The 122,893-nt window shown below is 35.9% G+C and overlaps 12 protein-coding genes, 2 long non-coding RNA genes and 3 pseudogenes across 22 annotated transcripts; 11 read left to right on the top strand and 6 right to left on the bottom strand.

Annotated features, from left to right (window-relative positions):
• Window positions 1-7,215: 7,215 nt before the first annotated feature.
• LOC110661990 (uncharacterized) lies at window positions 7,216-12,148 on the top strand. 5 transcript variants are annotated; one of them, XM_058132843.1, is made up of 8 exons: window positions 7,216-8,359; window positions 8,536-8,621; window positions 8,715-9,201; window positions 9,407-9,474; window positions 9,823-9,890; window positions 11,052-11,397; window positions 11,724-11,797; window positions 11,896-12,148. In XM_058132843.1, exons 3-8 carry the CDS (start codon window positions 9,091-9,093, stop codon window positions 11,925-11,927), a joined length of 699 nt encoding a protein of 232 aa, XP_057988826.1. In that variant the 5' UTR covers window positions 7,216-8,359; window positions 8,536-8,621; window positions 8,715-9,090; the 3' UTR covers window positions 11,928-12,148. The 5 variants fall into 5 exon arrangements, with proteins under 5 accessions (XP_057988826.1, XP_057988828.1, XP_057988824.1 ...); XM_058132845.1 differs by having other exon boundaries at window positions 8,712-9,201; window positions 11,724-11,793; XM_058132841.1 differs by having other exon boundaries at window positions 8,712-9,201.
• A 1,728-nt stretch (window positions 12,149-13,876) lies between these two features.
• On the top strand, window positions 13,877-16,495 carry LOC110661987 (G-type lectin S-receptor-like serine/threonine-protein kinase LECRK3). Its single transcript, XM_021820853.2, has one exon. It carries the CDS (start codon window positions 13,949-13,951, stop codon window positions 16,349-16,351), a length of 2,403 nt encoding a protein of 800 aa, XP_021676545.2. The 5' UTR covers window positions 13,877-13,948; the 3' UTR covers window positions 16,352-16,495.
• Window positions 16,496-17,570: 1,075 nt separating this feature from the next.
• LOC131171979 (uncharacterized) lies at window positions 17,571-19,351 on the bottom strand. The gene is made up of 4 exons (XR_009142692.1): window positions 19,070-19,351; window positions 18,832-18,987; window positions 18,331-18,388; window positions 17,571-17,754 (listed from the first exon to the last, which is right to left on the bottom strand). It is a non-coding gene; the product is annotated as an uncharacterized LOC131171979 (long non-coding RNA).
• On the top strand, window positions 19,352-33,216 carry LOC110633201 (G-type lectin S-receptor-like serine/threonine-protein kinase LECRK3; annotated as a pseudogene).
• Window positions 33,217-38,391: 5,175 nt separating this feature from the next.
• On the top strand, window positions 38,392-41,251 carry LOC110633178 (G-type lectin S-receptor-like serine/threonine-protein kinase LECRK3). The gene has a single exon (XM_021781683.2). The coding sequence runs from the start codon at window positions 38,560-38,562 to the stop codon at window positions 40,969-40,971; it is 2,412 nt and encodes an 803-aa protein (XP_021637375.2). The 5' UTR covers window positions 38,392-38,559; the 3' UTR covers window positions 40,972-41,251.
• Window positions 41,252-44,507: 3,256 nt separating this feature from the next.
• Window positions 44,508-46,928, top strand: LOC110633218 (uncharacterized). Its single transcript, XM_021781728.2, has 2 exons — window positions 44,508-44,985; window positions 46,233-46,928. Exon 2 carries the CDS (start codon window positions 46,281-46,283, stop codon window positions 46,692-46,694), a length of 414 nt encoding a protein of 137 aa, XP_021637420.2. The 5' UTR covers window positions 44,508-44,985; window positions 46,233-46,280; the 3' UTR covers window positions 46,695-46,928.
• Window positions 46,929-49,470: 2,542 nt separating this feature from the next.
• Window positions 49,471-61,102, top strand: LOC131172236 (cyanogenic beta-glucosidase-like; annotated as a pseudogene).
• LOC110648602 (linoleate 13S-lipoxygenase 2-1, chloroplastic-like) lies at window positions 61,097-63,547 on the bottom strand (annotated as a pseudogene).
• A 638-nt stretch (window positions 63,548-64,185) lies between these two features.
• LOC110648606 (uncharacterized) lies at window positions 64,186-84,542 on the top strand. Its single transcript, XR_002493605.2, has 4 exons — window positions 64,186-64,456; window positions 64,643-64,705; window positions 83,932-84,048; window positions 84,274-84,542. It is a non-coding gene; the product is annotated as an uncharacterized LOC110648606 (long non-coding RNA).
• Window positions 84,543-86,414: 1,872 nt separating this feature from the next.
• LOC110648610 (multiple C2 domain and transmembrane region protein 5) lies at window positions 86,415-90,328 on the top strand. 2 transcript variants are annotated; one of them, XM_058132837.1, is made up of 2 exons: window positions 86,415-86,697; window positions 87,267-90,328. In XM_058132837.1, the coding sequence occupies exon 2, from the start codon at window positions 87,702-87,704 to the stop codon at window positions 90,021-90,023; it is 2,322 nt and encodes a 773-aa protein (XP_057988820.1). In that variant the 5' UTR covers window positions 86,415-86,697; window positions 87,267-87,701; the 3' UTR covers window positions 90,024-90,328. The 2 variants fall into 2 exon arrangements, with proteins under 2 accessions (XP_057988820.1, XP_021658592.2); XM_021802900.2 differs by having other exon boundaries at window positions 87,264-90,328.
• A 552-nt stretch (window positions 90,329-90,880) lies between these two features.
• LOC110648605 (ETHYLENE INSENSITIVE 3-like 3 protein) lies at window positions 90,881-93,918 on the top strand. Of its 3 annotated transcripts, none has more exons than XM_021802893.2 (3): window positions 90,881-91,078; window positions 91,363-91,403; window positions 91,973-93,918. In XM_021802893.2, exons 2-3 carry the CDS (start codon window positions 91,369-91,371, stop codon window positions 93,678-93,680), a joined length of 1,743 nt encoding a protein of 580 aa, XP_021658585.2. In that variant the 5' UTR covers window positions 90,881-91,078; window positions 91,363-91,368; the 3' UTR covers window positions 93,681-93,918. The 3 variants fall into 3 exon arrangements, with proteins under 3 accessions (XP_021658585.2, XP_057988822.1, XP_057988821.1); XM_058132839.1 differs by lacking the exon at window positions 90,881-91,078 and adding an exon at window positions 91,612-91,677 and having other exon boundaries at window positions 91,085-91,403; XM_058132838.1 differs by lacking the exons at window positions 90,881-91,078; window positions 91,363-91,403 and adding an exon at window positions 91,756-91,898.
• Window positions 93,919-95,954: 2,036 nt separating this feature from the next.
• Window positions 95,955-97,607, top strand: LOC110648607 (uncharacterized). The gene is made up of 3 exons (XM_021802897.2): window positions 95,955-96,356; window positions 96,441-96,487; window positions 96,717-97,607. The coding sequence occupies exons 1-3, from the start codon at window positions 96,209-96,211 to the stop codon at window positions 96,852-96,854; spliced, it is 333 nt and encodes a 110-aa protein (XP_021658589.2). The 5' UTR covers window positions 95,955-96,208; the 3' UTR covers window positions 96,855-97,607.
• A 125-nt stretch (window positions 97,608-97,732) lies between these two features.
• Window positions 97,733-101,305, top strand: LOC110648608 (lysine-specific demethylase JMJ30). 2 transcript variants are annotated; one of them, XM_021802899.2, is made up of 6 exons: window positions 97,733-98,298; window positions 98,606-98,815; window positions 99,501-99,635; window positions 99,751-99,894; window positions 100,463-100,555; window positions 100,750-100,933. In XM_021802899.2, exons 1-6 carry the CDS (start codon window positions 97,840-97,842, stop codon window positions 100,786-100,788), a joined length of 1,080 nt encoding a protein of 359 aa, XP_021658591.2. In that variant the 5' UTR covers window positions 97,733-97,839; the 3' UTR covers window positions 100,789-100,933. The 2 variants fall into 2 exon arrangements, with proteins under 2 accessions (XP_021658591.2, XP_021658590.2); XM_021802898.2 differs by having other exon boundaries at window positions 97,734-98,298; window positions 100,784-101,305.
• Window positions 101,306-102,696: 1,391 nt separating this feature from the next.
• LOC110648597 (UDP-glycosyltransferase 92A1) lies at window positions 102,697-104,448 on the bottom strand. The gene has a single exon (XM_021802880.2). The coding sequence runs from the start codon at window positions 104,257-104,259 to the stop codon at window positions 102,793-102,795; it is 1,467 nt and encodes a 488-aa protein (XP_021658572.2). The 5' UTR covers window positions 104,260-104,448; the 3' UTR covers window positions 102,697-102,792.
• Window positions 104,449-107,360: 2,912 nt separating this feature from the next.
• LOC110648599 (UDP-glycosyltransferase 92A1) lies at window positions 107,361-109,134 on the bottom strand. Its single transcript, XM_021802885.2, has one exon. It carries the CDS (start codon window positions 109,060-109,062, stop codon window positions 107,530-107,532), a length of 1,533 nt encoding a protein of 510 aa, XP_021658577.2. The 5' UTR covers window positions 109,063-109,134; the 3' UTR covers window positions 107,361-107,529.
• A 786-nt stretch (window positions 109,135-109,920) lies between these two features.
• LOC110648600 (UDP-glycosyltransferase 92A1) lies at window positions 109,921-111,575 on the bottom strand. Its single transcript, XM_021802886.2, has one exon. The coding sequence runs from the start codon at window positions 111,508-111,510 to the stop codon at window positions 110,047-110,049; it is 1,464 nt and encodes a 487-aa protein (XP_021658578.2). The 5' UTR covers window positions 111,511-111,575; the 3' UTR covers window positions 109,921-110,046.
• Window positions 111,576-118,766: 7,191 nt separating this feature from the next.
• Window positions 118,767-121,992, bottom strand: LOC110641977 (IRK-interacting protein). The gene is made up of 2 exons (XM_021793892.2): window positions 121,264-121,992; window positions 118,767-120,549 (listed from the first exon to the last, which is right to left on the bottom strand). The coding sequence occupies exons 1-2, from the start codon at window positions 121,504-121,506 to the stop codon at window positions 119,086-119,088; spliced, it is 1,707 nt and encodes a 568-aa protein (XP_021649584.2). The 5' UTR covers window positions 121,507-121,992; the 3' UTR covers window positions 118,767-119,085.
• Window positions 121,993-122,893: the final 901 nt, after the last annotated feature.

Below are 122,893 nucleotides of genomic sequence, written 5' to 3'. Positions count from 1 at the left end.
CTGTGTGATGTGATTGAATTGTGGATATATGGGTTGCGAATATAGAAGTGTGTTTTGAGCCCTTTTGCAGGTTGGGTAGGTCCTAGGTATAGGGGAGACTCTGCCGGATTTTCGGCACGACTTAGGACGTATTTGGTTTTTTCTTAAGTTTGTATTGAGTCAATTTATTAAATGATTGTAATAAATTGTCAGGTGAGCCGGGACAGCCTTCTTCCTCCGCCCAGCCGCCACAGTGACCACTGTCAAGTCTGTGAGTAAAATATTAATTTTAATTGAAATTTCGATATTATTATATGTTCAAGCATGTCCATGCATCACTTATATGCATATATCTATGTAGTTAAACTCTAGGCACGATTTAAGTTGCATTTATAACTGTTAAAGTGCCATGAATGTTGTTGTGGTAATTTGGAGCAGTGTGCGTGCGTTGGCGTGCGTGTGATGTGGTGTGGACTATAGATAGGACGGGTAGTCACGGCTTGAGATCTTCGCTGGGACCCGATCCTTCGGGGGTAGTCACGGCTTGAGTTCTTCACTGGGACCCCGATTTGGTTTATTAAGCGAAAGTCCGGCTTGAGTTCTTCGCTGGCACCAGGTTGGATTTAAGAGAGCTGTATAGGGGATCAGCCCCCATATATTATGATTGATATTACTGGGTGTGTGAGTGCTCCAAATTACCTTTTTGCTGCTATGATGTGAAAATATTGTTGATGTGTATTTCACTCCACATGTTGCATTAGTTTTAGATAGTTATAGAGATTATGGTTAAAATTGATATTTTACTCTCTGAGTCGAACGCTCACTCCTGTTCAATATTTTTCCAGGCCACAAGAGGATATTTTTGAGGTTAACCTGCTTTTCTCCCTCGCAGGTCGTTTATTCATGTTTATGTAATTCTATAAACTTCTAGAATTTTCGCATGTGTTAGAAGTATTTATTTGATTTGGGTCTGTAATATTATTATCATGTTGGACCTGTAAACGTATAATTTTATGCATGTTGATGGACTGGATGAGGGAGCTGAGCTCCCATTTATTTTATGATATTTGAGTATGTGGAGGGTGAGCTGAGCTCCCCAATTGATTATATATTATGTTTACAGGTCGGGTGAGTCAAAAACTCCCCATTGGAAGGTCCATTTTATGGCCGGACTCTGTCCGGTTGAATTCTTGAAATTGGGCCCAAATGGGCCTTAGAGTTGGGTTAAGGAATAGTTAGGCTTACTACGGGCCTCGGGGGCTTTATGCTGGCCTAGGTCCTAGTGCCGGTCCAACCCATAGGTTGGGTCGTGACACAAGATCTTGTTCTTTGCTTTAACTACGCCCTTGGAAGACATAAGGTGGGATATAAAGGCAACTGTTCAGGCCATTAAGGCTTTTTTTCCTTTATTCTCACAGATCTCTTTGTCAAATATTAGTAGGAAAGCAAATCAAGTCGCTGACTGAGTTGCAAAGTTATGTTTGAAATGAAATCTTTCTTGTAATTGGGTTTAGAATAGCTCGTCGGAAGTACTGAGATTTTTGTACTCTGATGCTTTTTCTAGCTAATTTAATGCTACATTTGGCAGTTAAAATATATATATATATATATATATATATATTATTTGTAGTCATGTGCTATAAAGTCCACAATGAGAGTATTAGAGAAAAGGTAGGAGTGGTGTCAATTGAAGATAAGTTGAGAGAAGGGAGATTGAGGTGGTTTGGTCATGTGAAGCGTAGACATACGGAGGCTCCAGTTAGATAAGTAGAGCACATTAGGTTAGAGGATAGAAAGAAAAAAAGGGGTAGACCTAAATTGACTTGGAGGAGAGTAGTACAACGTGACTTAGAAGCATTACACATTTCTGAGGATTTAACCCAAAATCGTTCAGAGTGGAAAAAGCGAATCCATATAGTCGACCCCAAATTTTTGGGATAAAGTGTAACACCCCGAAATTTTAATTTTTATGAGTATTTTGGTATTTTAATTTTATTTAAATTTTAGGAATTTTTTTTGAGATTTTTCGGATTTTAAAAATCGGGTTCGATTTTCCGAAAATATAAACTTTAATGATTTTTAAAAATTAATTTAAAGACCACGTGGCAAAACTAAAAATATATTTGGAGTCTACGTATTTTTCTCAGTTTTCTGGAATTTTTTCGGAATTTTTGGACCTCGTTTTCGGTCCTGAGGCAGAGTAAAAATTCAAAATTTTGTATTCTGAATCGAACCGGCCGAATCGAACCGGACCGGATCGGACCGGTCGAATCGGACCGGCCTTTTTCCTTCTTCCCTTTTTCTTCCCCGCGCACGTCGTCCCTCTCCTTTATCTCTCTCGTTTCTCTCTCCTCTCCACCCCGCCGCCGCCGCAAAGACGGCGCCGCCGCCAACACCACTGCCGCCGCGCCAAACGGCCGAAACGCGCTACAACGCCTCACAAGGCGCGCTTCCAGCCTTCCCGGCCAACCGCCGATCCGGCCACCAATTGGACCGGGTCTTGTGTCCAAAATCATCTACTCGGCGAGAGCTTTCCATAGACACCAAGAACGCCGAAATCCATCGAGCGGATTGTCCGATTTTTGCTCGGGAATATTTTAGCCTATTTCGACTTTTGGGCTAGATTTCTCAAAAACCGTGAATCCCACGAGAAAACCGAGGCCACCAGCACGCTCCATTCGTCGAGAGCTTCGCAACGACATAAATTTCGAATTTTTCCGACACCGTTTTTCGGTGGGTCCCACGGAACTTCGCAGTGTTTTTCCGAGCATTTAATGAGCTTAGAAAATTCTGAAAAATTTATGTACTAACCCCCGTGTTATGGGCTTCGTGTAGGTATCCTCGATTCGCGAAATTCGGCAGCTTGATCGGTTCCGCAAATTTTGGGCCGCATGCACTGCACTGGAAAAATCTCCGAATTGGACCAAGGTTTGGCTACCCCCCATTGTCAGACGTCCCGAGTGCGTTCCTGAAGTCGGAATAGGCAAACGTAAACCCGAACCTTGCTTTTTCGTAATTTTCTAGTGCTTAAATAGGATTAAAAATCCATAAAATATTCGTGGTAGCTTAAAAAATTACGATTCTTTTTGCAATAGCTTAGTAATATTACTAAGGACCGCGGGGCAAAGTTTTATAATTTTTAGAGCTTGTTTGGGCAGTTTTTGCAAAAATGATCAATAATAAGGACTAAATTGAAATTTTACATATTGTGATGGATGATTGATTTGATGGGCCCAGGAGGGGCTGTGTGATATGATTGAACTGTGGATATATGGATTGTGAGTATAGAAGTGTGTTTTGAACCCTTTTTGCAGGTTGGGTAGGTCCTAGGTATAGGGGAGACTCTGCCGGATTTTCGGCACGACTTAGGACGTAATTGGTCTTTTCTTTGTTTGTATTGAGTCAGATTGTATTAAATAAATGTAATATGATTGTCAGGTGAGCCGATGCCTTTCTTCCTCCGCCCAGCCGCCACAGTGATTGTCGTCAAGTCTGTGAGTAAAATATTAATTTTAATTGTAATTTCGATATTATTATATGTTCAGTATGCCCATGCATCACTTATATGCATATATTTATGTAGTTAAACTCTAGGCACGATTTATGTTGCATTCATAACTTTTAATGTGCCATGGATGTTGTTGTGGTAATTTGGAGCAGTGTGCGTGCGTTGGCGTGCGTGTGATATGGTGTGGACTATGGATAGGGCCAGGCGATCCACGGCTTGAGTAATATGTTTGGGACCCGATCCTTCGAGGGGTAGTCACGGCTTGAGTAATTCCTGGGACCCTCGATTTGGTTATTAAGTGGAAGTCCGAGCTTGAGTAATTCCGGCACCAGTTGGATTTAAGAGAGTCAGATAGGGGATCAGCTCCCATATGTTATGATTGATACTACAGGGTGTGTGAGTGCTCCAAATTACCTTTTTGATGTTATGATGTGAAAATGTTGTTGATGTTGCATTTCACTATACAGGGCGCATTAGTTCTAGATAGTTATAGAGAATATGGTTAAAATTGATATTTTACTCTCTGAGTCGAACGCTCACTCTGCTCAATATTTTTTCAAAGCTACAGGAGGATTTTATTTTGGTTAACTCGCTTTTCTCCTCGCAGTCAATTACTGTTTGTATAAACTTGTTAAATCTTAGAATTTCCGCATGTGTTAGAAATGTTATTTGATTTGGGTCTGTAAACTAAATTATTATTTTGGGACCTGTAAACTTAATATGCTATGCATATTTGATGGATTGGATGAGGGAGCTGAGCTCCCATTTATTATTATGTTGATGAGTATGTGGAGGGTGAGCTGAGCTCCCCAATTGACTATATATTGTGTTTACAGGTCGGGTGAGTCGAAAACTCCCCGTTGGTAAGTCCATTTTATGGCCGGACTCTGTCCGTTTGTTTTCTTGATATTGGGCCCGAATGGGCCTTAGAGTTGGGTTAATGAACAGTTAGGCTTACTACGGGCCTCGGGGGCTTTAGGCTGGCCCAGGTCCTAGTGCCGGTCCGGCCCATAAGTTGGGTCGTGACATAAAGGCTTAGTTGAGTTGAGTTGAGTTGAGTCATGTGCTATAGTTTCTTAGTTAAGAGGTAAATGTACAAGTTGGTTGCAAGTTGAGTTGGTAAACCTGTGCTCGAGTCTATAAAATTATAAGAGTTGAGTAGAAGTTTCAAATCCATGCACGATTCATTCATTACATTGTGACATCCTATAATCTGCTCATATTAGATAGATGGATCATGCTCCTTTCTGACTTAATTGAGGCCAAAAGTTGGGCCTACTAGCGCGCTTCACACAAGGCCTTTTAAGAGTATATGTCTGAACAGCCTTCTATATAGCACTAAAATAGATCGACAACATATTGCCATGTAAATTTTTATATTAACGCTACTCAAAATAACAGGAGATTTATATCAAATGTTTAAAAATAAAATTCTCTTTTTTTTAAATTTTTTTTAACTTTTTATTTCCCTTATTTATTTAAAAAATTATATAAATATAATAAAATTGAGTACTAAAATAGAATGATGTCATATAATTATGTGACTTTCTATGTTAGCATCACTTGACAAAATAAGAGTCTTATTAAATATTTAAAAACAAAATTCTTTTTTTTTATTTCTTCAATTTTTTTTATCTTCATCATTTATTTAAAAAACTTAAGATAATAATTATAATTTAATTAATATTAGAAAAATTGAGAGTATATGATCATAAACTATATTAAACAAAGCTACCTTTTCATTATCCACGGAAAAAAAATTTCTGCACTTAATTTATTATAATAAAAAAAATTGTGATAATAGTTGCAACTTAATTACTACTAAGAAAAATACAAGTAATAGTCTCAAACTATATATAAATATAGAGAACACTATATAACCATATCTTTATTCAGTATTGATAATAATGATACCCCACAAGCAAGAGCCTCCTAGTAAAATTCTGAATCACTAAATTTTGAAAAATACGGAGAAATTAACCCCGTTGGAGCTCACAATGTATTGTAGCAACCGCCAATTAGCAAAGTTGCTCAAATAATTCATATTATATTTCAGAGAAAACTAATTGAAAGAGAAACTACATGATTAGCCAAAAAATTGAGGTAAATGCAGTACATCAATGCGAACTACGGGCGAAAGTCAGTATTCGTGGCCTAAAGAACATGTGCTAAAGAAATTTCCTCAGTTTTTTCCATGGGAATATTTCTTATTTAGACTGAACTATCGTAGATTTAAAACGCAATAAGAATAGTGACATTCACATGTAAAATAGATGAAACTCACATATTCATATTAATCAGGTTTAGGAAATAATATCTTCACGGAAATCCTAATTCACGTGAAAAAGACTGGTGCCAATCTGCCTCCAGCCTATCAGTTAGTATGGGCATCTAGTAAATCCTAGCTAGGCTGGAGTTCGTGAAGTGATAACCAAGTGTTTTCCTCGCTGAAACTGACATATGATGAATCTATTGATTTCTCATTTAACATTAAAGTAAATTTCCTACTTGGAGATTCAAGACCCAATTGGTGCAAAAGAATGCAGATTGCTTTTGGAATTGCAAGGTGAATCTTCTACTTGCGTGATGAATGCAGCACTCAGATCATACAATGCCATATCAAATCTCAGAACATTATTCATGATGACTCATTTACTGCAAGGATTTCTGATTTTGGACTTGCCAAGCTTCTAAAGGTAGACCAGACTCGAACTGATACTGCAATTAGGGGAACCAAAGATTATGTAGCCCTTGAATGGTTTAAGAACTTTCCTATTACCGTGAAGGCTGATGTCTACAGTTTTGGCATTCTGCTGCTAGAGCTTATCTGCTGCAGTTATCATGTTTAATTCCAGAGTATGTCTTAGAGCACTATATTTCGATGTCTTGTAATCATTTGTCACAATGATTATGTTATGATAAGCATATAAATCTAAGGCGTACATACAAATCCCACAAGCACACAATATAAAAAGGAGAAGAAGAATAACACAAGCACACAATATAAAAAGGATAAGAAGAATAACACAGTATTTGACAACATGATTCGACCGTAAAGTCTACATTCACGGATAAAATAAGAGAAAAAGTTTCGCTAAAAGAGCAAGACAATCTTTTGGCAAAAAACTAATGAAAAGAGGCTACACTTGTTAAATCTTCCATGTAACAGTTATGCTATTAGAATTTGCACATCCTTATAGGTAGAGAATAAAACATTACGGCGATATCATGAATCTCTCTATTTTTCTTCATCCACCCTGTTGCCCCAAGCATATTATAATTTTCAGTCAGGTTCATCCTTTACATTTGTGATTCTTTGAGTGTCAATGTTCTTTAGTTCATCATCTTACTCATCAATTTCATTTCTCCTGACATCTTGACTGCTTTTAGAAGGCTTTGTTTGGGAGGGGGAAATAGGATGCAGGGCTTATATAATAAGAAACAAATTTGTGGGCCCTCTGTCCCATTTTCTGCTCTCCCCAAACAATTCCAAATTATTGGCATCTCATTAATTTCTAATTCTGATGAACACACTCTATGATTTTATCAGCTTCCCAGGATAAACTGGAATGGTTTTATCACCATGCTTACACCCGTGCACTCATGGTCTGCAGACACACACACACACACACACACACACACATATATTATTTGACTTGATTGCTTGTACAGTATTAACTGCAATTTTTTAAATGATCCTTGAGAATTTAACCTCATATGGTGTAACTAGAAATGTTGACTGTGATTTCATATTATATTCAAGTAATTTGATACCCATTTTGAATACATAATTTTATTTTTGCAGCTAGAAATTTAGAATACACTAACTTTTAACTATTTGAATTGTGAATAATTACAGTATAACTGGAGAATGATAAAGGTTTGGACTTAATTGGGCTGAAAGTGTTGCCTTAAGATAGCATACACATCTATCATTTCGGTTTCCACAGAACCGGTGCTTCCCTTTTTTCTTTGATGCCCTCCATCTGGATCTCCATTTACTGCTCATGCAAAAGGAATGTGAGGAGGACCATTTGATTATACCGTTCTTTCTCAGCATACCATTTGATTATACCGTTATTTCTCGGCATCTCTAAATTTTCATTGGAATTATAACTTGTACCTTTCTTGCAAACCTTTGGTAGATCTGAATTGAGAGGAGCTAGTCTCAGCATAGCATGAACAAGTTTTACACCTGTAAGAATCTAAAATAAAAATGACGAGGCAGTTTCTTTGTACTTATTGTTATAGCCCAATCACCATTTGAACCTTTAATGTAAAAAAATGGTTTTTTAACTTTCTTAGGTACTCTGTATAATCTCTAGATTGGAGGGTGTATCCAAGTTAAATAAGATTGTTTTAGGGTGATGTTGAGCATGTAAATAGAAACTGCCAAAAAATTTTGCCATGCCATACCTTATACGGTGCATGAAAAGATAGTCTAATATTAACTTCGTATAACAAAATATGATTATTTTCATGTGCCAGAATGCTTGATTTGCAATACAGAGCAATTCCAAAGTTACTGATAATGTACTTGGGATTGCAGAGCCAGCTGATGTGCTTTGTCATGCCAAGGTAGTGTTGTGCTGTTGTTTTTGGCCTAGGAGCTGTCATATTTTCATTTTAATGCATCAAAATTTCTTTTTAGGTGTGAAATTCCTTTTTATTTTCAATAATCCTTTTTTGTGCTTTTGATTCTCAATAGTGAAGAAATGATATATGGAATAATCTTGCAAATTCCACCATTTTGAGTTTACTTACTAAAATTTTTGTGGTCAGAATGCAGAACAATATCGTTTCAGGATATGCCGATATGCACATTCTTTTTTCTTTCCTTTTCACCTTTCTTGATCATCTTGTCCATTTCTGGTATGTTTCCTATCTGAACAATTAATTTCCTAACTCCATAAATATCGTCATACATCAGGTTATCATTTTTCTTTTAATTTCATGCATACAATTTGTTATGCCCATGATTAATTTGTTTCCAAAGTCAATATAGTCTCCAAGTTGAATTAATGTTGAAAGAAATTTCCACAATGAAGCTTGGTGGAGGAGAAGACCAGTTCACACTGAAAAGATAGTGAGCTTGATGATGAGATCAATCTAATCTTTCTCAAGATTTTGACACGTGAGTACACATAATTTCATGCACACTGTCGTCTACCCTTGTTAATCCCAAACTGAAAATGGCTTATTACTGCATGTGCAATGAATGCAGCAGAACAGAGCTCCACGTAGCTGATGACCTGACGACCTCCATGTAACGGACAGATTGGGACTCTCTTCCTCCATATTTTGTAAGGGCCAGTTGAGATAGTCTTTAGCAGTCACTGCCATAGCGTCCCTTTCACAATCTGATCTGTAAGCAATCATCTTTTGTTTTCATATAATTCCTCTCAATTCTTGAGATGAGAATTCGAAACAGCCGGATGTCTTGTTCATTGCTACCTCTGCCACCTGAAGAAGTTTCAAGGTCTGCTTATTTTTCTTCACGAGGTCGATGCTTCGATGATCGATTCTTGGTTGAAGAGGTGAATCGGCTCATTAAATGGTCATCCTGCCCACTGAGAAAACCTTCAGATGGATAAACTCAGGCAATGCAATTGCATGATCAGTTGCAGCTGGCACTAGCTGATGAAACGAAATCCTTAAATCATGTAGAAAAGAAAAGTGGAAAAGAGTATTATATGTTGAAGAGGCCTAGCCATGTAATTAGTCCTTCATTTGACCTCTTCTTTTTTCAAGCATTTAATCTAAGTTTGAAAGCCCCCTTTGGTTTCATCATTGATTCTGTTGTCGTCAATTTTCCTTTTCTTGGGCTTAATGGTGCTTGATTGAATTTGATTTAATTGACAAAGATTAGCATGTACAAAAATATCTTACAATAGCTTGTTTTTGGCATATGTGCTTTAGGTGTCCCCAAAAATTGAAGAAACTGTCAATGGAGGCAGGAAATCAAATTTATCTGGGACTTTTGATAGGTGAACTTGTTCTATCCTTATTGTCATTTTCTATTCCTGTCATATCGTATCAGTTCGTATACAAACTAATTATTAAAACTATTTTGGAGGACATGCATATATTCTAGTTATTTATTGTTAATGTACCCTTAACATCTTTGAGTTTCTCAATTTGGTTCATTTATGAATTTATCCTTCAATCTATATTTCATGTTCAAAAATTTTTTTTTGTTGATGAAAAAAAATTTAAGAATGAATTCTCATGTTCTTTTCATTTTTGCTATGGAGGCTTAAATTTTGATGACAAACTTTATCAGCTGTTGGTCCATTAGTATGAAGCAGATTTTTACATTTTTTGTGAAATAATAGGGAAGAAGATAGGTCCAGGTTTTCAGCTAATATTGTCCTTGCACTGCAAGCAACTTCTTTTCGACCAGGTGAACTACAACTTCCCTTGTAATGAGAGCAACATCAGCTACTTGACTCTTCATTCTGATTGATGCAGAATCCACATTATAAATATCCAACATGATTTGCTCATTCAATGAATGTAGCTAGGGCTGTGCAGTTTTCAGTGTGAACTGAAGAACCGAACCGAGCCATTTCGGTTCAATCGGTTCGGTTTTTTAGTTTTATCGATTCGGTTCGGTTCGAAAATTTAAACATATTCGGTTTTCGGTTCGGTTCGGTTTTTTATCGGTTAAAACCGATTAAACCGGATAGTAAAATGGCCCAAATAAATTTTCAGCCCAATATGCATAAGCCTCAAGGCTCAAGATGCATAACCCAGCCCAAAAAAATAAAAATTCTAATATTTTCGGTTTAATGCAATGGAATCGAACCGAACTGATATTTCTCGGTTTAGTTCAGTTCGGTTCTCCTTAGGTGATCGGTTCGGTTCGGTTTATATTTTTAAGCGACTCGATTTTTTGGTTTTTAGTATTCGGTTCGGTTCGGAACCGAACCGACCGAATGCTCTCCCCTAAATGTAGCTTTATGGCCACAATGGTTGGATGTATAAAGAATTATAGTGCCTACATATGTGTCATGAGCATTTATGTAACATAGTCGAAGAGTTGTGCTAATCTATCACATATTCTAAAATCATGTGAAGTAAAATTCACAAGCGGCTATAAATTTTTGGATGCATATTCTAGCATTATGTGTTGTTAATGTTTTGGCAGTCATTCAGAGTTTTTAGGTTCTGTTCTGACATTTACAACTGCAAATACTTTTGCCTTCATGAAAGCCATGGGGCTGATTCAACTAAACATAGTGTGGAAATGGCACATTTGTTGTTTGAAAAGCACAGAATAGAGAACTCTTTGGCTTTACGGATATAGCTAGATAGGCCAATAAAGGTTGTTTCAATAAAAATGATTAAGTCGGTTACCCATCTTAGTGCCAGAAGGAGGAAGTTGGTTCGTTTGAAGCTTATTTCTTGCGATTCATTCTATGTGCTTTTGAATTTCTTTTTGAATTTTGAATTTCTTTAAGCTTCTCATGCAGCATTATTATTTTTCTTTTCCTCTTGCATTCCTTCCAATTTTATCATTGAAAAGTTCACTGAAAATCTATGCTGAGGATTTCTGAACCAGAAAGGGAATTGCCATTAAAGAAAAGAAGGTACCGTCGGTTGAAAATTGAAAGAATGGAGGCAGGAAAGGAAGCAAAAGCTTCTGTTATGGAGGGAAATGCAGACACAACAACAATGCCTGAGCAAGAGGCAAAGAAGGACACAACATCAATGCTTGATAACTTGGCAAAGACAGAGACTGCATTAATGCCTGAGAAAGAGAATCTTAGTGAATGTGATGGTAGTCAGAGGAGCAAGAGCATTAATTGTTTATTAAACCAGGAATCATCCCTCCCTTCTCCAATCATTTATGGTCTGCAAGGGCAAGAAAGTGGCGAAAATTTGTTCCAAGGGGGAATGCCTAACGAGTGAGTATCACTTGAACCTCTGTTATTTCTGCTTCTCAAGCCACTGAAAACAGATTCCTTCACCATAAATGGAGTCCCCAAATAGATAAATAAATACATATGGAGACAACAAAAATTTCAGAACAAATAGAAAAATAGTCTAATAGACTAAGGGAATTTTCTTCAATCTAAATATTGGACTAACTCTTTGTTTCTTTCAATTAACTTTCTGGTTGTTTCTTTATATATTTATTTGTTTGGTTTTGGAAATGTTCTTTGTTTACACATACAAGAATTTTCTTTTTGTTCTTAAGTTGGCAATGGATAACAATAACACAATTATGAAGGTATGAGGGAAAACAAAAACGGAGAAGGGGACCACCAAAGAAGGCAACAAGACGTCGCTCAAAGGAAGCTGTAGGTAATTTCTCTGTGCAAGTGTGTGTTTGCCAGTTTCCTTGCATATCAGTGATCAATATTGAAATGTTCGTAAATTGAAATTGATTTTTTATTTTGTAGGGATGAGGAGAAGCAAATATTTCCCGGATTAGAAATCCTGTAGTTGAATAGTGTGAAGATACATGAGGTGGTTATATGCTTTAAGGTCATAAGAACGCGAATGATATGCGCGCCGCCCCGCTCCTTCAGTGCATTGTCATTCTTTATGGTCCCATTGTCTCAGACAAAATAAATATGGTATCCTGACCAGGATGAGCAGTGCACTGCTGTAATAGAAGTTGAATTAAAAACAATAAATAGGTTTCGATCTTTATGGGTTTTTTTTTTTTTTGCTCTACCATGATTTGACATTTGGATGTTCAGAACCTGTTATAACCTGCAATTAACTTGGAGGAAAGCCAATAATACTTTTTGGCGAAACAAGAAGTACTGGTTTAGAAGAAAGAATGGTGAAAAGAGAAAGCCGGTGACTAACTAAAATCTACGGGAATTTCGACTTAGAAAAAAAGATGCTGTGCCAGGGGAAAAAAATTTACAGAAAGCATTGCTTATTATCTAGTGTAACATGCCAGTACTGTTAGGACCAAAGCTTATGTGATAGTTTTTTTTTTATATTCATTTTCACGTATTGAACCACTTTTTCATGCCTTTTATTTGAATATAGAATGTAAAAGAACTTTGGAATTAAAATAAAATAAGTGCAGATACTGGTAGGCTTTGTTTCTTTAATGATATGCAGAGGCAGGCCAATTTGCCTGCTCACAAGGGTTTTCCTCGCTTGATTCGAATGATGATCATGGAAGCTGCAAGCCAGATTCTGAAGAAGGCCGTGAAAAGATTGGCTTGCTTCCATGGAAGATTCGATTGATTTTGTTGACCTTAAGAATACTGATTGGCCAACTTCTGATAAGGAGCTGCTCAGGCTTTTCAGTGAGGACTAATGCAGAAATTATTGCTTGCATGATTGTTTGTGTTTAGTTGCAGTTAGCTGCTGGAAGAAGAAGCTGCCCCTCTTCGATGGAAGACTCGATGTAAGTTTTAGTGGGTAGGCTCCTGTATTTAGAAAGATTATTATCTTTAGGTGAGATTTTATCAACTTAACGTTTTGTCTACGGTTTTTCTCCTAACGAAAGAAACTTAGAAAAAATGGTCAGGGAAGAATTTGTGTAGAAACAAATGTGCATTGTTTTGCACAGAAAGAGCTTGCAAGAGTTACAAATGATTTCAAGCGAGAAGCAGGAAGAGAGGTTTGCGACGAGGGACATCTCCGGTAGTGTTGTGTATGAATATTTGAGCAATTTCACCTTAGAACAAATTCTCTTGGGAAATCAAAGCCTTGATTGAGCTTGAGAGCTGAAATGACCTCAGGGACTGCAAGAGGACTTCTCTACCTATATGAAGAGTGAAGCACCGATTTATAAAGCCTCAAAATATTGATTGGGCTTATGATTGACCAGGCAATTCTGATTGATTGAGCTTATGATTGCTAATAGAGAAAGAACACTATACATCTTGGTTGAAGATGATAATGATGCCATGAATGACCTAGAAAACCTAGAGATATTGCCATTTGGTGTGTTCAAGACTCAAAGAGGGTCCATATCTTAGACCAACCATGAGGAAGTAGTTGTTGAAGTTCTTGTTCCCCCAAATCCTTGTTCATTTTTAACCTTATGCTATCGCATATTGCACCTTCATTTACTTGTATCTCCAAGCGAAGTAACTATTATTTTCTGCATATTATGTAGAATTGCAAGTCAATAGAATATATATATATATATATATATATATATATATATATATATATATATATATATATATTAAATTTAAGACCTGCTTTATGATTATTATTTTTTTTTTGTATAATCTTAAAATGATGCAATAATATTAAAAAAAAATCTTTCATAACGACTAGTACTATCAAAGAAAAGTCTTGCTATTGCAGAAATAATTAAGGGTTTGTGGGGACCATGGCCCCACAAAGAAAGACCCTCCTGTTGACTTGGAACTTGACTTAAAGCTCCATGGAAAATTCTTATTTGTATCATATCTCCTTGCTCTGGTGGGTTCTAAATTTCTTTACTTTGACGAGGTAACCAGGCTGCCTTCGCTAATGGCTTTTGCTCTTGTTCCTCTTTCCTTTTCCTTACTCTTTCTGCTGCCAAGTTTTGCTCTTGCTCAAAACGGAGGTAATCTAACTGTGGGTGCTTCTCTCACTGCATCTGATCAAAACTCCTCATGGCTTTCACCTTCTGGTGACTTTGCCTTTGGTTTTCGTCAACTAAACAACAGCGTCGATCTCTTCTTGCTTGCTATTTGGTATGACAACATACCAGAAAAAACCATTGTTTGGTATGCTAATGGAGATGACCCTGCACCCAAGAATTCAAAAGTCGAGCTAACCGATGGCGGGCTAGTCCTTACTAACCCACGAGGCGCGGAGCTATGGAGATCTGTGACAACTGGCGCTGTTACTTCTGGTGCCATGACGGATGCTGGCAATTTTGTACTTCAAGATGGTCCTTCTGTCGCTTGGGAAAGCTTCAAGAATCCTACTGATACAATATTGCCTTCACAAACCTTGGACAGGCAAGGGGTGCTTTCTTCTCGATATTCAGATGCCAATTTTTCCAGGGGAAGGTTTCAGCTGAAACTTCAAGAAGATGGTAATCTTGTCCTTGCTACAGTAAACTTGCCCTCTACTCATACTAATGAACCTTATTATGAAAGCGGCACTGAAGGCGATTCAAATTCCTCGAGTCCTGGTTACCAATTGATCTTCAATTCATCAGGATACTTGTATATATTGAGAGAAAATCGCCAAAAATTCACTCTCAGTGTGGAACCTCCAACTGGAAACTTCTATCACAGAGCAACTCTCAATTTTGATGGAGTTTTTACTCATTATTATCGCCCAAAAACATCAACTGGCAACGAAAGGTGGACTCCTATTTTGACTGAACCGAGTAATATTTGCCAAAACAGTAGGGTAACCGCTGGTAGTGGCGTCTGTGGGTTCAATAGTGTCTGCACACTGGTCCAAGATCAGAGACCGACCTGTGAATGCCCGAGCGGATATTCTTTATTTGATCCAAATGATCAGTATGGCGGTTGCAAAGCAAACTTCACACAGAGATGTGAAGAAAGTGAGATGGGTCCGGTGGAAGATTTATATGGTTTTGAAGTGCTTCTAAATACTGATTGGCCAACGTCGGATTATGCCCTCTTGCAGCCTTTTACTGAAGATGGCTGTAGGCAATCCTGTTTACAGGATTGTATGTGCGCTGTTGCTATTTTCAGATCAGGCAATATGTGTTGGAAGAAGAAGCTGCCACTCTCAAATGGAAGGGTGGATCCCAATCTTGACGGAAAGGCACTTATCAAAGTTAGGAGAGGTGATGTCCCGAGAATTAGACCAGAAATCTTGGAGAAAGAAAAGAAAAACAGAGACGATCGGGTAGTAGTTGGAGCCGTACTTTTGGGTTGCTCCATGTTCGCTAACTTGTTATTGGTTAGTGCAATTTGTTTGGGTTGTTTCCTCATCCGTCAAAAGAAACTCAAAAGAATTCCGCAGCAGGATAGTTTTGTAGAAACAAATTTGCGGTGTTTTGGTTTCAAAGAGCTCGAAGAAGCTACAGATGGATTTAAGGAAGAGCTGGGGAGAGGAGCTTTTGGCATCGTATACAAAGGAGTAATAAATGTGGGGTGTAGCATCCCTGTTGCAGTAAAGAGGTTAGACACTTTGACAAGAGATGCTATGAAGGAATTCAGAACTGAGTTAAATGTGATCGGTCAGACCCATCATAAAAATCTGGTTCGACTGCTGGGGTTTTGTGATGATGGAGAGCATCGATTACTAGTATACGAGTTCCTGAGCAATGGAACTTTATCGACCTTTCTTTTTGGCGACAAGAAACCCGGTTGGAACAAAAGAATCCAAATTGCTTTTGGAATTGCTAGAGGGCTACTATACTTGCATGAAGAATGTAACACTCAGGTTATCCACTGTGATATAAAGCCCCAGAATATACTTCTGGACGACTGTTACAATGCAAGGATTTGTGACTTCGGATTGGCAAAGCTTTTGTCGTTGGATCAGAGCTATACCCTTACTGCCATTAGAGGAACAAAAGGGTACGTTGCACCGGATTGGTTTAGGAACTTGCCCATCACAGTGAAAGTGGATGTGTACAGCTTCGGAGTCCTGCTGCTAGAGATCATTTGTTGCAGAAGAAGTGTGGAAATGGATATCGAAGGAACCAATACAGAGAATGCAATTTTAACTGACTGGGCTTATGACTGTTATTGTGAAGGGAGTTTAGATACTCTGGTTGGACAAGACACCGACGCCTTGGATGACAGAGAGAATCTACAGAGGTTTGTGATGGTTGCCATCTGGTGCGTTCAAGAAGATCCATCTCTGCGACCGGTGATGAAGCAAGTTATACAAATGCTTGAAGGAGTTGTTGAAATTCCCATTCCACCATGTCCGTGCCCATTTAGCGTAACAACTTGAAATCTGCCACCTCTTCGTTAGCTGCCAATAAGGTGAAGGGTGTCCTTTTCGTTCCAAGATAATATGCTGTGTGTAGCATTTATAACTATGCTTGTTAATGCGTTCTATTACTGGCATTCTATTAATCTCTCTTCAATTAGTTAATTATCTAGTTTTTTTTTTTTCAATAATTGTGATATTTTTAACTATTTAATTTGAGTAAGCTCTGTTAACATGAATTTTCGTAATATATAATTTTAATATATAATTAAATATGAGACTGATTTAAAATTTAAAAAATAATATTTATGTCAAATTTAAATTTATGTATTGGGTGTTGAATAAATATTATTTAGATAATAAAAATAAGTTTGAGATAAATTTTAATTAGATTAAAATTAAATTTAAATATTAAATTTAAAATTGAATGTAATAATTTTTAGAAATATATAGGTACACATCCAAGACTTCACTTTCAAAATGGCCTACTGTGCCTGTTTTTTATTTTATTTTATTTTATTTTGTGAAAGGAAAAAAAAAAAAAGTCTCAGTTCTTGGAGTATTTAATTATCTTTCCACTGTTGAAAGTTGATGTTTGTGGCTATGGTGTGTTAGCGCTCGAGATGATAAAATCCGACAAGGCCCACCAGCCCATTACTTCGGCCTTCCATGACGGATATCTTGCAGATGGCTTCACTATAGTCCGGGCTTTGCTTCACTATATTGAAAAATTACTATTTAATAATATTAGAATAATAAAATAATTTTTAAATTATTATTTAATAATATTTTAAATAATACATTTTGCAAAAATAACTATTTAACTTCTAAATTATAATCGTAAAGCATCTCAAATTTTAGTTATCTAATATATATATATATATATATATATATATATATATATATATATATATATATATATATATATATATATATATTGGTTAACAAAAAGTGTCACGACCCAACCTATGGGCCGGACCGGCACTAGGACCTGGGCCAGCTTAAAGCCCCCGAGGCCCGTAGTAAGCCTAACTGTTCATTAACCCAACTCTAATGCCCATTTTGGGCCCAAATTCAAGAAAACAAACGGACAGAGTCCAGCCATAAAATGGACTTTCCAACAGGGAGTTTTTGACTCACCCGACCTGTAAGCACAATAATACTCAATTGGGGAGCTCAGCTCACCCTCCACATACTCATAGCATCATAAAAGAAATGGGAGCTCAGCTCCCTCATCCAATCCATCAAACATGCATATCATTATACGTTTACAGGTCCAACATGATAATAATATTACAGACCATAATCAAATAAATACTTCTAACACATGCGGAAATTCTAGGAGTAAACAAAATTACACAAATATGGATAAACAACCTGCGAAGGATAAAAGCAGGTTAACCACAATAAAATCCTCCTGTAGCCTGAAAAAAATATTGAACAGGAGTGAGCGTTCGACTCAGAGAGTAAAATATCAATTTTAACCATAATCTCTATAACTATCTAAAACTAATGCACCCTGTAGAGTGAAATGCAACATCCACATCATTTTCACATCATAACATCAAAAAGGTAATTTGGAGCACTCACGCACCCTGTAGCATCAATCATAGCATATGGGAGCTGATCCCCTATACAGCTCTCTTAAATCCAACCTGGTGCCAGCGAAGAACTCAAGCCGGACTTTCGCTTAATAAACCAAATCGAGGGTCCCAGCGAAGAACTCAAGCCGTGACTACCCCTCGAAGGATCGGGTCCCAGCGAAGAACTCAAGTCGTGACTACCCGTCCTATCCATAGTCCACACCACATCACACGCACGCCAACGCACGCACACTGCTCCAAATTACCACAACAACATCATGGCACTTTAACATTTATCAATGCATCATAAATCGTGCCTAGAGTTTAACTACATAAATATATGCATATAAGTGATGCATGGGCATGTTGAACATATAATAATATCGAAATTACAATTAAAATTAATATTTTACTCACAGACTTGACGATGGTCACTGAGGCGGCTGGGCGGAGGAAGAAGGCTGTCCCGGCTCACCTGACAATTATATTACAATTATTTAATACAAATGACCCAATACAAATCAAGAAAAGACCCAATACGTCCTAAGTCGTGCCGAAAATTCGGCAGAGTCTCCCCTATACCTAGGACCTACCCAACCTGCAAAAAGGCTCAAATAACACTTCTAGATTCTCAATTTCTACAATCACATCTCATCAATATCACATGGCCCCTCCTGGGCCCTCCAAATCAGACAATACTCAAAATCTTAAAAATTACGTTTTAGTCCCTATAATTGACATTTTGCAAAAATCCACTCAAACAAGCTCTAAAAATTCTGAAATTTCGCTCATGATCCTAATAATATTATAAGACTATTGCAAAAGGAATTATAATTTTTCGATCATCCACGAATATTTTATGAATTTTATTCTAAATCGATATTCGTCGAAAATGAGCAACTTGGAGTTCGGGTTTACCTATGCCAATTCTGACACCTGGAACGCGTCCAGAACGTCTGAAAATGCTAGGATTGACTGTAATATTGACCACGTTCTGAGACGGGCTGCCGGGCAGCCGGATCTGGCTGAAAATGCGGTCCCGGCGCCGGTGAGCCATCCTCGATCCGATCGCACCTAAATTAAGTCCAAATTTTGTTAATAATTATCATAAAATTATTTTTAAATTTTATAAACCGAAAAAGTTCGAAAATCTCACCAAGCGATCTGGACCGTCCGATTATCGCCTTTTTCAAACAGTGTCCGATCGGAGCGGGACCAGTCCTATCTTGAAGATCTCGTCCTCCTGAGTCCATCGGTGGCCTCGGATTTCCGATCCGACGGTCGGATTGGCCAAAAATTGCCCGAAAAGATGCTGTACCCATTTCTCTCTCTCTATTTTTATTTCTCGCCGGAAACTTCCATTAAAACCGGTGGGGAAGAGTTAAAACTTTTCCCTTGGATTGAAACACTTTAACTAGGCAAAATGACAAGGCGAATGATGACCGTGGATCTTTGGAAAGGTGTTAACTTCACATTCTTTCCTTCCTTGTTGCTTGCCGTTTCTTGGGTGTGTGGCGATCGTCCGACGCTCAGGGAACTTCTTTGGAGGACGCTGGAGTTGCTTGGGACCCTCACCGCCACCGGTTCTTGCCGGACAAAACTCTCGGAGCTAAAAGCTCCTCGGGAAGAGATTTGTTAAGGACCCATTTCTTGGTCTGCTTCTTCGTGGTTCCTACTTAAACTTTTTTTTTTTTTTTTTTTTTTTTTGTTTGGTTGTTTACAGAGGAGAAGCTCTTCATTAAAGAAAATTCATGTCCTCTCTCCTATTTATATTATATATATACTATTATAACTATTATTAATTTTCCAAGTAAAACATATTTACTATTCTCTTAAAATAATATATTACTAACTTATACTTAGAGCTATATTATACTATAAATTATTTGCTTACAATTTAATCTATCCTATTTTATTGTTAATGATATATTAATGTAAATTAGAAAATCATTTAATCTAAATTAATTAAATTATCAACTAGTTAACTAAAATAAAACATTAAAATTTTTAATAGAAATTTTAGAATCTATATTATCATTTATTATTGCTTATTTAATATAAATGCATAAATTGTTATTTATAATATATATATATATATATATATAATTAAAATTATTTATAACTAGAGGTGATCTATTTAAAACAATACATATATATAAAATATTCTCATAATATAACTATTGATTTCAGCACATACTTTAAATAACTAAATTATAATTAAAGTATTGTAAATAAAACCAAATATATGAGTATTTAAAATTCAGTCATTACAATCTTCCCTTAAAAAAATTCGTCCCCGAATTTTCAAACAAACAGTAGGGGATAAAGAAAAATGGTTATTGGAATAGGTGCGAGCATTTACTCCTCCAGCTAAGCAAAGATGGTTAAAACATTTATTCTTCAGGCTCTTCATATATTATAGATGACATTCTACTACTCTCTGATTCTACTATAGTGTCCTAACTGTCATCATCTCTTCCTAGAGATGCTCTTATCCCTTGGCTATTCATTGACCATTTTTCTGACATCTCAAGTATTCACTATAACTCCACTACTCTCGACTTGATATCTAATAATTTTAATCAACTTTGGCGCTTACCTCACTTTTATTACGCCCTAACGTGTCTCTTGGTGACTTCAGTCCTCATTCCTTTGTTTCAATAATCTTTGTTTCCCCAAAACATGACTTATGTTCCTTAGTCCTATCTTGATTACTAGTTCCATTACTTTAGGAATTTTAACCTTACGATTTACTCTTACTAGCACATTCTTCACCTTATGTAACACTTATAATTACCCATAGAAAATTTCTTTTTGTATCTCCTTTTCCCAACTTACCTATTAGAACATTATCATTCCCTACCAGCCTTAGTAGGAAATTGCTCATCCTGGATGGATAGGAGCTCCATAAACTATAAGTTCCATCTGAACTAACACGGCTTTAGGAAATATGTGTCATGCCTTAATTCCAAACAAGATACTTCACGTGTTCATTCTCCTTAATATAATCATATATACTGCCCATAGCTTTCTAAACTTCAACCTCAAATTACCCATCAGCAACAATTTCATCTATTGAATCTCAACCATAAATAGTACTTCCTCCAGCTCATAGTTTAAAACAGTTGCAAGCCTTAGTAGCTAACTCAATTTAACTCCTGTCATTACTCTGTTCGTCCTTTCATACTTAATACTAGGTATGCACTTACTGTCATTCTCATATCAGGAAATTATGTATGAATTTGTGCCTACTAAACTCTCAATAACTAGGTCTCCTTGACTCAGTTTCTGTTCCTTATATAACCTTCTAGAACCAAAAGCACAAGCTAAACTTGAAAAGAAAGAAAATATCCTCTTATATTCAACTACACCCGATTGTCATATTATAACGTTTCACCTAAGTTTCTTGGTCTTTCTCTCCAAATTTCATCATCTCCTAGCACAATTATGCTCTACCTATAAGGTATCATCTGTATGAACCCTTTATCGTACCATTGTCCTTCCTGACATAATATTTTATAATTTATTAATTTTACTTATACTCGACCTATGATTCATATCTATTATAGTTTATATTGTGCCCTTAACTTTTGTTGATTCCTGAAGGATTTCTCTCGCTAATAGATTCTTCCAACACTAATTCCACCCTTATCTAGGGTCATTAATTTGATCCTTGAACTTTCTAGTGATTTATAACCACCCAGACTTGTCACTTTTCGTTCTACCCCTACTATTGTCCTATCGTTATTGCTTCACTACAAAGTGATTCTGTTGATCACACTAAAGACGTTTGCCTGACATTCATAACGAACCTCTAACTACCTTCTCACTATCTCAAAAGTCTAACCTAAAGCCTATGTGTCATTATCTATAATTCTTTTCACTCATCGTACCTATTTGATCCTTTAGATTAACTTTTATTCAACTTACTACTTACTAACTTCTTTTTTCTCTACCTAATTAGATAGGTTCGCAATACCATCGCTCACTTCTAGCTTTTACTCATTATTATTGTATTCCATACCTCCATCACTGTTCTCACTAATGTGGTCCCATTTTGGGTTTTCCATCCTTGTCATTCTTCTTGCCAAGAATAACACTTAGTCTACCCTATATCTTAACTTTGTTCCTTTTGTTACGCGCCCTTCAAGTTGTCCTTTCATTTATTTTCTTTGTCTTACCCAAAATAGAACTTGACTATTCTATCCCTAGTTCCATTCTTCTTCCTAACATGACAGCTGTACCTGCTAACTATATCTTTCAGAGTCTCTACCACGTTATCACATATCTGTGCTACTCAGATTTGGTCATTTGACCACTCTAGCTAGTACTTCCACTGGTATTTAGATTATATTGCATCTGGCACCAATCGTCCAAACCTTCATTTTGCACTTTCTCTATCCATTGGCCTTCTATAATTTATCTTCGCTAATTTATTTCTCTTAACACTATTATAATTAGATTATACTATTGTTTTGAACAATATGAAGTTAGAAAGGAACTCAGGAAATTGCAGTCATACCTTTATCGTATGATTTATATTCTTATCCTTTAGCTTACATAATACCCTTACTACCTCGAGAATTGATTCTGCAGTAATTTTATTTATTTGTTATTATTATTATTTTCCGTGTTTACTCAATTAGCCAAAACTTAAGATTCCGGGCACCCAAACCCGTCATCCAATTCAAAGGATTTACATCCATCGTGATCTGATTATATATGATTCCTATAATGAAACTTGTATCTTCTGCAGGATACCCGAGCCAACTACTCTCTACCACACTCTACAGTCCCATCTGGGGCACTATTTTGTTGGTCACCATTATTAGTAATAACTTTCGATCCCTTCTGAAAAGATAGGACTATACCCTAACTTGCTGCAACAAAGGTACTATATTTACCACGTTGCCCAAAACCATGTCAAACTAATGTCTCTCTTATCATATCATAGCTCTGTAAATCATATATTCATAGTTTCGACCTTCTCTAGGTAGTAGGGTTGTACTTTATTCCATACTAATACACACAAGGTATACTATTCTCACTCTATAAGTGTCACATTTACTTTGCAACTAGTCCGAAACCTCTGGTCTAATGGCAACTCTTGATGTAACTCTAGCTCATGCTAGGGTAACTGGGTCACTGACTCTAGTTACCACCCCAACTGTGACCTTTCAATATTCTAACTCTAGACTCTTAACCAGGAGTTCCCAACTCCTCTGCAGATATAAAACTCTGTTTTGGCATAACTGTACCAAAACAAAAGCCATCCGCAAACACCCTCACTATGGAGCACCACGGGGATGCACGCAGCCCTACACAATAATCTCATGTCGGTACTGTAATCTGCAGCTTACAGAGCAGACATCGAGAACATTGTATAGTTACTACGATACGTCCTGACCGACTAGGTCTCCTAATTTCTTATCTCTCCTGAATCTTTTATTATCACAAACTTATTACATTGGGTCATCACCGATGACCGCAAGATGGTATCCTCATCCTTATCTAGGGCAACTGTACTTTCAAGACTCACCTTTATGTACTCGTGCCTTGCATGAAATGGGCACACCATTTAAACCCATACAGACAGAAACATAGCATTTCTTGGAGTACGTATCCTCATGATAGCCCTCACATGTCTACTAACTCTATTTCACATTTCTGTGTACTCCATGAAAATCAAGACACTAATTGAGGCACTTTTATATTTCCCGAGGTATAACGCAGAATCTAGAAACAAAGAATTACAGAAAAAAAAAAAGACGAAACAGAATCCTATACTCCGCATGTAACATCCTAACAAGACTCCTTTTACACTCACAAGTATATTCTTTCCCATGAATCTAGAGCCTAGGCTCTGATACCAACTTTGTCACGACCCAACCTATGGGCCGGACCGGCACTAGGACCTGGGCCAGCTTAAAGCCCCCGAGGCCCGTAGTAAGCCTAACTGTTCATTAACCCAACTCTAAGGCCCATTTTGGGCCCAAATTCAAGAAAACAAACGGACAGAGTCCGGCCATAAAATGGACTTTCCAACAGGGAGTTTTTGACTCACCCGACCTGTAAGCACAATAATACTCAATTGGGGAGCTCAGCTCACCCTCCACATACTCATAGCATCATAAAAGAAATGGGAGCTCAGCTCCCTCATCCAATCCATCAAACATGCATATCATTATACGTTTACAGGTCCAACATGATAATAATATTACAGACCATAATCAAATAAATACTTCTAACACATGCGGAAATTCTAGGAGTAAACAAAATTACACAAATATGGATAAACAACCTGCGAAGGATAAAAACAGGTTAACCACAATAAAATCCTCCTGTAGCCTGAAAAAAATATTGAACAGGAGTGAGCGTTCGACTCAGAGAGTAAAATATCAATTTTAACCATAATCTCTATAACTATCTAAAACTAATGCACCCTGTAGAGTGAAATGCAACATCCACATCATTTTCACATCATAACATCAAAAAGGTAATTTGGAGCACTCACGCACCCTGTAGCATCAATCATAGCATATGGGAGCTGATCCCCTATACAGCTCTCTTAAATCCAACTTTGGTGCGTGAAGAACTCAAGCCGGACTTTCGCTTAATAAACCAAATCGAGGGTCCCAGCGAAGAACTCAAGCCGTGACTACCCCTCGAAGGATCGGGTCCCAGCGAAGAACTCAAGTCGTGACTACCCGTCCTATCCATAGTCCACACCACATCACACGCACGCCAACGCACGCACACTGCTCCAAATTACCACAACAACATCATGGCACTTTAACATTTATCAATGCATCATAAATCGTGCCTAGAGTTTAACTACATAAATATATGCATATAAGTGATGCATGGGCATGTTGAACATATAATAATATCGAAATTACAATTAAAATTAATATTTTACTCACAGACTTGACGATGGTCACTGAGGCGGCTGGGCGGAGGAAGAAGGTTGTCCCGGCTCACCTGACAATTATATTACAATTATTTAATACAAATGACCCAATACAAATCAAGAAAAGACCCAATACGTCCTAAGTCGTGCCGAAAATTCGGCAGAGTCTCCCCTATACCTAGGACCTACCCAACCTGCAAAAAGGCTCAAATAACACTTCTAGATTCTCAATTTCCACAATCACATCTCATCAATATCACATGGCCCCTCCTGGGCCCTCCAAATCAGACAATACTCAAAATCTTAAAAATTACGTTTTAGTCCCTATAATTGACATTTTGCAAAAATCCACTCAAACAAGCTCTAAAAATTCTGAAATTTCGCTCCGCGGTCCCTAATAATATTATAAGACTATTGCAAAAGGAATTATAATTTTTCGATCATCCACGAATATTTTATGAATTTTATTCTAAATCGATATTCGTCGAAAATGAGCAACTTGGAGTTCGGGTTTACCTATGCCAATTCTGACACCTGGCAGCGTCGAGCGTGCGAAAATGCTAGGATTGACTGTAATATTGACCACGTTCTGAGACGGGCCGTCGGGCAGCCGGATCTGGCTAAAAATGCAGTCCCGACGCCGGTGAGCTATCCTCGATCCGATCGCACCTAATTTAAGTCCAAATTTTGTTAATAATTATCATAAAATTATTTTTAAATTTTATAAACCGAAAAAGTTCGAAAATCTCACCAAGCGATCCGGACTGTCCGATTATCGCCTTTTTCAAACGATGTCTGATCGGAGCGGGACTAGTCTTATCTAGAAGATCTCATCATCCCGAGTCCATCGATGGTCTCGGATTTCCGATCCGACGGTCGGATTGGCCAAAAATTGCCCGAAAGATCTGTACCCATTTCTCTCTCTCTATTTTTATTTCTCATGGAAACTTCCATTAAAACCGGTGGGGAAGAGTTAAAACTTTTCCCTTGGATTGAAACACTTTAACTAGGCAAAATGACAAGGCGAATGATGACCAGGATGCTGGAAAGGTGTTAACTTCACATTCTTTCCTTCCTTGTTGCTTGCCGTTTCTTGGGCTGTGTGGCGATCGTCCGACGTTCAGGGAACTTGCTGGAGGACGCTGGAGTTGCTTGGGACCCTCACTGGCCACTGGTTCTTGCCGGACAAAACTACTGGAGCTAAAAGCTCCTCGGGGAAGAGACGAGTTAAGGACCCATTTCTTGGGTCTGTTCTTCGTGGTTCCAACTTAAACTTTTTTTCTTTTTTTTTTTTTTTTTTTGATTGGTTGTTGACAGAGGAGAAGCTCTTCATTAAAGAAAATTCATGTCCTCTCTCCTATTTATATTATATATATACTATTATAACTATTATTAATTTTCCAAGTAAAACATATTTACTATTCTCTTAAAATAATATATTACTAACTTATACTTAGAGCTATATTATACTATAAATTATTTGCTTACAATTTAATCTATCCTATTTTATTGTTAATAATATATTAATGTAAATTAGAAAATCATTTAATCTAAATTAATTAAATTATCAACTAGTTAACTAAAATAAAACATTAAAATTTTTAATAGAAATTTTAGAATCTATATTATCATTTATTATTGCTTATTTAATATAAATGCATAAATTGTTATTTATAATATATATATATATATATATATAATTAAAATTATTTATAACTAGAGGTGATCTATTTAAAACAATACATATATATAAAATATTCTCATAATATAACTATTGATTTCAGCACATACTTTAAATAACTAAATTATAATTAAAGTATTGTAAATAAAACCAAATATATGAGTATTTAAAATTCAGGTCATTACAAAAAGTATTCACGATTGTTTGACACATGGCATAATTAAAATAATAATTTTATTTAAAAAATATAAAATGCTTAAAATTTGTAAATTTTAAAATATTTTAAATTTAATTTTAATTTATTTTTTTTTATAAATCATATTATTAGTATTAGATAATGTTTAAAAAATATTTTTTAAACAAATTTTAATTATATTAGAAAAAAGGTGAATTACTTTTTGAAAATTTATATTAATATATATATATATATATAAATAATTAATTAATTATTCACTAAAAAATTTATTTATGAAATTTAAGAATTTATTTTAAAAAATATTTCTTATATCTAAAATTTAAAAATTTTAAAAATAGTAGTTTAGATATAAAAATCACCGTGCGTGTTTTTTCTTCTACTTTATTTGTACTTTCTATTGGTATATGACAATTAAATTAAAAGATAATATAAAATAATTTATTAATCAATTTATTTTAAAATTTAAAATTAATATTGTATTATAAAATATAAAATTATATTCATTACCATAAAAATTTTATATATTAACATTTGAAATAAATTCAGTTTTTTATTTAAATATTTTAAATTTTAATTATTCAAATCTTATCTTTTATTAAAAATTAACTTAGTTAAATTTAATTTTTGAAAATTAATTAGATTTAATTTTTCTCATAAAAATTTTGAATTGATTGAATTTATATATTATTTTGTATTATATACATATAAGTAAAAATAAATATTTTTATCATCAAACTGTACAGGCACAGCTGTAGACCATTTTGAAAGTGAAGTCTTGGATGTGCGACCTTGCCTGCCATTTATCAGATTTTACTGAGTCCGTCTGGCAGATATTATTAATATATATATTATTTTTATGTAATATATATTAATTTACACATAAATATATTTATTAATTTCTTTGAAAGTATATTTTAATTATTTATGTATTTACTTAAAAACTATTTAAAAAAAGTTTTAAAAATTAAAGAAAATAAACAATAATTCATTTTTGATATTATTAAACTCAAAACTTTATAAACTATAAGTAATGACTGTTGCATAATGTAACGATCATTTTTTGAAACCATAGCATTATGGTGGTGGCTCCGCTCTTGTTCAAACTCTGAGTCCAACTAATCTAATTGAAGCTTAAAATTAATTTAAATTAATTTGATTTAAATTCATTTCAAATATAATTGAAATTATTCGACCTGATTTAATTTTTAATAAATTAGGATTCTCATTATATATATATATATATATATATAGATTAAATTAAAATTGGATTAAGTCGAGATTTAACAAAAATTAAAATGAGAATTAGGATAATTTTAGTATTTAGCTCCAATCTTTTTAAATAATTACACCAAACTTAAAATGGACAGAATCAGAGCCTAACCAGTTTTTGACTTTTGTGGCCTAATTTTTTACCCTTTTTTTAGTCACTGCGTAAGGTGTAACTTTGCTACTGTGTTGCTTATTATCTAATTATTTGACACATATTTTCACGTTAAATTATACATAATTACTTTTCGGGATAATTAACATTCATTTATGTTTTCATACTCAATTTATATTAGATTTGAATTTTATACATTAATTAATTTATTTATATAAATAATTAATTAAATATAAAATATATTTTGTTATAATATTTATAAAATTTTAAATATTATTGGACTATTAAATATAAAAATATAATTTAAATATTTTATAAAATTATTAAATTTTAAAATATAAAATATTAACAAAAATATAAGAATTAATTATTTAAATAATATGAATCTAAAAATATTTTATTAAAATAATATGAAATTTAAAACATTTACTAAAATAATATAGCACCATAAAAATCATTAATTGAAGAAATGATTTCTTATTCATTATATATATTCATCTGAATAAAAAATTATCAAATGAAATAATATTTTTATAGTTTTTATCGATATAGATAAAGTAAAATTACTGTCAAAATTATTAATTAAATTGATAATTTTATATATTATCTCATTATCTGTGCATGCTATCACATCAATTAATTATGTCAATTTTTTATACTAAAATCACAATTCTATTTGGCGATTTCAATAGCAAATTACAATCCTCTAGCAATGCATTGAAAAAGAAAGGTTGTATAGATACAAAGAACTTATTCTCTTTGCTTGCGCGTGAGCTTTTGTTGCTCGTGAATAATTACTGGCTTTAAAAGTCAAAAACAAGTCTTAAAAATTGAAGGCTTTCTATTCCTTAAGCATCAAGTGCTTTCTTCTTTCCTTGTCTTCTTGATTTATTTCTTTCATTTTTTTTTTGTTTATTTGTATTTAGTAATTTTTTTTTTTTTTGTGTGTGTATATTCAAGTTGTGTTCCTACTTGAATTTTTATATTAAGAAGTAAAAATAATATAATTAAAGTATATTTTTAACTTTAATATAAAATATTATTACGATAAAATATGATATATTTATTTAATATTTTAATTACAATAATTTTATTAATATGTATGACATGTGATAAATTTAGCATCATGTATTTAAATAATTATAATTAGTTTAAATTTTAAATTAGCATATTTATATGATGTGAAATATTATGATTTTATTTTTTACACTATTAAGTTTATGATAATTAGAAAAAAAAAATAAAATGAACTTGCTTTTCTAATATGTTAACATAGTGTATAAATTTTTATAATATGTATGATAACTTTTTTTTAATTTTAGTGATAAAAATGTTAATTTTTTAAAAAATTTGTAAAATAAAAATTAGGAAGTTAAGAAATTGATATTTTTATTAATATATATTGTGATGTAAAGCTTTGATAAATAAATAAATATATAATTTTATTAAAATAAAGATTTGAAAATTTTAATGTTATCATGCAAAGCTTCGATAATTTTTTTTTTAAAATATAAAATTTAATTTAATAAATTTAATAAGTCATTTTAATCATTGGGACATAAAAATTATAAATATAAAATTTAATTAGAATTCATATGTTTATTAAATTTAAATTTATATTAAAAGTTCAATGCACTATTAGAAAAATAAGTTATTTACATATCACGCATTCAAAAGTTTTGATAAATTTTAATACATATTTAAAAAAATATTAATTGAAATGGTACTTTCATGAATAATTTAATATAGTATGAAATTATTAAGTTGATTGATGATTTTGTATATATCTGACGTTAATACACTAACATGTTGACACTGACTTTGACATATTGGCTTTATTGGTTTTGCCCTTACTTTGTCTGTAAAATTACTTTTTGAATACCTTTACAATAGTTTTAGATTCACATTATTTTAGTAAAAGATTTTTAAAAACACACTATTTAAATAATTAACCCAAAGTGTAGGGGGCCAAATAAAAAGTATCCAAAGTAAAAAAGAATCTATATTTTCCATTACAATTAGCGGCTGAACAGTCCTGCTTCACATCATCACCTCCGGAATTGGTAATTGTCTTTGACTCGTTGTTGTGGACCACTAATGGCTTTACATCTACTTCACATTTTTTTTAAAAAATAAAATATATTAAAATTAATTTAAAGTTAAATCTAATATTTTAATTATAAAAGTTTAAAATAATAATAATAATAATAATTTTACCTTTTATTATAATTGTTAAAGGATCTTAAGTGAGGGAAAGTTATAGAATATTTGATACCTATAAAATTTTAGTTATTTTTTCAAATATGAAAAATGAATCTCTGACATTGCTCTCCGACCACTAAAATAATTTCTGGTAAGTAAGAAATTTCCAGGGTGCTTCAGTACCTACGTGCCTTTACCGACTTGAATGATTTGGCCTCTTACTCTTAAATACTATATATTAATATCATAATGCTTAACATTGCACTGAACATTATTAATTAAAGCGATGGCTTTTTCTCTTGCCTGTATTCTCTTTAGCTCACTATTATTAACATTCTTGCCGGCATCAATTGCTCGATCTGCTAATTTAGTTCGGTTGGTGATTCACTTTTAGCTGGTGACAACAATTCTTTCTGGACTTCACCATCCGGTGATTTTGCCTTCGGTTTTCGCCAACTCAACAGCAACAACAAAGATCTTTTCTTGCTTTCTATATGGTTCCATAAGATACCAGAAAATACTATTTTTTTGGTCTGCAGACAATCCTGCCCCCAAGGGATCCAAACTAGAATTAACCACTGATCCGGGGCTTGTGCTAAGTAGCCCTCTAGGTCACCAGGTGTGGACATCTGGAACCATTATTGGTATCGTCTCTTGTGGTTTCATGAACGATAATGGAAACTTTGTGCTTCAAGATCTCAACTCCAAAAATTTATGGGAGACCTTCAAGAATCCTACGGATACTATGCTGCCTTCACAGATACTGGAAAGGGGGGATCGGCTTTCTTCTCGGAGATCCGAGACCAACTTTTCCAAGGGAAGGTTCCAATTCAAGTTGCAGACAGATGGGAATCTCGTGCTTACGACCGTAAACTTGCCAACTGACAGTGCTAACTATCCTTACTATGAAATTCGCAGAGGTGATCCTGGTTTCCAAGTAGTCTTCAATGAATCGGGCTACCTGTATTTGTCGTCAGTGAAAGGCAATATATTTCCTCTAACACAGAGAGTGACAACCCCATGGACAACATTTTATCACACAGTAACTCTCAATTTCGATGGAGTTCTGATCCAGTATAGTTACCCAAAGAATTCCACTGAGAACCAAAATTGGACTGCTGTTTGATCCTTACCACATAATAATATTTGCACTAGCTTTCCGACTCAAGTGGGTAGTGAAATTTGTGGGTACAATAGCATCTGCAGACTAGACAAAGATAGAAGGCCCATCTGTGGATGCCCAAGAGGCTACTTATTGCTAGATGCAAAGGATCCATACAGTAGCTGCAAACCAAACTACACACAGAGCTGTCAAGAAGAAAATGAGGGGGTATATGCAGAGGAGTTGTATGATTTTGAAGAACTTGTAAAAACGGATTGGCCAACATCAGATTATGCATTCTTGACACCTTGTACTGAGGATCAATGTAGACAATCTTGCTTGCATGATTGCATGTGTTCTGTTGCCATTTCCAGAGCAGGCACTATGTCTTGGAAGAAGAAGCTACCCCTCTCAAATGGTAGAGAGGATCCAAATCTTAACGCGAAAGCGTTTCTCAAAATTGGGAAAGGTAATGTCAGTCTACAAAGTCCCCTTTTCCCAACTGAAAAGACAAATCCTCTTTCCCCTACGGCAAAAATGAAAAATAAAAAAAAAGAAATATGAAAATTTGGTCCTTGCGGAATCTATGCTCTTGGGTACTTCTGTGTTTGTCAACTTTATTTTGATTGGTGCAATTCTTTTGGGGTTTTTCTTCATTTACCAGAAAAAAATGAAAACAATTAGCAGTCATGATAGTGCTACGGGAACAAATTTGAGATGTTTTACTTTAAATGAGCTCATAAAAGCAACAGATGGGTTCAAAGAAGAATTGGGAAGGGGAGCGTTTGGTATAGTTTGTTAAGGAAAATTGCAAATGGGATCTCATACCCTGGTTGCAGTGAAGAAATTGCATACTGTGATGCAGAATTCTTTGAAAGAATTCAAAACTGAAATAAATGTGATCGGGCAGACCCATCACAAGAATCTGGTTCAGCTGCTAGGATTCTGCGATGATGGACAAAAGCAAGTGTTGGTATACGAGTTCCTGAGCAATGGAACTTTAGCAAGCTTTCTTTTTGGGGACTTGAAACCTGATTGGAACCTAAGAACCGAAATTTCTCTAGGCATTGCTAGAGGACTTTCGTATTTGCATGAAGAATGCAGCATCCAGATTATACATTGTGATATAAAGCCCCAAAATATCCTTCTTGATGACGATTACAATACAAGAATTTCTGATTTTGGATTGGCAAAGCTTATGATGGTTGATCAGACCAAAACGCACACTGCCATTAGAGGTACGAAAGGGTATGTTGCCCCAGAATGGCTTAGGAACTTGCCCATCACAGTGAAAGTAGATGTGTATAGCTTTGGTGTGTTACTGCTAGAGATTATTTGTTGTCGAAAAGGTGTAGATAACAAAATAGGCCGACCAGATGAAGCAATTTTAACTGAATGGGCTTATGAATGCTACTCTGAAAAGAAGCTTGAGGCTTTAGTTGCATGTGATAAGGATACCTTTGAAGACCGAGGGAAACTGGAGAGATATGTGAGGATTGCCATTTGGTGCTCCTGGTGTACATAATAATTAGCCATATCTCCAAGAAGATCCATCTTTAAGGCCTACCATGACGAAGGTCTCGCAGATGCTTGAAGGAGTTAGCGAAGTACCTGCCCCACCATGTCCTTGGCCAATTCAGGTAACATAACTAGTTGAAACCTGTTCTTGTTGCTTCCCAATCATTCACTATTAGTCATTACTAGTATCTGTTACGTTCACCGATTTCCTCAAAAGAGAGTAATTGATAACTATGTTTGCTATTCACTTTCAATGTTTCCAGGATATCTTGTACACAGATGTAAGTATTTTGTAAGTTTCAGGTGTCAGTAAGTTCTGTTTTACACCTAAGCTTCAGGTGAAAATTAACATGAAATTTCTGCTAAAATAATTCATGTACGTAGATTTTCCAGGTTTTCATAATAGCTTTAAATTTCAACTAAAATGAATTGCATATATATATATATATATATATATATATATATATATATATATATATTGGTTTAACCTCCTCCTCCTCTGGAGAGGTCAAACGAGGATTTCTTTTTGGAGGTTTAATGCAGTCTCTTATTGTTCAAAAACAACAAAAAGAAAAGATAAATCCCATCTGGTTGGGTGTAAATTAGTGAATGAGGTAAGCCGCCCACTCCATAAGAGCTCGGATTTGATCAACTCAAAACTTAGTCTTCTAGTCTCGCGAGCTTGCTCGTTATAAGCTTCTATATTAACTCGTTTATACGTACGAGATGGTATTAATATATTAATTTTATTATTAATATACATATATATAATTGTGATTAATTATAAGTTAAATAACAAATAATATAATTGTAGAATTAAAAGTATAATTAAAATATATAATTAAATAAAATATATAATTTATATTTACTATAATTTTATTAATAGTCTTATTATAATTTATTGGACTGGTATTAAATTTATTTTAAATAATAATTTAAAAAATATTTTTTTTAATAATTTGATTAATTAAATTTAATAACTTTGAGCTCGAATTCATGAAAATTATATATATATATATATCCTCCTGTGGCCTGAAAAAAATATTGAACAGCAGTGAGCGTTCGACTCAGAGAGTAAAATATCAATTTTAACCATAATCTTTATAACTATCTAAAACTAATGCACCCTATAGAGTAAAATGCAACATCAACAACATTTTCATATCATAACATCAAAAAGGTAATTTGGAGCACTCACACACCCTGTAATATCAATTATAGTATATGGGAGCTGATCTCCTATACAGCTCTCTTAAATCCAACATGGTGCCAGCGAAGAACTCAAGCCGGACTTTCGCTTAATAAACCAAATCGGGGGTCCCAGCGAAGAACTCAAGCCGTGACTACCTGTCCTATCCATAGTCCACACCACATCACACGCATGCCAACGCACGCACATTGCTCTAAATTACCACAACAACATCCATGGCACGTTAACACTTATGAATACAACATAAATCGTGCCTAGAGTTTAACTACATACATATATGCATATAAGTGATGCATGGGCATGCTTGAACATATAATAATATCGAAATTACAATTAAAATTAATATTTTACTCACAGACTTGACAACGGTCACTGTGGCGGCTGAGCGGAGGAAGAAGGCTGTCCCGGCTCACCTGACAATCACATTACAATTATTTAATAAATTTGACTCAATACAAATCACGAAAAGACCAAATATGTCCTAAGTCGTGCCGAAAATCCGGCAGAGTCTCCCCTATACCTAGGACCTACCCAACCTGCAAAATGACTCAAAACACACTTCTATATTCACAATCCATATATCCACAGCTCAATCATATCACACAGCCCCTCCTGGGCCCATCAAATCAGTCATCCATCAAAATACGTAAAATTTCAATTTAGTCCTTATAATTGATCATTTTTGCAAAAACTGCCCAAATAAGCTATAAAAATTCTAAAAATTTGCCCCGCGGTCCTTAGCAATATTACTAGGCTATTGCAAAAAGAATCATAATTTTCTGAGCTACCACGAATATTTTATGGATTTTTAATCCTATTTAAGCACTAGAAAATTACGAAAAAGTAAGGTTCGGGTTTACCTTTGCCGATTCCGACTTCGGGAACGCGCTCGGGATTTCTGACAATGGGGGGTAGCCAAAATCTCGGTCCAATTCGGAGACTTTTCCGGTAACGGGTCTGTCTGGCCCGAAATTTGCAGACCCGGTCAACTGTCGAATTTCTGCGAATTGAGGATACCTACACGAAGCCCACAACACGGGGGTTAGTACATAAATTTTTCAGAATTTTCTAAGCTCATTTAATGCTCGAAAAGACACTGCGAAGTTCCGTGGGACTCACCGAAAAACGGTGTCGGAAAAATTCGAAATTTATGTTTCCTCGAAGCTCTCGACGAGTGGAGCGCTTTGGTACTCTCGGTTTTCTCATGGGATTCACGGTTTGTGAGAAATCTAGCCCGAAAGTCAAAATGGGCTAAAACTTCCCAGGCAAAAATTGGACAAACCGCTCGATGGATTTCGGTGTTCTTGGTGTCTATGGAAAGCTCTCGACGAGTAGATGATTTTAGACACAAGACCCGGTCCAATTGGTGGCCGGATCGGCCGGATTTCGGCCGGGAAGTCGAGGAGTCGCGCGCGCACTGCGCGTCGTTTCTGGAGCCGTTTTCCGGCGTTCCAGGAGGCGGCCGGCCGTGGGGGAGGGCTGAGGCGGCGCGCCGGCGAGGTGGGGAGGCAGGAGAGGTGGCAGCGCGGCAAGGGGAGGAGGGAGGAGAGAGAAAAGAGAGAGAGAAGGGGAGGAGGTCGGACGCGCGTGGGGAAGGAAAGAAGAAAAAGAAAAAGTCGGTCCAATTCGGTCCGGTTCGATTTGGCCGGTTCGATTCAGGATACAAAATTTTGAATTTTTACTTTGCCTCGGGACCGAAAACGAGGTCCGAAAATTCCGAAAAAATTTCAGAAAACTCAGAAAAATTCGTAGACTTCAAATATATTTTTAGTTTTGCCACGTGGTCTTTAAATAAATTTTTAAAAATCATCAAAATTTATATAAAATTAAAATACCAAAAATACTCATAAAATAATAAAATTTAAAATTTTTGGGTGTTTCAGGATTCATTCATTACATCGTTACATTCTATAATCTGCTCATATTAGATAGATGGATCATGCTCCTTTCTGACTTAATTGAGGCCGAAAGTTGGGCCTACCAGCGCGCTTCACACAAGGCCTTTTAAGAGTCTATGTTCGAACAGCCTTCTATCTAGCACTAAAATATATCGACGACATGTTGCCAAGTAAATTTTTATATTAATGCTACTCAAAATAACAGGAGAGTTATATCAAATGTTTAAAAATAAAATTCTCTTTTTAAAAATTTTTTTTTTAACTTTTTATTTCTCTTATTTATTTAAAAAATTATATAAATATAATAAATTTGAGCACTAAAATAGAATGATGTCATATAATTATGCGACTTTCTATGTTAGCATCACTTGACAAAATAAGAGTCCTATTAAATATTTAAAAACAAAATTCTCTTTTTTTTTTTATTTCTTCAATTTTTTTTATCTTCATCATTTATTTAAAAAACTTAAGATAATAATTATAATTTAATTAATATTAAAAAAATTGAGATTATATGATCATAAACTATATTAAACAAAGCTACCTTTTCATTATCCACGGAAAATAAATTTATGCACTTAATTTATTATAATTAAAAAAATTTGTGATAATAGTTGCAACTTAATTACTACTAAGAAAACTACAAGTAATAGTCTCAAACTATATATAAATATAGACAACACTATATAACCATATCTTTATTCAGTATTGATAATAATGATACCCCACAAGCAAAAGCCTCCTTCTAGTGAAATTCTGAATCACTAAATTTTGAAAAATACGGAGAAATTAACCCCGTTGGAGCTCACAATGTATTGTAGCAACCGCCAATTAGCAAAGTTGCTCAAATAATTCATATTATATTTCAGAGAAAACTAATTGAAAGAGAAACTACATGATTAACCAAAAAATTGAGGTAAATGCAGTACATCAATGCGAACTACGGGCGAAAGTTAGTATTCGTGGCCTAAAGAACATGCGCTAAAGAAATTTCCTCAGTTTTTTCCATGGGAGTATTGAACTATTGTAGATTTAAAATGCAATAAAAATGGTGACATTCACGTATAAAATAGATGAAACTTACATATTCATATTAATCAGGTTTAGGAAATAATATCTTCACGGAAATCCTAATTCACGTGAAAAAGACTGGTGCCAATCTGCCTCCAGCCTATCAGTTAGTATGGGCATCTAGTAAATCCTAGCTAGGCTGGAGTTCGTGAAGTGATAACCAAGTGTTTTCCTCGCTGAAACTGACATATGATGAATCTATTGATTTCTCATTTAACATTAAAGTAAATTTCCTACTTGGAGATTCAAGACCCAATTGGTGCAAAAGAATGCAGATTGCTTTTGGAATTGCAAGGTGAATCTTCTACTTGCGTGATGAATGCAGCACTCAGATCATACAATGCTATATCAAATCTCAGAACATTATTCATGATGACTCATTTACTGCAAGGATTTCTGATTTTGGACTTGCCAAGCTTCTAAAGGTAGACCAGACTCCAACTGAGACTGCAATTAGGGGAACCAAAGATTATGTAGCCCTTGAATGGTTTAAGAACTTTCCTATTACCGTGAGGCTGATGTCTACAGTTTTGGCATTCTGCTGCTAGAGCTTTTCTGCTGCAGTTATCATGTTTAATTCCAGAGTATGTCTTAGAGCACCATATTTCGATGTCTTGTAATCATTTGTCACAATGATTATGTTATGATAAGCATGTAAATCTAAGGCGTACATATAAATCCCACAAGCACACAATATAAAAAGGAGAAGAAGAATAAGCACATTATTTGACAACGTGGTTCGACCGTAAAGTCTACGTCCACGAGTAAGACAAGAGAAAAAGTTTGACTAAAAGAGTAAGATACAATCACTCAGAACTCTCAAACCCTAACTTCAGTGCGTTTTCCAAATGTCTCACAGTTTTAGGGCAGAATATTATAATATTTATACTAATCCATATTTGTCCGTGCTCCGCTACCACCACAGATCTCACTTTTATCCCAATCAGGTTTCCACACGGAGCTTTCGGGTCGAGTTACAATTCGGATGCATGAAAACATATCTAAAATTCAAGCAACATAAAAAATAACAGATTATTTAAATATGTCCACCTATTCTCAAATTTTTTATAAAAATAAAAAATTTGAGATATTCCACCCTTTGAATTTATGTCAAATATTTTTTTTGAAATGTTCCACTCTTGACCTTTATAAGCTCAATTTTTCAAGAGTCTACTTCTCTAATATGAGAAATTTCCAACACGCCATGGGATTCATGAACAAAATAGTCTAGTCCAACTATTTGAATATTTCATCCTTCACTTACAAGTCTTTTTTTTTTTTTTTTAAAAAGTGCAGGGTTTAATTAGATGTTGACCCCACAATAACCTGCCAAGGAAACTTCAATATTAGGATATTAGCCAGTATGAAAGAAGGAAAATTTTTGTACTCTTCGCATCCTCCAATAGCTATAAGACTGACGATGTTAATGGCTATCATCCAAGCATACCTTTAGCTCCTCCTTTTCCTGCATAACACCATGGCTCTCTCACTAGTACCATGTCCTCTTTGCTTCTTTCTTTTTGTGCTACTGCCATTTTTTACTAATGCACAAACTTACAGCAACATATCTTTAGGCTTATCCCTCACTGCACAGAATGATAATTCTCAATGGGTATCTCCATCTGGTGATTTTGCTTTTGGATTCCAACAAATTGACAATGATGGCTACTTACTAGCTATATGGTTCAACAAGGTACCTGACAGAACCATAGTCTGGTCAGCTAACAGAAATAATCTAGTCCAAAGTGGATCCAAAGTTCAACTTACCACAGATGGTCAGTTGCTCCTCAATGATCAATCAGGCACACAAATATGGAATGCCAATTCAGTTGCTGCTGGGGTTTCCTATGCAGCCATGCTTGACACTGGAAACTTCGTACTAGCTAACGAAGATTCTGATATCCTTTGGGAAAGTTTTGATCAACCAACTGACACGATATTACCCACACAAACTATGGATCAAGGAGGTGAGCTTGTTGCTCGTTACTCAGAAACAAATTTTTCCCATGGAAGATTCAAGTTTACGCTACAGTCTGATGGGAATCTCCTCCTGTACACCAGAAGATATCCATTGGATACTTCCAATGTCGCTTATTGGTCTACAATAACATCCATAGGCAGTGGCTATAGGGTGACCTTCAACCAGTCTGGCTATGTTTCCCTCATTGCAAGAAATGGAAGCTTACTTAATTATGTATTTTCTGTTGCAGTATCAACGCAGAATTTCTACCAAAGGGCAACCATTGACCACGACGGGGTTTTTAGGCTCTATGTCTACCCGAAGAATGTCACTTCAAGTGGTGGAAAGTGGCCAATGGCTTGGACAACTTCGTCCTTTATACCTTCAAATATCTGCATCAGAATTATGGGGGAGACAGGCAGTGGAGCTTGTGGTTTCAATAGCTACTGTAGATTGGGAGACGATCAAAGACCAAAATGTCATTGTCCGCCCGGTTACACTTTCTCGGATCCAAAGGATGTGAGCAAGGGATGCCGACAGAACTTTGTTGCACAGAATTGTGATACAGCATCGCAGGAAACAGATCTTTTTGAGTTCAGGGAGATGTTTAATGCAGATTGGCCGCTGATTGATTTTGAATCTTTTAAATCTGTGAATGAGGATTGGTGCAGACAAGCTTGCTTGAGTGATTGTTACTGCGCTGTTGCCATCTTTAGAGATGGAAATTGTTGGAAGAAGCAAATCCCTCTCGCAAACGGCAGATCTGATTCTAGTACTGGAGGCAAGGCCCTGATAAAAATAAGGAAAGATAATTCCACTTCAGTGGCATCTTCAGGGTCAAAGAAGAAAGATCAATCAACTTTGATAATCACTGGATCAGTATTTTTAGGTATCTCCATCTTCTTGAATGGTCTCTTACTGGTAGCAAACTTAATGTTTTCTCATCGCTCAAGTCAACAAAAATCAAAAACTGTTCACCCACACTCACACCAAGGCAATCTAGCCATGAATCCACGAAGTTTCACTTATAATGAGCTGGAAGTAGCTACACGAGTGTTTAAGGAAGAACTGGGTAGTGGTGCTTTTGGAACTGTATACAAAGGGGTTTTGGGATCTGAAAATACAGAGTTTGTTGCAGTCAAGAAGCTAGGAAAGGTGGTGACAGTCACAGAAGGTGAGAAGGAATTTGAATCAGAATTGAGTAGTATCGGTAGAACAAATCACAAGAATCTTGTCAAACTTCTAGGATTCTGTAATGAGAAGCAAAATCGCCTACTGGTTTATGAATACATGAGCAATGGTTGTTTGGCAAATTTCCTGTTTGGAGATTCAAGGCTTGAGTGGTTCAGAAGAACGCAAATTGCTTTTGGAGTAGCAAGAGGGCTCTCTTATCTCCATGAAGAATGCAGCACCCAGATCATACATTGTGATGTCAAACCACAAAATATTCTTTTAGATGAAACTCTCACAGCAAGAATTTCCGACTTTGGACTAGCCAAGCTTTTGAAGACAGATCAGTCCCGCACTTTTACTGCAATCAGGGGAACGAAAGGATATGTGGCCCCTGAATGGTTCAAGAGCATGCCTATTACAGCCAAAGTAGATGTGTACAGCTTTGGCATTTTGCTGCTAGAGCTCATTTGTTGTAGAAGGAACTTTGAGATGGATTTGAAGGAAGAAAATGTGATGATACTTGCAGATTGGGCATATGATTGCTATAAAGAAGGGAAAGTGCATCTGTTAGTGGAAGATGATGAGGAGGCAATGAGTGACATGAAGAGGGTAGAAAAGTTTGTGATGGTCGCAATCTGGTGCATTCAGGAGGATCCATCCCTAAGACCTGCAATGAAGAAAGTCGTTCTTATGCTAGAAGGAGCTGTTCATGTCCCTATTCCTCCAGACCCAGCATCATTTATTAGTATTTCGTAAAATCCTTTTGATCCCAATGTGTTTCAGTAGTAAAGGCCTATGAAATAAATACTAAAATTGTTTAGTAATTAGTAACTGAGGCTAGAATCTTTTGGAGCAACTAGTTCTGAGTTAAGACTCCATGCTAGGGAAAGCAATGTTGTACACAATAATGTAGCTGAACCTGGAAAAGGAAAAAAGTCACAGAAAGCAAAAATTGAGTGTGTTAACCAGATATGCTAGCCTGTTACAATCAGGTACTATTATCAACAAAGCGCACGCATATTTTCTGATTTTTAAACTTTGTTCTGATGCCTTCTTTTGCTTTTTTTCACATTTATTCTATATTGTGGAATAGCTATGCGTTGGGATACTTATTCGTCACCGGATATGAATCTTTCTTTTAGTTACTTTATCCGTGTGGCATTCAAACTGTACTCATTACAATGCTTTTTGAAAAGTCTCAGTAGCTGCACTCGTTTCATACGTATGGTCATGGCATAACTGCATATTTCATGCACCTGCTACGTCTAACTATTTCTTGTTTTCTCAATCTATATATTGGAAGGCCTTCCAATGCTTAATCCATTTCCATGCTATTTTTCAAATGATTCAGTTTTACCAGTAAAAGAGATGACTTTGGTTATGTACTTTAAGAGCAACACTTGGAATGGGATTGCCATTTTCAATTTTATCATTTGAATATTCTCTTCTAAATTTTCATTCGGAGCAAAAATGTCTTGGTGTGATGGTGAAGGCACGAACAGTGAAAGATGTATACAGCTAACGACTGGGGTTGCCCCAGCTGCAGCAATGGATTAGAAGCACAGGTCCTTGTATATATGGAAGAGACATATTGACGAGAATTCTATTTAGACTTGCTAGCAGGTTCTAATTCAAGCTTGGATTCTCCATCCCAAATTACCTTTAATCGCAGTTGGGCTTTGGGTCAAATGGGCTCAAGTTAAAGGCGGAGTTGATTTTTTTTTTTTTTAACAAGTGCTTAGCCCGTTTAATCATGAAAATTGGCTGGGCTTAATCATCGACCCAAATCAATCAGCCATAAATCCAAATTCGATTATTAATCTCGTTTAGTTAATAATTTATTAAAAAAATTTATTAAAAATTTTATATTTACAGTTTTAATAATCTTATAAATATTATTTAAATTTAAACAATAATATTTTAAAATTCTAAATATTATTATAAAAATATATTATATTTAATTAATTATTTAAATAAATAGATATGAATAATAAATATTTGATAGTTAAAATTTAAATTTAATTTGATCTTGAAATAAGCATTATTTTTTAAATTTAAATTTATGCCAAACTCCACTACATTAGTTAAACTTTTAAAAATTTTGAAAAATTTGAAATCAAAATGGGATAATCCAAAATCTGGACGTGATTTTCAATTTTGATTTGACTTTCAAATTACAATTACATTAAGTTCGGGATTTGTCTGGTGGTTTAATCAATAAGCAGGCCTTTTAAATTATAAAATATATATATATATATAAATAAGTTTAAAACTAAATTTATATTAAAAATGATTTATTATTTATTGTTTACAATTAAAATAAAATTAAAAAATAAATTAAAAACATGATGAACAAATAATAGTTATTTTTAAATTTTAAAATGTAAAAATAATATTTTATTTTTTTAATAAAAAATTGGATATATTTAATTTTATTTGTTTAATTTAAAATTTATTTGACAATTGATGAAAAGTTATTGTGATGTAAATTTTCTTTTAAATTTTAACAAAAAGACAGTCCATGAAATTAATTATGGATGGTTGAAAGATCATAAATTAGGCAAAAGAAGAAAACGAGGACAAAGTTGGATGACAATTTAGCAAAAGCAATCAAATCGATTACAGAATAGTTGATAGGCTTGATGCTCGCCGCAAGTAAACACCGGCGACCACGTGTCATCCTGTCGAACGCAAAACTGCAAGATTACGTTTTGCTGGTGCTTGCTTTTAAGGCTCCAGTTAATTGAGTTTATTCTTTTTCACTCCCTGTTTGGTTGGAATTTTTTTTTTCTTTTATCTAGATGAAAGAAAATAAACAAAATTAAATTAAAAATTCCCCCCTTTTTCTTTTGTTTGTAGTCCAAGGGTAGTTGTACCAAAGTCAAAAACAGGAGCTTGAATCTTGGGAAAAATACTTAGATCCACAAGAACAAGTTGTCATTGTAAACACTTGATGAATCTTCATCTTTGTTTTGACACATTACACATTGGGCTGTCATCCATTTTACTTAATAAGATGTCAAGCAATTTTGATTCAGACTTCTGTCAGCAACTAAGTGAAAATAAAAGGTCTAAAAGCTTTCCATGTTTTGCAATTTTATAATACATAAATATGTCTCATATTATTATTATTATTATTATTATTATTATTATTATAGTAAATATATTAATTAAAATTAAATTTAATATATTTAAATTATAAAAATAGTAATTTTTCAAAAATATTTAAAAAAAACTTTTTTTTTTAATTATGAACCTCATTATTAAATGATGTTTAGGTAACTGGTGAGCTAATTAAATACCCAATTTTATCCTACATTTATTGGCTCAACAATCACTTGTACATAATCAACTAACTGCTGCATTCATTTTCCCTGACCTAACTTCTTTAAAATTTCTTAATTGAGTTTTGTACTGGTATTATAATTGCACTATTTGGATTCAGGGTTAAACCCAAGTTTCCTTAGGAATTTTTTTTTTTTTTAAATCCCTTTTACTCCAATAACTTTGTCAATAATTGAACAATCAAATACTCTCTCCTTCCCATATAAATTAATGTTTTAAAAAAAATTATTTATCCCACTTTATTTATTTTTTTAAATAATTAAAAAAGTTTGTTTTGTTGGATTTTATTTTATCTATTGTCATTATTAATGTATTTATCTCTTTCTTATTATATTTCTCTATCTTAATTATCTAATTAATTTTTTAATTATAGTGAAAAATCTTAAAAATTACATAAAATGGGATTTATGACTTCCAACTTCTAACAATTAAACAATAATGCCATGCCAGTTGAGGAGTAAGGGACCAAATCAAGGTAAATCACAAAGGGCCTGACCCAGTTACATACTAGATTTTATGACTTTGAGGGTTTTTTTTTTTTTTTTTTTAAAGTGATTTCAGAGGGTAAATTTAGTTTAGTAGATAAGATCACAAGATCATAAGATCATAACCTCCCCCAGATATGGTGTTAAATGCCCACCTCTCTTTCGTTTATTTAGAGGTGACCGTTGGTTTGATTTCAGTTAAGATTGATGATTTTAGATTAATTATTTATAGAAATCAGATCATAGGGGTTTTCAATTCAGTTATAATTCTAATTTTAACATTCAATCTCAGTTAAAATATCTAAAGAAACATTGGTGTCATTGAAATTTTACGGTGCATCTTTTATTCTATTAAAAGTTTTTAATATATTTATTAAAAATATAATATTTTCAAATATTATTTTAATAATAAAATTTTTTATAAATAGTAAAATGATTATTTTACCCATATCTCCACTTGAACAGTTACACTTAGCTCACTTACCATAGTACCCTCAGAATTCAATTTTCTTACACACATAACACTTAGATACCCAAACTACAGTACCGCACAGTGTATAATCACAACATAAAAACCAATCAACAAATATCTCTTCAAGTTTCCCTTTGCTTCTTCCCTCTATCTTCTATCTTTCAGCCTTTCTGTCTCTCTCTGTGTGTAGGCTTTCATTTGATCATTTTTTTGTTGGGGCCCCCCGCCTCTACTACCTTTTGTAAATTCTTAATACCTTCGAATCTCAATGTTTCTTGATCTGCGTATCAAGTGTCCCTTCTTTAGATCATTGTTTTAGCCTTCAAAAATCATTACTTTTGTTCATTAGCGGGGGAAGAACCGAGTTGGGTTTTGGTGTTTTCTTTTTTAAGTTTTGTTTGCTTTCTTAACAGATTCAAAGTGATGGGTCTCTTGTTGAGGATGCAAATAAGTTTTTCCCAAAACCAGGTTAGTTTCATTTCTTTCTTTTATTTACATATTTCGATAGGAACATGTATTTTGTGGAATATTTGTATTGCTTTTAGTTTTTCTAATGTTGTGGGTTCTAAGAGTTGAAGCTAATTGAGTTTGTTTTGATCGTTAGTTCAGTTCTACTCAATCCTTGAGAAACTGAGAATTGCGATGCTTTTGTTGGATCTTACTTTGGATGAGTTTAAAGAGCTTCTATGTGGTTTTGGAAACACTTGATTTTGGGTTCGATTCTTTTATTTGTTGATTTGCACGATTTCGAATTAGTGATCCCTAATTTGAGTTGCTAAAAGGATGCACCCTTGCTTCTTGAATTTTACATTTACTTTGATTTAAGCTGCTGCCTTTCCAGCAGTTGTTAGTAATCTTATATATTTTCGCAGTTTTTGGTCTAAAGCGTAAAAGTTTAAGTTTCTGTTACTTGTTACTAGTGCCTCGATTGGGATTTAGGGTTCTTTATCTCCTAAACATTTAGTATGTAGGAAGAAGGGAAAGTATATATTCTTAATCCAAACAATTCACTGACTGGGTTGAGGAAATAGAGCGTTCAGTTAACTGATCTTTATAAAGTCATTAAGCTGTATAAAGCTGAGGTTTTCATCTTTTGAGTTCATAATGAATAGACAATCAAAAAACTGATTTGAATTTTTTTTTTTATTCCTTCTTGTTTCCTCTTTGCAACAAACAGGGTAAAATTGATGATTTAGTCAACACATGACTTTTCAAATGCTTACAAGTAGTTCTTTTTCCCCCCTCTCTCTCTCTCTCTCTCTCTCTCTCTCTCTCTCTTTCGAGGCACCGAGGAAATGGATTCTTGCTTCATATAGACCTGTTTTCTAAAATGAGGCATAGGAGCGAAGGAGGATGTGGTCTTAATTTATGCATTCCATCATTAATTTTTTAATAACTTGAATGATAGTTTGGACACTTTTCGTAAAATGTCTCCTTTTTAAATACAAGGTCACACACTCCCTCCCTCTCTCCAAACAGAAATCAATGTATATGTGCTGGTTAATATGCATTAATCATTTATTGCTGGATTTGCTAATTCTCTCATAGTTTATGTTTCTACTGACATGACATATTATGTGCGGTCACTGGGTCTCATTGTCATAAGATTCCCAAATTCGCTAGGCATTTTCCTTTTTGTGTTACTGCTTACACTGTGGCTTGTGAATTTTCATTTATAACTCATTATTTTCTTTTCTTCCTCTTTGGTTTTGCAGAAAGATTCTTTGTCCATGTGAGTATTTCTTTCACGGGATTATAAAATTATGGGTAGAGGTAGAGGAAAGGGAAAAAAGTTGACCGTCAGCAATCATGATGATCCTGGAAGTGGTGAGGAAGAGAAAATTCCTGCACAGAAAAGAAGGGGAAGGCCACAAAAACCACTGAAAGATGATATTGATGATGAAGAAGTTGAAAAAATAGGGGAGGAAGATGGAGAGAATGGAAAAACAGGCATTACAAGCACAGAGACAAAAAGTCCAATAGCAGCAGAAAATGGAAAGAAGAGGAAACGCTACTCACAGGCAAAGGAGAAACCTGATTCAGTGAAGGAAGAAAATGGTGTTGCTACCAGATCGACTACTGAGGACTCAACTAAATCTAATGGATTTCGACATAATGGAAGCAGGCGGAAAAACAAGCCTCGTAGAGCTGCTGAGGCAGGTGTTGAATGCAAGTGAGGTTGTGGTTGGCTTTTACGATGGGTCTCTTTTTTTGAATTTCTGGATAAATTGCAAGATAGTAAATGAGGCCTAGTAAATCTTTAGTTTCAGTTTGTTTTTTGTTTTATTATTTTGTTGATCCTTTTGGCAATTTTCCATTGTTAACTCCTTTTCATTTTCATTGGGAATTTCCGTACTGATTTGCATCCTGTATTTTTTTATATTAATATTATGTTTTTATATTATCACTGATCTCGTGTATCATATGGTTTACATGGCATACATAGGCAGTTGATTTGTTCCTTCATTTTCATAATTATATCTATTTTGATGGTTTTCTATGAATTTTGTTATGGAACTAATGGTTTGGATGGTAGCAGCCCATTTGTAATCCTGCTGCTCCTTGTTCAAACTGTTGTGGAGCATGAATGATAGGTAAGCCTGTTCTTTTTCAGAAAATTTATCCTGCATTCTTATTCTTTGAAGTTATCTGTGCAATTCATGAAGTAAAAAGTTATTTTCTGCTAAAGTATAATAATTAGCTCCTTAGATTTGATGGGAGTATTGTGATTAACAATTACATTACCTTTTATATTGTATTGATGGATGTACTTGTGCATTTCTTACACTACTATTACATTGATGGATAGGGTTGCACGTTTACATTTTTCTTTGTCCAACTTTAAAATGCTTGGTATCTTGTAGTTCAGTTGAGTTATGACCTTGAATTACTTAGTTCTGGAGTGCTAGTTGATGAAAAGTTAGGAACAGAAGGAAATGCTAATTAGAAGCTTGGATTGAAAGTCAGTTAGTAGAGAACAGATCAGTGGAAAACTGTAAGTATCTAACAGAGTTTTGAACTAGTTATTGCTACTAATTGTGGGAGAGGAGCATAAAATGGAAGACACAGATGATGTGATTGGTTTTACTTCTTGTTTAATGAATTTGTGTGAACCATGGATGGATGGATCTTTTCTACTTTAGTGACTGGTGAGAGTTTCTAGCTGGCAGTGTGATTCCTACATTATATTAGTGGAGTTCTTTAAGTGGTATTGAGATGATGCTAGAGAACAGAACCTGTAATGCAAGGCTCATGCAAGACCTCAGATCTTGTGACTCGCTCTGTTTGCTCATACTTCAGGCTTGGAAAAAGTGTTTTCCTTTGTTTGGGAATGTTGATTGTATTACGTTTGAGGTTCTTGCTTCCTAGGATCATTATTCTGATGCAATTTTAGTTCAGTTTGTGAGATTTGGATCTGGATATTAAGATATAAATGAATTTGATTCTTCAAAATCATTCTTTGAGATGAGATTGTTACCACATTTCTGACATTGTTATATGATACCTGTTGGGGTTTATGGCTCGCCTTGTGCTTCATGTTCACAACTGGCCTATGGGCAAGAAAGGCCTTTCACATAAAATTAATGTAAATTATTAATGGTGGGGAAAGGTCAAAAATCAAACCCATTAAAGCAACAACACCTTTTCTAACCAGTTTTCGTCTATGACGTGCTGTTGCTTTGCTGGCTTTTAATATCATCGAACTTGGAAATTTTCAAATCTCTCTAGGAGATTATAGAATTAGAGCACACAAATAGACGCGCTCCCTTTCTCATAAGAAAGGTAACGTGGCGTTTAATCTGACAAATTAAGATTCTCACCGTCAAATTGACTTTGGTGACAACAAAGAAAAACTATACGACATTATGAATGGATTGCAAAAATCATGAGACAATCAAATTGCAGGTCCGAAAGAAGATCCAACAACAAATAAGTTAAATTATCTTCGACCAAGTTTGTGAGATTAAATATTTTTTTAATGATTTTAATTTATTCTTAAGGGTACATTTTTCTATATGAGTTTAATACATTTAATGAATAAATTTTAATATTTATATAATAAATAAAAAATTTTAAAAATAAATAAATTTAAAATACCTTCGATCTGAATAATCCTATTGAATTTCATCAATAAACACTTCCTCTCTCTCTCTCTCTCTCTCTCTCTCTCTCTCTCTCTCTCTCTCTCTCTATATATATATATATATATATATTATTCTAAAGAGAAGATTAATTAGAGGACAAACATTTAGGGCGATCACGTAAGACAGATCCCATTTGTTAGCTTTGGTTTACTTGAATAAGTCAATAAATATATCTTTATTTTGTAAACTTTATTAAAAATATATTTCACAAATCATGTTTATTTAAAATGTGAATATGTTAAATTGAACAATAGAATTACGTTCTTCTTTTCATGTTTAAGAAATTGCTTTGCCCAAGTTATTAAAATGGAGAAATTCAAATATTATCCCTTACAATGAAAAATAATTTATAATGAAATTTTAAAAAAATAAAAAATAATTTATTTATTTATTTATTGACACTTACAATGAAATTGTATCATTAATAAAATTTTGTAATATGAGTAAAAGTAATAAAATATAGAAAATATATATTAAATTATATTATTAAAATAAAATAATAAATAATCTGCAAAATGAGTTGACAAAATGACTAACTTAATCTTTAAAATATAACACTACTTCAACAATAAAAATGTCATTTCATGCAAAATGAAAATCATGAATTGAAATGTAATCGTGAATTAATTAAATAAGAGCCTAGCATGTTTTCAGTTTTTCTGTCATGACTCCCTCTATATGCAGGGAGGTCGGCAGCGGACTACTCTCTTGGCCAGCAAATCAACTATGGCAATTGAAAGATTTTCTTTGTTAAGCCTCCTACTAGTTCTTGGCTCGGTTACTATTAGCATAGCTACTACACTCAACTATGACAGAGGTTTACTTAATCGCAGCACTTTCCTGTCAGGTTTCCTCTTTCGGACCGCATCATCACCTTACCAGCTTAGTTTTTGACCGTAGGTAGGTTTCCATCAGGTTAGTTTTTGCTTCAGGTAGATATAATCTTCACATATCTCAGAGCATATGAAGGTGCAGCAAATAAAGGTAGCAGAAGACCAAGTGTATGGGATATTTACACGCACAGATATCCAAGTCCTTTTCTCTCTCTCACTATGTGAACCACCATCAATAATCCAGACAATATCATGAATTTGTACATTGTTAGAGCTCAAAACAAACATTCATTTCTTGTTTTTAACTGTTCTTCTTCTCATTCCCAGTATAATATTCTTTTTCTGATAAAGAACAAGCATTTATTTTGTGTGCTTTCTGCTTTCTGTATTGCAGATTTTTTAAAGAAAGGGGACCAAAAGGCATGGCATAGAAAGTTGGCCTGTATTTTAACTGGTCATTAATAATTGGGTGTGGAATCATATTGCTTTATAAAATGCCCTCTTCCTGATATCCAAAAAAGTTCTTTTTGTCCACTAAATTACACACATCAGCATGCTTATTCTTTAATTAACTATGCGACGATCCATGCTTAATTAAAATAATACTACACAATCATCTGCAATATAAATAGTTGGAAATGATAATTAATAATTGGTCTGATAAATTAAGTTAAAAAGATCAACCAATGCATATGCTTCCAGGAAGATAGCCTGGCCTGCTAATTTCACTCTATAGATATGTATTTCACAGGATGATGGGTTTGATTAGTTCCATGATTTTGTCAGAAAATTATTGTCGTTTTTCTCATGTATGTATTCCTGATCCTATTTAAACAAGGCTAGAGGCTAGAAAATTCTAGTGATCTTATTAATTATTAACCAGTTAAGGTAAGGCAATTGATTGCCACTTCTTCCTTCCCTTAGTCATCCTAGTTTTTCATGGCACATTCCATGCCAGTATAGCTTATAGCACTGCCTCCTTTAACCGGACCAATTTTCCGCCTGGTTTCCTTTTCGGGACGGCTTCATCAGCCTACCAGGTGATCCATTCTTGGTTGTCTTTTTTTCCATACAAGTCATATCTGATAATGCAGGATTCCTTTTTTCCAATTTTCTTGGTGTTTATTATTTCAGTACGAAGGTGCAGCAAGGGAAGGAGGTAAAGGACCAAGCTTATGGGATACTTGTACTCATAGATATCCAGGTCCCTTGTCTCTCCCTTCCTTTGAAATCAAGTTATGCTTCTGATAAGCTAAATATCCAGAAGTTCACCAAGTTATTTGATTTTACTTTAATTTTTCATTAACGTGGAAAATGGCAGATAAGATTAAAGACAGAAGCAATGGGGATGTGGCTGTTGATTCATATCACCGCTGCAAGGTATGATGGAGATGAACTTATTTTTAATAAAAATTAAAAAAAAATAATAAAAATGATTTTTAAATCTGATTATTATTAATTTGTATCTATATATATTACAGGAAGATGTTCAGATAATGAAAGAAATTGGTTTGAATGCTTCAGATTCTCAATCTCATGGCCCCGAATATTACCAAGTAAGATAATTATTTAATCATTTATTCGCATATACAATTTTTTTTTAATTAAATATATGCTTTCTTAAATATATACAATTTCACAGATGGCAAGCTAAGTGGGGGTGTGAACAAGGAAGGAGTGAAATACTGTAATAACCTCATCAATGAGCTCCTAGCAAATGGACAGACTTGAGTTTCCTTTATTTTATTTTATTTATTCACCATTCATTTTTGACATACATGGTGTTCTTATGCTTAATTTCACTGTTCTATAAGCAGATATAGAGCCCTTTGTCACTTTGTTCCACTGGGATCTTCCTCAAGCCTTGGAAGATGAGTATTTTGGTTTTTTGAGTCCTCAAATTGTGTAAGCAAGACTTAACCTGTTATGACATAGCACACAATTCTAAAAAATATATAAATGAAATACTAAAAAATAAATACAATATTTATGTAGTTATATTATAAAATTCATGTTAACGAAGAAAATACAATTAAAACTCCTAAAAATCTGTTTATAATAGACTTTTTTTTTTAAAAAAATTTACACTCTATCAAAGTTTCGAGTCTATCAATCCTATTCCTCCTCTATCATTATAAATCTCATAAAAATATATTATTTGTATCACACCATTAACTTTTTGAATCAAATTATAATTTAAGCACAATAAAAATAATATATATATATATATATATATATATATATATATATATATATATATATATATATAAAATACAAGTGACATCATAATAAACACATATGAATATTATCTATTTTATGTGAATAAATTGGCATTAATTATAGGTGTTATATATATGCGGGGATTGTAACGCCCCAAAATTTTTAATTTTATTATTTTATGAGTATTATTGATATTTTAATTTTATTTAAATTTTAAGAAATTATTGAGATTTTTCGGATTTTAAAAATCGGGTTCGATTTTCTGAAAATATAAACTTTGATAATTTTTAAAAATTAATTTAAAGACCACGTGGCAAAACTAAAAATATATTTGGAGTCTACAAATTTTTCTGAGTTTTCTGGAATTTTTTTCGGAATTTTTGGACCTCGTTTTCGGTCCCAAGGCAGAGTAAAAATTCAAAATTTTGTATTCCAAATCGAACCGGCCGAATTGAATCGGACCGGCTCCCTCCCCTTCTTTTTTTTCTCCCGCGCGCGTCTCCTTCTCCTTCTCTCTTTCTCCAGTTTTCTCTCTCCTCCCGCCCCAGCCCGCCGGCCAGCCACCTCCCCCGCCACCCCAGCTCACCGGCGCGCCGCCCCACCTCTTTCCCCCGGCCGGCCGCTGCCCCAAACGGCCGGAAAACGCGCGCGAACGCCCCTCCCTTGCGCACGCGACTTTTCGACTTCCCGGCCAAAATCCGGCCGATCTGGCCACCAATCGGACCGGGTCTTGTGTCTAAACTCATCTACTCGTCGAGAGCTTTCCATAGACACCAAGAACACCGAAATCCATCGAGCGGTTTGTCCAATTTTTGCCCGGGAAGTTTTAGCCCATTTTGACTTTCGGGCTAGATTTCTCACAAATCGTGAACCCCACGAAAAAACCAAGAGTACCAGACGCTCCACTCGTCAAGAGCTTCGCGGCGACATAAATTTCGAATTTTTTCGACACCATTTTTCGATGGGTCCCACGGAACTTCGCTGTGTCTTTTCGAGCATTAAATGAGCTTAGAAAATTCTGAAAATTTTATGTACTAACCCCCATGTCGTGGGCTTCGTGTAGGTATCTTCAATTCGCGGAAATTCGACAGTTGCCCAGGTTTGTGAATTTCCGGCTAGACAGACCTGTTACCGGAAAAGTCTCCGAATTGGACCGAGGTTTTGGCTACCCCCCCATTGTCAGACGTCCCGAGCGCGTCCCCTGAGTTGGAACCGGCAAAGGTAAACCTGAATCTTGCTTTTTCGTAATTTTCTAGTGCTTAAATAGGATTAAAAATCCATAAAATATTCGTGGTAGCCCAGAAAATTATGATTCTTTTTGCAATAGCCTAGTAATATTGCTAAGGACCGCGGGGCAAAGTTTTAGAATTTTTAGAGCTTGTTTGGGTAATTTTTGCAAAAATGATCAATTATAAGGACTAAATTGAAATTTTACATATTGTGATGGATGACTGATTTGATGGGCCCAGGAGGGGCTGTGTGATGTGATTGAATTGTGGATATAGGAGTTGCGAATATAGAAGTGTGTTTTGAGCCCTTTTACAGGTTGGGTAGGTCCTAGGTATGGGGGAGACTCTGCCGGATTTTCGGCACGACTTAGGACGTATTTGGTTTTTTCTTGATTTGTATTGAGTCATTTGTATTAAATAATTGTAATGTAATTGTCAGGTGAGCCGGGACAGCCTTCTTCCTCCGCCCAGTCGCCCCAGTGATCGTTGTCAAGTCTGTGAGTAAAATATTAATTTTAATTGTAATTTCACTATTATTATATGTTCAAGCATGTCCATGCATCACTTATATGTATGTATCTATGTAGATAAACTCTAGGCACGTTTTATGTTGCATTTATAACTGTTAAAGTGCCATGGACGTTGTTGAGGTATGCAAACCTGGCCATGATGTCTGATCAGTCGTTTGATGTGGTAGTTGATCGAGCAAGACAGATAGAGATTAGCTATGCTGCGGATGACAGCGGAAGAGCAAAGAAAAACAGAGCAGAGGGTTCTTCAGGTGCTCCCCATATGGGTGCTCCAGATAGTGGTGGCCAGAGTACTTTCAGAGGAAGAAGTAGGAACAAGAAGAGTGGTTTAAGACACAAACCTCAAGGGTTTAGACCAGGATACGGATCCAGTAGTGGTCACAGTTCAGGGTACAGCAGTTCTGGGTCTGGTTCAGGATCCTCCTTGGCACCTTGTGTACAGTGTGGAAGAGGACATTCAGGACCTTGTATGATGGTTTCAGGAGTATGTTTCAGGTGTGGCCAACCAGGTCACTTTGCTAGGGAATGCCCCGTGTTCAGTGAGCCACAGATGGGGTCACAGGGTTCTGTTGCAAATGTTCCTCGCCAGTTGTATCCGGGTGCTTCCAGCATGGCAGGCAGTCAGTTCAGTGGCCAACAGGGCCGAGGACAAGGGGGACATGGATTTGGAGGCAGATCGGGGGTATAAGTCAATATCAGGGTTCTGCCACTCAGGGTAGGGGTCAAGCTCGGGTTTTCACCCTGACCCATCAGGATGCTCAGGCTTCAAATGCAGTTGTGGTAGGTATTCTTCTGGTTTGTTCCTATGAGGCTCGTGTTTTGATAGATCCGGGTGCTACGCACTCATTTGTCTCCCCTGTGTTTGCCATGAGATTGGGTAGAAACCTTACAACTTTAGAATGCCCTTTATCGGTAGCTACCCCACTTAGTGACAACATAGATGTAAATATGGTTTTTCCAGGTAGCCCAGTGGTAGTGGATAGAAAGATCCTCCCAGCAGACTTGGTTCCTCTACCAGTAATGGATTTTGATGTAATTTTGGGGATGGATTGGTTGGCAACTCACTATGCCACTTTAGACTGCAGGAACAAAAAGGTGTATTTCCACATACCTGGTGTGGAAGAGTTTAGCTTTGACGGTGACAGGAGCGTGGCTCCATATAATTTGGTGTCAGCAATTAGTACTAGAAAAATGTTGAGGCGTGGATGTCAATGATATTTGGCATTGGTGAGAGATACATCTGTAGAAGGTGTTAACATGGAAAATGTTCCTATTGTCAGAGAATTCATGGATGTCTTCCCTGAAGAGCTTCCAGGGTTGCCACCAGAAAAGAAAATAGAGTTCTGCATTGATATTGTTCCGGGTACAAACCCCATATCAATGCCACCTTATAGGATGGCACCAGCAGAATTGAAAGAGTTAAATGAGCAACTACAGGAGCTGTTGGACAAAGGTTTCATACGTCCGAGCACTTCACCCTGGGGTGCTCCTGTTCTATTTGTGAGAAAGAATGATGGGTCATTGAGGTTGTGTATTAACTATAGACAGTTGAACAAGGTGACTGTGAAGAACAAGTATCCACTTCCTCAGATCGACGATTTGTTTGATCAGCTCTAAGGGGCTAGATTCTTTTCCAAGATAGACCTACGATCAGGCTACCATCAGTTGAGAATCAGGAATGAGGACGTGTCCAAAATGGCATTCAAGACAAGATATGGTCATTATGAGTTCTTGGTGATGTCTTTTAGACTCACTAATGCACCAGCAGCCTTCATGCACTTGATGAACAGGGTGTTCAAGCCATTTTTGGACCGTTTTGTCATCATATTCATAGATGACATTTTGGTATACTCTCGGACCGAGGAAGAACACGTGTGGCACTTGAGAATGGTGTTGCAGACTTTGAGGGAGCACCAGCTATATGCCAAATTTTCAAAATGTGAATTTTGGCTAGAAAGCATCTCATTCTTGGGACACGTGATTTCTAGGAAGGTATTCAAGTGGATCCCAAGAAAATTGAAGTCAGAATCGATTGGCTTAGGCCTACAAATACCACTGAGGTGCGAAGTTTTCTGGGCCTAGCTGGCTACTATAGGCGTTTTGTGCAAGATTTTTCCAGGATAGCAACTCCCTTAACTAAGTTAACACGGAAGAATGTTCCATTCATTTGGACAGATGACTGTGAAAAGAGCTTCCAGAAGCTTAAGGAGTGTCTAACCACTGCCCCTGTGTTGACACTACCTATGAGTGGTGAAGGATACACCATGTATTGTGACGCCTCCAGAGTTGGCCTAGGGTGTGTTTTGATGCAGAATGGAAAAGTAGTGGCTTATGCTTCAAGACAGCTGAAGAGGCATGAGCAAAACTACCCCACCTATGATTTGGAAATGACGGCTGTAGTCTTTGCACTAAAAATCTGGAGACACTACCTGTATGGTGAAGTGTGCGAGATATACACCGACCACAAGAGTTTGAAGTATATCTTCCAACAGAGGGATTTAAACTTGAGACAGAGGAGATGGATGGAGCTTCTGAAAGACTATGATTGCACCATCCAGTACCACCCTAGGAAGGCCAATGTAGTAGCAGATGCTTTGAGCAGAAAATCTTCTGGCAGTTTGGTGCACATTTCAGCAGAGAAAAGACCGTCGATTCAGGAAATACATGAGTTGATGGATCAAGGTTTAATCCTAGATCTTTCAGATGAGGGGGTATTGTTGGCTCATTTTTCAATGAGGCCAGACTTGCGAGACAGAGTTAGAGTTTCCCAGCACAGAGACCAACAATTAATGAAGATCATAGAAAGAGTACAGCAAGGTGAAGGTGGTGAGTTTGGATTTGCCAATGATGGCGCCCTTATGTAAGGTTCTAGGATATGTGTGCCCGATGTGGACAATCTCAGAAATGAAATCATGCAAGAGGCACACTATACACTGTACAATGTCCACCCAGGCTCCACCAAGATGTACCATGATGTGAAGGATAGCTATTGGTAGAATGGCATAAAGAGAGATATAGCAGACTTCGTGTCCAAGTGCTTGACTTGTCAGAAGGTGAAGTTTGAACATCATAGACCGTCAGGGAAGCTGCAAGAGCTCCCTATCCCAGAATGAAAGTGGGAAACGATCACTATGGGTTTTGTGACTGGGTTGCCTCGTACTACGCGAGGATATGATTTGATATGGGTAATTGTAGACCGTCTAACCAAATCAGCTCACTTCTTGCCTGTGAAGACTACATATTCTGTAGCACAGTACACCAGACTCTATATTCGAGAAATAGTCAGATTGCATGGAGTTCCGGCTTCCATAATATCTGACAGAGGGCCCCAGTTCACTTCTCGGTTTTGGAGGAAGTTGCAGGAGGCACTTGGCACTCAATTGAACTTTAGTATGGCTTTCCACCATCAGACAGACGGACAGTCTGAAAGGACAATCCAAACACTGGAAGACATGCTTCGCATGAGTGTTTTGGATTTTGGAGGTCAATGGGACAATCAGCTAGCTTTGGTGGAATTTGTCTACAACAACAGTTACCATTCCAGCATAGGGATGGCACCCTATGAGGCACTATATGGAAGAAAGTGTAGGTCTCCTCTGTGTTGGACGGAAATGGGAGAAGCGAAGGTGCATGATATAGACCTAGTGCAGTACACTTCAGAGTTAGTTCCTTTAATCAGGGAACGATTGAAAACAGCTTTCAGTAGGCAGAAGAGTTATGCAGACCCTAGACGGAGGGATGTGGAGTTTGCAGTAGGCGACTATGTATTCCTGAAGGTTTCTCCGATGAAGGGAGTGATGAGATTTGGAAAGAAGGGCAAGTTGGCACCTCGGTATATTGGACATTTTGAGGTTACTGATAGAGTTAGGGCAGTTGCCTACTGGTTGGAGCTACCACCCAACCTTTCTCATGTTCATCCCGTATTTCACATCTCCATGCTCAGGAAATACATTCCAGATCCTTCTCATGTACTATAGCCAGATGTAATAGAGCTAAAGGAGAATTTGACATTTGAGGAGCAACCTGTAGCCATAGTGGACTATCAAGTGAGACAGCTAAGATCAAAACAGATCCCTATGGTTAAGGTTTTGTGGAGGAGTCAGTCAGTGGAAGAGTGCACCTGGGAGTCAGAACGGGACATGCGTGTTCAATATGTAATCTTGTACTTTATTCTGCCTTAGGTAAAATTCGAGGACGAATTTTCTGTAAGGGGGGAAGAATGTAACACCCCAAAATTTTTAATTTTATTATTTTATGAGTATTATTGATATTTTAATTTTATTTAAATTTTAAGAAATTATTGAGATTTTTCGGATTTTAAAAATCGGGTTCGATTTTCTGAAAATATAAACTTTGATGATTTTTAAAAACTAATTTAAAGACCACGTGGCAAAACTAAAAATATATTTGGAGTCTACGAATTTTTCTGAGTTTTCTGGAATTTTTTTCGGAATTTTTGGACCTCGTTTTCGGTCCCGAGGCAGAGTAAAAATTCAAAATTTTGTATTCCGAATCGGACCGGCTGAATCGAATCGGACCGGCTCCCTCCCCTTCTTTTTTTTCTCCCGCGCGCGTCTCCTCCTCCTTCTCTCTTTCTCCTGTTTTCTCTCTCCTCCCGCCCCAGCCCGCCGGCCAGCCACCTCCCCCGCCACCCCAGCTCACCGGCGCGCCGCCCCACCTCTTTCCCCCGGCCGGCCGCCGCCCCAAACGGCCGGAAAACGCGCGCGAACGCCCCTCCCTTGCGCGCGCGACTTTTCGACTTCCCGATCAAAATCCGGCCGATCCAGCCACCAATCAGACCGGGCCTTGTGTCTAAACTCATCTACTCATCGAGAGCTTTCCATAGACACCAAGAACACCGAAATCCATCAAGCGGTTTGTCCAATTTTTGCTCGGGAAGTTTTAGCTCATTTTGATTTTCGGGCTAGATTTCTCACAAACCGTGAACCCCCACGAAAAAACCGAGAGTACCAGAGCGCTCCACTCGTCGAGAGCTTCGCGGCGACATAAATTTTGAATTTTTCCGATACCGTTTTTCGGTGGGTCCCACGGAACTTCGCAGTGTCTTTTCGAGCATTAAATGAGCTTAGAAAATTCTGAAAAATTTATGTACTAACCCCCATGTCGTGGGCTTCGTTTAGGTATCTTCAATTGGGGGAAATTCGACAGTTGCCCGAGTCTGTGAATTTCCGGCCAGACAGACCCATTACCGGAAAAGTCTCCGAATTGGACCGAGGTTTTGGCTACCCCCCCATTGTCAGACGTCCCGAGCGCGTCCCCAGAGTCGGAATCGGCAAAGGTAAACCCGAATCTTGCTTTTTCGTAATTTTCTAGTGCTTAAATAGGATTAAAAATCCATAAAATATTCGTGGTAGCCCAGAAAATTATGATTCTTTTTGCAATAGCCTAGTAATATTGCTAAGGAGCGCGGGGCAAAGTTTTAGAATTTTTAGAGTTTGTTTGGGTAATTTTTGCAAAAATAATCAATTATAAGGACTAAATTGAAATTTTACATATTGTGATGGATGACTGATTTGATGGGCCCAGGAGGGGCTGTGTGATGTGATTGAATTGTGGATATATGAGTTGCGAATATAGAAGTGTGTTTTGAGCCCTTTTACAGGTTGGGTAGGTCCTAGGTATAGGGGAGACTCTGCCGGATTTTCGGCACGACTTAGGACGTATTTGGTCTTTTCTTGATTTGTATTGAGTCTTTTGTATTAAATAATTGTAATATAATTGTCAGGTGAGCCAGGACAGCCTTCTTCCTCCGCCCAGTCGCCCCAGTGACCGTTGTCAAGTCTGTGAGTAAAATATTAATTTTAATTGTAATTTCACTATTATTATATGTTTAAGCATGTCCATGCATCACTTATATGTATGTATCTATGTAGATAAACTCTAGGCACGTTTTATGTTGCAATTATAACTGTTAAAGTGCCATGGACGTTGTTGTGGCAATTTGGAACAGTGTGCATGCGTTGGTGTGCGTGTGATGTGGTGTGGACTATGGATAGGACGGGTAGACACGGCTTGAGATCTTTGCTGGGACCCGGTCCTTCGGGTTAGTCACCGCTTGAGTTCTTCGCTGGGACCCCGATTTGGTTTATTAAGCGAAAGTCCGGCTTGAGTTTTTCACGGCACTGTGTTGAATTTAAGAGAGTCAGATAGGGATCACCCCATATATTATGATTGATATTACTGGGTGTGTGAGTGCTCCAAATTACCTTTTTGCTGTTATGATGTGAATTTATTGCTGATGTTGCATTTCACTCTACAGGGTGCATTAGTTTTAGATAGTTATGGAGATTATGGTTAAAATTGATATTTTACTCTCTGAGTTGAACGCTCACTCCTGTTCAATATTTTTCCAGGCCACAGGAGGATATTTTTGAGGTTAACCTGCTTTCTTCCTCGCAGGTCGATTATTAATGTTTGTATAAACTTGTTAAATCTTAGAATTTCTGCATGTATTAGAAATGTTTATTTGATATGGGTCTGTAAACTAAATTATTATTTTGGACCTGTAAACTTAATATTCTATGCATATTTGATGGATTGGATGAGGGAGTTGAGCTCCCATTTATTTTTATGCTGATGAGTATGTGGAGGGTGAGCTGAGCTCCCCAATTGAGTATTTACTGTGTTTACAGGTCGGGTGAGTCAAAAACTCCCTGTTGAAAGGTCCATTTTATGACCGGACTCTGTCCGGTTGATTTCTTGAAATTGGACCCAAATGGGATTTAGAGTTGGATTAATGAATAGTTAGGCTTACTACGGGCCTCGGGGGCTTTAGGCTGGCCCAGGTCCTAGTGCCGGTCTGGCCCATAGGTTGGGTCGTGATAGGGATGATTTTCAAGATTTTGCTGAGACTTGTTTTAAGGAATTTGGAGATCGAGTAAAACATTGGATAACATTGAATGAGCCAACGAGCTTCAGTGCGGCTTATGCATTTGGCAGCCTAGGTCCTAGACGATGCTCAGCCTCACAAAATATAAATTGCATAGCGGGAGATTTAGCAACTGAGCCTTATTTGGTGTCGCATTACCAGCTTCTTTCTCATGCTGCTATTGTAAACTTGTACAAACGCAAATATCAGGTTCCACTTGGACCAGTACATTTTCCACAATAATTAAAAAAAATTGTTGCGAGAATATATATAAAATCTTCTTTTTTCTTTTATTTTATACAGACAATTCAGAAAGGCATTATAGGAATTACTTTATGGACTCCTTGGATGGTTCCTTACTCCAATGCAAGGCATAACAAAAACGCAGCACAGAGAGCTTTCGATTTCTCGTTGGGATGGTAAGCGTTTTTGTAGTAATTATTTTTCTAAAATTTCTTAGCTACATATTAATAGGATGTCACGTATAGGTTTATGGACCCATTGACAACTGGCGAGTACCCACATGTCATGAAATCTTATGTGGGAAATCGATTGCCCAAATTCTCGAAAGAGCAAGCTTGGATGGTAAAAGGGTCCTATGATTTTAATCGGATTAAACTATTATACTGCTACTTATGCGGCCTATGCCCCTCAATTTAGCAATGCAAACAAAAGCTTTCTAACCGACTCTCTCGTTAACATGACAAGTAAGCAAGAAATTCAACTGTTCAACCGTTCAAACCCTTATAAGAGTCATTCATAAATTGCAACTTTGTACAGATAAAAGTAGTGATTCACATAGTCACTCACCCATTTCTTAATGGCATCCCATAAAAGTAGTCCATCGCTTGCAAATGGGTAGTCTTGTATTGTTAGTCTTACAACATGTGGAGCAGATGAATCTTCAACAGCCATTCCCCTGCAATTAAGCAAAATTGATGAATTAAATGAAGATTCATAGTTGGTTATTATTATTATTATTATTATTATTATTATTATTATTATTATTATTATTATTATTTTATTTTATTTTTTTTGGTTATTGACTCTAGCTCAAGACCTTACACTCTGAAAATAAATTCAGTGCCACTAATGAAAGAAAATGTTATGGACTAGGATTAAGAGGCCAAATATCAAATTAATTAATTACCAGCTAATTAGATCCTTGGGCAGTGCCTGATGGTCGAACCTCCACAGCTTATCATAAATAACAGAGCTCATCTCCAAACAATACTTCCCAGGAGAGAATGAAGACTCAATAATCCCTCCTGCATTGGTTAGAGATTTACGAGCCATAGCATTTATCTCCATTGTGTATCGAAAATGAGGGTGCAATAGTCTATAGATTGGATGCATTGCACTAAGTTGGCGATTGGCTGCAATTATGTACGGTTCTTTGCAAGCGTGTGTTCTTAACCTGGAAAAGAGAACAGAAAAGCACCAGTATGGGTTACTTTCACTTCAAAAGCTGGTTCAGCTATCAAGGCAAAATACTAGGCCTCGAAGCCGACATCCGATTTCTTAGCTTGAGATACCAATGGCTAATAAGTTGGTGATAGCCGGAGTCATGAGCAAGGACATGAGCTTTGGCAAGCCTCCAAAGCCGAGCACCTGTGGAATGCCAAGTTGGTAAATACACTTGCTTCCACTGTGGTTTTCCGTCCATGGGTGGGCTAGTAAGCTCGATGGCCAGCGGCCGCAATGTAGCAGCTGGTGTTAAGAAGAAGAGTGTCCTAGACCCATATAGCGTGGTGCTTTCAGTCTGTCTTACTTTACTCACAAATGGTAAAAACAAGTCATGGTAGTCAAGGATGAACTGCTTCTTTTGTTTTATAGCCTACATGTCATAGAATTAGATTATTTAGCAAGCTAAAAGAGAAAGACACGATAACATTGAATTCCTGGAAATGGATTTCCTGCTACCTCCTCAACTGTCATGAACCCTCTAATTTCCTGCACAATTATTTCTGTTGTGATTGCTGACTCCGGCGGAATAAATCTCAGGATCAAGTTCACTCTTTAATGGCCATTCCTGCATGATTTTGTGTGCTACTATTAACATTTTTTTTCCAACTAGCTTCCATTTAACATGATTTTGTATGCCATTAGCTAGCTAATAATTCAATTTTAGGGTATTTTTTGAAATGCAAACAAAAGAAAAAGAGAGCTTAATTTATGATTTAATTATAATTATCATTAAGGTTCTATATATGACACCGTGATCAATTGTATGCTCAATGGGTTGAGACCAGAAAGGGTTTGGCGACCAAATCCCTCATCCCTGAACCAAAAAAATCTAATCTCCTGAAAAATGAAAAAAATATAGATGAGAAAGGTAAAAACTTTGAGAAATATAACAATTAAAAATTAAGATGAAATAAAGAGAGAAATTAATTTTCTAAAAAAGAGAGAGAGAGAGAGAAACTAATTAAGTTTTTCTTCCTTACTGTCCATTGTTGCAGGGGTCTCAAATCGCAACAAGCCTAAAGCCTCATCAGCGATAGTCTTGATAAGATTGGGAAGGATATCTTTCCACCCTTGTCCTTTAAGATTCGGCAAATTGATTCCTTCACTGAACAGCGAATCTATTGCTGCGAAGTATGGGAATCCAAGTTCAGAGTCTATAATTGACGTCTCTAACGACGGAACCACTGCGTGCAATACCGAATCAAGTGACTTCACCGAAAAAGTCAGTTCCTTTACTTCAGAGAATTCTTCGTCACAAGGCGCGTAGAAGTCGCCGTCCCTCGACTCCGACGGTGGATCTGTGACGCCAAGTTATATATATATATATATAATTTTAATGCAACAGTGATCTCTAAAATATATATAAAAAAAATCAAATCATTAAAGTTTAAACTCTAAATAAAGATAAATCAATTAAATTAAGAATGTTTTAAAAAAATAAATTAAGAAAATAGATAAATTACAATTTAATAGCAAAAATTATTATAATTAAATTTTTTTTCTCTTAATTTAAAAAAATTTAATTTCTTAATTTTAATTTTTCAACGATGTAATCATATTGTTGAAAATAAATGAATTTCTGTTAGCTAGTTACTGTTAAAAAATAATATAAATATATAGAGTAAACTATAATATTCATCTTGAAAATTTGTCAAAAATTAAAAATTAGTTCATTAATTTGAAATAATTATGTTTCTCAAACTTTATTCTCTTCCATTTAAATTTAAAAAATATATTATTTTGTAGGGGTGTACAAACGGTTAGTTCAGTTTTGAATCGAACCGAACTGATAAAATCAAAAATCGAAAATAAAAAATTTTAAAAATAAAACCAAACCAATTAATAAGAGAAAATCAAATTAAATCAAATCGATAAATATCGGTTCGGTTTGATTTTAAACCGATCAAATTAAAATTTATAAATTAAGCATTTGATTTCCAATTGGGTTCGGTTCAATTTTAAACTGATCAAACCTAAATCTTATGGTTCGTTTTGGTTTTCTTTGATTTCCTTAATATATATATATATATATATATATATATATTAATAATTTCGATTCGGTTAGATTTTTTTTATTTTTTATAAAAATAATCAAACCGAATCGATTAATCGAAATTATTAAAATTATAAAACAAATCGAATCGATTGAGTTTTAAAATCGAACCAATTAAATCGAATTGACTCTATTCTATTCAGTTTTTAGATTAAAACCGAAAACTGCTCTCTCCTGTTATTTTGATTGTTTAATGTCTCAATAATGAAAAAACATATAATTTAAACAGAGTGATCATTTTATTACGAGCTGAAATATTAGAGATGTAATTATTTTAAAATCAAAATAAAAGAGAATAACATGTGATTTTTTATTAAGGGGACAAGTTATAATAAAATTTACCTTTCTTGGACCTTGGCCTTCCGGTTCGGCAACGTCTAGGGTAAGGATCTCTTTGCCGCCGAGCACCGGTCTTTTTAGGTCATTGCTGCTAGCGGGATTGCCAAGATCATTTTAGACATCGCAGTCGTATATCCTATCACCTTTCTTGCGCTCTCCTTGACCATCTCCTCGAAGAATTATAAGCTCTTCCTCTCTCAGCCTCCTCAATCCATCTGGAGTCTCTGATGGCAAGTATGACTGTTTTTCCAAATAATCAGTGTTACTGTCAATAATCAATACTTGAAATTGATGTGCTTTGTTAAATTAATGGATTAATTTGCTTTGTCTCTACCTAAATTTCGGCAAGATTTTAATACATCCTACATGATATCCTATGCTAGCTTCCCGTGGATGATGAATACTTTTATTCGATTTCAGTGGTCCGGATCTAAAATATCATGCTTTTGGGCAAGTAGAACCGATAAGGAGCTTCAGTGAAAGGTAAGTTGCATGGAATAGGATCATTGGTCAAACTATCATTTGTGGTACCAAATTTGGTTTGCTATTTATTGATATAGTTTAATTAAGAAAGATTTGATGCATAAGATTGAGAGGTGACCTTATTAGTGAAGAAGACCCTTTTCCGCTGGTTCTGAGTCTTGGGGTGAACCCATGAATTACAATCGAGATTAACTGGGCCAGTAGGGAAGCCATCAATGGTTATATCCTTGATGAACATCTCCTTGCGGTGCTCATTTTCAACGTAAATAGCTCCCATTTGTCCAAAACTAGCTGGAACCTCGAAGTCTGGTTCGTACCGGATTTCGGCTTTATGTTCATCTTTCCGGTGAGCGAACCCTTTAATCGTCGCCTTCTCCAGTCTCTTCTCTTCACAAAATATAAAGCTTTTTAATTAGTCTTCTAAGCAAATGATTTATTTTCTTTTATTTTCTTTGCTGCATTAGATGGGTCATAACTCGTATAATTAAGCTTGGTAACCAAAAATACTGAAAAATGTGGTTCATAAGCTTACTTTTCTATTAGATGTTGTATACATTTATAGGTACAAGTGAAATACAAAAAAGGAAGAAAAATATTTACATTAGAAATCTATGCTTGCAAAATTGGGAATAGATCAGAAAGAATTACACAAACTTGGTAATAGATCAAGAAAATTAGAAAGCAATAACGGCCCCTGATTGCTTGCATAGCTAGTCAATACGCCCCCTCAAGTTGGAGCATGGAGGTCTCGAATGCCCAACTTGTGAATCAAGAATTGAAACTGTTGTACTCTGAGAGCTTTAGTTAATACATCTGCAAGCTGTCGTTGTGAGAAAATGTATTTGCAAATGATCAAGCCACACTGAATGCACTCTAGAATGAAATGACAATCAATTTCATTGTGCTTGGTGCGTTCATGGTAGACCGGATTAGTAGCAATGTGCTTAGCAGCCTGATTGTCACAATAAAGTGAAACAGGTTGTGTTATCTTGATGCTGAGGTCAAGCAACAATTGACAGAGCCAAGTGAGTTCACAAGCAGTATGAGCCATAGAGCGGTACTCTGCCTCAGCGGATGACCAAGAGAATGTTGTTTGCTCTCTTCCAGGAGATGGGGGAATCACCAAGGAATATTAGATAACCTGTAACTGATCGTCGAGTTAGTGGACAACTCGCCCAATCGGAATCACAATATGCAGTGAGACTGAGATCATTTCGAGAAGAAAGAAAAATCCCTTGGCCAGGTGCATTCTTGAGATAATGTAATACACGCAGAGCAGCATTCCAATGACCCTCATGTGGCTGGTGCATAAATTGTGAGAGCACATGAATTGAATAACATATATCTGGATGTGTGATCGTTAGGTAAATGAGACGACCAACTAAATGTCTATATTTTGCTGGATCAACCAATGGGGCACTGTCATCCACGGCAAGTTTATGATTATGCTCTATAGGAAAAGGAACTGGTTGGGAAGCAGTCAGACTAGCTTCTTGTAAAATGTCGATGGTATATTTCCGTTGTGATAAGACAATCCCATCCTCATTTTGTGCCATCTCAATGCCTAAAAAATATTTTAAGTTCCCAAGTCTTTAATAGGAAACCATCTCTTTAAAAAATCCTGCACTGCCTTTAATTGAGAGAGATCATTAGTGGCAATAATAACATCATCAACATATACCAAGAGTGCCATAAAGGAATCACCCTTCTTGTATGTAAATAGGGAATTATCCGCCTGAGATTGGATGAACCCATAAGTGAGGATAGCCTTGGAAAATTTTGCAAACCATTGGCGTGATGCTTGTTTGAGACCATATAAGGATCAGTTTAGTTTACAGACCCTGGAATCTCCTGATGACCAGTAACTAGGTGGCGGTGTCCTGTAAACTTATTCATTCAGATCCCCATGAATGAACGCATTATGGACATCTAACTGATAGAGATGCCAATTTTTAGCTACAGCAATGGAAATTAAAATACGCACTGTGATGAGTTTGGCTACTGAAGCAAAAGTTTCTGTATAGTCTAGTCCTTCAATCTGAGTACAACCTTTTGTTATTAGTCTGGTCATATACCGCTCAACAGACCCATCAGATTTATATTTGATCTTATACACCCACTTGCATCCTATAGCAGTTTTTGCTGGTGGTAATTGTTGCAAGGTCCAAGTGTTATTTTGTTCCAAAGCTTCAAGTTCAAGTTTCATGGCTTCTTGCCACTGAGGATGTTTAACAGCTTTGCGATAGGTAGATGGCTCTTCTTGTTTTTGAATAGCTGCTAGGAAAGAAGGATGACGAGGAGAAATTTTTTTATAAAGTAACAATATGTGAAATAGGGTAAGAAATACTTGAGGAAGATTGGTCGGTAGAATTGCTGTAAAGACCCGTATTATGTCCAGGAAGATCAATGTGAAAATCACGCAAATGTGTAGGAAGGACCCTGGTCTGAGTAGGATGTGGAACAATGGGTTCTTGGTTTGATTCATTAACAGGAGATGAGGGATCAAGTGTTGTCACAGGTTCAATGGCAGGATCATTGTCTGTGGTCATTACTGAATTTTGATCTGAATTGTGATCATGAGTAAAAGAATCAATTTCTTGATCCAAAGGTATATCATAAAGGATGGGGTAAAGGTATAGGCGTATTAGTGATAGGTGCAAAACTTAGCTTAGGATCACTCTTGAAGGGAAAAATAGTTTCGTAGAAGATAAAATCCCTTGAAACAAAGACTTGACAGGTTTTTAAATTATAAAGTTTATATCCTTTTTGGCTGAAGGGATACCCCAGAAAGACACAGGGGATGGCTTTTTCATGAAACTTATCTGTGGAACGAAGCAAAACAAATGCGTAACCAAGACAACCAAAAACCCGAAGATGGTGATAGTTTGGCTTTGTGGTTGTGACACCCCTTACCCGTGTACAGTATACCCGAGTAAGTAATGCCACACGGTGTACTGGCACACTCTAATATACCTTACTTAATTTGTGTCATGCTTTTGAAGTTAATTTATGAAATATGATTTATTTTAACTATTTATCAAAAGTATTATTCATTTGAGGTTCCGAAGATTTTAAGGAAAATCTGGCGGAGTACCGGCTAAAAATGAAGAAAACAGTTCTTCGGAACCTGTTAAAAACACTTCCAATATACTATTTCATTCATTCTCAACTCCAATATCATCAATAAAACTCAATATCAATATCTCAATAATTTGTCAATTTCAGGTCTCATCAACCTTTTCATTTCTCAAAACATCCCTTTCTCAGGGTTCTCATATATAAACAACCATTAAATGCTCAATTTAATACCATACATGACCATAAATCTTTATTATTTACATGAACCTCAAAATACATTACATAAATCCCAAATACATATGAGAAAATAAAAAGTTAATTACAAAATGACAAAATGACATCTAGTGTCCTACCAATGCAATCGCAGTGATGAGGTGACACGGACACTGAGCAGAACTGCCGGATGGACTCACCCAGTCTGAGGTCTACTGGGCTCACGATCAGGATCTCCAGTACCTACGCGTGGCAAAAGCAACGCGCTAAGCAATAATGCTTAGTGGTGCAATAATAAAATAAAAGAAAATAGCAAGAAAACAAATATATAGTGAATGTGTATGATTCATTTGTTTGGTATGGTTATATATACATTAATTCAGTAACTTGGTTCATTTCATTCATTTGGTTGCCCAAGTAACCTACACTAGGTGACTGGACTGGATAACGGGTAAACTGGCACTGGGTACCTAGTACCTTGGGCCGTCACACCATCAGTCACATATGTATCTCCCAGATAAATGTAATGGCTAACAAGTCAGAATAATATCAGGCACAAGGCCAAGTCTCAATACAAAGTCAGAATGGCTAAAAGCCATGAAATCACAGAATGGCATTTTTCCCATGTGCAGTACTGCTAACTGAACCCTATTGGCATGCCAAACTATCCAAATCAATCTTGTTAGGTATACTAGGGCATTTGAAACTCTTAAATTTGTCAATTTGTGAATTTCAACTTTTTTGGTGTCACTATTCATCATTGGTCAACAAAAATGTTGAATTTTGGAATAAAAATGTGTACATTGCCTTTGGCACTCCCAACATACCACATTTGGTGTTTAAAACTTGTTGGCATTAAGTGTTAATACCATTTCAAAGTGTAACCCACACAAGCAGAAAATTTTAATTTTGGTGAGTCAACTTTACTGTTCCATTGGACACTGTTACTGTTGGAATTTGAAGAAATGTAAAACATGAAAGTTGTTCCTTATTTTGTCTAGTTGAATTTCCTTTTTTGAATCACTCCATTTGGAGTTTTGTAGCTCCAGATATGGCTCAAAAACCCAAGCTGTCCGGATATGCATTCTGCAGAAATTTACCATATCTACAGTGCATGAACAGTAACTTGAGTCACTTGGTTGAATGGGTTATGGCCATAATTTGGGGTAGGTTCCTTCATGAAAGTTGTTTGTCTATGTCTTAACTTGTTTCTGTAAAAATTTCAGGCCAATTGACCAAATCTACAATGAGTTATGGCCAAATGAACAGTTACTGTTCATTTGGCAAATTCTACAGAATTCAGTGCAGGGTATCCGGATTGTGGCTGAGTTTTGACCCTTTTGCTTTGGTCTTTTGAGCATGGTTTCTTCAGCAAAAATGTGCCATTATAAGCCTAGTTTCATGTCCAATTGGCCAAACACCAATTGGACTAACACAGCCCAAGTTATGGCTGTGCAAAGGGACTGAATTTTCAGTCCCTATGCTGCTGTCATAGGGCAGTTTATACCTTGACTTTGCCCCACCATTTTTCAGTCCCATTTATGGTCAACATATCCAAAATGGTCACTTATTGACCATTAGAGTGTTCTTTAATAGGTTGGTCAGCCAAGTCACTTTTTCATGCTTCAAAGGCAATTTACCCATAACCCTCCATTAGCACCCTAGTTCAATATCTATGTAAATATATAACTTAAATACAATCTCCAACTCATGCTAAGTCCATTAAAAAAAATATTCAAAACACTCCCTTATTGTTTCTTCTTAGGGCTGCCGAAATTGAAGTGTTCATACCCATAGGTTTTTTGTTCATTTAAACTATAAATCTTACTAAGTTCAAGTCCAAAATCATGAAATTAAAGAGTTTAATGGGTATAAGTGCACTAACCTTGTTTGGGCAGAATTTTCAAAGCCCTAAACCTCACTTTTCTTCCTTTCCTTGGCTGCCAAAAGCTTCTCCAAGTGATATGGTCAAGGTTTAATGAAAGGGGTTAGGGTTTAGTAGTGGAAACTCATGGGAAATGGAGGTAATGAAAGAAAATTTTCATGGAGGGAGGAAGAAGAGAGGATCACGTTTTTAAGGAAGAAGAAGAAGAAGAAGAAAACAGCTGGTTTTTTAATTTTTTAGGTCTTCTTTTATCTCTTTATTAGTTAGTCAAATAATGGCTAAATTTTGATTGGTCATAGTTTTTCTTAATGACATCATAATTCCCATTTACTTACTTTTCTTCTTACTTTTGTTTTCTTATTTTCATTTCTCATTTTTAATAAATTTTTCATCAACATTAATTCATATTTTATGTCATATTAATTATTTACTCAACTGGACAAGTCGGCCAAAAATCACCTCGGAAGGCGAAATGACCAAAATGCCCTCCGTTTGGCTTAACGAGTCAAAATCGTCTGTACCGATTGAAAAAATTTTCTAGGTATTTTCTTGGCATTCTAATGCCATGGGAACCTCAATTACCCTTCTCTGGAGTCCCAAAAATTATTTTATAATTTTTCCCCCGGGTCTAGGGCTCCTCGTTATAGAACCGCAACTTTCCTCCTGCTACCCATCGCTGGGCACCTACTGCTTTTGCTTGGTTGTATTTTATTTCTAAAATTTTTACTAAGTGTTTCTTATTAATATTTGAGTTAATTATGGTTCCCGACTTTAATTTTAATATTTTTCCGACGTTCTATTGTCCGACCGACACCGGCCACCGAATAAGAGAATGTACGGAGTGGTTACCGGGAGGGTGTTACAACTCTTCCCCTCTAATTTAAATTTCGTCCTCGAAATTTACCTGATGCAAACAGTTGGGGGAACTGTTGCCTCATCGTCTCTTCACTTTCCCAAGTTGCTTCCTCGGTGTTGTGGTGCCTCCAAAGCACTTTCACCAATGGAATCTGTTTGTTCCTCAACTCTTTCACTTCCCGAGCTAGGATCCGTAGAGGTTCTTCTTCATATGTCTAATCCGGTGGTATTTCAATTTCTTCTCTGGAGATGACATGTGAAGGGTCTGAGCGGTATCTTCTGAGCATGGATACATGGAACACATTGTGGATCTTGTCCAGCTCTGGAGGTAAAGCTAGCCTATAGGCCACTGGACCCACACGTTTAATAACTTCATATGGGCCAATAAACCTAGGGCTCAACTTACCTTTTCTTCCAAACCTCAACACTTTCTTCCATGGTGACACCTTGAGGAACACTTTGTCGCCAACCACATATTCTATTTCTTTCCTCTTCAGGTCGGCATAAGATTTACATGTCTGAGGCAACCTTTAAGTTGGCTTTGATTGATTTCACCTTCTCCTCAGCCTGTTTCACCAGGTCTGGCCCTACCAGTTTGTCTTCACCCAATTCAGTCCAGCACACTGGAGTTCTACATTTTCTCCCATACAGTGCTTCATATGGGGCCATTTGGATGCTAGCTTGATAGCTATTGTTGTATGCGAATTCTGCCAGTGGGAGATATCTATCCCAACTTCCCTCAAACTCAATGACACAACTCCTCAGCATATCCTCAAGGACCTGACATATATTTCGTGTTATTGTCATCATTTTAGTTCAATATTTGTATCAATTTCATGGGTTTCAATTGTTTACCTGGATTACTCTTTCGGATTGCCCATCCGTCTAAGGATGGAAAGCTGTGCTGAAGTGGAGTTGTGTACCCAAGGACTCATGCAACTTCTTCCAAAATCTCGATGTGAACCTTGGGTCTCGGTCAGATATAATGGAAAGTAGGATTCCATGCGATCTAACTATCTCACCGATATACAATCGCTAACCTCTCCAAAGGAGTAGTCATCCTAATCGCGGCAGAAAGTGTCGACTTCGCTACTATCCACTATTACCCATGCTGCATCATATTTCTTCTGGGTGAGAGGTAGACCACTTACAAAATCCATGGTGACCCGATCCCATTTCCATTCAGGTATGCGTATAGGCTGTAGCAAACCTGATGGAACTTGATGTTCTGCCTTGACTTGCTGACATGTCAAGCATTTAGTCACATAGTCAGCTATGTCTTTCTTCATACCAGGCCACCAATACTGAAGCTTCAGGTCATGATACATCTTTGTACTTCCTGGGTGCATAGCATATACACTAGTGTGTGCCTCTTTTAGAATACTAGCTTTCAATTCCCCATCATCTGGTACACACAGTCTTCCTTTGTAATACAGACACCCATCTGCTTTCATCACATAATCAATTGCTTTTCCCTCTGAGACCTTGCTCATAATAGCCATTAACTTCTCATCTACCTTCTACCCATCTAAAATCTGCTGTAGCAGGTTTGGCCTCACTTGCAACTCAGCCAAGATAGCTCCATCTCGAATCAAAGTTAGACGGGTATTCAATGATCTCAAAGCTGTCATGGATTTTCTGCTCAAAGCATCCGCAACTATATTTGCCTTCCCAGGATGATAGTCGATTACACAATCATAATCCTTTAGGAACTCAATCCATCGCCTCTGTCTAAGGTTGAGCTCCTTCTGGGTTGGCAAGTATTTCAGGCTTTTGTGGTCTGTGTAAATGTAGCACTTTTCCCCATACAAGTAATGCCTCCATATCTTCATGCGAAGATAATTGCCGCAAGCTCTAGATCATGGGTAGGGTAGTTCTATTCATGTGGCCTTAGTATGCTGGAAGCATAGGCGATCACTTTCACCTCTCGCATCAATACACAGCCTTACCCATTATGTGAGGAATATCTATAGACCACAAAGTCCTTTCGGGACACTTTCTGTGTTAACACTGGTGCCTCTGTCAAGATAGCCTTCAATTTCTCAAACCTGGTCTGACACTTATCATTCCAGTCAAATCTGACATTCTTGTGTAACAACTTGGTCATTGGAGCAGCTATTAGGGAAAATCCTTCACAAATCTTCTGTAATACCCACTAGCCCCAATAAGCTTCGACCTCGCTTGTGTTTCGGGAGGTTTCCATTCCATCATCGCTTCTATTTTCTTGGGATCCACCTAATCCCATCACCGACACTATGTGTCCAAGGAATGCAATCTCATTCACCAAAAGTCACACTTGGACAACTTAGCATACGCCTTCTTTTCCCGCAGGTTTGCGAACAATCCTCAAATGTTCATCATGTTCTTCCCTGGTCTTGGAGTACACCAGAATGTCATCAATAAAAACCACTACGAACCGATCTAGGTATGGATGGAAGATACGATTCATAAGGTCCATGAACGCCGCTGGTGCATTTGTTAGGCCAAAGGGCATCACCAGAAACTCATAATGCCCATACCGGGTCCTGAATGCAGTCTTGGACACATCTACATCTTTCACCCTCAGCTGATGATACCCTGATCTGAGATCAATCTTAGAAAATACTCCTGCTCCCTTCAACTGATCAAACAGATCATCAATTCTAGGCAACGGATACTTGTTCTTCACAGTCACTTTATTCAACTGTCGGTAATCAATACATAGCCTCAAAGTCCCATCCTTCTTTTTCACAAACAGCACTGGAGCTCCCCATGGTGACACACTGGGGCGTATAAACCCCTTATCAAGCAACTCTTGCAACTGAGTTTTCAACTCCCTCAATTCAGTAGGTGCCATCCTATAAGGAGCAATGGAAATGGGTCTTGTGCCGGCAGTTGTCTCAATAGCAAATTCGACTTCCCTTTCTCGTGGCAAACTGTGCAACTCTTCAGAAATACTTATGGGAAGTCTCTCACTGTGGGTATGTCACTCAAGTTTGGCTTAGCTCGCCTAGTATCCACCACATGTGCTAGGTAGGCTTCATGACCTTTTCTCATCATTCTTCTTGCAATGTTGGTCGAGATAACATTGGACTGTAAATCTGTCATTTCCCCTACAACTGTGATCTCATTACCCTCAGGGGTTTTCAAAGAAATTCTCTTCAATTTGTAATCAACTATTGCCTGATGACGTGACAACCAGTCCATTCCCAAAATCACGTCAAACTCATGGAAGGGTAACTCAATCAAGTCTGCCAAGAATTCATACCCCTGAATCCTTAAAGGGCAACCCTTGTATACCTTATTCACCACTACACTGTAGCCCAATGGATTAGTGACCAGAATGTCTTGGTCACTCTCCCCTACTAGTATCCCCCTTTCTACGGGTAAGTTGATGCAAATGTAGGAATGTGTGGATCCTGGATCCACCAATGCATGCACAGGAGTATTGTAGAGGGAGAACGTACCCCTGATGACGTCCGGGACATCTTGCTCCTCCTGAGCTCTCAGGGCATAATTTCTGGCAGGTGGTCTGTTATCTGGCCTCTCTGCTGGCTCAGATGCAGGCCTCTGAGATGGTCCCACAGCTTCGGATTTACCAGACCTTCTACCCCTTGGTGGTGCAGGAGCAGATCTGTCTGCTTGTGTTGGAGCAGCAGTAGTAGTTCTACGTGGACAGTTCCTTAACTGATGCTCTGTTGACCCACACCTCAAGCAAGCACCAGTCACTCTCCAACACTCCACCTTATGCCATTTCAGGCAATGCGGACATGCAGAAGATGCTGGGGCTGGTCCCCTGAACCCCATCCCTGGAAAGCTGCCCACTGATGGTGTGGACTGACCTCTCCTAGGGGTGAATCGTGGCTGGGCCCCGAGACCGACCACGACCACGTGGTCGAGCTGAACTTTGTGCAGAGGACCCTTGAACTTCTTCCTTGATGCAGAGCTGAACTCGATCGACCGGCCCCTCTTCTGTCTCTCTCTTCTAGTCCACTCACTAATTCTCACTTTTTCAACCTTTATGGCAGCTTCCACTAACTTGGTAAATTCTGTGATTCCTGTGGCGTGAGCTGAATCTTGATGTTGTCATTTAGTCCCTCTTCAAATCTCTTGCATCTTTCAGCTTCATTAGGGACTATCTCCCTTCCATATCGGCTCAATCGGACAAATTCCTTCTCATATTCAGCCACGGACAATTGTCTCTGCCTCAGGTTAATAAATTCTCTTCTTCTCTCTTCCAGATATACAGTACCCACATACTTCTTCTTGAACTCAGAGAGAAAGAAATCCCAAGTTACAGCTTCTGGCTGCACTTCACTGGACACAGTGTCCCACCACTCATATGCATCGTCTTGCAGTAAAGAGATAGCAGCTTCTAGATTTTGCTCAGGGGTGCAGTGGAGTTGTTTCAAGACTCTGCCTGTTCTGTTCAACCAATTCTCGGCTGCAACAGAGTCATCTTCTCTCTTACCATAGAAGTCCACAGCTCCAAACTTCCTTAGTCTTTCCAGGTGTGATTTACTGTGGTGGTGGTGGTGGTGGTGTCTGGCATTACCCGGCCATTTGTCTAAAAAAGTTAGCCATTTGTTGGAACATGGCTGTGGAGGCCGAGCAGTGCTCGCTTGAGTGGAGCAGATTCTCTCATGCCCCAGGCCTCTGCCGCAGTGGAGCATGACTCTCCACTTCCTCCTCAACGGCTCTCTGAGATGAAGGGTCCATATCCTATTCAAAATAAGAAGGATAAACAGATCTGCGTTAGTGTCACCTCGACTCTTACAAATGCAATGCATGGTATGGACTCAATCTAGGCCCAGAAACGCCTAAACCGTGCTCTGATACCACTAAATGTGACACCCTTACCCGCAGTACAAGATACCCGAGTAAGTAATGCCACACGGTGTACTGGCACACTCTAATATACCTTACTTAATTTGTGTCATGCTTTTGAAGTTAATTTATGAAATATGATTTATTTTAACTATTTATCAAAAGTATTATTCATTTGAGGTTCCGAAGATTTTAAGGAAAATCCATGAGTACCGGCTAAAAATGGAGAAAACAGTTCTTCGGAACCTGTTAAAAACACTTCCAATATACTATTTCATTCATTCTCAACTCCAATATCATCAATAAAACTCAATATCAATATCTCAATAATTTGTCAATTTCAGGTCTCATCAACCTTTTCATTTCTCAAAACATCCCTTTCTCAGGGTTCTCATATATAAACAACCATTAAATGCTCAATTTAATACCATACATGACCATAAATCTTTATTATTTACATGAACCTCAAAATACATTACATAAATCCCAAATACATATGAGAAAATAAAAAGTTAATTACAAAATGACAAAATGACATCTAGTGTCCTACCAATGCACTGCAGGTGATGAGGTGACACGGACACTGAGCAGAACTGCCGGATGGACTCACCCAGTCTGAGGTCTACTGGGCTCACGATCAGGATCTCCAGTACCTACGCGTGGCAAAAGCAACGCGCTAAGCAATAATGCTTAGTGGTGCAATAATAAAATAAAAGAAAATAGCAAGAAAACAAATATATAGTGAATGTGTATGATTCATTTGTTTGGTATGGTTATATATACATTAATTCAGTAACTTGGTTCATTTCATTCATTTGGTTGCCCAAGTAACCTACACTAGGTGACTGGACTGGATAACGGGTAAACTGGCACTGGGTACCTAGTACCTTGGGCCGTCACACCATCAGTCACATATGTATCTCCCGGTGTGCAACAGAACAAGTCAGAATAATATCGTGCACAAGGCCAAGTCTCAATACAAAGTCAGAATGGCTAAAAGCCATGAAATCACAGAATGACATTTTTGCCATGTGCAGTACTGCTAACTGAACCCTATTGGCATGCCAAACTATCCAAACCAATCTTGTTAGGTATACTAGGGCATTTGAAACTCTTAAATTTGTCAATTTGTGAATTTCAACTTTTTTTGTGTCACTATTCATCATTGGTCAACAAAAATGTTGACTTTTGGAATAAAAATGTGTACATTGCCTTTGGCACTCCCAACATACCACATTTGGTGTTTAAAACTTGTTGGCATTAAGTGTTAATACCATTTCAAAGTGTAACCCACACAAGCAGAAAATTTCAGTTTTGGTGAGTCAACTTTACTGTTCCATTGGACACTGTTACTGTTGGAATTTGAAGAAATGTAAAACATGAAAGTTGTTCCTTATTTTGTCTAGTTGAATTTCCTTTTTTGAATCACTCCATTTGGAGTTTTGTAGCTCCAGATATGGCTCAAAAACCCAAGCTGTCCGGATATGCATTCTGCAGAAATTTACCATATCTACAGTGCATGAACAGTAACTTGAGTCACTTGGTTGAATGGGTTCTGGCCATAATTTGGGGTAGGTTCCTTCATGAAAGTTATTTGTCTATGTCTTAACTTGTTGCTGTAAAAATTTCAGGCCAATTGACCAAATCTATAGTGAGTTATGGCCAAATGAACAGTTACTGTTCATTTGGCAAATTCTGCAGAATTCAGTGCAGGGTATCCGAATTGTGGCTGAGTTTTGACCCTTTTGCTTTGGTCTTTTGGGCATGGTTTCTTCAGCAAAAATGTGCCATTATAAGCCTAGTTTCATGTCCAATTGGCCAAACACCAATTGGACTAACACAGCCCAAGTTATGGCTGTGCAAAGGGACTGAATTTTCAGTCCCTATGCTGCTGTCATAGGGCAGTTTATACCTTGACTTTGCCCCACCATTTTTCAATCCCATTTATGGTCAACATATCCAAAATGGTCACTTATTGACCATTAGAGTGTTCTTTAATAGGTTGGTCAGCCAAGTCACTTTTTCATGCTTCAAAACCCTAGTATCCAAGGCAATTTACCCATAACCCTCCATTAGCACCCTAGTTTAACATCTATGTAAATATATAACTTAAATACAATCTCCAACTCATGCTAAGTCCATTAAAAAAAACATTCAAAACACTCCCTTATTGTTTCTTCTTAGGGCTGCCGAAATTGAAGTGTTCATACCCATATGTTTTTTGTTCATTTAAACTACAAATCTTACTAAGTTCAAGTCCAAAATCATGGAATTAAAGAGTTTAATGGGTATAAGTGCACTAACCTTGTTTGGGCAGAATTTCCAAAGCTCTAAACCTCACTTTTCTTCCTTTCCTTGGCTGCCAAAAGCTTCTCCAAGTGATATGGTCAAGGTTTAATGAAAGGGGTTAGGATTTAGTGGTGGAAACTCATGGGAAGTGGAGGTAATGAAAGAAAATTTTCATGGAGGGAGGAAGAAGAGAGGATCACGTTTTTAAGGAAGAAGAAGAAGAAGAAAACAGCTGGTTTTTTAATTATTTAGGTCTTCTTTTATCTCTTTATTAGTTAGTCAAATAATGGCTAAATTTTGATTGGTCATAGTTTTTCTTAATGACATCATAATTCCCATTTACTTACTTTTCTTCTTACTTTTGTTTTCTTATTTTCATTTCTCATTTTTAATAAATTTTTCATCAACATTAATTCATATTTTATGTCATATTAATTATTTACTCAATTGGACAAGTCGGCCAAAAATCACCTCGGAAGGCGAAATGACCAAAATGCCCTCCGTTTGGATTAACGGGTCAAAATCGTCTGTACCGATTGAAAAAATTTTCTAGGTATTTTCTTGGCATTCTAATGCCATGGGAACCTCAATTACCCTTCTCTGGAGTCCCAAAAATTATTTTATAATTTTTCCCCCGGGTCTAGGGCTCCTCGTTAGAATCGCAACTTCCTCCTGCTTACCCATCGCTTGGGCACCGGCTCGTTTTGCTTGGTTGTATTTTATTTCTAAAATTTTTACTAAGTGTTTCTTATTAATATTTGAGTTAATTATGGTTCCCGACTTTAATTTTAATATTTTTTCGGACGTTCTAGCTGTCCGGACCGACACCGGTCACCGGAACAGTAGAATGTACGGAGTGGTTACCGGGAGGGTGTTACAGTGGTAAACAACATTTCAAAAGGACTCTTGTTCTTCAAAAGAGGAGTTGGAGTATGGTTGATAAGGTAAGCTGCAGTCAAAACACATTCCCCCCAAAATTTTATAGGTAAACTAGCATGGAAACGTAAATCACGTGCAACTTCAAGAAGATGTCTATGTTTGCGTTCCACCACCCCATTTTGTTGGGGGGTAGAAATGCAAGGGAATTGATTGAAAATACCTTCTTGCAAGCAAAACTGTTGTAGGGAAATATTGGTAAATTCAGTCCCATTATCACTCCGAATAATTTTGACAAGATGACCATATTGTCTATGAACCATGGCTAAAAAGGATGTAGGCAAAGTGAAAACCTCAGTCTTGTTTTTAAACAAATAGACCCATACAGTACGAGTGGAATCATCAACAATACTCAAGAAATAATGTGAATGAGAAAGAGAGGCTATCTGATATGGACCCTAAACATCACAATGAATTAAATCGAAAGGTTTAGAGCTTTTAATAGCGCTAATTGAAAAGGGTTGTCGTGTCAGTTTTGCTCCATGACAAGCATCACAAATAGCAGGTGATTGTTTGGCATTGAAATACTGAAAGTATCCAAAAAAGACAACTTATTCAAAGGCACATGACCTAATCGTTGATGCCACAAGGAAAGAAGTGCACCACCAGAAGCTACTGAAGCCACAGGAGTTTGAACTTCTCGAAAATAATACAAGCCGTTCCTCAATTCACCCTTGCCAATCAACTTCCTAGTGGTTAGGCCCTGAAGAACACAAAAGGTGGGAAAAAAATGAGCCACACAATTGAGAGAATTGGTTAACTTGCTAATGGAAATCAAATTACAAGTAAAGGTAGGAATATGTAAAACATTCTTTAAAACAATAGTAGACCTAAGTGGTACGGTTCCATGGGACGTTGCTGAAACAAATTTCCCATCTGGAATCCGTACGGGTGAGGTACAAGAGAGTGGTGTCTCGTAGGTCAGTACATCCTTGTGATATGTCATATGATCGGAGGCTCTAGAATCTAATATCCATTCAACATTTTCATTGGACAAAGCAAGGGCCTTACCAGCAAAGTTAGCTATAGTGTTTATGCTCTGCCCATTCTCCAATTTTAGCAAAGCCATGAGTTGTGAATACTGATATGAAGACAACCCTGCAATAGGAGAAACTGCAGGTTCTTCCTCACTATTCTGTCCTTGTGCAACATTAGTAGATTTTCCTCTAGGATTGCGATTTGGCTTTTTCCACCAATCTAGGAAGCCATGAAGTTTGAAGCAAGTGTCTTTGGTATGCTTCCATCTCTTACAATATTCACAAAACAATACCTTTCAAATTTGTAGGAGGATTACCACTAGCACCTTTGTTAATTGGTTTAGAGCAAACAAAGGCCGCAGCTTCAATCGTGGGTACACCCTTCATTGCAGTCACAGTTTGCTGGCGTTCTTCTTGAGTAACCAAGGCATCAAATCGTGCCAATGTCAATAATGGGTCTGTATTGAGGATTTGTGAGCTCACAATCTAGTATCTATCATGCAGCCCCATCAGAAATTGAAGAACTTTTTCTTTCTACTTCTCTGTGGTAAATACCTTTGCAGAACCACAAGAATACGATGGAACTTTTGAATACGAATTGAGCTTATCCCACAAGCCTTTCAATTTGGTGTAGTACTGCGCCACTGACAAATTTTGTTGTTGTGTGTTTACTATTTCCATTCTGAGCTGGTATAATCGGGGAGCATTCCCTTGTGATAAACGTTCTTTGAGGTCCTTCCAGACTTCTCTTACTGTGTCATAATAAGCAACACTATCTTGAAGAGAAGAATGGAGTGAGTTGAATAGCTAGGACGACACCATCGAATTGTTCTTCTCCCAGTTTGCATAGTCTTTTGATGATTCAGCCGGTCGTGGCAAAGATCCATCAATAAAACAAGTTTTGTTCTTGGCTCGAAGTGCATTGATCATCGCCCTTCGCCATTTGGGCTAATTGTCCTCCTGCAATAAAACTGAAACTAAAATTGCCCCAGGACTATCAAAAGAATTGAGATAATACTCAACTCAACTCAACTCAATTCAACTTAACTAAGCCTTTATCCCAAAAATTTGGGGTCGGCTATATGGATTCTCTTTCTCAATTCTAAACAATTTTGGGTTAAATCCTCAGAAATGTGTAATGCTTCTAGGTCATGTTGTACTACTCTCCTCCAAGTCAGTTTAGGTCTACCCATTCTTTTCTTTCTATCCTCTAATCTAATGATCTAATGTGCTCTACTTGTCTAACTGGAGTCTCTGTATATCTACACTTTATATGATCAAACTACTTCAATCTCCCTTCTCTCAACTTATCCTCAATTGGTACCACTCCTACCTTTTCTCTAATACTCTCATTACAGATTTTATCTAGTCTAGTATGACCACTCATCCACCTTAACATTCTCATCTCCGCAATTCTTATCTTACACACATACGACTCCTTCAGTGCCCAACACTCACTACGATATAACATGGCTGGTAGTATGGCTGTACGGTAAAATTTTCCTTTCAACTTATTGGGAATCTAGCGATCACATAAAACTCCCGTGGCACTTCTCCACTTCAACCATCCGGCTTTAATCCTATGACTAATATCTTCCTCACATCCCCCATCTACTTGAAGGATTAAGTCGAGATATTTAAAGTGATTACTTTGGGGCAGTACTACTCCATCCAAACTAACTCATTCCCTATCACCAGTTCGGCATTCACTGAACCTGCAATGCATGTATTCTTTCTTCGTTCTACTTAACTTGAAACCCTTTGATTCTAGAGTACTTCTCTAAAACTCTAGCTTTCTATTGACTCTTTCTCGCGTCTCATCTATTAGAACTATATCATCTGCAAACATCATGCACCAAGGGATACTCTTTTGTATATGTTTTGTCAATTCATCTAAAACTAATGTAAAAAGGTAAGGGTTTACAGCTGAACCTTGGTGTAATCCAATTGAGATAGGAAAATCTCTTGTGTTCCCTCCCACTGTGCGCACAATAGTAGTTGTTCCTTCATACATATCTTTTAACACTTGCATGTACCTAATCGATACCCTCTTTTGTTCTAACACTCTCCATAAGATATCTCTTGGAACACTATCATAAGCTTTCTCCAAATCGATAAAAACTATGTGTAGATCTTTCTTCACATCTCTATATTTCTCCATCAAGCTTCTAATGAGATAATATGGAGAAGAAATCACTGTTTCTTTCCCTTGTTCTGTCATGTTTTGGAATCCTTGGCTTTGATACCATGAAAAATGTGGTTCGGAAGCTTACTTTTCTATTAGTTGTTGTATACATTTGTAGATACAAGTGCAATACAAAAAAGGAAGAAAAATATTTGCATCAGAAATTTATGCCTACAAAATTGGGAACAAATCAGAAAGAAGATCAGAAAGAATTACACAAACTCGGTAACAGATCAAAAAAATTAGAAAGTTGAGCTGGTGATGAATAACGCCTCCCGATTGCTTGCATAGCTAGTCAACAAATACTGCACTACTTACAAGAATCGAGCTCGGCACAAACAAGCTCCAGGTGGAGTGTTTTGGCAAGCAAGTCAGTAATATCATCAAGTCCTTGCTGAATCCCTATGTTGGTAAGTAACACTCCAGCAGTTCTGCTCACAGTGACTAAAGCACTTTGATTGACTTCTGTTGATCTGTAATGCTTGTTATGGCTTTGACATTTGTTTATACCCAACTCGGACATAACTCAGAGTTTTAGTAAATGAGGACTTTGAGATGACAGGGAGATGGGCTTTCCCATTTCCATGAATGAATGGTTTGGGCAACAGGAAGAGGGTTCTTGAGGAGCGAGACTGGTGAAACTGTGGCTTCAACACATGCATACATGACCTTCCTGATCAACATTTACTCCTTTTTTTCCTGCAGCAAAAATTTTGCTATAAATTTGCACGGAGAATAGGGGTAATGTTCCCTATTCCTCTTGAGACAATCCATTGGAGCACAAAAATGCCCTTTAAAGCATCATTAGTTGGGCTAGTTACAAGATCAACCAGATGCAAGACAAGATAGGTGTCTTTGTAAGCATATTGAGCACAAAAATACCCTTTAAAGCGACTGGAAAGGAGTACATTGGAGTTGATATCACTGAAATAGCTACTGCTGTCAAAGTGGGGATTTTAGTTTTAATGCTCTTTCATATTGGGAAAAGTGAGTAAGCTAACCATATAGTTTCTGCAGCATGCCATTCAGCAATGCTGCATCCAGCTAAAATCCAAAATTGTGAAGAAAATGCAGACCCATGAGCAACAGGAACGTAAATGAAATTTAAGCAAGTAATTCCGACCATCTGTCTAGAACCAGTGTTTTCCTGTTCCTCTGCACGTACTGAAATCAAAGTTTCCTCAAATGGCAGGTTCATCCCTGATGCTACAGGTGCTTTGTATGATGTCTTCAGAGAAATGGCACAATCACATGCATCAAAGAGGAAATGCTAAAAGGAAGAGGATGCTGACATACTTAAGAAAGTATCTGCACGTTTGATTACAAAAGAAACAGATTAAAAAGCCTGCTTAGCATTTGAAAAGGTGAGTTACTTGAGATTAGTTTGGATGGCTCCTAGAAGTTACTAAATGTCAGCAGATGGGTGACCTATCAAAATATGCTTATATTTTGTGATTGAACTTCTTGGTAAAAAGCTTTTGTTCTTTTATCTTGGGTAAATACTTAATCACCTTGGATATATGGATATATGTATTAATGTACCTAGTGGAAGATGAAAATATTGCTGGTGGAGAAGCTGATACATGTATTGGTTTTATTTGCCGGTGGATAATGAAATGGCATTGGAGTATGCTAAACAAAGTGGAGTGAGCGAGGAACCTAGAGAAGATATATATATATATATATATATATATATATATATATATATATATATATATCCAAACGCTTGAAGTTGAAAACAAATTCATCGACTTTCACAGTCCCATCATTGTTTTCAGACTTGTATGTTGGGAATTGCAGTATATTCTTTGATTACCTTAGATACTCGTCTGATTGAATATAGATAATTGTTTTTATGCAGGACATTTCATTATTTAACTTGTTTCTGATAATGGAAACTAGATGTCAAAGGTGATTTTGTAAATGATCTTTTTAGTTCTGGTGGTGCATCATAAATCATGTAGAAGAAATAGTATCTTGCAGAGCAGCTTCTTGTTTACAGGTTTTATTTTATGGAGCTGACGGGCACAAGAAAAGTTGGTTCTACCCATTAAGTGGATTGGATAAAGAATTACAAACTCTTAGTCTTATGCATGACATTTCACAACCCAACCTTAAGGTAATGTGATTATCTCCTGCAAACTTCATTTCTATTCCATGTTTAATACTTAAATCACATGCATGGTACTGTTCTCTTTGTAATTTTAGCCTTTAGTATCAGATCATCTATTCTATGGATGGATGCACCTTTTGTCAGGCAATAAATCAAATTTATCATGTCGTTTTTGTTAGAAATTCGAAACAAATCTGTAATTACTCAACCTTATCTTTTTGTGCTACCCAGAGCGTCGTCTCTTTTTCATAAAAGGTGCTAGAGATGTTGCTGTTCTAGATGCAACGGTTGAATCTGGAATGACAGGTAAAGAAGTTATAGGGAAGAGGCAAGAAAACAAAAGAAATATGGTTGACGCTGTTAATTTGAAATAATCCATTGGTTCTGAAACCAAATGTAATTGACCTAAGTTGCAATAGATCCTGGAGATTGATCTTGTAAAGGATACTCTGATGAGGTTCAGAGATTTATGGAAGAGTATTTGATTCTCTAACCAAGAATCTCTAGCTTTCGTTTTTCCTGTGTTGATTTGTTAATCATTCAGATAATTAATATGAGATACTGACCCTCTAATTCATTTTCAAGAAAGAATAATGAACCTCTAATTAGACTAGTAACTCATCCATTACCAAAAATAATAATAAAAGAATAATAATGTATTCTTATTATTAGCTATCTTATTTGTGGAGAGAGTAGATGATGAGTCCCAATCTGCAACTTGGAAGTCTTTGCTCAATAGATAAGTTATAGCATGCTTTCTCCATCATCTAACATTAAATTTCTTCAATGCATTCTCAGATAAGGCAGTTACCATTATTCCTCTAAGTGCCACTTGCCAGACAGCTATTTAATCCAACTCCTATTTGTCTTTCACAAAATTACTATTTTTTTTTTTACTTATTTAACCAAATAAATAAACAATTTAAAACAAAATTTATATTATTATTTATTATTGAGAAATAGAAATTGTATTTATTTTTATTGGGGTTTATAGAAAAACAAGTATGGTATACTATTTCAAAACCTACTGCACCTAACTCCAATATTCTCCCATTATTTTCATAACTGCAAAATGGAAAATAATGGACAAGTTATTGTCAAACCATGAAGAAGAGCATTTATGATGTTTGAATGCAAGAAGTTAACTGTTGTTTTCAAAATTTCAATATATTTAGTTTAGCCCCATTATAGCTAATCATAGAAACTGCGAATTTCCTCAATGCCGACAAAATTAAATCATTTTTCCTCTTTTCTACTTCCTCTTCTTGAATATTATTTCACATCTTTGCTTGTTCCAGTATAATACATGCTCTGTCATCTTAGGATACTTCATCATGGTGTTTATTTTTGTTCCTACTTTTCAACTTATGCTTTTATTTCAATTTTTTAGCTGAATTTCAAATTTCAAACAATCCATCTATTAAAAGTTCATAATTTTATATCTAGACTTAATATTATCTGATTATGAATATATAATCATTAGAATTAGAAGTTAATGCACGGAGAACATCTTATAATTTTCCGCGTGTAATACCAATTATGATATGATATTAAATTGGCAAAAAATACTACAAAACCAAGCGTGCCCCTAATGTTTTAATTTAGGACAAGAAGACGAGCTATTGCTTCGGAAGAAGTTGCACGTGTTCCGGGAGAGCGTGGCTTCAGTTGAGAAGGGTGAAACGGTACAGGGTGAACATCGGAAAGTGGTTAAAAATCCTGCAACTTATCTTTCCAACACATGTTAAACAGCCAGCTGTTGCAATATTAAAGGCCAATTTATATGGGATGACTATAATACCCTTTCAAATCAAATAAGTTGCAGGCTATTTGTCGACGGTGTTCAGAGAATCGCTGGTAACTGTTACAGGATATCATTCTCTCTTTTGTCTTGTACGTGGTTGAAAGATTGTGATCTTCAATGCTTCGTAGCTCAGCTGGAGCGCACTAAATTAGGCCCCGATATAGTAGGGATAAATTGCTCATATCTCGACGATATTTTCACTCGAGAAATTGCATTGCTTTTGGTTTCTGACCCGATTTCGCCCACAAATTATTTTGAGCTTTGTGCAAATGGGCTGGGCCTGACAGCACTCTCGTAAAAAATATTATTTTTTGAGCTCTAAATATATAATAATATAATAATCTTTCCCAATTCCGATACATAATTGAGTTTTAAAGAAGGAAAACCATATAGGAAGCAGCAAATCTCATGAGTCGTCAGAAAACCAATAAATTAAAAAGAATTATTTCCCAGAGTTCAAGAAATTAAGACCCACACAACAACTACCCCTTATGCGCCCAAACCGACCATAGTCTTCGCACGTGTGCCTCAGTTCCTTTGTAATAAACTAATAATCTAACGATACTAGTAGAAAGAAGCAAGAAAAGATCAAAATATATACAGTAAATAAAGGCTAAAGAAAGTTGGTACTGATGAGTGTATAGGTTCTCCACTTCTCTGTTTCTTTATGGTGGGAGATTCAGTCTTTCTTTCTTATATATTACTTCACATTCTCATTTCTATATTACTTCACTCTTCAACCTCCATTACATTACCCACATTCTCCTTTACTAAAAAAATTAAAAATTCAAGGCCTTTTCATTGTTGCACCTTCAACAGCTTTTCTCTTCTCTTCAACATTAATGATCCAGGTACATTTTAAGTATCCTCTTTCTTCTATTATTTGTTGTTTGATGGTAGTTTTGGTAGTTGTTGAAACTTCAAATTGTGTTTGTTCACTCTTTCAAGTAAATGGAATGATTGCACTATGGTGTTTCTTGTGGCAAAAGTTTAGCTTACTTTAGCTGCTTACTTGAGTTACTTGTGTTTTATTTAATGGCCGTTTGTTTAATTTTTTATTTATTGAAGTAGATCTGTTGGTTCAGTGTTACAAACTACATATTCATTACCCTGATAAATGTATAATATCTTTTCCTTTTCTTGCTGTTTGGTGGCTGTGAAAATGCACGAAAGAAACGAAACCTTTTTTTTTCCGTTTTGGTTGTTTGCTTTACATTTTCAAGTATAAATTATTTGGGTCCATAGATTGAGCTTAAATATTAATGCCTGGCTTATTTGGTAGTTTCTTTTATTGTTCCACAACCTCAAGTGGTGTCGCAGTGTCATTTTCTTGAATTTTTCTTCATTTACTCAACACCTAAACATATACAATAAGCAGTAATGTTAACCCTGTGGTTTTCTTGCTTTGCTTTTGCAGTAGATACTAGTGCTTTCCGGTCAAGAGCTTTCGCTGAAGTGCCAAGAGTTGCTCTTTTGCTTTGTTCAAAAAGATGTTCTACTGAGGTTCTGTGGTCCTTTGTTTTCCATTTTAGTCCTTGCATGTGTTATCGTGATTTGAAGATCTAAAACTTCAACAATAGATAACTATGTTTTGCTTCCATATTTTGTTGCTTTGAGCTACTAGCAATCTTTCCGTTCTATATCCGCCATCAAGTTTGCTTACTCAAATTCATCCAGAGTGCCTGAAAATCACAATAACTGAAGTCTTTGAAGCCTTTCAATTCCTGAGATTGCATCCACATCTGCAAGCGGATACCCTGTTTCAAAATCTCAAGTTTCAAGTCTTTGCCTCTTTTAGCATAGCTTCTTGGTGGTCTCTGTGCATCTCCGGTTTCATTGATATAAACTAGGAAAAATGCAGAAGCCTCCACAAGCTGTTGACTTTGCTCTAAAGGAGACCTCGCCAAACATTGGTGCAGGAGCTGTTACGACTGATAAGCTTGCCTGCACCTATGATCTTGTTGAACAAATGCAATATCTATATGTTCATGTGGTGAAAGCCAAGGATTTGCCTGGTAAAGATGTTACCGGTAGTTGTGACCCTTATGTTGAGGTAAAGCTTGGAAACTATAAGGGAACGACTAAGCATTTTGAGAAGAAAACAAATCCTGAGTGGAGTCAGGTCTTTGCTTTCTCAAAAGAGAGAATTCAAGCTTCAATTTTGGAGGTTTCAGTGAAAGATAAGGATGTTGTTTTAGATGATTTGATAGGAAGAGTTCTGTTTGAGCTTAATGAAATCCCAAAACGTGTACCACCTGACAGCCCTTTGGCACCGCAATGGTATAGATTGGAAGATCGGAAGGGGGATAAAGTTAAGAATGGAGAGCTGATGCTGGCTGTTTGGATGGGAACTCAAGCTGATGAGGCATTCCCTGATGCTTGGCATTCAGATGCAGCAGCTGTTGGTCCTGATGGAATTGCAAACATCCGATCAAAGGTATATCTTTCACCTAAGCTTTGGTATGTTAGGGTCAACGTGATTGAAGCTCAGGATTTGGTGCCTGGTGACAAAAGTAGGTTCCCTGAAGCTTTTGTGAAGGTCACCCTGGGAAATCAAGCATTAAGAACTAGAATATCCCAAAGTAGGAGTATTCATCCAATGTGGAATGAAGACTTGATATTTGTAGCCGCTGAAACTTTTGAAGAGCCTTTGATTTTAACAGTGGAAGATAGGGTAGGACCAAACAAAGATGAAATTTTGGGCAAGTGTGTGATCCCTTTACAACTTGTGCAGAGGAGGCTAGACCATAAGCCAGTAAACACGAGGTGGTATAACCTTGAAAAGCATGTGGCTGCAGATGTGGAACAAAAGAAGGAGATTAAATTTGCCAGTAGGATCCACTTGAGGGCCTGTTTGGACGGTGGTTACCATGTTTTGGATGAATCAACGCACCATAGCAGTGACCTTAGGCCGACAGCAAAGCAGCTGTGGAGACCCATCATTGGGATTTTGGAGCTGGGTGTTCTAAGTGCTGTAGGGCTGATGCCTATGAAGACGAAGGATGGGCGAGGAACAACAGATGCTTATTGTGTGGCTAAATATGGGCAGAAATGGATCCGGACAAGGACTATTGTTGACAGCTTCACTCCAAAGTGGAATGAACAGTACACTTGGGAGGTTTTCGACCCCTGTACTGTCATTACTATAGGGGTATTTGACAATGGCCATGTACAAGGGGGAGGTGGAGGGGGAAAGGATTCAAGAATTGGGAAAGTGAGGATTCGGCTATCAACACTAGAAACTGATAGAGTTTACACACATTCATATCCTCTTATAGTATTGCAACAATCAGGAGTGAAGAAAACAGGTGAAGTTCAATTAGCTGTGCGGTTCACATGCTCATCTTTCATTAACATGTTGCATATGTATTCACATCCATTGTTGCCCAAAATGCATTACATCCATCCATTATCTGTGATTCAACTTGATAGCTTGAGGCACCAAGCAATGCAGATTGTCTCCATGCGGTTGAGCCGAGCTGAGCCACCCCTGAGGAAGGAGGTTGTGGAATATATGTTAGATGTGGATTCACATATGTGGAGCATGAGGAGGAGCAAAGCCAATTTTTTCAGAATTATGGGCGTTCTGAGTGGGTTGATTGCTGTTGGAAAATGGTTTGATCAAATCTGCAATTGGAAGAACCCACTTACTACCATTTTGATTCACATACTTTTCATAATTTTGGTACTTTATCCTGAGCTAATACTTCCCACAATTTTTCTCTACCTCTTCTTGATTGGTATTTGGAATTTTCGGTGGAGACCAAGACATCCTCCTCACATGGACACCAGGCTATCTCATGCTGATGCTGCCCATCCTGATGAACTTGATGAAGAATTTGACTCATTCCCAACTTCCAAGCCATCAGATATTGTTAGAATGCGATATGATCGTCTCAGAAGTATAGCAGGTAGGGTTCAGACAGTAGTTGGTGACTTGGCAACTCAAGGGGAAAGATTCCAATCTCTACTGAGCTGGAGAGATCCAAGAGCAACAACTCTATTCGTGATTTTCTGTCTGATAGCTGCAGTAGTTCTGTATGTTACTCCCTTCCAAGTAGTGGCTCTTCTCATTGGCATTTATGTGTTAAGACATCCCAGGTTTCGCCACAAGCTTCCTTCAGTTCCCTTGAATTTCTTCAGGAGATTGCCTGCAAGGTCTGATAGCATGATATAATTATCCTTCTTGGCTCCTTCAGTTCCCACCATTGTTGATGTTTAAGCAAGGAAGAAGCTATTTAGTCGCTATCATTGTGATATAATCTGTCATTTTTTCATAAATTCCACAATTTGTGTTGTAGTTTTGTTGATGTTTACTTAATTTCCATTAATTTTGCAAAATCAGTCATCTGGATATGTAGGTATTATCCTGATCCATCTGGTTCTAGTGCTACATTAATTTCACTCTTGCTCCTTTTGTGTCTGTCATGTGATGTAAAATATTTAATAAACACAGAATAATTAACAGGGTTTTATTTTTGATGTCTATGACTAATAAGATATGCAATTGCATCATACGATTACTTGGTTTAACAAGCATAAGCCACATGTTGATTCATAAACAATTAGGCATCCATTTGATGGTACATAAACTTAAAAGCTAGAAGGGGTGGTTCAGTGACAAAGTGTTTGATAAAAAGTTTGTTGCTCTTGCTTTTGAAACAATTCTAATATAACATTTTTCAAATTATAAATAATTTTTTTAATCACAAGTAAACATAATATGAAAGATGATAATCCTATATTAGTTTGTGTCGCGAGACAATAGAGTGCTTCCAATATTTCTTATATGTTCTGGTAATTACTGCTCTTATATAAATTTATCTAATTATTAATTTTCTAAATTTTTTATTCACCAATTGCTAGAAATATCAATCAATTTTGGCTTAATATGTATGCTAGATTTATAATGGATAGTTGAAATTTCCTTCGAAATTGCATATTCTAAGTTGGCGCTGATCCATCTGAGTTGCACCTGTTTGCACACTGATTGGGACTAATGAGGATTAAATATTCATTTGGTCATTTTGCTGGCAACCAATCAAACAATGAGCTGCTAATCTAAGTTACCCACCAAACCAATCCTTAATTTGATAAACTAGTTGTTACATGATATGTAGTCCAGGCTCCACTTTTGGTGTTGATTGGGTTAAAGTATCTTTTTTATGAGTGTCAAAACAAAAGGCCAATTACTTACCACTCCAAACTCTTTTTGGCCGGCCATCTTCCATCGTACCATTCTCTCTCTCTCTCTCTCTCTCTCTCTCTCTCTTCCTCGACTCTGATTAAATTATTGTGCATTGAAATTGGCAAAACTGTTTGTTTTTATCTGTCACAAAATTCATATTGGGTCCTTTTCTTTTTTTTTTTTTTTTTATCCTTTTTCTGGATTATCGTATCTCTCCTTGACGAGTATCGATACGTATTGTCATCTTCTATTATAACGCAGCAAAATTCATTTCCCAAGTTGTAGGGTTTCATTTTTTTTTTTCACGTTCAATTTCCATTTTGTGTAGAGTTTGATGGGTGAATTGGAAGAGATTGGAGCTGATATCAGGTACCACTTTCCATTTTTCTTAATCATTTCATTATTTGCCCAAAAAGTTCGATTTTGTTCCACCGATAGCAATTTCATTCACAGTTGGTTTATATCTTTGTAAATTCACAAAACTTGTATTTTTGGGTCATTCTTTTTAGAAGTTAGTTGTTTTGCGATACAAATTAGCAGTGGCTATTGTATATAATTTTTGTTTGCTTCGATATAGATTCTTTTGGAGGAAATTATTGGTATTATCTGATCTGGGATTGTGAGGAAGATGGATTTTGATTTAGTAAGTGATGGCTTTTATTCGTCAGAATTTGGTTATAATTATTTGGGTTGCTGACAAAATTTATTAAATGAACATTATTTTCAGTATCGGATTTCGTACCAGAGAATTCTAAATTCTCCATGCTTTGAACATAATATAACTAGATGGTTTTGGTGAGAATATTAGACGAATGCAAGTCCTCCCCATCCCCTTATCCTGTAGAGACCGATTATATTTTCTGGGTAAGAAGATGGTGGACAATTGTATCTTTATTCTTAGAGCCCCGTCTGATGTTTGCTCATTCATTGGCTGACAGTTCGGATATTGAAGTTGACGACATAAGGTGTGACAACATTCCAGAGAAAGATGTTAGTGATGAAGAAATTGAAACGGAAGAGTTGGAGAGGCGAATGTGGAAGGATCGGATCAAGCTCAAAAGGATTAAGGAAAGACATAAATTTGAAGCCCAACAAGCTGCAGAGGAGCAGAAGCTCAAGCACAACTCTGATCAGGCACAAAGAAAGAAAATGTCAAGAGCCCAAGATGGAATTCTCAAGTATATGTTGAAACTAATGGAAGTTTGCAAAGCACGTGGATTTGTGTATGGGATCATTCCTGAGAAGGGTAAGCCAGTAAGTGGTTCCTCTGATAATATAAGAGCTTGGTGGAAAGAAAAGGTAAAGTTTGATAAGAATGGGCCAGCAGCCATAGCAAAGTATGAAGCTGAGTGTTTGGCCCTGGGCGAGGCAAACAAAAATCGAAATAAAAAATCCCAAAGCATTCTTCAAGACCTGCAAGATGCAACTTTGGGATCTCTCTTGTCTTCTTTAATGCAGCACTGTGATCCCCCTCAAAGGAAGTATCCTTTGGAGAAAAGAGTTCCGCCACCTTGGTGGCCAACTGGAAATGAAGAATGGTGGTTAAAGTTAGGGCTACCCCAATGTCAGAGTCCTCCTTATAAGAAACCCCATGATTTAAAAAAGATGTGGAAAGTTGGGGTATTAACAGCTGTAATAAAGCACATGTCACCTGATATTGCAAAAATCCGGAGGCATGTCCGCTCGTCAAAATGCTTACAGGACAAGATGACTGCAAAGGAGAGTGCTATTTGGTTGAGTGTCTTGAGTCGAGAAGAATCCCTCATTCAACAGCCTAGCAGTGATAATGGCACTTCTGGCATAACTGAAATGCCTAAAGGCGGGTGTCGTGGAAGGAAGCGACATGACATTAGTAGTGACAGTGATTATGATGTTGATGCTGCTGCTGATGTTGCTGGTTGTGTTTCATCAAAAGATAACAGGAGCACTACAGCAATGGTAGCGGAGCCATTAAGCATTGTTCGAAATGACAATCCCCATGCTATCCAAGATAAAGAGCAAGGGGAAAGGCAACTGTCTAAAAAGCCTCGTGGAGAATCTAGCAATGCTGATCAACAATCTGGACCACTTCTTAATAAGCATTCATTTGCTGAGGAGTGTGTGCCTGATATGAATACTGCTGATTTATCAGCAATGGAATATCAGATGACTGGCAGTGAACAGGAAAGTGATACTACTACTAGTTTGAGGCCTTTGCAGAAACGTTTTGAAAGTGGACCCAATCTACCCCCATCTGAATTTATCTACTTTTCTGCCATTCCCGCTGCCAATGTTGATTCTATGGGGGGCATGCATGTGGATGGAAGCTCCATGCTTCTACGTGTCTTAAAAAATTCAGAGTCGCATCATGGTGCTGCTTATGATATCTATAATCCAACGGTTGACTATGGGCCTGCGCATGATGCACAGCAGTCTCAAATGACATTGGATGTAACTCATATCAGACCACAGGATGATGGAGGCAATGTACCAGCACTACATACGGATGGTGATGAGATCATCAGAGGAGATTTTCATAGACCTTTTGGGTCTCCACCTCCGCTACATAGCTTGTCATCAGAATATGGACCCCTCCCCAGTCCATATCATTTTGAAATTGAAGAATTCTTACTTGATGATGAGTTGATCAAATGCTTTGGTGCATAGTTTTCACAATAGACATTTCAGATTATATATTGTGAGTGATACTTTACTTTAATCTGTGATCCAAATTTAATGTCCATTGATAACTTTTGGTCTTCTAAGTCTTGTCATCATCTTTTTTTTCTTTTTTTTCGTTAAATAGTTGGCCAGAGGTTTCCTTGGAGGCCAATTGAGGAATTTATGTAAATGAAATGATGTGTCGGAGGGATAAATGATAAAATTATGATATATTTCTTGTTAACTTTGGACAAGATGAGCCTTGTAGCTGATATCCTGACGGTATCTTGCCTTTTTGTGCCAATAAACATTTAATTTCTGTCATGCATGTTCCTCCATTTAACTGTTTGCATAAGTTGTTGTATAAGCAAAATTTTTAACCTGGTTTTTATTCATAAGGCTGAACCATGCTTGCTGTAGTGATACTGAATAGTTTGTCAGCATAGGTTGATGCTTTTCTTTTGCTGATATTGAGCAAATATATAATTATTGGAAATTCTGAAGATTACAAATTAGTGGTATCTTTGAGAAGAGGGGTGCTCATGGTTTAGTTACCCAGACTGTGAGCAAGCTTTCAAACTGATGATATTGGTTTTTTTTGGCAGATTGATAATGCCTTTTTGAACTGTCAATGTTGGAAAAGTGAATCTTTGGCTAACTGAATTTGCTAGCTTATTTAACTTTGACTAACCAAAACGTCCCATGCATCATCTTTCCATTGATCACGATTCCTCAATATCTCAATTTACGACGCCAAACACATTTTAAGAGAAGGGAGTGCAGGAAAAATCTTGTTTGCATCAGCTATGTGAGGGGAAAGAGAAGGGAAAAACTGTTATTTTGAATTTTTAGTATCTTCAAATTTGAGGGCCAGGCCCAGGCCCAGGCTCCTGAGAACCTAGGACACATGGCACAAACGTGCACAGAGATTGATTGGTTAACCAATGGAATGTTAGACTAAAACTGAATCAACCAATTCAGTTAACCTATTTTTCGGTTTGGATACAAATTTTTGGTACAAAGGATTAAATGCGACCATTCAAGAAGACGACTACTATCTGGGAAGTCAAGTTTTTGGGCAGATGGATATGACTATCCAGTTCTTGGGTCAATAGGCAACTTGGAGTTCGACCGTTTGGGAATCATGCAGAAGTTGGTGGATTCAAATGATTGTTGATAGGCTTGAGAAGGAAAGGGCTGCTAGCCTTGTAAACAAGGGTTAGACTGTTAAGAGTGTTAAGACACTGTCACTTGTAAATGAAAGCCTTCCGAGTAGGACGACACGAGGAATTGATATTAAGCTTGATGATCTCTAATAGTGTCTTCTAGTAGCAGTATGGTTAATATGAGACTCATGCGGGATAACTTTTCTACCAAATTAGGTGTGTGATTTCTTCTAATCATCTGGCCATACATTATTCTTTCCTACTTTTGCATGCAGATTATGATCTGGCACCTCTTTAGGTTTTTACTTGGTCCGCTCTGCACTTTAACTTGTGATTGAAAGTGTTTGCGGGATTCAGTATCAACACTGCAGGTTTTAGGAGATGCGGATGTTATAAAAGAGGATCTGAACTACTGAATTCTCATGTAAAACCAGTCTACTGTTGGTGGACAAAATTGTTTAGCTGTTTGGATCCTTTTAAATGATTGTTTGTGTTTTGTAGTACCCAAATCTTTGCTGGAATGGTTGAATAGCCAACGCTGGGTCTAAGGCTTGTGGCTTATATTTGATCCGTGTCCATTGAATTTCCTTAGAATGATTGCCAACTAGATACTGACACAGACCATGATTACCTGCTTCAACAATCATTGTGTTGATTAACTCACCTTATTCACAGTAATATCAGCTCTTTTACTGTTAGGAAAAAAAATAAAAGTTATTCTAAAACTTTCCTTATTAATTAAAGTGATCGCTTTGACGGACACAAAATGGGGTTACAGTTTTTATATTTATTATGGAATTCGTATAAAATTAATATATGTTATTTTAATTATATGCATATTAATTCATCCGATAATCAAATATTGATGAGGGTCAGTTAAAAAAAAAAAAATTGCTGAGGGGATTATGTGGGTAGTCTGGGCCCTTGTCAGAATAAATCATCTGAGGCCCAGCCAGTCCTACGCCGCCAATGTCCGTACGAGGATGTCTGTCGCCACATGTGCCAACTGTAAACCTTGAAATGGTCCTTATTCTCCTTACGTACAGACAACGATATCCTTGCTCATCCCTACAAATTTCAGTGGTTCCAGTGGTAACTAAACAAAACTTTCTGACATTAAAGGTCAGATATGTCTTTTAGGCAAGAAACCCAAAAATATGAAACCCTTAATTTACCTTTTTGTTTACTATTACAGAGCTGATTTCGTCTTGCCCAACCCAAAAATATGAAACCCTTAATTTACCTTTGTGTTTACTATTACAGGGTCGATTTCGATCTTTCGAAAGAAAGCGAAATCGGCTACGCGTCAGCAGCATCAGTATCGTCAGAGTCACTGTGCTTATCGAAAGTGCGTTCAAAAAGGGTTTTATGAATCTATATTTTGCCTCTTCTCTCTGTTTTTTAAAACGCTCTCTTTTCATAAAAATGGCGTTTGGAAAGCCTCTATCAACATTTTCGATCTCCATGGTCATTTTGGTGTTGGTTTTTACATCATTTGTCCATTCTTCTCGTACCCGTAAGCTTCAATTCTCTCCCTCTTTATCTCTCTCTTTCTCTCGTTTGAAGTTTTGCTTAACTCGTCTTACCATGGCGTGCTCAGGTTTTCAGGGTGGTGTAGCAGACGATTATACAGCTACTGCTGCACAGGTATTAAAGAAAAGACTATAACTTTTGAAACTCGCGTCATAAATAAAAATGAACGCCAGAGAAAAGTAAACGATACACGTTTTGCGTCTTTTTCTTTTAAAGGTTCATTCTTGAAATGGAGACACTTTTCTCTTTCCTTTGATCTCTCTGATCAACGTTTTTTTTTTCTTTCTTTGGAAGCTTATTATTCCTTTAATGGGTTTCATTGGTTGTTTTTCTTTCAATATAGGATCTTGAAAGCCATCTAGTTAAGAGTTTGGGAAAGAGAGCTTCAACTATTGTTGCAGAGGACTCGGCGAGGGAAGTGCCAACCGGACCAAACCCTCTTCACCACAATAACAACCCAGCAAGAACAAGAGCTCTGTAAAACCTCTTTTGATGGATCTTCGCACCTATTAATATAGTAGCTATCGACACTCATTGTGTGTATATAGTTAGCTAGTTCATGGCATTTAGGATAGCTTTCTTTTCGATGTTTTTTTATGGATATATACCAGAAAGGGCTAGCTGGGCATTGATTGATTTCATTTTTTTTGTTAAAATCAGTTTACCATGTATTTGGATAATTGTGAGTTCTTGCTGAGCCTACAGCAGAAAGGAAGAAAATTTTTTTCATCAAATTTCCCCTTCTGTCATTATTAATTGTTGCATTAGTCCAAGTTATAACCAAAGTGCGCCCATAAGGAGTGTCCGAGCTGTGCATAAAAGAACAAAGGCCTCCATTACTGTTGAAGGGATTTTTCAATAGTCATTGTCCAAACTGTCAATACGTAACGATTAGTTGTTTCCTAAATATCTCTTTCATATAATTAGTTTCTAACATCGCCGTGTTATAAGGTAGGGCTGACTGATAACCCACAAAATGCCTTCTTTTTGTGTTGGTTGTATTACAGTTAGTCCTTATCTTGTACCTGCTTTGCCCATTCCTTCAATTCATGTCTCGTTCCTTTCATCAAATTTTCTTTTTTCTTTGAACATAAATTCGATGATTAAAAGTATTAAATTTTATAATTAAAAGGATTAAGAAAAATTAATAAATTTTAATTTAATAATATTATTATCTATTTAGAGTAATAAAATATTAATAAATTTTAATTTAATAATACTACGAGAATAATATATCAATGAAATTTAATATAATAATGTTGTAATTGATTTTTAATTTTAATTAAATTTTTAAATTTTAAAAATAAATTATCAAAAGTATCATGAAAAAATATCCCTTTAAATATCTCCCTCGCTTTGTTAGTGTCCCAAGCTCCCAATCATTAAACAAAGCCACCTAATCATTCACTGCCCACAGTATCCCTTTACACTATATCCTCTGTAGCCACCGCCACTCCACAGGACCCATGTGCGCTGCTGCCGTCGCGGATCAGCTCCCCACTCCTATCCTAGACGCCGAATCCCCTAATCTCCTCCAATCCATTTCGTCCCACGGAGGCTACGCTTACGTCAGCATGGCTACGCTTGCTGCCTCCGGGGACTTCCGAGCGGCGGAGGCTGCGCGTGAGATGGCTTGGGAGCAGCTCCATTCTGGTCCCTGGCATTCTGTTCTCCCCGTCTGGAGGGACGCTTACTCAATGGCGTGTCTCCACCTGGCCAAGTTCCATTATCGAAACGCTGAGTTCAAGGACGCGCTTAGGGTTTTGGATATGGGGTTGATCATGGGAGGAATGTTGCTGAGGAACGATTTGGACTCCGCTGTTGATTTTATATCAGCGAAAGCGAGACAAAATGATGGCCAAAGCGAGGGTTTTGAGAAATCGGAGCATAAATTGGTTCCAGAAGCTGAGTTTGATAAGGCGGAGGTGAGGTTTGTCTCCAATTCTCTCTTTATAGAATGCCCCTTTTTTTTTTGTTGGATTGTTAATAGTTTATAAATGATGATTATGGAGTATCTAATATTTGCGGAAAGGATTATAGAATTTTGAAATTGGAACATTCACAACTTTATGATTATTTTAATTGGGAACTTATTGAATAATTGCAATTGTTCTTTTTAAATAACATACTCTGCAATCCGTTTCTATCTAGTATAATGTATTCTTGTTCTCTCTCTCTCTCTCTCTCTCTCTCTCTCTCTCTCTCTTAATTTTTGTTGTTTTGAATCTCCAGGTGCTTCGATTTTTACCTGTGAAGTCCTTATCTTGCAAGATTGTGGTGAAGAAATCTGCTCCATCTTTGGAGGCATTTCTACGTGAACATTTCTTATGTGGTTGTCCAGTTATAATTAGTGATTTTATGACTCATTGGCCTGCCAGGAAAAAGTGGAATGACATGGATTACCTCAAAAGGGTTGCTGGTGACCGCACGGTTCCAGTTGAGGTGATTTTTCTTCCATCTCTTAGGATGAAATTTTATTAAATGTTTGCTTTTCACTTTACATTTAGGCTGTGTTTGGAATTAATGGTTTGAATCTTATGTGCAAGTTTGGAATTTATAATACATAATATATATTTTGTTGAGTAGATTCATTGAATATAAACAAGATTCATGAATAAAAATGATCGCTTTGTTTGATCGTGAATTTAAAAATCTACTATAAAGATGTAATTTGGAATGCACTTTTTGGTTTTTAAAATTTGGTTTGAGAATGAATTTTCCTTTCTCATTTACAAGTATAGATTTTAAATTGTACAATTTGAAATAAGAACTCAAATAAAATTTTGAATATGATCAACTATGCATCCATTACACTGATCTATTTTTCTGGCTATAACATGATTAACCTTTAAGTTACCACAAACTGAATAGCAGGACATTACATAGAAGTTTTGTTACTTCGATTTCAATAAAACTTGTTTCCTCTAGCAAGCTATGCATTTGTAATGCTAACCAAGCGGTCAGCACAAGGACGGATACAAGTAATTGAGATGCTGACTATATGATGCTTGACTATGCATATATTTAAATTGTTTTTGTGCGAATAAGAGGGGTGGTGGTGATGGTGTTGTATATTTGTGTTTGTTATTCGACAAGAAGGGATTGGGAATTTTCTAATTATTTGCAGGTTGGGAAAAACTATTTATGCCAAGAGTGGAAACAAGAACTTATAACAATTTCCCACTTTCTTGAGAGGATTCAGTCCAATGGAACTTCTTCTGATGTCCCCACCTATCTTGCTCAGCATCCATTGTTTGATCAGGTCTGTTTTGTTTCTTTTTATTGCATCATACTATGTCCTCAAATGTACACATTGTTGTGGATTAGTACATCAAAGTCTGCCAGCTATTAATGTTGTATTTTACTTTTAATGGCAGATAAATAAGCTGAGGAATGACATTTGCATTCCTGACTACTGTTTTGTTGGTGGTGGGGGGCTTAGGTCTCTTAATGCTTGGTTTGGTCCTGCTGGGACAGTTACACCATTGCACCATGATCCACACCATAACATACTTGCTCAGGTATGAAATATGTGAATAATGATAGTTCATTTGAGCATGTTCTTGACCATGGATCTTTGACAAGATTTTGTTACTACTCTTGTCAGTATTTCTGCTGTTAGAATTTTATTCTTTTCCTTCCTGAGCTCATTATTGGAGTAATGGTACTCGTATAGCAGTTCCATATTGATGAATTTATGTAAAAAAGTGTGGTGCATTGGTAATCAAGCAAACACCCTAATTTATGTGGTAGTTGAAAGAGTGTTACTAAACTTTCCCCTGTTTTTAGTCTAAAAGTTGAATTTATGATAGATACATTTAATCTGCTTGTTTGACAAAGATACTGATGATGGTTTTGCCCCTGTTCTCCCAAACCGTCTATCTTTTCAGTTTGACTTTGAAGAGATTTTAGTAGCTTATCTATCTCCATAAATCATTTTTAGGCTTTGATTATGGCATGCTTCTTTCAATTTTTCTAATTTACCATGTTGGTGTTTGCTTGTGTAGATAGTATCAAGGTAATTTGTTGTATAGGATAGATTTGTGAGCATATTGCTTGTGTCGACAATTATCACTTTGTTATTTTCAGGTTGTTGGGAAAAAGTATATTAGGCTTTACCCTGCTTCATTATCTGAAGAACTGTATCCACACGGTGAAACCATGCTTTGCAATTCCAGCCGGGTAACTGCTTTCTTGAAAATTTCTTTCATTTTCAGAACCATCTGGATGAATTTTCCTTTTCTTATCCTTGTCATGAATTTCATGCTAGTGCAATAAATCTCCAACAATTTATGCATGCAACATTGTTTGCAACTATCTCTATCCAAATATCAATAGCCACTATATAGATGATTTTTTTTTCTTCTATGGTGAAGACTGTATTTCCATGTTTACAAATTCTTTTTGAAGGTTGATCTGGACAACATAGATGAGAAAGAATTTCCGAAAGTGCATGACTTGGAATTCGTAGACTGCATTTTAGAAGAAGGTGAAATGCTTTACATCCCACCAAAATGGTGGCACTACGTCCGATCTCTAACAATTAGTTTCTCGGTTAGCTTTTGGTGGAGCAACTCTGAAAGTTCATCTGGGTCTTGATGTCAGTGTTTTCAGGTCTTGATATTTGATTCTTTTTTATATGACTAGAATAGTGCTAAAATATCCACTGGGTGGACTGCAAAAATATCAGCTAGAACATTTTTGTACACAGAGACCAAAATTGGTTAATTGAAGATGAAAGAAAATGAATGCATATGAACATTATACCAAGGGATTATTGATGTTGTAATCATAGGAAGTAAGATAATAGAAACTAAAGTGAGTCGACCTTTCTAATGTGAACATTGTATTCATCTCTCCTATGGAAGAGCTTCTGTTTCCTTTGTGAAATTGAAGTAAATAATGGAGTTGGTTGTGCTGAATTTTTTTCAACCTTTGGAGTTTTGCTCACAGTCTTGTCTCTCTTTTCTTCTTTTTCTTTATTGAACTGCTTTTGTGCTGACGAATAAAGCAATCCACGCATATCACACTTTTGCCTGGTAAATGGCATTAAGCTGAGTTCAACTATTCAAGTGATTGCTGACTGCAGCTTGTGGGTACGCACACTGCTTTGTTTTTTTTGAATTATTAAATTGAATATCTATTTTTTTATTTGTAACTAGAATAAAAAACTCTGGCAGGTGACAATTACACACAGAAATCGAGAAACGAAAAAGAAAAAAAAATATTGTTTTCTTTTTTTTTTATATTAAATAGAGAAAAAAGAGAATGATAGAAAATAAATTTACTTTTTAGATTCTCTTAATTGACTTAAAATATTTACCTCTAAATTAAAGTAAAATAGAGTGGAATGTGAAAAATTAAGGTGTTATTTATATTAAAATTACGTAGATGATCTTAAATATAAGAAAAAATATATAATAATTTTTTTTCCTTCTTACCTTATAAAAAAAATTATATATCTCTCATTTTTATAATTTATTTAAATAATATAAGAGAAATTATTTTTTCTTTTTTTATTTTTTCTATTCGATTTCTCCTCATTTGCAGGGTTAAACTTTAGGCTTTAGCTCTACTACGTAATTTCTTCGTTATTATTTACGTTTTGGGATAATGGAAAAACAATTCCTCGATGTGTTTTACAAATTCAATAGTTTAAAAATTAAAATATAACTAAAATTAAAAATGAAGTGCATTATATAATTAATAATTAATAGTACAGAGTTAATAATAAATCTTCAAAAGTAATTTTAAATAAAAAAATAAAAATTTACTTCAAAATAAATTTGAATATTCTTTAATTGATATTTAAATTTTATAATTTCTATTTAAATAAAGTTAAATAAATCAAAGAATAATTGATATATCAAACAATGAAAATTAAACAATTCTTATTATAAAAGTCTCGAAATTACACCTGATTAATAAATTTTGTAGATTTTATTTAAAAGCAAGGATAGAAACTCTTTCAATTTTATCAAAGTCGCTCCTAAAATAATCACATACCAACTCCTAAATTATGGATTTTTTATTTGACAAAATTAATGCACATGTAAAACCAATAATCATTAATTTCATGTAAATTTCATTATAATTAAATAATTATGATAAAATTATTGTACATTTATTAATTTCTTTTTATAATTTTTTAAAAACGTCATGACAACCATAATTTATTTTGTCCAAGGTGGTAGATCCATATGGAGCAGACAGATACCTATTTTGGTCCAACTCAAAAACCAAAAAATATTTTGGTTTTCACAGTTGTTCAGCCTTATTTAAATTACTGAATTTCAATTCCCCATTCATGTTAAAAAAAAAAAAATCACAAATGGCAATATGATTATTAATATGTTATGCTAATGGAAAAGGGAAGGAAAGGTGAAAGATATTAAAATAGGAAAAAAACCTCCATAGCCTTATTGTTGGGTCTTCTCTCTCATTGACAATGCAGCTTGGAAAAAATCATCCAACGCTTTCACAGAGGAACCCTTCAAACCATCTTTATCTTTCATGGCATTTTTTATCATTTCCATGACCTCACGAGCTTTTTTCCTTATTTCCTTGCCTTTCTCTGTCTCGTTCATTACCAATTCAATTTTTGCTTTTACTTCTTGGTACCTAACCTCACAAGTCTTCCCTCTAGCCACTTCCACACACACCCCCAAATCTTCTTCCAAGAATTTTACATTGAAAAATTGCTCTGCTGCCATTGCCCATCCAATCAATGGTACCCCGTGGTTTAGAGCTTCAAGTGTAGAATTCCATCCGCAATGACTCAAAAATGCACATGTAGACTTATGAGACAAGATTTCCACTTGGGGTGCCCATTTATGCACCAATAACCCTCTTCCTGATTCTTTGATTCTTTCTTCAAATCCCTCAGGCAACCATTCATTGCTTCTGAATTCTGAGTTTATATCAAATCCTATCGGTGGCCTAACAACCCAGATAAAATTCTTGCCGCTGGCCTCCAGAGCCATAGCTAATTGCATCATCTGTGATGAAGCGATTGTATTATGCGATCCAAATGATATGTATAGAACTGAATTCTCGGGCTTGGTATCTAGCCATTCCTTGCAAAGATCTGTCGTTATACCAGCTTCTATGCCGGAACGAGCTCTGTTTTCCGTTGATAGCAAAACTGGCCCTACTGCCCAAGCCGGCCGGCCTAGTTTTCGCCTGAAGTAGGACAAACCAATCTGGTCAAACTCCTCCACCGTGTTAAACAAAATACCATTAGAATCCATCCATGCTGGTAGATTCTTTCTTTGGAAAACAGACCAAGGATCAGTCCCATCCGCCTCTAAAATACTCAACGGCAACTGGGTCACTTGAAGCTTTGAAACTTCCTTGAAATCTTGCAGCTCAAACTCGTCCGATTTCGTCTTCCTGTGAGGAAGACTTAGCCAAACAGAGTAATAACAGGCCAAGCCATATCCACCTGCACCACTAAAGACCGCATGAAACACGCCAAGATCTTTAGCAACAGTAGCGGTCCATCCAAAGAAGATGTCAGCAATAACACAAAGTGGAGGGTGGCCTCCTTGCTCACATGTAATATCCTGAATGAGTTTCCTAAAAGCAGGCTCAAGAGAAGTGGAGGCCTGGAGGAGGCGGATGATGAGAGGGTAAGAAAGGACATCGGTGTTTTCAGTATGAGGAGGGAGGCCATGATCAGAGCTATCGAAGGGAATTTCAAGAAGACGAATGGAAGAGTTAGGAGGAAGAGAATACTTGAGTTTCTTGACATTGAGAGAAGTGTTAACAAAGGTTATGTCATAGTTTCTTGTTCGCTCTATGTGAAGGGCTAAAGCAAGGAAAGGGATGATATGGCCTTGTGCCATGAATGGAAACATCACAATATTCTCTTTTCTTGGTGCCATTTTTGATGGATCGATACCAAAAATCAGGAAGAAGCAAGAGGAAGAGGTGGAGGAGAGAGGAGATAGAGATGAGCGAGTTCAGCTTTAGGTCTTGCTCGGCACGGTAGCATTTAGATAATTAATGATGCAATTCACGCACCCTTTTCTTTGTTTCCTATATTGACACTCCCCCACAAAGAATAATAATATTACACCGCATTTCTCTAGGAAGGATAGGTTGTGAGTCTACCACCGGTCCAAGTTGCTGCTATTCAAAAGTCAAAAATATCTTTCATACAGCAACTCTTTAGTTTTAAAAATTATTTTAAAACTAAATTATATATATATATAAATTCTAATCATAATTTTTATAAATTATTTTTTAAATTATTTTTTTAATATTGATTTTTTTTTCTTAAAAGTCCTTTTTTTTTATCCATAATTTCAATGCGTAACAGTGCCCAAAAAGCATTGAGTCAAGTACGAATCGATATTAGCCAATGAATTACAAAGCAAATTAGGATCATGAGTGGCTTTGAAAGCTAATGGATGCGCCGCTTTGTTCCGAGACCGCATAACATGCTCGAAAGAGGTGAATGATGATACGGAAGTACAAAGTTTTACATTATATAACGGGGGGTAGTCTGGTATATAGAAATTTTTTTTCTGAAAATATGAATTTTATCTCTCATATAATTGTGAAAAATTTTATTATATTTAAAGGATTAGTCATAAGTTGTATTTTTACCATTCCATAAAGATAGAGTAGATTTACTTATTTTTTATATGAATTAAAAAAAATATTTAATATATTTAAACAATAAATTTTATTTAATATTTTCTCAGTATATTCACTATTTATGTTGTTTTATTTAAAATTAAATAATTTATATTATTAAATTATTTTTAAAAGTAATAGACTTTACCTTTTCAATACATATTAAATAGAGTAAAGTTTCGTGTTGAAGTGAAAGAGACTTGACTCTCTTAAATAAGGTATCGAGTTTGAATCATATGAAAGGAAAAAAATTACATTAAAAGAGTTCTCTCTGTATGGATTTGATAGTAACTCGACTCTAAAATTAATCAGGATAGCTCGACTCTAAAAATAATCAAGACAAATAGATCACTAGATATTGAGATTATAGATAAAAAAAATAGGAGCATATTAGTAAAATAATAAATAAACTATTATTTAAAAAGAAATGACCCGTAATTTAAAGCATATAGAAAAAAAGGAAAAAAAAAACTTACATTTGTGAGTCAGAGGAAGTACATATATAACAACAGCATTGAGATTCATTTACTTTCTATTTATTTTAGAAATTATTAAATTAATTTTTATATAAGATTAAGGTTATTGTAAATAAATAAAAATAATAATTATTATTATTTCAAAGGAGTGAATAAATTTTCCACTAAAAAAATAAGTACTGAATGAATTTTCATCAGAAGGAAAAAAGATAGTAGTAGTAATAAAATATGTTGACATTGCGTGCGATTTCTGGATGTTTCAGGTCAAAAAAGGGGGTTGGGGTGGGTTGGGTTGGGTTGGGTTGTCGTTATCAACCCAAGGTTTTTTTTTTTTTTTTTTCAATTGGAACATGAACATTACTAGGGGAGAGCAGTTTGAGGTTAAAACCGAAAAATCGAATCGAATTGAGTCAATTCGATTCAATCAGTTCGATTTTAAAATTAATCAGTTCGGTTTGGTTTATAATTTTTGATAATTTCGATTTATAATTTTTTATAATTTTGGTTAATTTGTTCGGTTCGGTTATTTTCATAAAAAATTAAAAAAATCGAACCGAACTGAAATTATTAATATATATATCAAGAAAATCAAAGAAAATCGAATCGAACCTTAAGATTTAGGTTTGATCGGTTTAAAATCGAACCAAACCCAGTTATAAATCAAATGCTCAATTTATAAATTTCAGTTTGATCGTTTTAAAATCGAATCAAAACGATATGATTCAGTTTGATTTTCTCTTATTAATCGGTTTGGTTTGATTTTTAAAATTTTTTATTTTCGATTTTAAGTTTTATCGGTTCGGTTCGGTTCAAAACTGAACTGACCGTTTGCACACCCCTAAATATTACGGGTAAATATAACGCAATCATTTAATTTTTATTTTTATAAAAATTATTAAATTTTAATTTATTTTATAAAATTTATTAAATTTTAATTTAATTTCATAAAAATTACTGTAAATAGAAATTAAAAAATTTTAAGTCAATTTATTAATTTAATGATTATTTTATAAATAAAATTATTTTATATTATTAGTTTCATAAGACAATAAAATACATAAAAAACATTTACCTATCGTTAGTTAGATAATTTTATTTATAAAATAAATAAGTTGATAAGTTAACGTAAAAATTTTTAATTTCAATATATAATAATTTTTATGAAATTAAATTGAAATTTAATAGATTTTGTAAAAGAATAAAATTTAATAATTTTAACGAAAATACTTATAAAATTAAATAATTAAGGGTGATAGTTACCGAATATCATTCACCAGAAACAATAAAGCTATCCTTGTCCAGCAAAGCAACCAGTTGGTTGAGAGGATTAGTAATCCATCCGGGGGAGGGAACCTACTCTAGCACACTTCGCTATCTAGTCTGCTCATGAATTAGCAGAACAACATAACGAAAAGGATAGTTTAACAACACAGATCTAATCTCATGAACAAGGTCTGAAGCTAATGGGTGTGTCTCTTTGAAATGCCAATCGATCGATCCCTCCAATACAGTGGTCCATGCCCTGTTTGGAACTTTGTATTAGGAAATTTATCAAGTGCTACACAGGGTTTCCCTTATCCCTGATTTTCCATTCCCCATTGCTTCTTTCAAGGATTTACTATTTCTTTTACTTTATATGTTAAATGAAATATCTTTTAAAAATTTTGAGCCTTGTAATTCGACGCATTTACAATTAAAAAAAAAATATTTTTCAATTGGCAAAAAGTTCTCTTTTAGCCCTTTTACTTTTTGCAAATTAAAATTAGAAGAAAACTTCATAATTTGCAAAAATTGATAAATTAATATCATACCACAATGTAATAATAATATTAAAAAAATAAACAAATTCTCCAAACTTACTCCAAAAATTTAGCTGTCAAAGCAAACCTAGATTTGACTGAAGGAAAATAATAATTGCCAACCGATTTGGATTTGAAATGCAATGGAAAAATGCAATGGAAAACATACGTTTTTTCAATGCTTTTCCAACGACGAAAACAAAGAACAAGTGGGCAACAACGCAACAACAGTGGCATTTTACTGTTCACCAGCACCATCCCTGCAAGGACACAACTGCTTTGAATTTGAACCTTCCCCATTTGTACCCATCTTATTACTCTCCTTTCTCATAAGCAACGCAGCATTCAAGAACTCATCCATCGCTTTAGCAGAAGAACCCTTGCATCCTTCCTCAGCTTTAATGGCCTTTTTTATCATGTCTCTCACTTCACAAACTCTCCTTCTCATTTCTATTCCTTTCTCTGTCTCATTCATCACCAATTCAATCTTTCTTGCTAAAACATCATGTCTAACTTCACAGGTTTTTCCTCTACCAACCTCCACACAAACTCCAATCTCTTCCAAAAGCTTGACATTGTAGAACTGTTCGGCTGCCTGTGGCCATCCCATTATTGCAACACCACAGCTAAGAGCTTCAAGCACTGAATTCCATCCACAATGACTCAAAAATGCAGAAACAGACCTATGTGACAGAATTTCCACCTGGGGTGCCCATTTTTGCACTAGTAACCCTCTCCCTGAATCTTTTATTCTTTCTTCATAACCTTCGGGCAACCATTCTTTTGCTTTAAATTCCGAATTTATGTCGAAGCCGAATGGCGGTCTGACAACCCAAATAAAATTTTTGCCACTAGCCACCAATGCCATTGCTAATTGCATAATATTTGATGCTGATACCGTGTTCTGCGAACCAAAAGATATGTATAGAACAGAATTCAACGGTTTTGTATCAAGCCATTTTTTACATACCTCTGGCGCGATTCCTGTTTCTTTTCCTGCTCGAGCTCTGGTTCTTGCGGATAATAGAGCTGGACCAATTGGCCAAACTGGTCGGCCAATTTTTTTTCTGAAATACATCAATCCGAGCTTGTCAATCTCCTCCACCGTGTTCATCAAAATCCTGTCTGCATTATACCATCCAACAAGCATGTTCCTTAGGAACACTGAAATGGAATCTTTACCATCAGTCTTTCTTAGAAGTTCTGTTAGCTGGGTTACATGAAATTTAGAAGCCTCCGGGAAATCTGGCAACGTGAACTCCTCAGAGTCTGTGTTCCGGTGGGGTAGGTTCAGCCACAAAGAGCTGAAACATGCAAAGCCATAACCACCACCTCCACAAAATATCGCATGGAAAATTCCAAACTCAGGTGCAATCTCTGCACACCATGAAAAGAACATGTCTGTGATGATACACAGTGGAGGCTGACAACATGATTCGTGGACAAGATCAGAAATTAATTTCCTGAAAACGGGTTTGAGAGCTAGAGAAGATTGAAGAAAAGTTGCGATGAGATCATAGGGAAGAGAGTCGGTGTTTCCGGTATTGGGAGGAAGGCCATAATCAGAGCTATTGAAGGGGATTTCAAGGAGGTGAATAGAAGAGTCCTGAGGCAAAGATGATCTTAGCTCCTGAATATTCAGAGGCGTGTTAACAAAGGTTACCATATAATCTTTTCTCTGCTGAAGTTGAAGGGCTAAAGCTAGGAAAGGGATTATATGGCCTTGCGCCATGAACGGAATCATTACTATTCTCTGCTTACTTTCTGCCATTCTTCTTCTCTAGAGGAAGATTGGAAGTCCCGAAGTGACATCTCAGTTATCTCAAATTTAAAACTTAAAATTAATTAAAAATAGAAATAAGAATCAATAGAATATTTATTACTATTATTATTATTTAAATTTGTTTCAAATTTCACTATATTGAAATATTATTTAAATTCATTTAATTTTATAAATTATACTTCTTATTAATAATTTATATCTTGAATTACAATTTAAAAAATATTTAAATTTTATTTTTAAAAATATAATTTTAAAGTTTTTAAAATAAGTAAATAATACTTTAATGTATAAAATTTAAATTTACTATAAATACTAATTAAAAATTCAAACTTATTTCAAATCCCATAATACACCGTTCTAACTTATCAAATACCTTTCCGACAAAAGAAAAAAAGAAACTTATCAAACACCCAAAGATACCAAAACAGTTGTCATGTATATTTTTTTTTGGGGGTCATATTAATGTTAAAAGGCTGTTAGAAGGACATTTTTTAAGGCACGGCTTGCCTTCTTATTTTACTTTGGTTGGCTTAGTTTCGAGAGCTTGGAAGATGACATGAGATGATAAATGAAGATAGATGTTTTGAATGTATTTAAGAAAATTCACATGATTTATTTGTTTAATCAGTCTAATAAAAAAGCTGTTCGAGGTTTAAAACTTGTCGGTCAACACTGGCTTACTGAACTGAAAATTATTGAGCAAAGAGAAAAGAGAAAGCACATGACACTTGCTTTTTTTTTTTTCTTTTAAATGGAAAAAAGCACATGACACTTTACTACTGAATTGAGATCCAAAGAGTGGAGATGAATTTATATGATTTGAACTAATTATTATTAAAAAAAAAATTTATAATTCAAAATATAATTCTATTATCACTAAATTTAAATAATAGAAATTTCATTTATTCCTAATTTAAGTCCATTATTAGAAGGGAAATCTCGAATGAGGAATAGCTAGTAATTCACCAATTACTAAACAAAATGCATCTTTCTTTGGTCCCGCATCGCTAGTGCTGCATTCAAGAACTCATCCATGGCTCTCACAGAGGACCCCTTCAAATCTTTCTCGCATTTCACTGCATCCTTAATCATGTCTTTCGCTCCACAAGCCTTCTTTCTCATTTCCACCCCTTTGTCTGTCCCATTCATCACCAACTCTATCTTTTTCACTATATCTTCATGGCTAACTTCGCAGATCTTTCCTCTAGCCACCTCCACACATACTCCTATCTTTTCTTCCAAAAGCTTAACATTGTAGAATTGTTCTGCTGCCATTGGCCACCCAATTAATGGCACACCATAGCTTAGAGATTCGAGCACTGAATTCCACCCACAATGACTCAGAAATGCTGACACTGACTTGTGAGACAAAATTTCCAGTTGTGGTGCCCATTTATGCACCAGTAACCCTCTTTTTGAATCTTTGATTCTTTCTTCAAATCCTTCAGGGAACCAATCTTTTGCTCTAAATTCCAAATTGATGTCAAATCCAATAGGTGGCCTGACAACCCAGATAAAGTTTTTGCCGCTAGCCTCCAATGCCATGGCTAGCTCCATCATTTGTGATGCAGATATAGTGTTCTGTGAACCAAATGATATATATAGAACTGAATTCACAGGTTTTGTGTTGAGCCAGTTTTTGCAGAGTTCAGAAGTAATTCCAATTTGATCTTGGCTTCTCTTGGACAGGAGTACTGGCCCAATTGGCCAAATTGGGCGGCAAATTTCACGCCTAAAATACATCAATCCAAGTTTGTCAAGTTCCTCCACTGTATTAAGCAAAATCCCATCAGCATTGGACCATTCTGGAAGCACCCGCTGCAGAAAAACAGAGAACGGATCGCTACCATTGGCTTCTCTCAAATGATCTGCTAACTGTGTGACATGAATTGCACCAACTTCTGGAAAATCTGGTAAAGTAAATTCATCAGAATTTATATCCCGGTGGGGTAGGTTTAACCACAGAGAGTAGTAACAAGCAAAGCCAAAACCACCACCCCCAAAAAATATAGCATGAAAGGCGCCAAACTGATGGGCAATCTCTGCACACCAGCCAAAGAATATGCCTGTGATGATACAAAGTGGTGGGTGGCCATTTTGTTCCTTCACAAGATCAGCAATGAGCTTCTTGAATGATGGTTTGAGAGCGAGAGAAGCATGAAAAAGGTTGGGTACGAGATGGTAAGGAATAGAATCGGTGTTCTCAGTATGAGGAGGCAGGCCATAGTCGGAGCTGTTAAAAGGGATTTCGACAAGGCGAATGGAGGAGTCAGCAGGGAGTGACGATCTGAGTTTCTTGATGTTTAGGGAGGTGTTAACAAAAGTGATGGTGTAATTCTTGGTTTGTTCTAATTGAAGGGCTAATGCTAGGAAAGGAATGATATGGCCTTGTGCCATGAAAGGGAACATTACTATGTTTTCTTTTGCCTGTGACATTATTTCTTTTGGAAGGAGATGATGAAGTTAATTGTTGGAACCCATTTTGTTTTGAGTTCTTCGTCCTGTATTTATCCAATTAATTTGAAAATAATACATCAAAAAACATGAGTAGACAGATTTGTTTTTTTCAACATAAAAGATTAATAATCCAACGTCCTAAATCAAAACTTTATGCGTCATCATTAATAGATAATTATATAACTCATGGGGAATTCTTCTTCATCATCTTTTTCCAATGCCACATGCTTGAACTCTGTAGCTTGCAGAAGCGAAGTCGATATGGCTGTCATCCATGATGAAGGAAACACCACTAAAGTTCTAAAATGTGTGCGTAATCAGTGAAGCAAGCCACAGTAGGAACTTCTGTAGTGCAAAGAAATTCTTGAAAGGAAGGGAGCTGATTAGGATTTGTTTGATATTATTATTTGATGGTGTTTTAAAAAAAATAAATATATTAATTATAAATTAAATTTAATGTACTTTACTTATTTGATGGTGACCTTCTCTAACTTGCTACTGCATTCTTTTTGACAGTGAACGCTTCTTCTTGTCCGGGTAAAATAATAAAATCATTCCTTGTGTAATTAAATGATTTCAAGTTTAGTCTCGTTATCTCTTCTAAAATTGTTGATTTCTTGGTTTCTCTCCGTTGATTTTGATTGCTGTGAAGATCGGTGAAAGAAAATTTTTCCTGGTAAGAAACCCCTGCTCCTTTGTCTTTTGAGTTAAAACAACTAAAATTTTCCCCTCAATTAAAAAAAAAAAAAAGAAAGAAAAATTTGACAGGTTATTTGGGAGGATAATTGGCAACTGTGGAAATATAAGTGGTGCAAAACGGGTTAAGGAATTGCAATTCAAAAAGACAACAATTTCACTTTCTCTGCTCTATTCGATGGGCTAGCTCCAAGAAGGGCTTAAGCCATAACTAATGGCTTTAAAATACAAAACCAATGGTGGGTCAGACTAGTCACGGTAAAATTAGAAATTAGAATAGAAAATTTATGAATTAAAATTAGAAATTAAAATAAAAAATAAGATCCAAAGTATAATGTTCAATAAATGTACCTACACAAGGGTTAACACAATATATACAACGTTATACTTAAATAATTATTACATTGTTCCTTAAATTATCAGCACAGTACTATCCATTTATAAGTTACATGTCTATCTACCTATACATCATACGTATGAAAAGCCTAAGATTACTCCTGACGCTCTCTTTTCAAGGAATTCTTCTAGTCCTGCAATCCTGCACCTAGATGTTTGAGGAATGGGGTAAGCTTATACAAGCTCAATGAGTAATCATTATTAATTGCGTCATTCATTCATGTGCAATGCATCATTCACACATGTGCAATGCATCATTCACATAGATTTTTACATCACATACATTTCACATAAGATGAACATTATCACTAATAACTCCTCAAACTTTCCTTTTAAACATGACTTGTATCATTTACTCAGGGACAACTATCAAATCTCTTTTGAAGAGCAATATCAAGATCTACCCTTATGATTTACTTATGGATCCATAACATTACATAACATAACATGGGGAGAGTAATGGGTCATCTAATATCCATCAATGCACCAACAGTAATTTTTGCAATTATGCAACCTCTTCGTGTTCTAGATGCATACATCCTAAATAAATATAATATGATACATGAGGATGCTTATTAATTACCTGTAAATAGTGTTTATTTTATTAAGGTTAGAACCTGTAAATAGTATTCATTTTATTAATGTTAGAGTTGCTCACCTCTTACAACCTATCAATCTCCTTACTCGAACGAGAGTTATCCTCAGATCCTTACTCTTCCAAGTCCCTCAAGCCCGATCCTATCAAATCAGACCTTAGAGTATTACACAAAGCTCTAAAACTCTATACATAATATAAACATCCTATTCTTGGCCCTTAGGAGCCATGAGATTAGATTTTGAAATTTTGGAATCAAAGGAGAAAATAAGTGGGTAGAACCAAGTTTGGTTGTCGAACCTTAGACTTCGGCTATCGAACCTTGGAATATCAGGTACCCAATTTTGGGCAGTAGCCACTGCGTCTACCGAAGTCTGGGACTTTGGCTGCCAAACCTAGAAAATTTTCAGATCTTCTAAGAAAATGCAAGCTTCGACTGCCGAACCTTTAACTTTCGACAACCGAACCTAGGAATTTTCAGAATTCTCAAGTCGAAAACTTGCAGCTTTATTCTCCTAAAAGCCTCAAAACTCTTTTCAAGGTTTCAAAACACAATCTCATCACATATACACATCTCTAGGACCTATAACAATTAGAAAACATGCTTAAACCCCACATACATTCATCAAAACTCAAATCCTAGGTTTTCCCCAAACCCAACATGCATAAACCTCATCAAAAACTTAACTTAGAATAACTTTTCATGAAATTAAAGCTTTAGAAACCCAATTCCTCATTAACTCTCTTAGATCTATCTATTAGATCAAGAAGAAAAGAATGTTACCTCTTTTCTTAGAGCTTGGAGGTGAGAGAACCAAAGTTTCAAAGCTTGAATCTACTCTTTCCCACTTTCAAATGAAAGAATCCACCTCCAGATCTTCAAAAACTCAAGAAAATCTCTTCAAAAAGGTCATTGTATGCCCCAGTAATTGAGAGAGAGAAAGAAAAGAAAGAAACCCAAGTATTTTAGGCAAAAAATGAGCTGAGATCCCTTTTATGCCCTCTCCATCAAGAGACTTTTAGTTGCCAGAGTAGATTATTCTCAAATGGGTATTTGACCAATAAAAAGGACTGCGGCTGCCAAAAGCCTATCCTTCAACTGCCGAAACTCCTTCTGCTCAAAACAATCACTTTATAACTTTTAAAGAACAAAACCCTTAAAATATTCTTTAATTCTTAAATACATTTTGAATATTTTAAACACACATACATGAATATATTCTCACCTCCTACTGTCACTTTCTTATAAGTAAAGTCTCACTCTTCATCATAATATTTCGTCAAGAAGAGATATTCCAAGATTGGAAAATGATGGGTATTATAATATTATACACACACATAAATCTTATCAACTTCTTTAACACATTCACAGTGAGTTTTAGCACCATATTATGGCATTGTTCTACCTCCTGAATTCATAAATACTTATAAAGTTTTATTATCCAAACTTTAATAGAAGCGGTACCACTTCTTGTGTTTATATTGGTGAAGTTTAAACTAAGTTACAATTATGGACTTCTTAGTTCTAAACTAAACCCAGTATCTTCATTAAGAGTAATAAATACTCAACCTCTTTTTCTTAAGCACTGCTTAAATTTTTAGTGCTCTCAAACTACCACAAACTATAATTTATTATTACCTTTTAAACATTTAAAATTGCTGAGCAATAAGAAAGGTAAATTCCAATTACTAGTGACAAGTTAGAAAAATTTTAGACCAATCGCACATGTAATGCTACCAATCATATCTCTTGGGAGCCCTTTGGTTAATGGGTCAGTAAGATTGTTCTTTGATCTGATATATATAACTATGATAATACCATAAAAAATTAGTTATCTAACATACCTATGTCTTAAAGCAATATGCCTAGATTTGCTGTTATAAATCTTGCTAAATGCTCTAGACATAATAGCTTTACTATCACAGTGCAAAGAGATTGCTGGCATCGAATGTGGCCACAACTTTATATCTAGCAATAAATTTCTTAGTCATTCTGCCTCTTTACCTGCTGCTATTAAAGCAATAAACTCATATTCCATTATGGAATGGGCGATGCATGTCTGTTTCTTAGAAGCCCATGAGATAGCTCCTCCACTTAAAGTGAATATCTAACCAGATGTCGACTTATTATCATTAATGCTAGTTATCCAACTAGCACAACTATAACCCTCAAGTATTGAAGGAAACTTATTGTAAAATAAGACAAAAGATTTTATCCTTCTAAGATAACCAAGAACTCTTCCAACAGCTCTCCAATGATCAGTGCTAGGATTATGAGTATATCTTGAAAGTTTACAAACAGCAAAAATAATATATGGCCTAGTACAATGCATAACATATATCAAACTATCAATTGCACTAGCATTGACTTACAGATGTTCTCGAATTTACAACTAATTTATTAGAAACATCAAAAGAAATATTAGTTTCTTTAGTATACAAATGATCATACTTAGAAAGAATCTTATCAATATAATGAGATTGACTCAAAGCAAAAATCCCACCATATTTTTTAACTTTGATACCTAAAATAGTATCAACTTCTCTCATGTCTTTCTATAATCATTCCAAGTGGTGGGTATTTTGCAATCACAGTAGCCACTTGAAGTTTTGTAAACACTTCTATTTTCAAATCTTTGAGCGTAGATACTAAAACAAGCAATTTATCTTATTGATTCATAACAAATTTATTTTCTTACATTTGAAACTCAAAAAACTTCATACTTAAAAATCTATTCATACATTATTTTTCATTAGTATACTTATTTTTTAAGGCTTGCTAGATTTTTTATGGATTTTTGATGAGTCCAAATAAATCATATAATCTATCAAAAAGAGAATTCATAATAAATCCTCTGCATCGAACTTCATCTTCTTCACGTTTCTTTCGAGATGCTGTGCCTGTTGCATCCTCACTATCAGATGGTTCAGGAATTTTGGACAGATTGTCATTTAGCATATATGCAACACCCAATTTAGTAACAAAAATAATAATTTATCCTTCTAGGGAGGGAAATTGGTTTCATCAAAATCTCCATTTTGAAGAAATCAGGATTGACTATTTTGTTGAAAACAGAATTAGAAACACCGGTACCAGAAGCTTCCATTGTTGTATAATTCTCTTAAAATTGTTAGAAAAATAATAATAACAATAGCAATAGACTTTGATCGTGTAGTCACTCTCCTTAAGGGAATTATACTCCCCACTATGTTATTGCCGAGTAGTTTGAGCAGATCCCTCCAGGATAATAAAGCCAAAAAGCATAATTTTAAATAACAATTCTAGAATTCTCCTAAGAACGAATTAAAGAATAATAACATTGACTGTAAGTAAAAGTAAAGAGAAAAGATAGAATAGAAAGAGATAATAAAATTTTATTCAAAACTATTGCTATTTATCAAGCATTTACACCTCTTCGAACAGATATAATAGTTCACTTTGTATCTATTAGAATAATTACATCTGTTCACTTGCAAATTTTATAACAGATACAATAATTTACTTCATATCTCTTAAAATAATTATATCTGTTCACTTATACCTCTTAGAATAGAACAATTATATTTGTTTATACATATGTCTTATAATAAATACAATTGTCGGTAATAAATAATTATTTTTGATGCCTTTTAATAAATAGATATAACTATTTTGATATGAAATAATTTTTATATCACTGATTATTTATACCAGGTTTGAGAGTGAAAGAAGCATGAAAAAGGTTGGGTACGAGATGGTAAGGAATAGAACCGGTTTCTCAGTATGAGAAGGGGGACCATAGTCGGAGCTGTTAAAAGGGATTTCGACAAGGCAAATGGAGGAGTCAGCAGGAAGTGACGATCTGAGTTCCTTGATGTTTAGGGAGGTGTTAACAAAAGTGATGGTGTAATTCTCGGTTTGTTCTAATTGAAGGGCTAATGCTCGGAAAGGAATGATATGGCCTTGTGCCATGAAAGGGAACATTACTATATTTTCTTTTGTCTGTGTTATTTCTTTTTGAAGGAGATGATGAAGTTAATTGTTGGAACCTTTTTTTTTTTTTTTTGAGTTCTGCGTGCTGAATTTATCCAATTAATTTGAAAATAATACATCAAAAAACATGAGTAGACAGATTTTTTTTCTCAATATAAAAGATTAATAATCCAACGTCTTAAATCAAAACTTTATGCGTCATCATTAATAGATAATTATATAACTAATGTGGAATTCTTCTTCATCATCTTTTTCCAATACCACATGCTTGAACTCTGTAGCTTGCACAAGTGAAGTCGATATGGCTGTCATCCATGATGAAGGAAACACTACTAAAGTTTCTAAAATGTGTGCGTAATCAGTGAAGCAAGCCACACTAGGAACTTCTGTAGAGCAGAGAAATTCTTGAAGGGAAGGGAGCTGATTAGGATTTGTTTGATATTATTATTTGATGGTGTTTCAAAAAAAATTTAATTATAAATTAATTATAAATTAAATTTAATGTACTTTAATTATTTGATGGTGACCTTCTCTAACTTGCTACTGCATTCTTTTTGACAGTGAACGCTTCTTCTTGTCCGGAGAATTCCTTGTGTAATTAAATGATTTCAAGTTTAGTCTCGTTATCTCTTCTAAAATTATTGATTTCTTGGTTTCTGTCCGTTGATTTTGATTGCTGTGAAGATCAGTGAAAGAAAAATTTTCCTGGTAAGAAACCCTTACTCCTTTGTCTTTTGAGTTAAAACAACTAAAATCTTTCTCCTCAATAAAAAAAAAAAAATTGACAGGTTATTTGGGAGCATAATTGGCAATTGTGGAAATATAAGTGGTGCAAAATGGGTTAAGGAATTGCAATTCAAAAAGATACCAATTTCACTTTGTTTGGTCTGTTCGATGGGCTAGCTCCAAGAATGGCTTAAGCCATAATTAATGGCTTCAAAATACAAAATCAATGGTGGGTCAGACTAGTCACGGTAAGATTAGAAATTAGAGTAAAAAATTTATGAATTAAAATCAGATTTTTTTTTTTTCATTTTTTATTTGAATCGAACCAAAATAGGATAATGCAGTTTTGGTCTGATTCAACTAGAATAAAAGGAAAATTAAAAAATAAAAATTCAATTTTAACTAAATCCGATCGAAAGGAATCCCAAGTAAAAAAGAAATTTAAAATTAATTTAAAATTTTGGATTCTACAAATCAAAAATATCAATTTTAATCTGAAATTAAACCAAATCGACCGTAGCAAAGCTAGGCGGCGTGAAATCGAGAGAAATACATAGTGAAGATATATCTGTTCTTAGAAATAAATAAATAAATAAAGCAGCGTAGCTGAGACATTTAGATGAGAATCACAAAATACTGAAGAATCCCTACTGTTGGGTTTGCTAGCAAATTACAATGAACACAAAAATTTCCAGATTAATTGATGGGCACGTGATGAGTTTTTTTTTTTTTGGTCTACATCTACACCCAGCTTATATAACTTAATATATTTAAAACAAATGATTTTTTTCATATAACTTTAATGAATTCTGCATAAAATACATCTCTTAATATGCCTTGTAGTCTAAATAAATAAAAAATTTTCCATATATAGAAACGATGGTGTATATGTGGAATGGCAATTGCCAATAGTGCCATTACAATTGATATGTCATGGTCTCACACTTTGATAATAGATAAGATAGTACAATAATTATGGTTAAAGAAAACCAATTATATCACTTAAAGCCTTCCAAAACTTCACTTAATCCTCAACCCAATGCCTACCCTGCTTTGTTAGTATTACAACTTTCAGCAAACCCATTTCAACTTTTTATTAAATACACCCTTATAGACTTCCCTTTCAAAATCCCACCAAGTAAGAAGAAAAACTTCTAAATTACTTGAATTAAGCAGCAGACTTGTACCTACAAAGAACCTTACACATTAAAACCCTATCCTGAACATAAAACCCTGGCATCACCATGATTTTAACCCGGCTTGGACCATGTGATCTTTGCCTATCCATGAACATATCCTCCATGTAATGTGGATCGAAGCTCCTATTCTCTTCAACCCTTAAAATTCCCAGGGGTGGATTGAATGAAAAAGCAAGCAAATGAAGCAACCATATGCATTTAGCAGCGACAAAGAAGGCTTGGAGAAGCTGTTCAGGCCATGGTCTTGTCCAATTCAATGTTGTAATAATGCAACCCATCTTTTGATCACAAAATTTGCTAAACTCCTCACTGTAATATTTAGTCCCCTTCCTTGAAACTTCATTCCAGCTTAGGTTCCTCAATGCAACAAATGATGCAAACTGCGCTTGGCGATCTTGTTGAGGATCTAAATGCAATGGTGAACCATTCTTTTGGAATACACGATTCTCAAAATCTTGGTAGAGAGATTGGTTAATGATTGCTTCCAAATGATACAGTACTGCCTTGGAGTACCTTGAATTGAGAGACAATTTATATGGCTGAAGAAGCAAGTTCAAGTTGTCCATAAGAGTACCGTCTGTTTCTCCAATCTGCCCTACTAGGGTCTTGCAGAATTGTTTCACTGACAATCTTGCTTCTGATACAATCTGCAAAAAGCCCTCCACCATTACCTCTTCGCTTACCGGCATTGAGTTTTCTCCGTTTCCATCATTGGGTTTCCCTCTCCTGGGGAAGTTTCCTAGTTTTTCCATTACTTGTGAACCTTTTGCCAGTGTAGCTTGCCTTAAGGCTCTCTTCAGCTTTTCACAGTAACTCTCCAAGTACTCGATCTTCTGCTTTAGTTCTCCCAATGAAGACTTCATTTCAGCAACCTCCATTAACGCTGCATCTCGATTCTCATTCGCTTCTGTCAACTCTCTCTTCAATGTTTCAATTGACAATATGCCCAAGTCCTTGAAATTCTGGGAAACTTCCTCAGATTCTGCTCTATTCGATGAACTCTCATTCTTCTGCTTCTTCTTTAACTTTGGGAACAACCATGAAATCATTCCTTTATTTCTCGGGTGTGGTTGAGCAGGTGAATGAGAATCTGTCCATGGTACAACGATGTTAGAATTCCTGCTGTTCCTAGTTACATTTTCAGACTCAGAGGTAATAGGGGCTGGTTTGCCCCTATTGCAAGAAGATACAGATTTGAAGTCTGCCAAGCTATTTCTCCTACTCTTGTAGAATTCTGCTCGGGGTGATGCGTGAAGCACAGTAATATTTTTTGCAGAAGAACCAGTGACGGATTTTTGATCTTCAGCCGGACAAATGTGAGATTCCAAACTGGCCATTCCATTCCCTCCTAGCCCATACTCATCCCAACTTTCTGATAATGTTCTTGATTTTGGCAGCGACTCAAGCCCGGGTAATGGCTCGTCCTCATAACTCTGTGGGGGAAAAAAAGGAATTCATCAAGGGTTGCTATAACATACGAACAGCATTCTTCTAATTAAAAAGGTATTATATAATAATTAGTAGAGATGAAGGGAATACTCCAATTAAAACTTCCATTACAGACTGAAAGCAGCAATTATGGACTCAGTGAGGCAGAGTGTAAGGAACTCTTGCTGATAATCAGAACAAATTTAAAAAGAAAAAAAGATGTTGTTGATTTACAAAACCAAGCTTTGCAATTGAAAACCAAAGGCAACATTCAAGTCTGAAGCATGGAAAAGCTATAATGAACAAAAAATATTCCACGACAGCAAGTAGCCAGAATTTATTAAGCAATAATTAATGCACAGAGGATAACAACTAAACTTTAATTCGAAATAATTGAGGTCATCTATATGTAGTATCTTTTTGATCATTCAATTCTGTTTGAAGTTAATTGCACATAATAACTTGGTAAGCACACATTTCGTAATCTCATCAACTACAACAACAACAACAACATGCGAAATTAAATTCCATGGCTTTGTTAACTCGATAATGAACTTGAAAACTTCTTTTTCATCTAGAAGCAAAACAAAGGCAAAGGAGCAAAATTCACGAAACCATATTTTTTTTCAAGAAAGAAAAAACAATGAGATGAGATATGTGCCAACAAAAATGAACATTTACATTTGAAACGGTTAAAAAAAAAAAAAGCTGAAACTTACAGGAGTGAAAACAGGGTAATCTTGAGCAGAAAACTGAGAAACAGGGAGTGAAACAGGGGAGGAAGATCGAAATTTGCGATTGGCAGGGCTGTTTCCGTGCATGAGAGCAGCATGGAGAGCTCTAAGCTCAACTGCTTTGGCAATGGCAGCTTGTATCTCTTGTCTCCTAACATCATTGTTGCTGTTTTCATTGTTATTCTCAAGGTTTTGAAAGATTTGAGTATCAGTAGTAGCAGCAGCCATGAAAAACAGAGGAAAATACAGAATAAAGCATACACACCCAAAGAAAAGAACAATATATATTTTTATATATATGGTTGAGGATTTTCCTCGAGATAAAGAAAAGAACAAATTGGATTCATAACTGGGTATCTAATGGTTGGATTTGATTTACATATATGAAGATAATATCACGAGTAAAAGAGAGAGAGACAGAGGGGTGTTAGGGTAAAGTGAGGTATCTAAAAAAATCCTATGAGCTTTTGTCTTTGTTCAGTATGGATTAATGGAACGTGAGCTCGTGAAGGTGAAGCACAGAGAGAGAGAGAGAGAGAGAGAGAGAGAGAGAGGTTGTAGTAGTTTTTACTCTATGCAGGCAAGACCTGGTAAGTTTTAGCAGTTTACTAAAATGCCCATAGTTGCCCAAAATAACCAAAGAATACCAACATGAAAATGGTGGTACCACTATCAGCATGATTGCTTAGTACTATCATTCATGGCTTTGTATAATATATGCCACTACTGCTCTACCAATCCTTTCAAGGTGTTGGCATTTCTCCATATTATAAGGATGTGCTTCTGAATTGCATAGACAGAGAAAAAAAAATTTTGTTTTTCCAAAGTACATTTACAACTGGTATCAAGAATATTTTTGAAACTTGAATATTCCTAAATAATATCATATTTTGAAATGTTTTTATAGTGAAAAGAAATAAACATTGAATACCACTACTTGGGTGGATCTTGTAACAAAGGTCCTCAATCATTGACGTTGTTTGGCACAAGAAAAGCTCTTTCCCATTGAGTGTTACTAAAGAAAGTTGAGGAAATCATTTGGCATTGGAACATTCTACATCTCAACCTCTCCATAAAACATAATCCTTTTTTTCTGTTTCTTAATTAAGTTGAGGCCGGAATGATTTTTGATGTGATATGAGGTACGGAAGATTATTATCTCAACTCGATCGATTATGAATCTAAAATATAAACATGTAAGACTCATATATTTAATAAATAAGTTTTATCATATATTTTATATGTTGAATTTATAATAAACTGAATTTCAGTAAAAAAAAATCCTAAATATACAATACCTTCCTAACACTCTTACAACTCTCTCTTTACTTATGGTATATTGTGAGGCATTGTGCCTTTGTGGGGACAAACTGAACCCTTTCTCTTCAACATTATAGTTGGAAAATACTCTTATTTCCATTTGTAAATTACTTAATGTATCTTCAGTCACATTTATCTGTCTTATAAGTAAATTTCAAGAGAATACTTACGAGTATTTCATAGAAAGAAGGAAATATAATAGTTTAGTTAAATATTTTCAATTGGGAATGGAATTCCATATAGGATTTTATATATATTTTTATTGGAAAGTTTGTTGCTTCCCATAACTACTTTG

Source organism: Hevea brasiliensis, chromosome 13 (genome assembly GCF_030052815.1).
Source record: "Hevea brasiliensis isolate MT/VB/25A 57/8 chromosome 13, ASM3005281v1, whole genome shotgun sequence".
Lineage (NCBI taxonomy): Eukaryota > Viridiplantae > Streptophyta > Magnoliopsida > Malpighiales > Euphorbiaceae > Hevea > Hevea brasiliensis.
Note: the sequence above shows the minus strand (reverse complement) of the source record. Positions and strands in the feature narration are given on the sequence as shown.

Coding starts and splice junctions, on each gene's coding strand:
- LOC110661990 (XM_058132843.1), top strand. CDS start 9,091: ATGCAATTGCATGATCAGTTGCAGCTGGCACTAGCTGATGAAACGAAA. Junction 9,202..9,406: donor TGTTGAAGAGGCCTAGCCAT/GTAATTAGTCCT, acceptor TATGTGCTTTAG/GTGTCCCCAAAAATTGAAGA. Junction 11,798..11,895: donor TCGCTCAAAGGAAGCTGTAG/GTAATTTCTCTG, acceptor TTTATTTTGTAG/GGATGAGGAGAAGCAAATAT.
- LOC110661987 (XM_021820853.2), top strand. CDS start 13,949: ATGGCTTTTGCTCTTGTTCCTCTTTCCTTTTCCTTACTCTTTCTGCTG.
- LOC110633178 (XM_021781683.2), top strand. CDS start 38,560: ATGGCTCTCTCACTAGTACCATGTCCTCTTTGCTTCTTTCTTTTTGTG.
- LOC110633218 (XM_021781728.2), top strand. CDS start 46,281: ATGGGTAGAGGTAGAGGAAAGGGAAAAAAGTTGACCGTCAGCAATCAT.
- LOC110648610 (XM_058132837.1), top strand. CDS start 87,702: ATGCAGAAGCCTCCACAAGCTGTTGACTTTGCTCTAAAGGAGACCTCG.
- LOC110648605 (XM_021802893.2), top strand. CDS start 91,369: ATGGGTGAATTGGAAGAGATTGGAGCTGATATCAG. Junction 91,404..91,972: donor GAGATTGGAGCTGATATCAG/GTACCACTTTCC, acceptor ATTGGCTGACAG/TTCGGATATTGAAGTTGACG.
- LOC110648607 (XM_021802897.2), top strand. CDS start 96,209: ATGAATCTATATTTTGCCTCTTCTCTCTGTTTTTTAAAACGCTCTCTT. Junction 96,357..96,440: donor TGTCCATTCTTCTCGTACCC/GTAAGCTTCAAT, acceptor TGGCGTGCTCAG/GTTTTCAGGGTGGTGTAGCA. Junction 96,488..96,716: donor ATACAGCTACTGCTGCACAG/GTATTAAAGAAA, acceptor CTTTCAATATAG/GATCTTGAAAGCCATCTAGT.
- LOC110648608 (XM_021802898.2), top strand. CDS start 97,840: ATGTGCGCTGCTGCCGTCGCGGATCAGCTCCCCACTCCTATCCTAGAC. Junction 98,816..99,500: donor ACCGCACGGTTCCAGTTGAG/GTGATTTTTCTT, acceptor AATTATTTGCAG/GTTGGGAAAAACTATTTATG. Junction 100,556..100,783: donor TGCTTTGCAATTCCAGCCGG/GTAACTGCTTTC, acceptor TTCTTTTTGAAG/GTTGATCTGGACAACATAGA.
- LOC110648597 (XM_021802880.2), bottom strand. CDS start 104,259: ATGGCACCAAGAAAAGAGAATATTGTGATGTTTCCATTCATGGCACAA.
- LOC110648599 (XM_021802885.2), bottom strand. CDS start 109,062: ATGGCAGAAAGTAAGCAGAGAATAGTAATGATTCCGTTCATGGCGCAA.
- LOC110648600 (XM_021802886.2), bottom strand. CDS start 111,510: ATGTCACAGGCAAAAGAAAACATAGTAATGTTCCCTTTCATGGCACAA.
- LOC110641977 (XM_021793892.2), bottom strand. CDS start 121,506: ATGGCTGCTGCTACTACTGATACTCAAATCTTTCAAAACCTTGAGAAT. Junction 120,550..121,263: donor ATTACCCTGTTTTCACTCCT/GTAAGTTTCAGC, acceptor TTTCCCCCACAG/AGTTATGAGGACGAGCCATT.